The 133,390-nt window shown below is 40.0% G+C and overlaps 1 protein-coding gene and 1 long non-coding RNA gene across 3 annotated transcripts; one reads left to right on the top strand and one right to left on the bottom strand.

The window, feature by feature from the left end:
- The first annotated feature begins 11,800 nt into the window (after positions 1-11,800).
- Positions 11,801-83,346, top strand: ANO6 (anoctamin 6). 2 transcript variants are annotated; one of them, XM_063396592.1, is made up of 20 exons: positions 11,801-11,977; positions 38,015-38,091; positions 47,488-47,616; positions 55,474-55,539; positions 57,171-57,449; positions 57,809-57,922; positions 59,789-59,904; positions 60,309-60,443; positions 61,722-61,827; positions 63,030-63,090; positions 66,374-66,519; positions 67,970-68,047; positions 69,499-69,724; positions 70,606-70,775; positions 71,308-71,405; positions 72,023-72,153; positions 73,291-73,496; positions 77,508-77,707; positions 78,154-78,259; positions 79,190-83,346. In XM_063396592.1, the coding sequence occupies exons 1-20, from the start codon at positions 11,890-11,892 to the stop codon at positions 79,394-79,396; spliced, it is 2,739 nt and encodes a 912-aa protein (XP_063252662.1). In that variant the 5' UTR covers positions 11,801-11,889; the 3' UTR covers positions 79,397-83,346. The 2 variants fall into 2 exon arrangements, with proteins under 2 accessions (XP_063252662.1, XP_063252663.1); XM_063396593.1 differs by lacking the exon at positions 11,801-11,977 and having other exon boundaries at positions 38,015-38,114.
- LOC134550184 (uncharacterized) lies at positions 82,985-91,529 on the bottom strand. Its single transcript, XR_010080267.1, has 4 exons — positions 90,731-91,529; positions 90,376-90,455; positions 84,440-84,573; positions 82,985-83,796 (listed from the first exon to the last, which is right to left on the bottom strand). It is a non-coding gene; the product is annotated as an uncharacterized LOC134550184 (long non-coding RNA).
- Between the last annotated feature and the right edge of the window lie 41,861 nt (positions 91,530-133,390).

The following is a 133,390-nucleotide window of genomic DNA, read 5'->3' as shown; positions in this document are numbered from 1 at the left end:
TTTTATTTTTAGCTAGCTAAGGCTCCATTCCTGAGAATGGAATACATAGGTATTATGTAAACCTTTTTGTCCACATAATAATTATGTGTAATTACATCATTGTTGCTGCTGTTATTGTTATTTCTCCATAAGACTGGTGGGGAAAAAGGATCATGATGGTGTTTTATGGAGTGTAAACTAAAGTACACTGTGTAAACCCACTAAGAAAGTGCAGAGAGCCAACATTTGGCATTTCCTAAAGTTTCCTCAATTAAAATCAAAGTATTTCATGTTGTTTAATTATTATTAATGTCATTTTAGGAAGAGTGACAAATAGAGTAGTTTGACATGCCACAATCCTATGGCCAAGCCAAGTTGCTTCTGCTTAAATATTTGCAGCAGAAAATAATGGATTATTGAAAACAATTTTAACAGAATTAACATAACTAGTTTAGCCATATCCAGTTAAGTGAGGGAGTTTAGGAGAAACTGATGCTAGCAGTTTAGGCATGAATAATTTAGAAGGAAAGCAATCTCCTAGAAAAAAGTAAATAAAGGTTAGTGAGCCAGGCCTAATATTAGACTATACTTACATAGTTCATGTAGAAGGCAATTGGAGTGTATGGCCAACAACAACAGAAAACATTTCGGTGAACACAGCCTTTCTGGGGGTCTTGAGGTGTAGTGAAGGCTCCAATTCCCATTGCCCCCTGCCCATAAAGAGATGCAATCTGTGCTGCAGTATTTACTGTATCTGCTTAGAAACTGATCATAACTGATGGAATACAAAAACCTGGTGGTGAAATTGCAAATAAATAGGTATTGAAGGTGCAGGTACATGTTTCTGAAAGTGATCTTTCAAGTTAATTTAAGCAGAGTTGATTTTCTTCTCACCTGTTAGCAGTTAAAGGCTGTAACTCTATCCAAGGCTCTGCAGGGCACCCACAGAATTGATCAATGCAGAGGTGAACTCTTCACTTGAGCTGTGGTTACTGAAAACCATCAGCTGCTTTCAGGGGAATCAAAGTTGCTGATGGCAATACAAACACTATAAAAGCATCCTGGGTGTTCTGAGGGGATATCAACTCATCATTGAACAGTAGCTCCCACAAATGTATTTCTGTGAGTTAATGTAATTAAATGGGCTGGCCAGGTTAGCCAGTGTGCCAAAAACAGCCTGAATTTACTGAACTCGCTCATTTTAAATTAATTTTGAAAGGGCTACAGCAATCATATAATTTAGTTTCTGCATAGTTCAGTATCATGTGGAAAATAATATGCAGGGCCATTTCAGTTTTCAAGGGCATGTTGGCTGAGTGAGAGAGCAACTAATCAGGAATGCTACTATTTTATGTAGTTCCTGGACTGGCTGGTTGGCAATTAGTTAGCTCATCTTCAGCAAAAAAAGATCAGAGCTGTTCATACCTTTCTGTGCATTGGCAGTAATCTGTCACGTCCCCATATTGAAATATCAGATATAACAGAAAATGTTCTTATGGTATTTGACTTTGGATTCTCCTAATTTCCTGTTTGTCTAAATGTTTTCCTTCAGAATGGAAGGTTAAAAAAATAAGAATCAAGAAACAGGAGCTGTAGTGACTTGGTGTCTCAGAAACAAGTTTGAGAATGGTCTCATCTGTAAATCGGAAGGAAAATATCTTGCTTTGAAACTTTAATTTTGTCTTGGTTTGGAAAGACAGATATCTGTCAGGGGAAAACTGGAGTTTCCCTTGGAATGGAGAATGTAAAAACCCCTCCCTCCAGATTATCACAATTTTGCAATTAGGAGCTTTCAGACAAAAAATATGGGAATAGGAGTAACAGTTCTTTACTAGAAATATTTTTAAAAATGCAAATGCAGTAATACAAAAAAAAGCAAGCAAGCAAACAAACAAAAGTCCCAGAAAACCCTGACGGAGTCAGGAATACGACCTGACACCTGGTTGGCCAGGGTGCTGGAAGCAGTCCAAATAAGTCCTCCTGGAGTGACAGATGTGGTTCTGTTGGAGTAGAGATGATCCTCAAGTGGCAGTGAGATGAGCCCAGTCTTCCTCTGAGAATCCCGTGGAAAAGTGGATGCTTGGTGTTCCTACAGCTCAGTTTCTATCTTGGTAGGAATGGCTGGCTTCCCCCACTCTGGGTGGAGCATCTCACAATGGGATGGTGTAATGTGTCATGTCACTGGTGAGCCTTAATGGCCCATTAACAGAAAATATCCCCCGGAGGGTGGACAGTTGATGAAAGAGATAAGAAACACTGCCCCACCTGGTTTTAACAGCTGGCCTATTATCAAGGCATCAGTCCCTCTCCGCCCTGGAGTTACAAGAGATAAAGGAAAAAAAAAAACCATCTCCCCAACTGGTTTCAATAGATGAAATAGAATACACTTTTTTTTTTTGGTTACATAACCCAAGACAAATTTCCAACAACAACAAGCAGAGTTGCTGTTCACAAAGCAATCACCATGGCTTCAAAGTGCCAAAGATCTGGAAAACTGTTGCAAAATGTTAAATAGATTTTCTGGTACTTTGCAGAATCACAGTATGGATTTGCTCACTTCATGATAACCATCATTCTGGATCCTGTGGTTAGGTGCATTGTTTCCCTAAGGAACTTGAAGAGTATAGCATCTTTAAGAAGGAAACTAACTTTTAGATGGAAGGGGAACAGTGACAACCTTTGCCTGGAAAAGTTTAAGCCACAGATGAGTATTAAAATTTGCTGTGTTTTCTCTGACCTGAGTACAATGCCTGATGTGAAGATGCTTCAGCTGCAACCTATGGTGGTCAAAACAGAGAGAAGCCTTAACACAGCAACCTGAGCAACATTTCTGCTTTTCCTTAGAGGAAGTCAACAAGTTCCTCCTCTATATTTTTAGCCTTTGATCCTAAAGTGCTTGAATCCAACTAGCATGAGTGTTGAGAAAAATTCTCATGCTATTTCTTGTACTTTTTTCCACAACCAGCCGTGGGCCCTTTCTGAGTATGGGGTAGTGGCACAGTCACACCTTTAGATTGACCAGCTAGTTTTCACCTCAACCATCAGGCAAGTGCTTTTAAAGACTTTTTTTTCTTGTTCACGTAATTTTATATGCCTGCATTTGGGGGAGAACAGGGGTTCTGTTTTATTCCTGTTTATCTCACTCTTTAGTTTCTCTGGGTAATAAGTCAGAGGCAAGATGTTTGTAAGATGTCATTTCATATATCAGTTGTGAAGACATTCATATAAAGCCACATTTTGCACTTGTTTATCCACTGCAATTCTGGTGGTTTCACTGGGGATTTGATGGAGGAAATAAGATCGGGATGCAGCTCTTTGAATCCAATCCTATCAAATATATTCTGGCAAAAAACGCTTGTGGGCTTCCTCCTCTCAATACTCCATGCAATGGAAGGAAACATACGCTCCTCCAAGTGACCATGGAAACTGGTGCCTTGGTTTCCAAGGTGATTCTCTGGCAAGTGGCCGAAAGAGGAAGCATTAACAAAACAGGATCCTGGGCAGCAGAAAGCATCCACATTCCTGGCGATGCAGCAGCTTGCACTGAGGAGGACAAAGCCACAGAGACAAACAGAAAACTCCTGATTTTAAAACCACTCTAGGTGTCAAACACCTGGCAGAGAATGGGTAACTTGGTCTGTGCTCCCAGCTTCCTCGCACATCTGTTTCGTTTTCTGCTTCTAGCAGGTGAATGAGATCAGTCTTACCCAACTAACATCTTAGGGCTCATGTAATCTCACTTTCAATAGAAAACAAGAGAAGCAAAATAACACAAGGAGAGAAAAAAGAAGCTGCTTAAAACTGACTCATACCTTGAGGTAAGGAAATCCTCACACTCTATGTATATCTATGTCTATATTTATGTATCTATATGTATGTGTGCGTGTGTATATATATATAGATACATATTTAATGCTTCATAGTAAATAAGAGTGGTTTTCTTTCTTGCCATTTTCAAGACATGGAAGACACGTGAAGAAAGATCCATTTCTCTTTCAAGTGCAATAAAGATACTTTGCAGAGCATATGGGTAATCCTCCTGGAGCTCCAAACCAGCATACAGCAAAACCTCTCCTTCACATTCTTCAGGGGGACCAAAACTCTCCTTATTTGACTGTCAGTGTAATTCTTTCTTGGGGCAAATTTGAAATACAGTGATGTGCAACATACCATGACACAGTGGAGGAGGAGCAAGGAGTGGTGACAAGATCATTTCGTTTTGCAGCAGAGGGGAAGATGAGTTGATACAGGAGATACATGTGCTCCTCCAACTCCTGTGCAAGCATTAAAGCCTGCCACAGAATGTTCTCACATCATCAGTTGTGGAGTCTACTGATTTATACCACTTACATGACCGCAAGCCAGTACAGACATAACATTTAGCAGCGGAACAACCTAGAAAAAGCAATGTTACTGAAGATTAGATAAAAATTAAGACCATCCCTAGCAGAAGAGCAACCCATCCTGACAGAAGTCTGATTGGGAAATAAAAGAAAGCCATTTAAGTGTTAAGTGTGCAATTATACTCATGCTTTTCATAAGTAAAGCCTTATGAAGTTTGATTGTCAGGTTTTCATTAATGCCAGAAGGTCCTGTTCTATCCCTGCAGGATACAGTTATTGACAAGTTATTTTAAGAATGTTTCATGGCCACAGGATAGGACCAAATTATCTTTAAAAGTGCTGGGAAGTATTTTGACATTAGGTCACTTACCTAAATGTGGGATTTATTTCAGAATTCCTCTTTCTTCCTCTCTCTTCAACTTTTAATGGAAAATCTGTGCTTGTAAATGGGGGAGATGTACAACAGCAGTCACTGAAAGCACTTTGCTTACCACAAATCCAGAGCTTTGCTGAAAGCACACAGAAAAAGCACTTGCTTATCCCACTGGAATTGCAGTTAAAATGAACATTGGCTGAAGTGTTGGATGCATCAGCCACCACAGTCAGGGGAGATGATGACAGTGAGGGCAGAGGATGTAACCTGCATGAGTAACTGCCAAGACAACCCCTTCTGACCTTATCATTGATAAACTCCCATATGCATGTTTTTCACCAGATAAATCAAGTTTTTCCTGAAAAAATATCTATTCCACTGATAATGGAACAGTATTTTTGCTGCACACATTGCTAAGTGGGTTCTACAGAGTGGAGCTTTCTCAGTTACTCAGGGAAGATTGTCTGTGTAAGCCAACATGGAAACAGAAAGGTAAATAAAGTATTTGATCAAAAATAAAATATCATGGCTTCTATGAGCACATTTCTGGAAACATTCTCTTTTTTTTAATGTGTGTTTTTGTGGCAGCTGCAGAAAAAACTGTGGCATTACCACAATATTATGGTCACTTTTCAACTTTTCCAGTTAGTTTTATCTCCTTATGTTCCAGAATTCACAAACAATTTTATCTTCCCAGCACATACATCTCTTATTTGAAATTAGAAATACTGTTAAAGACTTCATTGAAATATATATTTTTTGTAGTCTGAACACTCAGCTATGGTTGTGTCATTTCCATGCTAGCTTACATAAGACAGTTTTTCCCAAGTAACTGAGAAAGTGACACTGTTAAAAACACTGAGCAACAAGTGTGACAAAGTATTTATCCTTTACTTTCCCAACCAGAGCGTAACAGCGCTTGGACACGGTAATGATGCACAGCATTATTCAAATTAGTTTAACCATTTCAGTGGGGTTCAGGTCAGTACTAAATGCAGCTCTTTGCATCTTTTCAGAGCACTAAGACAAAACCTCTTGTCTGCCCTGTTGGCCATAACTTCCCCAGCAGTGAAGTGTGATGCCCAGATGCCACAGCTAGCTCAGGGCAGCTCAGGGTATCCCCAGCAACACGCAGAGGTCCGAGCCCTGGCTCTGAAAGACCTGGCCATGTTAGTCATGTAGCTCACCTGGACCAACCAACACAGGTGGGTGGCTTTGCCTTCCCCACGACCTGCCTATGGCAATGCTGCAGTGTGTGTGCACTTCCAGAGTAAGGCAGGACGACTGAGAATATATTCTCTCTTGAAGAATGAGTAAAAAGTGCTACAGTCATTTCCTGTGACTTAGAGATATCCAGACAAACTTGGGACTATTGGTGCTTTTGCAAGTAGAATTAAAATATCTAGAAAAAAACTAGAACAGCACACTGCCAGTAAAATGATTGAATGTTATTGTTCATAATTCACCTTTTGAAATAACCTTATCATCTCCCTGAAGTTTAAATATTCTGAACTATCTGAGTTCAGATATTTGTGTTAGAAAAATAACAGTACTTGAACTCTGAGTCTATTATTCTAAGATACACGTTGACCATGTAGATATCTTTCCTAAGAATTAAAAGCTTGGTATTAAACAGGTTAGAAATGTCAGACTAGAAGTTTACCAGATGATTATTACATCTACTTCCCATACTAAGGACAGATAGCAAAAGAAGGCAAAAGGAACTCATAGGTAGAAGTCAGCAGAAGACTTGGCAGCCCTTATGAGACTTCTGCATCAAGTAATTACACACACCACTGGTCTGAGATCCATTATTTATATCCTCTTTTATACATTGTAGCTCACATTTCCCTGGTAATTGTTATTACCAATTCACCTCAATAGAGGGCAAAAGAGACTGAAGTTGTCATCTCAGACTAGAAGCTGCATACAAGAGTGAGAATTAAGAAATCTATGAGGATTACATGCAACCAGAAATATAACCAAGGTAAAAGAAAAATACTAGACTTGTACAGAATTTAAGTAATTTAATTTCCCTTAAAGCTTCACTGCTCTCCCTATCTGTGAATCAGACTGAAATAAACACAAGAACTTGATGAAACAAAATTATCTCAAAACTCTTCAGTTATTTTTCTCTAGGTTTGGACAGATTGCAAGCACTAACTTAACAATACCAGGAAAAATATATGGTGTGGTCACCTGGAAGAAGTTTCTTCTACATTTCTTTTACTGACTTTTAATGCAGCAATTTTGTGAATAATTTGGTGCACTTAAGGGAATTTCTTGTGGAATGACCATTTTATTAAATATATGTAATATTTATATATGTATTGTTTATTATTTCTTTAGTTAGTTTTTATCTCCTCTCTGATTTTTGTTTTTCCATTGTAGCAGGGGCTTTGCATTTCAAATTATCCCTTTTCTGTTACTGAGTTTCAAAGTTTCTGTAATGGTGTAAAAGTCATCTGCTTTCAGACACAATATCCCAGCAGTTATTAAAAAGTCTAATGTTTTATGAAATGTGAAAGAATAGACTTTGTTTGGTCCCTGGGATAATTATTTCTTTCATTCCAACTGAGAATGCAGAATAGAAAGACAGCTGTGTTCTCTGCTCTGCAATGAATCCCAAAGTGACGAACCACTCCAACTCCTGTATCCTTAAAGAAATCCTCACACAGTGATACTTGTTTCCTGCTGTTTTTCCAAAATTTCATGTGCACTGATATAATTTGCCAATAGTGATCTTAATATCTTTCAATAATTGATAGCTTTCCCACAAAACTCCCTCCAAGGATTTTCTTTGGAGCATGTTTGACCTACCAGTCCTCCAAACCTTCCGACTGTTTGCTTTCTACATTCTCATGGACTTTATTGTGCTATGGAATAGCCATAGGAATAGCCATAGGCCATAGGAATTTTGTCACCCAGCAGTGTGCTGATATCAAGAAAAACACTCATATTCAAAATTATCTTGAAAAATGAGAAAGAACTGATCAAATGAGGAAATATTATAAAAACAAGGGTAAAAATGTCCACTTAGGAACAGAAAATCAGCTACAGAAATACAAAATGGGAAACTGCTTGACAAAGAGCTCAGCTGCAGAAATTAATCTAAGACTTATGAGTTGACGACTGTGGAAAGACAAAAATAAAAATTGTTGCTGTGGACATGTAAGAAGGAAAATCACATCCAGAATGGTACAGCAATAGTATTCACTGTGGGTGAGTTCTTACTTGGAATACAGTATTTATTGTTGAGCATGGTAGATTAAAATAAAGGGTTAGGCAACGAAAGGAAGTGTACAAAGGTATTGACTTGTGGTAGAAATATTAAGAGGGCAGAAATGAAGGATGAGTGTATATAACTGCATAAGCACGATAACAATGGACTATATTCAATTAATAAATGGACCATATTCATATAAAAGGAAGCGCATAGTCCCCAACAGAACGATCTAGGACTATTTCCTGCATTTACCATTCCAGTCAAACCAGACCACAGATTGCCAGCCAGCAGAGGACTTTAACAAAAGAAGAAGGCAGTATCACATCACATCACATACTCCATTTCTTTTATTTCTAGCCCATCTATAACACAGACTGTGGCCTTAAGGAACTCAGACCAGACTTGCCTAAAATTTATGGAAGTGGAAATTAGCAGGAGTCCAATGCAAAAGAATCACATCATAGTGATTTTTGGTTCTTGTGTACAAAATATCTGTCCAAAAATTAGTTTGTCACTGCTGAAGAGACATGATGAGGATGTGGTATCTAGCATCCCTTCACAGAATCGCAGAATTGCAGAATCACAGAATGGCTGAGGTTGGAAGGGACCTCTGAGGTCATCTTGTCCATGCCCCTTGCTAAAGCAAGACCACCTGTACTGTGTCCAGGTGACTTTTGAGTATCTCCAAGGATGGAGCTCATAGCCCCTTAGTCCTCTGTGTTGTACACCAGTGACCCTGCCCAGACCACCTGAACACTTACTTGTTGGTTCTTGTAATTGTGTGGTTGTGAGAGTGTAAGGAAATGCAATCATTGAGAAAAGGACTGTGAGTGGGTAAAGCCAATACTTAAGAGATTTTGTAAAATGATATCACCTTCTCCTACTATAGATTCTCACACTGCATTTTTTACACTAATTTGTAACAGAGAAAAGCACAGACAGTGATATGTGCTGGAAGGATGCAAGACCTGGATTTGTGTGATCTGGATGAGAAAAGCTTCAGAGGCATTAAGGTAATAGTTTTCCACAGGTAATATGTCATTATCAAGAGAACAACAACCAGCTGTTCTCACAGATGCTGGGAGAAGGATGAGAAGAAAACTTCAAATGCTGCAAATTTTTTTTGGCTGTGTATCAACAGGAGTGAAACTGGGGGCTTCATGGACTCCCCACCAGAGAATGAGAAGCACGTGATGAACAGTATTTGTCACCAATGTCTGGAAATGTTCAAACCTGCCTTACTGCTGGGGGCTGGAGCAGACCAGTGACTGACAGCAAGCTTCTGATGCTCAGTGCCAGGTTCTTTGTCAAAGGCCCTGTGACTCAGAGCTCCTGGTGCCGGCCCAGATCCACGCCAGTTAAAGACTCGGTGCCTGGGCCAGAATTTTGTTACTACTGGGCTAAACAATCTCTTTTACTCTCTTCCTGACCTATATTGTTTCAGTTGCTATGAAACCCTTACCCATGGAAGCAATTTTTGCACTGGCTCCAAGGACTGTCTCTGTTTCTCACTACCAGGAATGTTAAAACAGTTTTATTTCTTCAATAAAATTGAATACAGTCATGCTTGAGCTGGGGTGGGGATTAGTTAGCCTAACTTCTTCTTTACAGATGACTTTTGAAAAACTTGGCTAGAGTTAAGCCAACTGCAATAATTTGAGTGGATTTTTTGCTATTATCCATCTGACAAAGAGATGGCAGCAGGGTGGTGCTGTTGCATTTTTGTCTTCATTTACTTTTTTTTTTTTTTTTTTTAATCTCTTTTTCAGAAGTAACAAAACTGAGCTTCTGAAGCTTTGATGTTTTACCAAAACTACACATAGAAATACTTGCATCTGGTACAAAGTCACAAAACAAATAGCTATGTATTTTCCAACATACATGCATTTCATGTGAATTTTACACACAATATTCCCCTTGGTTTTTAAGGTATCTGGAAATCTCAGCACTGTAAACAATGAAATTGAACATTCAAGTATTGAAGTCTGAATGAAGCCTACAAAATCTTCATGTTCTGTAAATGGTGGGAGAAATCTTTAAGCTGGGAGCAGGAGGTAGATCCTTTACCTGTATTTTCAGTAGAGTCAAGTTAAAGAAACCCCATATTTTGTTAACCCCTGGTTTTGAAGTGCTCTTTTTATTTAACTTTGCTATTATTGGATTATATTTTCATTCATTAAATGTGAAAATGGGAAGTATGTAACCAAGGTAACAATGATGTCCCTGGAGAACATCAGAGTGCACAAATCTCATGTCACCATCCTAAACCAAGCTGTACCTTGTCTGTAAAAATCCCTGCCCTCTTCCCATCATTTATGAAACAAGATCTCACCAGACAGGATCACATTTTGGGGAGAACCTGCAGGAAAAGGGAGAAGCTGAATATTACACAATACAGATATGTAAAGATGCAGCTGTGTGCCAGGCACATCAAAACCATGACGTGTCTGCAAATGAGTCATCTTGGAGTGAGCACTCCTGGCTAGGAGTGATGTAACTTACTCTCTCCCCATAGCCTCACAGAGTGTGAAACCTGACAAGCAGTCCCAGCAGTGAGTAAGACATGTTCTTAGATGGTCAGAGGCAGATTGGATGTGTCACAGGGAAGCACAGCAGGTTTCCAACTTAGGGCACAAAGGAACAAATCTTGCATCATTATGCATCATTACCCCCTATTGGCTATCCTACCATCATATTGCCTTTCTTCTCTGTTCTGTGAGTCTTTCCTAATCTGAGTGAGAAAAATGCAGTGTCAGATGGTGCAGATAACAACCCCACCAGTGAGGCATTATCAGCAGGGCAGGAGCAGTAGCTTCTGTTCTGATGGTTTCACTCACGCCTTTGCAGACCACTTCTGTCTTTAAGCAGCCTACGAGAGAAGATCTTTGCCAAACAGAGCCTATTCAAAACTTTGCAATTAAATTTCTGAACTTATTTTTTTGCTGAAAGTACTTGCACTTAGACTTGCTGTAATACCAGGCCCTGCTGTGGCTCTAACGCGCAGCTGACTGACAACAGATAACCATATCAACAAATGACAAGCTTATCTGACAAATGGCTTTTCATCCAGTTTCTTGTTTGAACACTTTAAACACCCTGGGTCCTGTGAGTCATTTCAGTATCAACAATACATGGAGAGTAAAACCAGATTGTTCCTAGGGTTTTTACTGCTTTCTGCAGGAAGAAAACCTCAAATGGTATCTTGTCCTTCTTATCTTCTCCTTTTCCCCAAATATTGCTCCTCCATTTCTTCAATCCATTTTTACAGTCTTATTTCCATTCCTTCCCACAATACCACCTCAGTCCAATTCCTGTCTGGGCACTCCTCCAGATGCAGTTTTAGGAATCCTTTACTTGTCCCTGGAACCAACACAAGTGAGTAGATGAGTATACTGCTGAGCACTTAAATCCCTTTTTATAAGTACTTCTGCCCCCTCAGCATTCCTGCATAGTCACAATTCTGTATTCTCTATGTTGCAAAATTCTCCTAGGTTGTGTCTGGAGGCGACGATGGAGATGAGGACAACCTCTTCCCTGTGAAATAGTCCACAACGAGTTGAATACATTGCTAGAGCTCTGGAGATGGGCTTTTTATTCAGTCCTTGAGATTCGCCCTTCAGTTTCCATTACCTTTTCCAAACAACTCTACCTTTACTTGTTGCTTTGGAGCTTTTTGCATACCTAGGCTTCACATCTTCAGCAGTGTTTAGCAGCTGCGAGTCCTTCAATGCCTGGGTGCATATTCGGACTCATTTCTGGAAGCCGCGGGGTTTTAAGGGCCTGGCGCTGCTGCCGGGCGCGGTGCAGCGGCTGGGGCGGGCTCGGGCAGGGCTGGCCCCTCCTGCCGGGAAGGTGCGGGTGGCCGCCCCCGCCGCCGCTCCGCCCCGGGCTGGCGGGCTCGGGCGGGCTCGGGCGGGCTCGCTCCCCGGCGGCGGGGCAGCGGAGCGGGGCGCCGCAACTTCGGCACCATGAGTGTGGAGAACCAGGACGTGCTGCTGGATCTGGAGGGGGAGGAGGAGGAGGAGGAAGATGATGATAATGATGATGGGGAGATCGGTGAGTAGGAGGCTGGCGCGGGGAGGGGAAGGGTTCCCCCCGGAGAGCGGGCTCAGCCCCGGGCGGCTGCGGCTCGGCGGGGGCTGCAGTCCCTGGAGGGGCCGTGCCGCGGGCGGGAGCGCACCTGGGCTGTGGGCGAAGGGCTGACAGCGAGCCCAGCCCGCACTGCCGCTCACCTCCTTCTGCTGAAACTACCGCGGGTTGTCCGCGGAAAAGGCGGGATGTCTTTGTCCTGCTGTGTGCCAGGTGTGGTTGCCGTACGGAGCGCCGTGGCGATGGTCCTGCTTCCATAGCGTGGGCAAGGCTCAGGGGGCGAGAAGCACGGAAAACTTTGCCCGTTCCTTTCCCTCCGACGGGAGGGAAACGCGTGAGAGGGGCAGAAGCAGCACTTTGCAGTGAGCGCGGTGCCGGAGACCTTTGGTGTGGCAGTGATCTCCCAGCACAGGCACAGCCCGTGCCCCGGTGCCTCGGTCCTTAGGAAATACAAACCATGCCACTGCCTCCGCACGCCCCGGCGCTCGCAGCATCCCTTCTCTCCCCGCGCTGCCTGCTTGGAGTGCCTGAGCTTGACACCGAGCCACAGAAAAGGGTAACTACAGAACGGCTTGGGATGGCACCTTGAAGATCATCCAGTTCCAGCACACCTGCCATGGGTGGGGACAACTTCCAGCAGACCAGGCTGCTCACAGCTCCATCCTAGCTGGCCTTAAACACGATCAGGGATGAGGCAGCCACAGCTTCTTTGGGCAGCCTCTTCCAGTGCCTCACCATCCACACAGTAAAGAATTTTTGCCTAGTATCTAATCTAAACCTACTCTCCTTCAGTGACAACACTCCCTCCCCCCAGAACAAACAAACCAACAGAACAAAGTAAAATGTTAGGGGAAAATTGGCAAAGCAAAGAAAGATAGTGATTTTGCTGGGGGGGGTGGGGGGAAGGCACATTGTGTCTGCTGGAAAAGCGAGAAAAATGGACAGCGAGTTTTAAATTCAAAGTGTATGTTAGTCTTGTTCCGATGCCAGTAGCCCAGGACAATGACATTGTATTTACTGTGGGAATGAATTCTATTAAAGTATTTCCAGAAAACAGCCCAAAAGGGGTTGTTTCTCAGCTGGTTCAGACTGAAGGGGCCTGTTCATTTCACTGAAAAGACACAGATTTACTTCAGTTCAGAAGCTGTTTTTCAGCTGCAGGAGCCAAGATATTATAGAGCCTTTTATTCCTAGTTAACTTGTTAAAATCAATCTAACAAATAAGGAATGCAGGCAAAAGTCAGACAAGTAAGTAGAATCTGGATCTATATATATAAATTTTAGCAAATAAAAAGGGTTTCGGCTCATTATTGTTCAAAAGGTTGTGAATGTTTTCACTGAAAAGCATGTATTTTTGATGATTTTTTAAATATTTAGTGTGAATTTCTGCAGAATTTCTGAGTTTCCTCTGTAAAAAATTTTAGTGACATTAACTCTCTCTCATACTCTCATTGCCTCCAAATGCTAATCTTTAATAATGGTAAATACAGCCTGCCACATTTATTCAGTTCGCTCACTCCAAAAGTGTATAAAGTTTGAGGCTCACCCAACATCTGTGGAAGTCAGGAATTCTTTCCTCCAACATTATTCGCCTTTCTTTCAGATGGGAGTATCCCTTGACTTACAGTAATAGTCCAAAGACAAAATCAATTTTCCATATGAAGTGAGGCAAAGGTATTGTTTGACTCCACTCCCTGAATTTACAGGGTGGATCAGCACTGCAGTGTGTTAATCAACAGCTGTCTTTTCCATTCTTCACCCCAGAGAACAACTGAATTTTTTCCTACTCATAACTCTTTATCCAACTTGGGGATAGTTCAGCTCTCAGAGCCAGCAAATCATGAGCTTCATATACTGTATGCAACAGTTTGGAACAATTCATGCTATGTGGCAAAATTGCCTAAAAATTGTGCAGTGATGATTTCATGAGTTGTTATGCGAAGCCTGTTACACAGCACCTGGCTTTGTCACATTTGCTACTTTGCTTTGCAAAATGCATGTGTAACTGTCTTGAGGTTTTTGTATTAGGTATAATTACAGGAGAACTATTTTATAAGTCTGACAAACATGTAAAACATGTAAATCGTTCATTTATCTCCAGTTTTACTGTACCACTTGCGTCTGCGTCTTTCCCAAAGACACCATCCCTGATTCAGGAAGTTAGCAGGATTTCTGAACCCTCTTCAGTTCTATTCAAGACTAATCCAAAGTCTTTATAGCTCATCAGAAAAGCATCATTATGGAATATCAAAGTTTGTCGTCATGGCGCATAAAGGAGCGATCTGTCTCATTTTGGCATACAGGTGGTTTTGGTTATCCCTGCTGATGACTAGCAAACCACTCATGTCAGAAGCAGCATTAGGCAGGTGTCCAGAGAAAGAGCTCTACTCAAGTCCCAGTCCACAGGGAGGTACCAGAGCTGCTCTGCCTGTTGCACAGGGCTTTGAAACTAATTGTTTGGGTCAGAGATGTGCTTAGGGAAATCTTGTCCTAAGGTTAGATGTTATGGCAAGTTGGAACTTTTCTTTCCAATGCTTAAACAAGATGGGCAACTTTTTCATTTGGACTCAGGTTGTTTTCAAGAGTATTGTTATATTAGTAGCATCATTTCTTTTCCCATAAATCATAAATTTATTCTTTCCCTGGTGCAAACCTCACACCATATCTAAATTGATTTGCTTGTGTTTGAGGATTTACAGAATATTTGAGTATATTTTCCAGAAAAATTACCTTATGCAGACAATATCCAAAGGCATCCATCCTGACTATCCATCCAACAAGAAAGACTTTTGTCTTCATAGGGATATGTTAGCAACTTGCTTACTCTTTGTGGTCTTGGTTTTACTCAAATATCCTAGCTGCTCCTTGAGCCTTGAGTCTACATCTTGTTATCTTTTGGCACTGCTGCAGTAATGACCAGGCCATGCTTCATAGATGACCAAGAAAAGGGTGTTCATAGGTCAGCCTTTTTCTTCCACACAACGTGCTGATGAGGATTCAGGGAGAATTCCCGCTCTTCTTTCTAAAAAGGCTTTCATGTTCGGGACACATTTTTTGCAACTACAATAAAAAAATGTACAAAAGTACTGATTTATTCAAGGAACATTAATTGTGGAGTCACGGCCTAAGACAACCAGTTTTGTTCAGCCAGCTGTACAAATGGAAGCCTGCCCTGAGGGGTGATGTTGTAATTCAAATAGTGTAGAGTAGGCATGGCTATTCTTCACCTCCTTACTTTTGCTCACTGTTGTGTTCTTTGCTTGTTTCTTATGTCATATACTGCATTTAGTCGTGGTCCCTGCCCAGAGCTTTTATTTTTTTCCTTTTCAGTGGCTTCAGTAACTTGATGTTTCTTGTATGACCCTACAAATATTATTGATATCATATACTGTACTCCAATATGAACATATACCATACCAACAGTGTCCTCCAAATTATTCCAGTTTGTCTTCATGATGCTGTGAAATGGGCCATTCTCTACAGAAGCCTTCTAAAGGCAATGGAAAGTCTGAACATTTATATTCTTTTTTTTTTTTTTTTTTTTTTTTTTTTTTTTTTTTTTTTTTTTTTTTTTGAGAAGTATAGCTTTGTCCTGCAATTTATTGAGTATAATCCCAACCTTTGGAAAATTTCAAAGGGGCCAGATCTAATAATTTTTAACACACAAGACTTTATAAGCAGATTCTTTTTAAAAAGTAGTTCTGTTTCTGAAAGGACATTTTCTTCCTTTTCAGTCTACCTACAGTAGTGAGTAAAGCTGCCCCAGTGATGTCTTTTCACACCTGGTTTTCTTCTCTTTTAGTTCTCATACTTGCCATCAACCTAAAAATGATTGGGGCACATTGCAGTTCTCCATTCTCCTGAAGATGGCAATAAGCCGTCTGATGAGCTGAGAATCAAGAATTTCTGCTCCCTGCATTCTGTTTGTGACTGTTCTCATGCATGTACATCTCATGCATGTACATTCCTGCAGAAACAAGCAGGAATGTAGACACATGGTCTCATTTATTGTGAGTTACTACTGGGGGAGCGAGAGACCCTTCCTGGTGAGCTGGGGCTTGCACAGGTCCAGGATACACTGGCCTGTTACACTGGTCACCATCTACACTACTTTTCATGCCTTCTTCTCAGTTCTCTTGTATCTGTTACACTGATGGTTTACCTACATTTTTTTGTCTCTTCATACATCAGTATTTTTATCTCCTGAATTTCTGACACTTCACTTTCACAGAATCCAGGCCACAGACGAGTATACGATCCAAGACACACAGTGACATCAACCTTGTCACCAGCTGTGCTTCCATTTGAAAGTATACTGCTGGTACCAGTCACTGTTTATGCTGATTTAATGATTTTTCTGCAGAATTCCTAAAAACCAAATGGTGAGAATATAAATATTTAATTGCAATATAATTACCAGTTTGCAGCTATTTATAATTCATAATTTCTGGAGGAGATCAGAGAATCAGGCAGGAATTTAGGAAACTTATACAACCTTCATACATATACCCAATTTTAATCTATTTAAAAAAGGTCTTTTACCATACCTGAATTCAGTTGCCCATAAAAAACTTCCTGTACTTTGAAAGTGTTCTTTCTTCCTGTATTTTGAATTTAGCTGTACAGAAAATATGAGTGCATTTTACAGGTAAGTCTACAAACTGTAGGAGGACTTATCTGCCTCTGTATTAGCTTGTGCAAATTGCACAACTTTAATAGTAATAGTTTTATTTCTCTTCCTGGTTATTAAGTAATAAATTTTATGGTGGGTGTTTATCACAAGTCATTCCCTGAAATTTTTCCTCTATTTATGCAAGCCACAAGTTACTTTAGGAGGAAAAATGCTCTACACTTTTATGCTCAACAGTTTAAGATTTTAAAAAGTTACTTTTCAAGCATTACCATTTGTAAAAAGAAAACTCATTAAATTGAATATGTAGGAAAAAGCAAGAGTATTGTCACGTGCTACAGAACTCCAGGGGTTCTATAATGTTACGGTTACTAAAAGTAATACAATCAAAAGCTCACAAAAAACTGTGCTAATATCAGTTGATTTGAGCTTTATGCAGTATCTGAAAATGCAGATAGAGAACTTGAATTTGAAGAGACCAGAGACATGGAAGGGCAAATGTACACATGCCGTAACAGATGTTGTGTTTCCACACAAAAGGACCTTTCAAGAGTAATTAGAGAAGAGTAATTAGTAATTAGTAATTACTAATAAGATCTGTTACTGTATGTCTGGGAAATTTTCAAAATTATAGAATGGGTAAGATTGGAAAGGACCATGGTGGGCCATTGATCCAACCTCCCTGCTCAAGCAGGGTCATCCTAGAACACATTGCACAGGATTATACCAGACAGTTCTTGAATATCTCCAGCTAGGGAGACTCCACCACCTCTCTGAACAATCTATTCCAGGCATGGTGACTTGCATAGTAAAGAAGTTCTTCTTCGTGCTCAAGTGGAACTTCCTGTGCATTGGTTTCTGCCCATGGCCTCTTGTCCTATTGCTTTGAAACCACCAAGCACAGCCTGGCTCCATCCTCTTGACACCTTCCCTTCAGACACTGATAGACATTGGTGAGGTCACCCCTCAGTCATCTCTTCTCAAGGCTGAACAGGCACAGCTCCCTCAGCCTTTCCCCATAAGACAGATGCTCCATTGCCCTGATCAGCTTTGTCACCCTCTGGGGGACCCACTCCAGGAGCTCCACGTCTCTCTTGCACTGAGGAGCCCAGAACTGCACACAGCACTCCAGATGAGCCTCCCCAGGGCTGAGTGGAGGGGCAGGATCCCCTCCCTTGCCCTGCTGGCAGTGCTCTTCCTAATGCAGCCCAGGATTCCATTGGCCTTCCTGGCCACAGGGACACTGCTGGCTCATGGACAGCTTGTTGTCCACCAGGATCTCCAGATCCTTCTCCACAGAGTTGCTTCCCAGCAGGCGAGCCCCAAGGCTGTCCTGATGCAGAGGGTTATTTTTCCCCAGGTGCAGGATCCTGCATTTGCCTTTGCTGAACTTCAGACAGTTCCTCTCTGCCCATCTCTCCAACCTGGTGAGGTCCTTCTGCAGGGCTGCACAGACCTTGAGGGTGTCAGCCACTCCTCTCAGCTTTCTTACCACATTAAGTTGTTATCATTTATGTCATTCAATAAAGTTATCATTAAATCACCTCATCCTACTATTTCCTCATACCTGCCAGTTCCTTGGAAATGGTGGGTGGCATGCTGTGCACTTAAGGTCTAGTTTGCCACTAGACATGTGGCAAACACCAAGGGGAATCTGATATTAAAATGGATGTTTTCTGCTGTGATTAAAAAAAAAGAACCAAACACAGTGGTACTTTTGTTTTGCATGGCATAAATTAAATAGTCTTGTATCCCCTAAAAAAGTCAAATAAAGTAGCATTAGCCTAAGTTTGGGATTAACTGGTGTAGCCAGGAAAAGGGGTTACTGATTGCTGTGCTTTTTATGCAATGCACAAATAATAACACGAAACATTGTATGCTTGAACTGAGAAAACCTTTAGAAAAGGTGCTTCAGGCCTTAAGCATATGGAACTGCTGCAGTTGCATGTTTACCAAGATAATTTATTTAACAGAGTGTGAATGTGAAGGAGGACAGCTCTGAAGTAGGTGCCATAGGTTTGCTTGGTTGCTCTTCTTATATTGAGCAAAAAAAAAGGTGAGGGGAGAAATTATCCAAGTGGTAAGCTCTGTATCCTGATGAATAGAAAAAAAACCAGATTTATTTTTTAGTGGACTGTCACTAGTGCTACTGTACATGCCTTTGGCATGGTTCTATCTAACAGTCTGAAATATTGGTGTACAAAATATGTATTATTAAATGGATATTTGATATATATATTTAATATGAAATATAAAAAATATTCACGAGGGCATGGGCCTAGCATCACTTGAAATTTTTAGGTTTTTTTGATTCAAACTCAGGCTTAGTGTGAGTGTAGGCAGAGCAGTCTCACCTCTGCACAGAGTGTGTTCATCTGCTGCATTGGCTGTGAGGAGAGACCTCTCGGACATTGCTACCCTCTGGTGTTCTGCTTCCACTCTGATGGATCTGCAAGCTGAAATGCGAACTGGAGGCTGTAATGTCACAAACGGGAAGCAGCACAAACTGGTTTGGCTACTAAAAGAAGTATTCGCACCCACAACCAGCCCACAGCAGCAGCCTAAGTCTCCTTGGCATTCTGGCCTTATCTTTCATTGCAGAGTCTCAGTGTCATGGTGGTAGGAAGGCAAAGCTGCAGAAAAAGACACTGTGCACTTTATCTTCTTATTGCTGCTGTCTGTGGTAAGTGAAAACTGGCAGTCATGTGCATTGTCACCAAACAATAGATTGTGTTTGGTAGCCAGTCTAAGAATGCAAGTGTCTGAGCATAGATCTTTTGTCTTTTCCACCCCTCACAATTTACTCAGGCATCCCACATCTCTTTGAAGGCTTTGTGACAGAAGAAGTATCTTGATTGTATCCCAAGGGAATATACAGACATCTGAAATATATTTTTGTTTAATTCAGTGGAGTTACTCTCTTCTTACCAACTCCATTCTCAAGTATTTGATAAGAGCAGTAGACATATAGGCATGGTTCCCTGCATGGACTTGAGAAGTGAGCTCCTGAAGCATCCTTAATGAATGCCAGATTCAAATTGGAAAATTAATAAAATATATTAAACTGCAAACTAAACTTTAAGAAGTGTAGTTACAAGTCTACTGGACCATAAACATTCTTATAATTGTTTCTGTGGTTCATGGTACAAACAGCAGCTTAAGTGTAAAGGCCCTTCAATTTAGTTTTTACATTAAATAGTTTCCAACTAAACCACTATTCATCAACATTATTTAGACACAACTGAAAATTAAAGTTTTGTAAGAACTGCTACCAACAGAAGATTTTGCTTTGCTTGTACTGTTTCCCTTCCTTTTGTTTTTTTTGTAGATGGATTTCATCTGGCCCCATTAATCTGGTTAGTCAGGTTCTCCAGCATTTTTTAGATATGATTTGTCATGGGACATTAAATATTTGCATAGGGGACTGCTTACATTACAGTCATCAGAATGAGCTGTGCAGCAGTGTTCTGCTGTAGGGAATACCTACTACTTCTTTTGTGTTTGGTGCTGTTTGAGACCAGCTGGTGCATCAGGATAAAGGCCTGGACAACCTGAGTGCCCATGGTGTGTGTCTGTCCTGCAGGCTTCCAGCATGGGCACAGATAGATTACAGAATCACAGAATGGTTTGGGCTGGAAGAACCTTTAAAGCTCATTGAGTCCAACCCCACCGTCATGAGCCCCATCTTCAACTAGATCAAGTTGCTCAGGACCCCATCCAGTTTGGCCTTTAATGTTCCCACCTCTCTGGGCAACCTGTTCCAGTGTGTCACCAACCTCAGTGTTAAAAACTTCTTCCTTATAAGTACACTTGATTCTACCCCCTTCTGGCCTAAAACCATCACCCCTTTTCCTGTCTCTAAAGGCCCTACTAAAAAACCTGTCCCCATCTTTCTTAGAGGCCCCCAGTTAGTCCTAAAATTGCATAATAATGTTTCCCCTTAAAGCTGAAAGACTGAAAGCTCTTAGCTCTTTTTCCGTGGCTGCAGCCTGTGACCTGTCCCTCAACCATTACTGTTTTGGGAAATTACAGTCAGATAAGAAATATGCACTGTCTAGGAAGAGTGGGAGCAAGAAGTGCTTGTGTTGAGATACCTGCACCTCCTTTGTGGTTGTGGTACTAACGGACTTGTGTCAGGAGAAGGGGATGAGATTAGTGACTTTTCAGTGGGCGAATTATTGTGGATTCTTGCCTTCCTTTGTGGGAAGATAGTAACTAAAAATGTCATCTGGGTTGCAGATCAGGTTGGAAAATATGAGAAGTGATTATAAAATACTGGTGCTGTAGCAACCCTGCTAAAGATGCTGGCAACTGATATTAGGAATCCCAGGGTGTGCTAACACAGGGGAGGAGTTAAGAGCCGTGACCAAAGAGCCTGTGGAGAAGCTGTGGTCTGTTACTGTCATTCAAGAAAGCCTGAGATAAGCAGCAGGCTTCAGCTTAGATCAGTGGAGAGACTCATGTAGCACAAACCAGGGTCTTCACTGAAGGTTCTCATAAAATGAGAAGTGTTGAAGTAATGAAAAGAGTAAAGAAACGGAAGTGAAGGCAAGACATGTCGAGTTCTGGGTACAGACTAAGAGAGAAAGTAATTAAAAGTGAAAGAGGAAGAACTCTTGACAGTACTCACAAGGGGAGGGCTGGATGGTGCAGCTATTAAGAAGCAATTGTTTACTTTGAGGTGCTGAGGCACTGGAACAAGTTCCCCTGAGGAGCTGTGAATGCCACATGCCTGGGAGTGTACAAGGCCAGGCTGGATGGAACTTTGAGCAACCTGTCTAGTGGAATGTGTCCCTGCCCATGACAGGGGTTTGGGATCTTCGAGGTTCTTTCCAACCCAAGCCATTCTGTGATTCCATGATTCTTTAATTCACCTATTTATCTGGTCAGGCACTTATTAAGCAGTGGCATAAAGATTCTTCCAGTTGAGTTCATCAGGAAAACAAATTACAGAAGGGACTAAGATAATATGAGTGCAGTGAATTGAAATAATTCATCTGTGGCATTTTCATGCATAATTTTAATATATAGTAAAAATTGCAATGTGTTCATTGGTAATTTATCCAGCAGGAAAAGAAAAACTGCTATCTTTATACTATTAGATATTTGCAAAAAAAATTTCCACTGCTGTAGGTTTGGCACTGCAGTTAGAGATAATAAGGCTAAGAAGATAATCCAGAGGGCTCTAGCAGTGCCAAAGAGTTTTATTACTTGGTGTGCAACATTAGTAAGATTATTGGTGTTCTTTTTCTGTGTGTTTTTTTCTGTAAGTAGTCTAATGGAGTTTTTATAGGCATTAATGAACAAGGATGAGGTCAAGCAAGGCACACTTTACCCTTGTGAGAAGTCCCTTTGACTAGAGTGGGAATAGCATCATTTTTATAAACAATGTTGAAAAAGAAGAATTAGTCCCCAGTGGAAGGAATATCTCTATTAAATCTTTCATCATCTCCATATATGCTGATTTATTCTAGGAAAAATAATTACATTCATTTAATTATTCTGCTGTCTATAAAATACAAGAAGGAATTTTGCACTAAAGCACAATTTAATCTATAAACTTATGCCAGTGCCTAAGACCCAACCCAGAAATAGCTCCTACAATATTTGGTAAGATTTAAACATGTAATAATTTTTTTTTAAAAATATGACCTGAAGAATAGAAGAGTCAATGCTGGACTATATTTTTTACTTGTTCCTTGTTGATAACCAAGTGAGGGGAGAGAAATCTTCAAGGGCAGTATAGTCCAGCCAAGTAGAGCACCAGATGTTTTTGTAAGTTTATTGGAGTTTGCAAGAAAAGCAAAGTTCATTTACCACAGAATCACAGAATAAGCTGACTTGGGAGGGGTCCACAAAGATTATTGAGTCCAGCTCTTAGCCCTGCACAGGATAGCCCCAAGAATCACACCATGTGCCTCAGAGACTTGTTGAAATGCACTTTGCCAGCCTTGGTGCTCTGACCACTTCCCTGGGGAGCCTCTTCCAGTGCCCAACCACCCTCTGGGTGAAGAACTTTTTTCTACTATCCAACCTAAACATCCCCTTGGCACAACTTCAGGCATTCTCTTGTGTCCTGACAGTGGTCAGCACAGTAAAATCTAAAAAGTCCTTTAATTGCTAAAACTACAAAGTATTTCCTGATTAGGAAACAAAAGTACAGTTTGTCTCTAAACTCTGGGTCCAACATCAAGAATGCTTGCAGGCAGAGTCTTTGCACCTACACACAAGTTAAAAAGTGCCTCTAGGTTTTGACTTTAAACTTAGTATTTTTACTGGTTTTTGAGTAATTAAAAGTATCTTTTTGGGACCCTCCTGTAAACACACTGTCTAACATCTGAGTGTGGGAAATACTTTAAAGCAAACATGCTGAGAATCTCATTACAGAAATTCAAATATATCTCCTTTGAGACATGTAAATTTAATAGCAATGGGTATAATTTTATAAATATATCTCCAGATTTCTAATTAGATAGCTCATTGATCCATAGGCATTGAAGGCTGACCAAACAGCCATCTGCAATTACAATTGGGTTAATCATGTCAGCTCCCAACAAAAAGGCTCCATAGCTGCTGCCTGGAGATTTGGCATTGGTGAGGAACACCAAGGGATCAGCTTGGCTGCTAAAAAATCTGTGTTTGGAGCTTGGGCCAACTGCTGTGCCTGGGCTGCCCTCCTGTAAAACACACGGAAGGCAGGGTATGCTAGTTCCTTCTGTAAAGGGGTAGTGATTTTGACAGTATGGTTGAGGTTGATCTTGGCAAATTTGTCTCATGACAAAAGCAGAAGTAGCTTGTCTTTTTTATATTTCCTGTTTCAGAATAGCTGTTTTGTTTTAGTTGATCTGCAATTAAAAAAAAACCAAACAAAAATAAATTGCATTATTTTAAACAATGAAGAGAACACCTTCTGATTCAAGAAGGTTCCGATTCAGCAGTGGAGGAGTTATAAAAGCAGCTTGTCAGACTTTAGACCAGAGGCCTGACTGCAGTCCTGTCCAAAGTGTTCTGTCACAGTCCTACAGCAGGTCAGCCTTCAGAGTATTTGCAGGTTTATCAGGCCAGGTTCTGGTCATGCATGAGACCTAGGCAGGGGAGGGAGAGTTCACACAAAAATTATAAACAGCTGGTGCTGCTTCTTGGTTTCATCCTTTCTACTTCTTTGAATGTCAGCAATACTGTGTTTTAACAGAGCTGATTTAGATCAGATCTCATTAACTCCTCTGAAATTACTCAGGGAAAGAAAACTTAAACCAAATGATATTTTATGGAGTTTGGGCTCAAGTTTGGACTCAATCTTCTGATAGCTGTTACACTGCCACCATTTCATGTGCTTGTCTCAGGCTGTGGTAGGAATACTGATTTTTACAGGATTGCCTGCAGCCTGCTCCTGTAGTTCTCACACAACAGCGTAAACTTCTGAGGTATCAGGCTGCTGCTCCTTTCTATGTTCCAGTCCATGTAGGGATGGATAACAAGCCAAACATGAGAACACAAACATGAGAATGATTCTTTTGAGATAACTGGATCCAGCAGCATCCATGAAGTTATTTAAGAGTGTAAATGTTGCAATCTTAGCCCCCAAAGCCTGGGAGTAGCTGCTCAGTAGGTGTTTTTCAGTATGGGGGTTTTCTTTTCAGTTGTTTATTTTCCAAAGTTGTTCATGATGACAGCATAAATAATAATACACCATTTATCAGTTGTGTTTTGGTGTATCCTTGCTTTATTTTAATTTGTTTCCTCAGAATGGAGGAGAGTTTAATTAAATGCATTGGGGATAGATGTTCATCCTGTGCTCTAAGATCAAATGTGTCCATCAGAAGAGTTTCTGCACTCTCACTGTGTGTGGTTCACCAAACAAACCCATTAACCATTTGTCTCATCAGAATGTCCCTTAGGAACACCTTGCATGCAAAAATAAACATTAGCAAAAACCTGTTTGCTTTCATGATGAATACTTCAGTTATTTTCCATATCCATCACTATTTTCTTTGCTGTTTTCTTGTGTCACCTTTAGGGCCAGTCTTTCTCTTGGCCTTCAGAAAGCCAAGTTTGAGTCCATATGAACAGATCTGGCTTCTGCAGAAAGGAAATGTCACTCACAAGTGGCATAGGACACTCTTCAAGTCCAAACTGCACAGCTGAAGTGCCAATCTGGAGCAAGCAGGGATAGAGGAGTCATTCCATGATTTCATATTTCTGTATTTCTCCAGTTTACAGATACTAAACTAAATGAAAACCTGGAGGTAAAATCCTCTGGTTTGTGTTCAGGGATCTGTTTGTGTGGATGACCTTGCCAGTACCTTCTAGTCTTACAGTCTAGAAGCTGGATTCACACATTTCAAAAGGTCATTTTTCTTACCTTTGACACAAAAAATGGAATCTGCAGTAAAGCCATTCTGCTCTCCTCTTCAAAAACAGAACAAATCTCATTGTACTGATATCGAGGGATGATGACAAACCTCCTAACAGCCCATCACACTTGCGTTTTCCCTACCGTTATAAAGAGATGCGTAAGTATTCTTATCTCAGCTTAAATGAAAAACAGCTCTCTAGAGGCTGCTGGTTGGGTTTTGGTTTTATTTCAGTGGAAAAATGATTTTTTGCATTTTCTCACTTCCACGGTTTTGAAGAAATGGATTAGAAACTCAGTGGAAATGACTTTGTGAAGAGGGCTATCACTTGCTCTCTCAGCACTGGTTGTACTCTCATGGAGATCTATAATGTTGTACAAAATGAGCAATCCCTGTGGTTGTTCAAGTGTTACTGCCATCTGGTATGCTCATAACATCGTAAAACTGTTTAGCAGGATTCCTTACAGATACCAAAGTAAAATGTCTTTCCATGCTTTCCAAAACAAAGCTTGCATTTCCTCTTCTCTGGGTGTTTTTTAAGATTTCATGGAATTACACTGTGGTGTAGGTGAGATAGGAGAAAAACAAGGGTTTGGCTTTTTCCTCCTTATTGTTCTTGCTGCTTGGTTTTGTTATAGCTGAACAACTTCTAAGATTCAATGCTAGTCATTTTTCACCAGGATCATTAGAGTGTAGTCCTGAGTTCTGTTAGCTCCCTCCTGAGATACAATGTCAAAATACACTTTTTTTATTCTCTGTGCCAAGCAAAAGGAGACTTGTACCTTTAAATTCACAAGTATTCTTTGCAGATAAATTCTTAGAGAGAATTTACTCAGTCTGGGATGGCTAATCTCTGAAGGGGCAGCAATTGCTAGAGAACTCTAGAAATGGCACTTTATGCCAGACTATCATGTGCTTACTCTGCTGGGTCTAAAGTTGTCTTCCTATTCCTACTCTGAAAGACTTGTTCACAGTGGTGGTGGGTGACCATACTGAAATCTGGAGTATGACTACCCAGGGAATAATCCTTCTATATATGTTGTTTATAAGCACAGATCTTAAGCTAGATACCAAATCATTTATTAACATTGTTGCATGTCAAACTATCAAAAAGCTCTCGCTGTCCCATGGTCAGTACTGTTCATACATTTTCTCAGGTATCTTTGGCATCTGCCTCAGAGCTTATAGTATTATATAATATATCAGAGAATATTTCTAATGTGCCACCTTGTGCATAGGTGATTAAAAACTTGCTGCTCCTCACTCATCCAAGAGCCAAGACATATAAGAAGAAGTTGCAGGCTCAGAAGCATTGAAGATTATCTAAAAAAATGTACTACTTCTGTCTGATCATATATGGTGGGAGCGTCCCTGCCTCTGTGCCCTGATACTCCACTTTGACACACTGGTTGGTGGTTTTGACCCAAAGCACATTGGTTTCTCCTGGGGCCTGGAGTGGGCCACTGACCTTGTGTAAAAGCAGTGCACAGCCTTAGTGTTCACTCGCTGGTGGAAAGGCACAGTAAGAACCTCACAGAAAGCAAGATGTAGGCCAAGACTCCACTATAACGTAAAGCTGTGGACTGGGAGCAGGCATTCTGCCCAAGGACAAAGGCCAGGAACTGGTGCTAAGCCCTGCAGCTGAAGGATCGCAAGGCAGTTGTGTGTTTCACCTGGAGGACAAGTCACCAGTTGGGCTTACAAACCAGATGACAGACCAGCCATCCCAGCAAGAGGCTGATTGCAGCCAAAGGCATGGCTTGATGGTGGCATTACCTTGGAAAGCTAATTGTCAACCCTGCCTAAGCTCAAGGCTTGGTCTGCTGAATGTGCAGTGGTTGATCTGTCCACTCAGTCACCTAAACCTCTTAATCAGTGGCTGAAATTACCAGGACCTTCAGCATGTCATTCTCTCTCCAGAGGGATCTACTTCATTTTTTTACATCCTTGTCTTGTTAGAGGACTGTAATGGCTGTTGGGATCTTACATCCTTCTACTTCCATGTTCTCAAAGTCCAGGGAAAAATTTTTGTGTTCTCTCTGGAGCTTGCTTTTGTTGCCTTCATGTTTCCCAAATGTATTTGTGTATAAATTTGTTGAGTTTGTGTTTTCATACACATTTCTTTTTAACTTTAGTTGAAGAGAGGACTTTTCAATGCCGGGCAGAGGGAGCGTATTCTTATTTTCCATCGGCCTGCCCACACTACTCTTACTAGAAAGCTGTGTGCACACATGCATCCTTCTTGTTAATTCCTCTTTTCCCAGAAAGAAATTTAGAAACCTCTGTGTTTTCAAAGCCACATCTGTGTGGCAGGAAGCTGTCAGACCTTACCTTGGTTGTGTTTTTTTCCATCATGGTACTGAATTTACACTAATTACATTATTCTGAACTGACTTCTAAAACTTAATAAATTTGATCCATAAGAAAAAGTGTCTAGATTTACTATGATTACATTTCTTGCAGTACATTTTGAGATTAGTCTGCAGCAGCACAGAGTGCTGCTACATATGGACCACTCATCAAATTGCCTGATTAGGTGAAATTCTAGACTTGCAGCAAAGTTTCCTCATGCCAATTGCAGTAATAATTGTTACATCATCTCTGCTCAAGGGAATCACTCAAATGCTTCAGATGTAATTTCATTTCTAAACTGACTGTATAATTAAATAATACAGTATAGCCAGCAGTAATCTATCTCCATATTTAAATGCAAATGTTACCAGTTACCAGCAGGAGCCATAGCATCCCTAATTGGTTGCAGCTAATAATACATTATGACTAAAAAAATGTTGACATTAAGGCTATGAAGTCAAGTGCTTAGAAGTTAGACAGTGTCAGCATTAGTATTGCCCAGGCAATTTCCATTTCCCTGCCATTTGTTGAAATGCAAGTTACAGTGTTTATGTACACAATCATTGTTCTTTTTTCCCTCTTAAGTCCACTGCCTCATTCAGTAAACTGGTAGTAATTGCAGATTTCTTTTTATCTTCCTCATAAACAGCATGGCTCTAGGTCTTGTTTAGCTCAAATTATTCAAGCACTGCACTGGACATTTTCATTCCTTTTGTCCTCTGTGTTTCTGTGGTGCTTTTACCACATCTGAACACTATATCCAACAGGGATGTCAGTGTCAGGCTGCCTAACTCCTGTTTTTAGGGAGACATGGAGTTTTAGGAACCCAGGCCCATTTCTTAGGAATGCAGGCTGCTGAAGTGATTACTAAGATTTGGGGAAGGTAAAACACTTCTGAATGGGTTGAGCAAACACAAGATGCTGAACAAGGAGATCCAGATTGCACTGACAGGAATCCAGAGTGATTGCAATGGCAGGAATGCATCTTCTGCAGGGCCACAATAATTCATTTTCAACCACTTTTTTTACAGTCAGATCTTAATCCCGTTCTGGGTTTATAGTTGATAAACTCTCTGTTTCTCCTACAAAGTTGTCTAAAAAAAGCTTACCAATGACAAAAGCCTTGCAACATATTTTTCACAAACAGGATCATTTTCCAATTTTGTCTTTACAAATATCATACCCTACTTTGTTATAGAATCATCATGGAACAGTTTGGGTTGGAAGGAACCTTAAAGGTCATCCTGTTCCAGCTCTTCTGCCATGGGCAGGGATATCTTCTGCTGCACCAGGTCTCTCAGAGCTTCATCCAACTTGGTCTCCCAACCAGGGATGTGATATCCACAACTTCTATGGGGAACCTGTTCTAGTGCCTCACCACCTTCACAGTAGAGGATTTTTTCTAGTATGTGATCTAAACATACTCTCTTTCACCTTCACAGTAGAGGATTTTTTCTAGTATGTGATCTAAACATACTCTCTTTCAATTTGAAGCCATTCCCCTTGTCTTGTCACTATATGCTCTTGCAAAGGTCTCTCTTAGTGACACATGCCCAGCTGTGCTGTAGAAGTGCTGAGTTCCCTGGCAGTGTCACCCTGGGTAGTTAGCTTGAAAACTGTGCCAGGAAAAGCCAAACCTTGTTTGAGCAGCTGGCTCAGTGCTACCTGTATTAGATCCTGAAGCTGGGACACGGGCCACTTCTCTGAGGCTGTATGCAAATTCTTTGACAAATGGATAATCTTTCTTGCTTTCAATCTTCCCACAGCCCTGTATACTATCTGCCTTTTGCAAAAACAAGTTAAAGTTCTAGACAGACAAGATTTACTTAGCCAAACCTGGAGTCATTGTCATTGCAGCCCCATCCTGCATTCAAAAGAAGGTAGGGTCTTGAAGAAAAAAGAATAACAGTTTGGGGGTTATACTGAAAAATTATTTCCTTTCCCTTAAAATCTGCCAGAATCTCATGTGCTAGATCAAGTGGTATTACTGTGTGCCTTTTACCTTTTTTGTAGTCGCAAAAAATTCTGAAAACTTAAAAACCAGGATCCAGTCCTTTCCTTTATGTCTTTAAAATGAGGATGTGCAATGACAAGCTGTCTTGACCCAGAACTATTTCAGTATTCATGAATTTGAGTTCGAAGTCTTATTGTGGCTTACTTGCCACATCTTTCTATAAATTTCTTTTTTAGAAGAACCCTGAAAGACAGTTTCTACCATTAGAGCCATATTAACCAAAGAGGAATGATTGTAGTTACTGGTTCAGTTTATGGGTTGTAATATGTAGTAACCTGAATTTTTATTTTAAAGGCTTTCTGAAGGAAATAAGTTTTTCTTGTTGATTGGTAAAGCAACTAAGATAGTAAACCCCTCGTATTCTACTGCATAATTACACATCTGAGGGCACCACAGGCTCTATACCCAGTCTGGACCCTGGCAACCCCCAAGGAAATTCCCACAGTGCTTGACAGCAAGGCAGGAAATTCCTGTTAGCCAGAAGTTGCAAAGTCGTGATTTCAGTTTACACTTCTGGAACTGAATGTTTTGGTTACTCCCAATACTGTGTTAGGAACCTACATCCTTTCTTTATTTCCACAGACACACATTAATTTCAGCAGGTATATACCTCAGTGCACACTTTCTTTGATTTTCAATTTGTTGTTGAACAATTTCTTTCTAATCTACTAGATAATTCCTATTTACTCTGAACTTGTATATAGATACATCTTGTTGGTAGGTAGAATTAATATACCACAGAGAAAAACATGTTTATTAGTGGGTTTAAACATGCTGTATACTTTTTAAAAACTGCATTTATGAAATATTTTGCATTTAAAATATTTCATTAAACAAGGGAAACATTAACTATAGTAATGAAATTGATGTGTTGATTAATGAAAATAATTTATTCATTCTGGTCACTAAGGGCCATATGCTATGGTTGATATAATTTGGCATAAAACCCCTCAATCTGCTTGGACATTTCTGAATACATCAGCAAGAATTTATCTTAACTTAATATGCCTACTGTGTTCTGCAAATCTGTCCTAATGCCCTTTGGGTTCTTAAAACTAGTCTATCTCATCCTTTGCAACCTGTATTTATTTAGTTCTTCTTGATACCCTTTTCAGACTAAAAGAGGTTATTCCAAGTAAACAAATTTTTCTCTCAGAACTTTCTAACAAAGCTAAAAGGCAAAGTTGTCTGTAACCTGGTGCTGGATTCGTGACCCAGCTGATCTCTTATGTCCTATGTTCTGAATGTGACCTAGGTCATTTTTTTCTCAACTCTAGAAACTAAGAACTTGCATTTTTGACAGCAGGAATTACAATGTTTTCATTATTGTTAAAAATAAAAAAAATAAAATACATATGCATGCATGTATGCCTCAGTTTGTAGGAGTGTGACAGAATCAATCATGAAACAGGCTCATTTGGCAGTCAACACTGCAGTAGTTTTCTACCTGATTCCTTATATAATTAAACCAAAGCAGCCCTTAATTGAAAAATTTAAGAAGGCTTGTTTGTTGCATAATTTTAATGTATTTAACTTACTCACTAGGTTATAAAAAGACATATGTGGAGAAGAGAAAATGAGTCAAGCCCTTATTCCAACCTGAGATTAATGCCTTAAAGTATATCAGTCTGAAGCTTACTGACTTAATCACTTTATTCCATTACTTTATACTTTGACAAAGCAAGCCATGTGTTTACCATGCATACAATCAGTTTACAACTTAAAATCATACCAAATATTGTTTAAAATTATAGCAGGTAGACATGTTAATACATTCTAAACCAAAGATTATTTATCTTAAATTGCTTATTGACAGATGAGAGCCAAAACAGTTCTTTCTGACATTTATTTCAGCTGAACAAACGTGGGTAAACTGTTTAGCTTGAGAAAAAGCATTTGACATATTGTTATTAGCAACTGAATTTCTGCAGTGATTTACAGTCAGCTGGAGTCAGACATGGATACTGGATGAAGCCAGGCTGGTTCTGGCGTGCACTGCAGCAGTGAGAAACAGGAGCCAACATTGGCTTTTCAGTAGATTGCTCTGAAATCACAGAATTGTAACTAAAACATCATTAGCCCCGTGTTTTGTTTTTGAAACTGAGGTTGGGGCTAGTCCAGGTCTCACTGAAATGTTTCAGGATTTTTGCCACAGGTTTTGGGCAATTGGCTCTCTTTGAGTTCTGAACACATAAGAACTGTTTTACAATTACCAAGCCCCTTAAACATTCCAATTCAGTGTCTCTTAAATATTTGGGCACTGCTATCAGCAGAATCATTTCCACAAAGTCAAATTTCTTGTTTTTATGACTGCCTGCTCTTTACTTTATTATTTTTGGTGAACTACCTTGACTCAGATTAGCAGTTCTCTCTGTTATATACCCAACTGAATGTTTTCCTTTTTAGGGTTCACCATGAAAAAGCATTTATTTTTTAAAGTCATTCCACATGTTCCCATCCTTTGTTTGCACAGCAAAAGATAACTTAATAGAAAGAATAGTCTTTAAAACAAGAAAGAATCATCTTCCAAGACAGCTATTTCACTTCCTTTGTGCTCCACCAGCATCTATAGCTTCATTATTAGGTTTCCTTGGGCTTTGGAAATGAAAATCAATGTTTTCCTTATTATGTGGCATAGATTAGGTTTTTGGGTTGATGATACCTGCAGATCTGCACTATGTGACTGCACAAAGTATGTAATTTATTAACAGCTGGAAAGCCATTTTGGCATTACTACATTTTAACATTACTAATTGTCACCATGTTTCTCATGTGCTGTAAGACTGCAGGTGACCCTAAGAAGAGAACAAGACTTTCACATGAAAAGCAGCTGTGTAAATCTCTTATTAACTGTAAATGATAAGTTATAAAACATAGTTTGATATAAAAATAATTCAATTTCTCATCAAATGCATAATTTTTCTGAAAATTAAGAATATGGGGTTTAGTAGCCTGATTTTCAACTTGTTGTTGAATAATTTCTTTCTAAGAAATCAAGTCATTCTTCAATGGGGTCTACAAGTATGAAATAAAACTAATTTAAACACATTCTTCAATGAGGTCTACAGGTATGAAATAAAACTAATTTCAACACATTCTAATCACAGAACTTTGCTGAGTAAATGCTACTAAATGGAAGCCAACAGTATTTGGTGGAATGAGGTGAAACCATTGATAATTTTATAATGTCTGCTCTCATCTATGCATGGAGAAAATACCATAGCCCAGAGAACCACTAGTCATGAAAAATCAGCATCTGGACAAAGACCAGTTTTTGGATCTTCTTGTTTATCCCAGCAGATGGGAACAATCTGGCTCCATCCAGTTCTTTGAGCTTCACTGTGGGAAACGTGATTCGATCTTTTAAATTGATTTTCATTAGAACACATAGGCTTTATTAATTTTTTTCCTTTCTAATGTGATGATAGTGCTGTCAAATGTATCAGGAAATGTGTCAGTTCAGATAAAAGTTGCATGTAAATATTTCCTGATATTTTCCAGTCAGTGACGTATTTTGGTACTTTACTAATTTTCTTTGCAATTTATTTGAGGCCTAAACAGCCTGAGCATGTCTAATGGTGTCCATAATGCTCACACATTTCTATGTGCAGTGAATGTTGTTGCCTCAGGCATGGCTATGTGAGGACAGGCCTGTGAGGAAGCTTGGATGGGGGTTTGAAATACCATCTACCCAGTGTTCAGTGCCTGCTGCCCATTCCTCTCCTCTTGCCACCTGCTGCACTGTGCAGCCAGGTACTGCAGAGCAGCTGCTGTGCCCCAGCACTGCGGTCTGGCTCTGCAGCCTCTCATCTTCTGTAACCATCCTGCAGACTTCCCTCTTTGGGGAGCAGGAAATCCACGCTGCAGGCAAGTCCCGCTGAGGGACGGAGCAGATGTTCTCGAGCACACCGGTTTTGTACTTAGGAGAGCACAGTGTTCTACTCACTCATTTTTCTCATTGTAAGAAGAGGGTTTGAGCCTTAGATTGTTTAAAAATTCTGTGAGAGACAGTCAGCACTCTCACAAAACTCTGAGGTAAGTGAGATGTGATGTGATCTCCACAGCAAAGCAGCAAAACCTGGAGATTCCAGATGTCACTTCCTGGCTTTGCATTCTTGGTTGCTCATGAGGTACCATGTTCAGTGACAGGGCTGAGATCTTGTCCTTACAATGTCTCATAGGCTTGTTAAATACCCAGTACTATGAGTTTAGTGTTCTAAAATCTTCTTGACTTCTCAGAGTAATTTGGTGCCTATTAATTTACAAGCTAAAAGAGTACTGTGGCTCTTTTTCACTTCTGACAATTTTCATTTGAGAGGAAATCAATGATAGCAAGTAGAATTTCTTTGTCACTACAAGATTGGCATCTTCAGGTGTCATGTTTGACAATGTCCTTGTTACAAAGCCAAGCCCATTGGTCTTTTCAAACATCAGCTTATCCAACTTTTTTGTAGTTTTCTTGTGATTAATGTTTTTTCAGACAGCATCTTTTTTCAGTTCTTGGATATGGCTTTTTTTCCATTCTCAGTCCTCTTTAATTTACAGATTCAAAAAAACCTGTTTCATCCCTACTGTATGTGCTTTGGACAGCTTCCATTATTCCACTATTCAGACCCCAAGGAAAGGTTTAATTCTTTATATTTAATCCTTCTTTGTATTTCTTACAAAGGAAGAGCAGTTTCCATGTCTATCAGTAGGCCATAGCCTCCCACCTATAGCAATAGGTAGAGATTGCTAGTAGTAATGTTCATTAAAGTCTTTAAATTTGAATTATGCAATGAGAAATCACTGGACTTAAAAAACCATCCACTGTCAATATCAATTAACTTATGAAAAGACCAGACATTTTGTCTTGGCTATCAAGGAATTTTTGGGGGTCTTTATTCAATCCAGTCAGAAATTCTGTCTCACCTTTGAGAAAGCAAAGCTGTAGAGAAAACTCATTAAAAATGTAACTGGTAGAATAAACAGCAGGATTCATCTCCCATGGCCAGGCCGAAAGGATGGGATATACATAGGTTATGAAGAGGTAGTGTGAGATCAACATGGGCTTCTTAGTATTTCTGCACAGGCTTATTTGAGGGAAGGTGTGAGGTGCTGACAGCTCAGTTCAGTGTCCTGCATTGCAGAACAATCTCCAGGCCCCTGGAAATACCACTGCTACATTGGCAGCTCAAATACCACCAAGATGTTCTTGTAAAGTAGCTTGCACATTTTCAGTACTTAAAATTTTGCAACAGCATCTTTTGAGAGGACTAGATCAAAGACCAACTGGTATCATTGAACAGACACTCAGAACTATGAGTACAACAAAAAGAAATTAGGTCAAGTGTTCTGACAAAAGCATATGTTGCCTGGATTGCTTGAAGACAGAATTTGATGTATCTGTCAATTAAAATCAGAGCATGCTGTCACAAAGCCAGTGGATTTCTTTGTTCCCTTGCACCTCCTTTGCTTTACTTGGCTGGGTGATAGAACACAAATATCTAGCCTTGATGTACTGTGACTCAAATATTAACAGGAGCAGTAACATTTCTGAAGAAGATAGGAGTAAGCAGAACTATTATTTTAATATAAAACCTCAGCACAGGGGCCTTTAGATATAACTATGAGAACACTGTCACCAGACTCAGACTCAGAGGAACTGGGTGTGGAGATGGGCCTCAAAAGCTCTGCCAGGCCAACCTCGTAAAGCTGATGCTACATTCAACATGGCCTAAATTGTTCCAGGATATTTAATTCATCTGTACTAAATAATCTCTGATGTTAAAGACCTCACATGACCTCATCTGCCTTCCCAGGCACTCTCTTCTACTGTTGTTACTGTTAGGAGGTTTTTCTTAGTGTCTAGCACCAAACTTTTGTGCTGCAATTTTTTTTTCCTCCATACTTAAAACTGACTTTACCATAATGCTGGAGGGGAGGTAGGAGAAATAAATTAAGTGATTTGGGGGGTATAAAAAGTACTTTGTGTGGGTGCAGCTTTTTCTGGCAAAGCTGTTTTTGCAGTACTGTTTTTGTATTTCTGAGAGACTAGAACGGTCTCTTCCAGATAAAAGCTGCACAAATTGTCACAGCTGCCCTTGCAAACCACTGTCAGAACAAATCTTCTCTAAGTACCCATTCAGGTAGTGTCAAGGCTTTGTAATTTAGGATTCACATGAACATTCATCTGTAATTAACTTGAGATAAGTTCTTGGCTATTGTCTCATGAGAGGTGAGAGTGGCAGGTTCCTTTTACATAAGTTCCATAGGGACAATAACCCAGAACTCTCTTGAGCATTATTTCAAGTACAAATGTGTTAAGATGTTAAATATAGACATGATTATAAAGTTTCCATGACATTCACCATATCAGGAGGAAGGTATTCTGGACAGAGACCCTGATGCAGAAGCAAATTGTAGTCATGTACAAATTTCATGAGAATATTTCTGACCAGCCCCAGATCCATCAGGATTTGGGAGAACTGGAGTTCTTCTTCCTGTGAATGCCACGTTTCCACCTTCAGCTCTGTCTGAAGGGTTTTCTGGACAGGACTGATGATGGGGGTGTGGTTACTTAGCAAAAGGCCACGTTAACTCCCGATTCTGCAGTTCGGTGGCCGAGAGTCTTCATGTCTGTGTCCACACCTGCATGTTTTATATAATGGCACACAGAGTTTCAGAGCAACTGTTTGTATTTCAAAGTAAGATGCTGATATTTCTACTTCCCTCTGTCCATTACATGCCAGTAAAAACATTCCTTCTTCTGTGGGTTTTTAGAAATACTTTGTATCTGGATATCTTTGTGTCTACACAGAGAATAATGAAGGAAATGCTGGGAGATGTCCACTACATTGACATTAAGAATATATATTTCCCCTTCTCACCCTAGTCTAAGCTGAATCCATTAAACCATAATGATGCACATGTTCAGCAAATTTTCAGTAGCTGCTGAGAGGTGCTTGTGTTTTCTGAGTCCTCATGTTACTGTCTCACCCTGTGATGTTTGAATGCTGCACTAGTACACATTTTCCATCTCTTTCTTTTTAAATTCTGCGAAATGTTTCTGAAGATCATAATGTTGTTGAGAGCTCACAGATCTTGGTTATTCAGCTGGGCAGACCTTTGGGTTATGGCTCTAACATTGCAGAAAAGATTCATGGACTTGTTTTTGTCTTCTCCCTGGAGCATTTACTATCACCAGAGCAGAGATCTGGAGACTGACAATACCATCTGGAACTAACTCCCTACCAAACTCTAGGAAAGAGTATTTAAACAAGAATTTTCTGTGTGGAGGCCATGAGAGAGTTCTGTTGATTTGTAATCTTGTGCTCTTTTTCTAAGTGTTTTGACATATCTTTAGCTGGTATAAATGAGCATCATCAGTGAAAAATAAAAGCTTCTTAAAATGTCTTGAAAATTTGGCCATTTAGCAATGAAGGTTTTAAGCCAAAAAAACCCCAAAGCTAAACTAAACCAAAAAATAACCAGGTATATCAGTTGTGTTCTTCCTGGCTTTGTATCTAATAGGTGTTGAGCTATTCTAAAAGTACTACAGGTTAATTATTTTAGAGTTTGGAGATCTTCCTTTAGTATTACAGTATTTTTTGGTAGGTTGAGGCTGTCCTTTACAGACAACACTGATATTTAAGTAGCTGTGTTGCTGTGTTATCCATAACCCTACCTCAGTGCAGGACAGACTTGACTAAAATACGTCTCAGCTTTAAGGATCTAAAAATAACAGATGGGATCCATCTGCCTGCCATGCATAGGAAGGAAGCAGCCTGCTTTCTTCAGCTACTTGATGTTATCTTCAGCCTCAGGATGTTATCTGACTTCTCCTAAAGACACAAAAATAGTTGTGAAGAAACAAAACCTTGCAAATACCTTGCAGCAACTGTAGAGCTTCTGTAACTCATTTCCAGTAGCTAAATTAGGATGAATTTGTGTGTTATCCTGTGCTTGATTTGGTAGCTATATTCCCAGTGTGCTTGATAATGGCTTCATGCAGTAGCATATTTGACAAAGACATTTTTAGCTTATGTTGTATTTTCAGAAAACAAAATCTGTTTCAAGGTTGTTCATTTTTAACAGGTGTTGATGAAACAGGTGAGGAGCAGCTGAGGCATCAGTGCACACTGAAATTGTAGGTGTGTTTTTAGGTAATGTGTTATTGAGTGAATGTTACAGTATCACAGTCTCTATAACACCCGTTCCAAGCCTGGTGAAGAATCCTTTGCTGCTGTTATTTGTTCTTGCCTGGCTAGTACAGCCAGCATGAGCTAGGGTTGTTTGCACAGCTGGAGTCAGTTCTGGTACCCTTATTTGTTGAAAAATAAACTTCTGCTACAAACTCCATAGAGTTTCTGAAACACTGAATAACTAGTAAAATACTTGTGAAGGGGTGCTCTTTGCATCACTGTAGGGATGCATCACTGTCAAAATGTTCTCCTAGCCACATTACCTTGCCATCCTGGTGTTTCACTCTATTGCCACCTGATTATAACTGAAGTGTGACACACAATTGTTCCATCTCTGAAACATTAAATAAGTGCAATGAACTGGCTTCTCCACAAAGCATTAGTAAGAAAAAAATTAAAAACTATAAACCCATAAAAAACCCATATCACAAAAAATGCTAAAATATTTCATTTTTCTATGTTTAATTTTAGTCTTGGAACTGAACCAGGTGATTATTCCCACTTACGGAACTGTGCCAGACCAGCAAAACCTTCACACTCCTGAATGGGTGGGTACCTGTTTACTTTAACTGTGAGTACTGAAAAATTTTCTTTTGTAGATATACAACAGTCCAGTAGCTGTTACGGAAGACTAGCACTCCTTTGCATTTGCATCACATACTGTTCATCTTGTGATTAAATCTGAGTTGCTGTTATCCCCATTTCCCTAAAGGTAGCTGAAGTAATTGACTCAGAGCTGTAAGTACAGGTTGTCACAGGCACTGGACTCAATGCTAAGTGACCAATGTAAACTCACTATAAATTGATATATACACATACACCTCCTCTCTCAATGTAATTTTGTTCACAAATGTATAGGACTTCTGTGTGTGTATACACGAATAAATAATTCTGAACACACCCTATATATAAACACACATACCAAAGAAAGCTCCAAGAAAGTTTGGAGACACCAAGAAATTCCTTACTCCAGAGACTGAACTGACAAGAAAGAGAAAGACCTAGAGGTGCCCATTCCCCTTGTCCAAAGTTCTAAGTTCCCAGCTCACCTAAGATTTTCTTGAGCTAACAGGCTGCTAGCTCTAGCTCAAGAACTCCTGCCTGAGATGTCATAGGAAACCAATATCCAAAGGAACTGGAAATGTGTTTCCTTCTGGGAGGTGGACACCCTGGCCTCCCCTGACCCCTTGTTTTGCAACAAGGTGTTCAGTTAAAGCGGTCTAAACATTTTTGAAGCATGAGGTGCAACCAAGATCTTCCATTTCCCAATTGAGTGCCTAGACTTGGATGTTATAAAAATCCTTCCTAGAGTCTCCTTGTGGTTCATTGATTTTTTTACGTATTTTTGTGAAGTGAAACAGAAAGAAAACAGCTGAAATGTCATATGCCTTGTGCTTAGAACAGTCTCCTCTGAACATTCTTGGTAGAATTTATTTTTATCTCTACTGAAAATTGATGGCCAAAATCAATTTTAATTTTTGGTTACTCATGTTAACCAGCATTTGTAGTTTTTTCTCTCCATTTTAGCAGCATGTCTGCACTGGTCCTTCTGTGTCAAGTCCTCCTTGTTGATCACTAGATCGTTTCAGTGGGTTGGAGGAGACAGAAAGATAAAATTGAGATCTGCTGAACCTCTGCTAAATGAATTAGGGCTAATTGTAGCTAGAAACAGAAACTGAAGAGGAAGCCTAACCGGAGATGTTGAATAGAAGGGAAGCACTGTGCCTTTGTCTAAACTTAGATCATGTGTTGCAGCCAGAAGTATTCTGGAAATTTGATTTGATTTTGCAAGTTCTTCTGAGGAGCCAAAACTAAGCAAATTATTGGCTAATAGAAACAGTCCCATTCTTCTTATGGTGCTTTCTCTAATTACAGGATCATATGCGAAGTTTGTCACAAGATCTCTGCCTCATTTGGCACGTGAATAGGACAATTATCTCCAAAAAGCCAAACCTCTGTGAGGATATTGTTTGTGGTACTTCAGAAAGCTTTAAATGTGGCAGGATATTGCAGTGAAGGAATCTTACCACTAGAAAAAACGAGTTTGGTCCTAGATAATTGGACAACCCCTGCTATAGGATTTCTGTGCAAGGCTTTAAGTTGCAGCCAGCTTTTCTTTTTCCTGAATTCCAAAGGAGAACATCCATGGCCCTGTTTGCATTTGCAAGAGAGTGACACTTGGACCTGGCATTGAGAGTGTTGCTCTTTGAAGAGAGAGAATTGCTGAGCTCTCTGGAAAGATGTCATTGTCTTGCTGTAAAAAGCTGTCACTCCAAATTTAGGAGACAGTGAAGATGTTTTGGCATAGATGTTTAGATGCCTTATGTGATGATATATATATATAAATAAATATAAATAAAGGACATATATAAATATATATATAAATAAATGACATATATAAATGAGAGTTATAGCATTACTTTCTGTCCTGGGGGAGCTTTAGTAATTAAATTTCACAACATTTGCAGAACTGTGAGATTCCATAAGGAGAATACCAAAGGCACAGTCAGAAGGAAATCCCATTTTTAAGCATTTGAGCTATTTAGGTAAGGTGTAACAAGAAAACAAACCAACAACCCACAAACAAACAAACAAAACCCCCAGACCTTAAATAAAGAAGACTATGAGGAGTATTCCATAACTAGTACAAGGAGCATAGAAATATGGCATGTGATGCTACAATTTAATCATGTATCATAAACAACATGTACAAGGAAGAACAAAATTGCACAGACAGCATTAATTCAAGCCTTTTCCAGCTCATGTTTCATTTTGCAGCTTATCTGCTTTGTAGGTAGATAATTTGAACTGGCCTGTAACAATAAGATCTTTTTGAGAGTGAATATCTGCAGAGAGAAGGTTAGTTTCTTCAAACTTTCTATTACTGCTGCCCCTTATACAATTTCTTCTGAAAGAAGGCTTCTGGGAAGTTCAAAAGAGTGAATTTCTCAGCTCTTGCATCCCAGGAAAGATGGGAGTTGCTGAAAAGCAGGTTTTCAGTGAGCACTTTCTTCATTTTCTTTAAAAGTAAGGCCATTCAGTCTCTCTCTAATCAGGAGTGACTGGAATTCCTCCTGCAGCCAGCAGCGACCTGACGCTCAGACAGGAAGTCAAGTGGGTGTCTGGTCCAAACTTAGCTCAGGGGACAAGGCATCCCAATGCCTGGCCAGTTACCAGCTGCTTTCTGCTGACAGAAATGCATGACTGTAGTGACACCCCATATTTTTTCTACTTGTCTTTAGTCTCAGTTTATTTCAGTTTGCTACATAGCTGAAATACCTTTACCTTTATTTTTAAATGAAAAAAAAACCTTCTTCTGATAATGTGCTTGGTAATATTCACATTATTGCTAAAAAGATAATTAAACCAGTCCTCTGTTGTTATTAAAAAATATGAATAATACAGGAAATTGTTAAAGGCACAACAGTTTTATTTGTCTCTCTCTGCAGACAGACCAACATGATTGTGCAACATGCAAATAAACTTACACTTCCACTACTATCTTATATATTATATATATTAATACAATCCAGAAATAAATGCTTGTGTTGGTCTTAATGTCAGAAAGTTGTCTCTGTTGGTTGCTCAGAACCTAAAGCAATAAAAAGTCTTTTTATATGACTGTGATAGTTAGAAGAACTTTGTATTTCTGTAACATTTTCTTTAGAGGATCTCAAAGTCCTTTTTGAAGAATTATGTTTCCTGATACCCTGATAATATAATTTGTTTTCTTTTTATTTACTTGTTTAAAAGTTTCTTGAGGCAGGCAGAGAGAAATAACTGTGCTCCTAATTAGGCAGTCTGAAATTTTCCCCTTCATAAAACCCACAGCTGAAGTGGAACCTGCAGATCCCCCATGCCTGTCTCTGTGCCCCAGTGGGAGGATTTTTTGCAGGTGCCTATCAGCAGAGGCAATGTTACACAGGCTCTGCTCTGCTCTCTTCTTTCCCTGTACTGATTTATTCACTGGCATGCTGCAGGAAGCTATTTTGACGCATATCTGAAAATTATGTGAGGCTGTAGACAAGTAGTTTTTCCCTTCAGTAATGATTACATTTGTCACTATTGGCAGTCACATTGAAGGTTCTTGCAGGCAAAATAAAGCACTTCTTTCATCTTTCCAGTTAGATAAATCATTCCTGCAGAATCTCTTGTTATTTAAAAAATCCAGCTTACAATACTGTGCTTGGTCAGAGCACAGTAAACAATAAATAGCTGCAATTCCTGTGCACATATTTTTCTTCTTGCTTGTCTCAGTGCTGCCCTTCCCAGTGTTATCCCCACTGAACACTTAACTATATCATGCCTTGAGAAGCCTGGAGAAGTGAGGCAAGTTTCTTGGTAATGGAACCATTTTTCCTCCCTGGAGCACGGCTGGTGCTGAAGGGAGCTTTCCGCCTGCTCGTTCCCCTTTAATCTGCTGCAGGCATCACACGTAGCCATGGCTACAGCAGCAGCTCTGGGGAGTGAGACACTGCAGCTCCCCTGACACACCTGTGAGACTGGATAGACGTGAGGAGGGCACACAGAATCTCCCTCCTGACAAACTCAAGGGGCTGAGGGGACCTTCCATGCTGTGGACATTTGAAGGTGAAACAGTTCCCTCAGCCTTGTGTGCTGAGGCAAGCTCACCTTCCTGTCTCGCTTGCCCCTTTTCCAAGTGCTGCTGTGTCCCAGGGTCTGGGAGAGCCGGTGCTGTTGGCTGGTGGTGGCTTGTGCTGGATTACCAGAGGGCTGCAAGCTCCTTGTTCCTCTGCCGAGGTGGCCACAGGGGGACACAGCCAGGGGTAGGAAGGTAAAGTGTGCTAGGGAAGGGGGTGCATGGCAGAGGACTGCTTGTGACCAGCACCTCCAGTGTGACTGCATCAGTGCAGCACTCCCCAGCTCCATGTCTTAGTTTGAAAGACAGGTGTCTGCTAAGGAGGAGCAGAACCCCCCTTGGGATGGAGAGTTCAAATCCCCTTCCTCCAAATCATTATAATTTAGGAAATTAAAGGGGCTTTCAGGCAGAGGTATGGAGGTAAGAATAACACTTCTTTACTGGTGTGTCTAACAAGGCAAATAAACAATAACAACTACAGCATTAATAAGAACCAGAACCAAGAACCTTGAGGGGCTTTGGTTTCACAAAGCCCGGGGCAGTCTGATCTCTTGGGACTCTGAGAGCACCAGGCTGGAGCGGTGGAAAATCCCGGGCTGGTGGGTGAGGTGTCAGAAACTCTGTCGGTGGTGGCTGGAGCAGCAGGGGTGTCCCGGCAGGGCAGGGCAGGGCAGTGCAGGGCCACAGAGTAGCAGAAAGCCTCAAAGGAGCGCCGAAGGAACACCTGTGGCGGGACAGAGCCAGCCCAGCAGGGCTGGAGGAGGCGAGCTCAGGGTTCTGGGGCACAGGAGCAGATGGTGGTTGATTTTCCAAGATTGGACAGGGGGGTAACAGCAAACTCCCACAGCAAGTGGCAGCCTGGCCATTCTCTCTCTGATGTCCAGAGCAAGAGAGCGAAGCTGCCTCCAACCCTGTCTTTTACTACTCCCAAAACTCTCGTTATCTTCCTTCTCTGAGAGAAAATCCCAGAGACCCAAAATCAATAGGTGTAGCCCGGTGCTGCCATCTCCTTTGGCCACTTCTTTGTTTTAGTCAAGTACTCAGTCCTTAGTCTGCTAGCAACTTATGGGAAAAAATTCTGTAAGTGAGAAACAAATCTAACCCCCGACACTCTGGCAGGATTCCACAGCCTGTGTGTGCATGTGCTGGTGGCGAGGCCCGAGCCGCGGCTCTGTGCAAAGGGCATTTGGTGCTGAGGAGGTGGTGCCTGCATTACACACCTCGCTGGCCTTTGTGCTGCCACAGGCTCCTCCAGTCTCGTTCCCTGGAGAGAAGAGCCTCTGGTGCTCCCCTGATCTGACCTGTTCCAAGCTGGAACACAGAGGTGCACCCACATGGCCATGCTGCCTCCAGGCTAGCCCATAAAAGTATGTGTAACTTCAGTGTTAGGAAAATCTTTATTCATGGCCAAGTCCTTCTCTCCTTCAGATTCCTTACAGCAACTGATAGTTCCCTGGTAGGCAAGCAGCTGGTTGTACAGCACTTGGACAGTCACTAAAGGCTGCAGATCATGTGCTAAGTAGAAATAATATTTCACAGCTATATATATATATATATTTTTGGTGGTGTTAATCAATATTAACCTGCTTGGCATTACAGTATTAATAAAACATTAGAGTTCACTACTGATTGCCTCCATCAGTACTTAAAAACATGTTTATGCCAAGGCTTAAATAGTTAAATAGTGCAGTAAATAGTCCTGTGTTCATTTCTTCCAAAACAAAGAGGTATCAATGGACCTGTTCAATTTGGGGCTATAATTTGCTACTAATACTTAAAAAAAAAAACTAAAAAAACTATGTATAGAAATTTCAGCCCCATTAATTTGTCTATGCATGCAAGCTTGTGTGTACTGGTATGATAGTAACATTTGGAAAACTGTCAAATAACACTACATATTAAAAAAAAAAACCCAAAACAAATATTGTCTCACAGGAAATGCTAACTTCAAAGTACACCACATCTTTTTGCTTTCCAATCTGTTTTTCCCTGGGTATATATGTTAAATAATAAATGATTTTTCATTACCAGCTATCCAGTAGGAGTTACAAAATGCACCACACATGTAAGTTAATGTGGATGTTGGAAATTTGGCTATTACCTTCTCTTTTACATTTTACTTCTTAATTTTAATTGAGCAATATTTCATTTATTTAATATGAGCTACATAACAATCTATTTATGTGGGTCTTAATCTTGATCTCTTAAGTATTCTGGCTTAATGAGTCAATTCTTTATTATTTTATTGATACATAAAGTGTCTGTGGAAAGGTCAGCTGAACAATGCCCTTGTTATTAAAAGCAAAGGAGATTACATATAAGAAGTTAGCTAACTTCTGTAACTTACTTCGTACTTATGCTAACTTCTAAGTTAGCATAAGTATGAACTTCTGTGTATCTGGATTCATGCATTCCAATATTTATTAATCTTTCAGCTATATTCAGTTTAGATGTGCATAGTGTGTGAAAGAGAGAGATAAAGATAATAGCAGTTAATAAAGATAATAACAGTTATGCACACATGTGAATGACAATTTATATAAGTAAATTTATCAGTCAGAATGCTGGCTAACAGGCAGATTTTATGTTATAAATAGGTATTTTATAACCATTGTATATATAGCTTTTAATATAATAAATAATTATTGTTAATCCAGTTATCACTGCTTTTTTAAGCCTAAAAAAGTCTACATTTGAAGGAAAATTATTCACTGAAATTATGCAAACTCAAATTATGATCAAATCTTCTTCTATCAAAATTTGATTTATGTTTGTCCTTTTCCATGTCTTTCCTCTCTACCCTGAGGACAGGTCATACCAGAAACAGTGCTAAAAGTGAAAAAAAAAAGTTAAAGCTATTACTACTTTTATGCTATCAAGTGCTTGACTTTCACAACTGAACTGTGTGTCTTTAAACAGAGGTTATTATAATGTTTCTAAGGTTCCAAACAGGAGAAAGGCCATTAAAAGACCTTGTGCTTTATGTGGTGGCAGCCCTTCCCCCTGCTGTTCGCCACCACAGGATCTGGGCTCTGTGTTTCCAGCACTGCAACACGGAGCCATCCTAGCCCTGGTGTGACAGTGCCTGCTGAGGTCCCAGGCTGGGCTCTGTGCCTGCTGCTCAGGAACCTCCCAGGCTGTCTCCCAACAGGGGCTGCTGGTGGTGCTTTCCTCCCAAGAGGGAATCTTGTCAACACTAAATCATCATGGCTATGTTTTAAATGAGATGGGAAATGACAGCAGTGAGGCTGTGTTTTACACCTGTGACTAGTCCTCAGCAGGAGGAAGGCTTGTCACGGCCAGTTCTGATTTCTTGATAGGACTGTGCCAACTTCATCTCTCAAGATTTTAGAAATTCACACCTGTGACTTGCTTTGGCTGATAGAGATAATCCGTGTTACTGTGGTCTGGTGATGTCATCTGGAAATTGAATGCCTTTTTCTTTCTAAAACTTTATTCACAGCGTGCAATTGTATGTTGATTTGGTGACTGCCTAGGTAGGCTCTAAATCCTATCCCAGGCTGTGAAAGTAGCATGCAGAATGTGTGTATACTGGCCATATGTGTGTGTGTGTGAGCAGCTGCTTGCTGTCATGTTTGTCACAAATCCCGTCACACAGGTGGCATTCAAAGAAAACCGTTCTATTCAAGAGTCTGCTCAGACTTTTGAGGCAACTAAGTCAACAGGACCTCTTTGCAGCAGATCCTAGCCTTTGCACATGCAACACAAAAAAATTGTGAGTTTAAACTCCCCTGAGCTTATTTAAAATATGGAAATTTTGTCATAATTACAGGGAGACACATCTTGCTCACCTGTTTTGGTTCAGCCAATAAACAGTTACAAAATAATCTACAGGGAGAGGTTTTGGGAAAAAAAAAAAAAACCCATGAGAAAATTTGTTTTGGAAAAACTGACACGTAGTTCCTAAAACACTGTGTGCTCCCTGGAACTGGAGTGCTCCTGACTGAAGACTGACAATCTTCTCGGTTCTTCACAGTTTAACAACCATTTCAGGCTGCACTTTTGGGGTTTCTGACACCATAACCACAACTCCATGGCCTTTGGACCAGACATCCTAGAGCTCCAAAACCTGACCTGGCATATATCATGAAGTTTGGTCTGAACTTACAGGGAAATTCCAGGGATGAGACATCTGGGGATCATTGCCATACCCACAGCAAATGCAAGAGATTATCCTATGTCATTCTGCCCAACCCGATCCTTGCTTGGCCTGCCCTCCTTGCCCAGCCAGCTGGAGGCCAAGGCTCCTCTGCAGCTCTGTGTGGGAGCCTTGCCAGCCTTGGAGGTGCTCCTGTCTCATGCCATGCTGAGTCCCACTTCTGGCTTTTGGTGTCTTTCAGCTTCAGTGCCACTGCCTCCATTAAGTGCATGGATGGATTTGGCCAAGTACCTGAGAAGCTGGTGCCCATTACATAGCATGATTTGGATAACATGACAGCTGTATATTACCTGAAAGGAGGGGTTGGCAATGTGTGATATTGCCCTCAGAGTACTCCAAGAAACTACAAAATCATTATTCAAGCCTTCAGGTTTCCCTGTCACCAATGTGTCCGTATCGTTTCACGCATGAAATAACACATTAAGATGTTATTAGTGGATATGACAATCTATCCTGCTTTCCTCCAGGGACTAGATAATGGCTTATGGATATATTAAAACTTTTGATTTTGGCATCTGTTATAACATGATGGATGTGTGGCACACAGCAATGTGGTTTTTCTTGCTGAGTTGTTGCAGATAAAATGAGAAATAAATCCACATAATATGTGTCTATTTGGAGATCTCTGACCATGTTCTTTGTTCTCTTGGCAGTGGTGAGTTTAAGTATAAGAATGCATGAAAGCACAGCTCCTTTTTTTGTTGTTGTTTTTTTAAGGTAATTGCAGAGATGCTTAAAATTCTTCAGGTAAGTGAACAGATGGGAATGCATTAATTCTGAGACTCCCATCAGGCAACAACAGTCTCGTAGACAAGCTGTCTAATGATATGTCCACAATGGTATACGTATTACTAGACAGATGCGTTATTTGGTATTGGTACTACATCCCAGTGCTTCTCTCATTATGAAAAGCTAATGTACCATTTTTAAAGAAGAAAGTTAGGTCAAAATTTTGTTGATTTGATATCATGCAGAGACCTGACAAATTCCTCTGGATATTTTTTTTTCTTCATTCTACTCTGTGCAACTTTGTCAATTTGGGCTTCCTGTTACACAAGGCTGATATATTTTGAATTTCTATATTCACTGAAATACTGTGTAAATGGAAGCAAGTAAGGAACTAGTGAGTAAAGATCATATTAACCTGTGCCACCTGCCTTTCAGGTGGATTTTGATGATAAGACTGACTCCTTGTTCTTCAAAGACGGGCAGCGAAGAATTGACTTTGTTTTGGCGTATGAAGATGAAAGTAAAAAAATTACTCATAAGAGGAGTTACCATAAAAAGCAAAAGGTAAGTTATTTTTCATATATTGGGTGTTAGAGCTGTGGGCAGAAAGGACAGTGCCCCCACCCAGAACAGCGATTGCTTTCCCTTATCCTCAGAGTACTCTTGGGAGTGGGAGACTGAAGCCCATCAAACTGAGCAGGGACAGGCTCGAGCCACTAGACTGCTGTGCAGGTGGGCAGAGCACTGCACATCGGGTCTGTCAGGGTGTGCTTGGTGACCTCAGAGCATCCTCCTGGGAGGGCACCCTTCAGAAGATGTGAGCAGGAAAATGCCAGTGTCAGGTTAGACACCGAGATCCTCACACTGCGATAATTTTCTGTACCTACAGGGATTCAATTAGGCCCCTAATGGACTTTAGTAATAAAATCAGAGTATTCAAAGGAACCCACAGGAGGCAGCTGACCAGTTGCTCCAGATCACAGTTATGAACACAGCTGCTGACATTCTGCTGACTTCTGATAATGTAGCTAAGTTGTTTAAGGGAAATAATTGTACCTCTGCCACCAGAAATTCTCCCTGTAGAGCTCTTTCCCTTGGCACTTCAGCAGTTTCACCCTTGCTAGAGACCTTGCAAAGTTTCTGACTCAAGCCAGTGACTTCTTGATGCTCCTTAGCATCCACAGCTCCATAGCTCCTTAACAATGAAACACAACAATAGATTAACTATTACTCTTTAATCATTTCATCAGCTCCGTCAGAGAACAACATTCATTATGGCATGCAGGGTCACAGAAATGAGCTCAGCCATGTCACTGAACTCTCTGAGATACAAGCATCTATGAGATTGTTCCCTTGGCATCTGCACTCCCCCACCCACCTACGTCCTCCTCTGATTTAGTAATAATTCATGTTCCAGCAGCAGCCTCTAGTAGAGACAGGCAGAGACAAAGATATCACTGAAAGCAGCTCATACACAAATAATAATTTGCAGTTAGGAAATAGAAGAGTAGGAGTAAAAAAGCCTGTAGCTAAGTTGATTGATACTCATTACACAGTGTTGTTGTTGGCATTAACAGGACAGCCATAAGGAATGTCGTTAGAAGGGTTTGAGGGAGTCCTGCCGTGGGTGGATGTTGTATTACACATGATCACAGGATCAGCAATATAAATTAATTGAAAGAGGTAATTAGACAAAAGAGCTGCCCCTTTGGAAAGAATTGTTTTTATCAATTAGCATTTTACATTTATGTTTGTAATACTTGGCCATTGCCCAAATATATTAAAAATATAACGAGCATCTTTTCTAAGTAGTGATGGAAATTAAATAGGAGCAGTGGAGCAGTATTTTCAATGCAGCATTAATGTTAAGACGTTAGCCAGAATGAAACCATTAATAATTAAATGAGGAGATTGTGGGTTGGTGCTTGCATAAGAACTTCACTTTCAAAGGTCTCGGTTCCCCAAAGATCTGCAGCCACATTGACTCTGTGGTGTGCTGAGGAAGAGGAAGCAATCTACCTACACCAACAAATGCAAGGACAAGACCATATTAGAGAAATGACCAGGCAAAGGGAAGACTGAGCAGCATGGAACAGTTCTGTGGAAGAGGCCCAGGTGGTTTTCTTGGAGAGCAAGCTGAGCAAGAGCCAGCTCTGCAGCCTGACAAAGTGGCCAACAAAGCCTGTATGGACAGAAGTACAGCCAGGAGAGTGACACACGAGGTTAGGGTGACTGGGATGTGTCAGAAGGAAGGCAAAACCAGTTTTTCCATGGATAGGTAGAAGCTGAAGCAACAGAGGAACTGTACACATATACCTTATATCTGAGATTGAAATTAAGATGACATTTATGGTTCAACCTTACATCCTTACAATTCCAGGAAGGAAATGGACATATTGGCTTACAACAATTCCCAAAATGGTGTGGGGTTGGTGCTGCCCAGGGTACACTCACCCTTCATCAATGTTGGCATAAAACCTACTTGATTGCTTGCCTTTATTGACACTGTTGTATATTTGGTTGTAATTTTTTTCTGAGGCAAATGGCTTCTACCACTGTGATGAAATGCAACACAAATAAGGAAATTGACATTTATAATCAGTTTTAAATACTGTATACAACACAGTATTCTGTATACAGGATAGTAAATACTATATTCATCAATGATGAACTGAAAATACCAAATTTTATAAGTCGTATCTTGTGTAATTCAGGGTGCTTTAACCCTTAATAGGGTCCTTCCCCATGCTACTCTTTCTTTGACTACCCTGACAGTTTTATAGAGCTATTATCCAAAGCTTTATTGTGCACAGAATTTGGAAACTCCAGCTTACTGAAAAATAGGAGATTCAGTGAAGTCTGTTCTCATAGGGTGACATTCTCATATCACTGGAGTCAGGAGCAAGTTTTCCACTGGTTGTGTGCAATGTTACAGGTCTGAAATCTAGAGATTTGTCATTGGGAACAATTCTGTCTGACACACACAGCACCCCCCACTCAATTGCATGATGTGGAAGTCACTTCAGAATTCAAATTGTTAGGGGACATCTGTAGATTTCTGAAGTAAAATGTTTTGTGTGCTGCAGTGGCTGAGTTTTTTTATGATACTGAATGTGGAGGGTCCCCAAATTCTTACTGAATTTGGACAGAAGGATTTGAAAATCAGGTCACAGCCACCCACATGTCCTTCTGCAGCAAGAGAGAACTCAGATCCTGGGATTATCATTGTATTGGATTTGAATGGCTTTTTGTTCATTTTCCAAAGAATTGGATGTATATAACTGAATGGTCCAGCATTAGTTTATAATAATAAGCAATATTCTTGGGAAAATATCTCAGAGGACAGCAGGAAATAAAACATGGGTGTGATTTGATAGAACAAATAAAATACAGGATTCTGAAGCTCTTGGAGATCCACAGGGCTTCTCTTATTTTTATCTGTTTCTGAAATCTGTATTAGGGGAGGCAAAGTCAAACTAATGAAATGACAACCTCAGGGAAGTTTCTAACATAATTTATAGATCCAAAAGCCAGTAGGTAAGTTTCAAATATGCAACTCAGTTCAAACTCAAAACTTTATAAAGTTGGTATACAACTAATTTTGCAAGCACTAGCAAAAATGAGACTGCCAGGAGAAGATTCCAGAAACTGTATCCTGCAAGCAATTGAAATTCTTGCTCAAAGCACGTCTTTTAAAACTACAATTTATGTACCCTATTTGTCAGGACAGCTTACCATCAAATATCACCAGTCTCTTCAGGAATGTTCCTAAATACCAGTTTCATCTGTTGGGGTCCTCAAGGAGCCCACTGTTGAAAGTCAAAGGATCAGGGCCAGAAAGGCAAATTCAAAAAAAAAAATCAATGCAGAATGTCATTTTATGCCATTTTAGCCCATACCCCCAAAAGAAATAAACAGAAAGACTGTCAGTAATTTAAGTTGGAATGTGGACAAAAGCTTCATTTCCAGCTGTGAAGGAATCTGTGCATCTCAGAAATAAACGGATTTTGGTTTTTTTCAAGTTGAATGAAACTATCACTCATGGAGAACATTACACATCTTGTTGGGGTTTTTTAAGTACATTGTTACTGAGAACTTCAGCAGAGCAGGAGAATTCTGTTTTCATAAGCAAACAATGAATAATTCCTGCCTCTATACTTGTCAAGTTCAGATAACCAGCAACAATGAAACCACAAAAGGAAAAGCACCTGACCAAAAATAAGCTTGGTAACTTTTCAAACATGAATTATATTCATCCCACAGCTTAGTGTGTGTCATACCTGCAGTGAGAGAACAGCTCTTGGGTTTACAGGTAAAAGGGTACCTCGGTGCCTTTTTATGCAGTGATTTGAGGCAGTAGAGAATGACAGGCTCTGCATGCCTGTGGTGTGCTCAGCCAACCTACCAAGGAAGTCTGATAACAAGTATGAAGGGATTTTCAGCACTGGGAGGAGGGCAGCCACACCTGCCTTCATCTCAGCTGGATGGTTCATTTTTGAAGCAGAAACTCACTGAAATAAAATCTCTGTTCCAGAGGCAACCACAAACCCAAATTTTACTACTTTGGAAGGAAGGATGACAGTAGAATGTGAAGACAGATAGAAGGAGGAGTTACTCTGCAGTTACTACATACATTTGTAGAGCAGAAATGAGTCTTTCTAAACAGGGTGACTAGAAGCTGTTGCTGAGGACAAGGCTAGACTGCAGGATTACCAGTTCTGTGTGGTCACGGGTCAGGTTTCAGAAAACTATGAAGCTGGCTTAAAATCAAAGGGTATATCTGAAAATATGTATTTGGAGTTCTTTGGGGTTGCATTTTTGGAGGCTTGTTCTCTATAGCATGTTCTGCTTCATATTTTTATGATTGTCTTCAAACATAAGGGAAAGAAGCTTACAGAGCAGAGCTTCTCAATGAATTAATTTTCTGATGCTGACAGCTGGGACTTGGAGGATAGCTTCCAAATACCATCAAAGAAACTGTGAGGCAGCTAATATTGTACAATGATCCTCTTCACTCCCTTCAGCTGATTTCCATAGGGGAGGATTTTGGCCACATGCTCCTTCTCTTATTGACTGTGATTTATCTGTTGCCTGTCAGGTACAGCAGAGGAGGCTGTTCAAGCTCTCTTTTTTTATTAGGGTTTTTCCCCTGAACTCACATGGATATTTTGTTAGGGAACTTTTCTCTTTGCACAAAAGAAACTTAGCAAAGATATGAGTTGGCATTCTTCTGTCACTGTAATCAAAGCAAGTCTTCCCTACCACTTACAATACACAGGGGGAAAAGTGCTACTGGTCTGCTACCAATTTCCAGACCCACAATCTTGTTAATCTCCTCAACTTGGCAAGACAGTCACCAGAAATTGAAAGCACCATGGTGAAAAAGCAGCTCTCAAAAGCTGATCCTTCCACATGCCTGTAATACTTGGCATTTACTTATATTCTGCTTTCATTTTCTTAAGACTGTGTATGATTATGCATCCTGTGGTGTCTTAGTCTATTGAGTACCCATTCAATCATCAAAACTTATGTCAGATTTAGATCAGCAGCATTGCCATGATTACTTTATTATTGCAACTTAGCCTTACAGGTAGCTGAGCAAAATGCCAGATACTAAAATAAACTTTGGGTGATCTCTACCTTCCAGCCTAATAAACTATTATATCTATATACTGTATTCCCCAGTCAATGCAAAATCACTATAGACTCCTCTGGGTAAAAGTCTAGCTCCTCCATAGATCATTATATGCATAATTCAATCATTTATATAAAATAGCAAAGCCCCTAATTAGCAAAGCCTCCCAGAGGCTTTGTTTCTCACTACTTGAATTCATGCATTATTAGAAATCTTAATATTGTCAACATTCCTCTAAGATTTTGAGGGCAAAATTAATTTTTGGAACTTTTTACCATAATAAATTATTAAAGGAATCTGATTAAAATATTTTTTAAAATAGTATTAGACTTCTACAAATGAGAATTGCTCTGCATCTATTTTTATGCAATTTAGAAAGAAAATGAAACAGGTATTTAAGCCCCTGCCTGTTTTATTTACTGGAACAAAGCAGAACTTGGGTTGAAATATTTTCATGATTGAGTAGTACTCACTTTAGAAACACCCACCTGAATAGGGCAGAAGCAAAGAGGCCAGATGAGTGGCAGAAGAGTTAATACTAGAGTGACAAACTCCTGTGTGTTGTGTACTACACATATTAATGAACTGGTAAGAGAGTTGAGTTTTGATAAAACAAAAATTGCAGAGGAAATCATTATATAGTTTGCTTAGAAGCCAAGGTGGCTGAAAGCCCTTAGCTTTAAAGGAGACTGGAGAAAACTATTATCTATTAAATATTCAAAATGCAAAAAAATATATTACTGCAAGGAAAACACTCATTCACATTTGTGATTTTAAGTTAGAGCTGTCAGTACAACAAAGATAATTAGATGTACACATCATAAATGTCTGTATTACACACGTGTATGTATATACAAGGAAAAAATATAAACAGCATTATACTGTCACCAATAGCCAAGTGAATTAGTGAGACCTGGAGAGATCCCTTCATGGAGAGTGCTATCCAAGTCTGGGTTTGTGGGTTTATCCTGAGAAAAGCAAGGAATAAGGAAAAAGGGGATAAGTATTGACGAGAGAAAAAACCCAGATTGAAATATTTGGCTTTTCTTGTGCCTAGCTCAAGTAGAAGGTGACATTCACTGGAATAAAAAGGCAAAAAACCCAAAACAGATAAGAAAAATACTTGTTCACAAAATATTAAATTAGTCCAATGAGATCATTGCCACATGCAGCTGCTGAAGCTGAGAACTAACAAAGTATAAATGGGATAGGCTGTACATATTGTTATTCAGTTCTATAATAATGAATTTCAAGACTTGCTAGAGTTTTGGAAAAATAGCATTTTCTTGTTTGGGGACTCACAACCATCTTAAAATATTCAAGAGCTAGATAAAACTTTTGTGGGTATACAACTGATCCATTCCTGTGGAACTTCTGAAGATTTTTACCCTTTTGCTGAAGCATCTTTTTGCCCCTAGAGTGGGTGAGTCTAGCCCTGAGAACCACTTTCTACATACCTGTCAAGGTTCCTAAGACTTTATCTAGAGGGTCATTCATTGCCTCTGGTCCTTCATGGTAGCCACAGGTCTGGATCCTGTGCACAGATCTTAAGAATTGCTATGGAGAGCCACGTGACAAAAACACTGGGTCCTCCTTCTTTAAGTTCCTCTAGAGGGAGATACCAGATCCTTAAAGCACATATTAATCAACAAAGAAATTGGCCAGTGGCATGAAAGGAATCTGGGAGTAAGAAAGCAGTATCCCCAAACCACTGCAAGAACCTTGCTGCAGCCCAGCCTAAGCTGGTACAGGAATGGGGCTCTCAGTCCCCAGTGCATTAAAGACATCTTCTCCCACCAAACTGCTCACTCAAGAGCCCCAGCCCCAGCTGCCTGCAGGTGCCCCCATTGCTCATGCTGATATTTTGACATGCTGTCTGTAGCTCAGTGAGAGCTGGCTACCTTTGACTCACATAAACAAATAAATTGTTGAGGAACTACCCAGATGGTGCAGATAGCTTTTAAATTTGATTGCTTCACATGAAGTTTCAAAATTTCTTATGAATCCTTTATGGAGTTATATGTTTTGTATTTGAGGGGAAAGGGGATGTTTCTGTGTTTCTTGGGAGGAGGTCATCTGTATGGAGAAGCAGATTCAAGACTGGAAAGACATTTCAGGTTTTTGTAACTAACTATCTGCCCAGTGCTGATAACTGTGAAATGAAACTAAAATTATCCACAAATTTGATCTTTACTGAGGAAAACTTGTTGTGTCCCTCTGGGGACATTAAATGCTACTGGAATAGCACCACTGACTCTACAAGTGCTACAGTTCTCAACTTCTTCCTCTGGGGATGTAATCCATGGACTAAAATAGATTGGAATACTACAGTTTGAACTGCCGTGTGAACTCATATGATTACAGTGAAAGAAGCATAAACTTACAGGTTTCTGGAAGGAAAGTGGGCTGGAAAGCATTTGAGATGAAGACTTTCAAAAGGAAGATTGATGTAGTTCACTTAGTGACTAAAGGTGAAAGAGATCACAATTTCAGGAGTAGACTTCCAAATTTTCAAAATCTGAGTCACACTTACACCTCTGTAATATCCCAGAAACTGAGAGGATAAGTTCTTCACAATTGCATTTGAGGGCAATATTGCATATCAGACAAAAAACTCAGGATCTGGATTAATTACTAGGTAGGACTGTACATATCACCACAGTAGCTATCAAGTGGGCTATAGAGATAACATAATGATAGGTTTGAGAGGCAATTCCATTTTTCTATGCATACATATTTGTGAAATCTGGAACAGATGTTTTACAGTGTTCAATATCTTTTAACAGAGGAAGAGACAAGTATATGAATCAAACCTGATAAACAATGGCTTGCATCTAGAAGCAACGAGGTCGGTGAGTGCTATTCTCTGTGTGGATGGCTGTTCTGAGAGCAGAGCTGCCCCTGTGGGATTAAGGAAACTGGATATATGAATTCATTGTAAGATTTCTCCCCTCAAGAAAAAAAAGGCCCACCTTTCTTATGTTAGCAGTGTCTCTGTGATCTGATGCAAAATCTTTTTAAACATTATGTCTGCTCCTTCCTCTGCAAAATAAAAGATGGGAAGCTGGAAGATTACATCATGAAGCTGGGAGATTGCATAGGTCATGTTGGCTCAGAGCTTGGAAGATACAAATTACTGTCTGTACCCTGCAGAGAGGTACTTCCCTTACTCTGGCTGTGCAGAACAGCTGGGAAGCCAGTGTGTGTCGGGGGCAGAGTGTCCCTGCCAGAAGAGCAGTGCAGGGCTCCTGCACATGACCCTGCTTCTGGCAAGGCCTGGCGCTGTGCAGGTGTTCTACCGCGCTTTGTGTATTTTGGGCTGCGATGTCGCCTGCAGGCAGCTCAAGAGCACCGTGGTAATGCACACCAGCTGCCAGAGCTGCTGTCTCTGGCAGGGAGAGTTAGAGCCCCTCCAAATCCCTTCTCTTTCTTCCTGCCCTGCAGGGCTGCAGTGCTCCATCTGTGTCTCCCTCTCCAGGACAATCACTTCCAGTCATAATTTGTTGTTGTCTGGTAGTCTATCGTGAGCTCCAGAAATGGTTGATTTGCCCCTTCCTCCCAAATTAGCATCACAAATCTATGGCAAATCAAACTATTGCTTTGTCTGCAGTGAGGGCTCCTGCTGCATGTCCAAGAATACAGTCTGGTTCTTCACATTCATAAGAAAGTAATTGCTTGCTGTCTGGAAGGCTGTTGCAGACCTGGTGCTATACTTACATACTGCACTCTTCAATAGTTCTGCTGTGATTATGACTGAAAAATATTTGTAACTGGACATTTCCCCAGGCTGGATCAGATATCTGACCAGTGTTCCTGAGCCAATGAGCTACATAAGGAAAATTCATGTGGCTGACACTCACTAATGCAGGGCAGCAGTAAGTCTACAGATGTGTAGACAGGAGGCAGGAGTGGCTGTCAGGGTTCCCAATGCATAATGCTGCTGGTCTGGGCATTCCACTGGGAGCAGATGTTCCCCATGCTGTTTTTTCCAGCAGTTTCATCTAATTTCCCTTTCCCTCTCCCTGTTTTCTCTAGAAAGCTTGGAATTCCTCCTGCCCAGGAGCACCCATGTGTGCCTGGCCTGCTCCCATCACCCTGGGGTTATAACTGAGCTGCTGGGGAGTCACTGGCAGCTCCAAAGCTATGCCTGCCCTGCCAAACTACAGTAAAAATAGTCCTAATGACCCCATATGGGGAAAGTGTTACACTTAAACTGCTTCGTAAAATACTTTGCAGAGATGTGAACATTCAGCATTAAGGGAACATTTAACTGTCTTTAATATACCTTTACATGCCTTCATCTGTCTGAGTGTTTCCTCATGTCAGTGCTTTACAGAAGCCAATGATATATTTCTTGGGATGGACAATGAATACAACTTTTGAGTAGGTTATCTATGAGCTGTAAAGAGAACAAAAATTCTAAAATTGCTAAAATGTGAAGGTCTTTGCTTACTTACTTATTTTCAGTATCCCTTCATCTCAGGTTTTGGATGAGAAGCTTATTTTTGTGAAAGTGCATGCCCCTTGGGAAGTGCTGTGCACGTATGCTGAGGTTATGCACATCAAATTGCCTCTGCAACACAATGACCTGAAAACCCGAGACTCGGCTTTCAACTGGTTCAGTAGACTCTTCAGGGTGGACGAAAATATCATCAAACCTGAGCAAGAGTTTTTCACTGCCCCTTTTCAAAAGGAACATTTGTCCAACTTCTATATTCAAGACAAAGACACATTTTTCAATCCTGCAACTAGAAGCCGAATTGTAAGTCCATAGAGTATTTCTAGCATTTACTCTTAAAAATAAACTATTCCTTTTATCAAATCAGAGTAATTACCTTCACTAAAACATCCTAAAAAATAAAAAATTGTTTGGGATGCAAGGGTTCTGTGTAACTTATGAAATAGCCTGGGCAATCCAGAAAGAAAACTTTACTTAAATTTGCCCTTTTTCTCTTCCACCTGAATTTAAAGGAGGGGTTTGAAAGATTTGTATACCCTGTGCAATTAATTTTGTCTACACTGCTTACTCTTTTCTAATTTGATTGTATGCTGAGACAGGTATAGCTGTATATGATTTCTTTCAGGTTGCAAGGACACAAAAATATTTTTTCTAAATTTCAGGTTCATTTTATCCTGTCCCGTGTGGAATATGCAACAAAAAATAATGTGAAAAAGTTTGGCATTAACAAATTACTGGACACTGGAATCTACAAAGCAGCATTTCCCCTTCATGATGTAAGTCCAGTGCTTGTAACTAAAATACAGTTTGATATAGAAGTGTGAACTATACCTAGAGGTCTGAACTACATCCAGATATATATATCCTTTAGATATATAAAAGCATACAAGATATTCATTGCCTTATTCCTGGACTGGTATTGTACACACACAGAAGATTAAGATGTGGTTTTGCTAAAGAGATTTTCTTCCAAAGCACTGTTGGTTAAAAATGTATTTCTATAAATGAAAAACAATATATTTCACTTAAGAGTTCTTAAACTTGTATTCTCTAGGAGTTGTATTTCACTGAAGTACCTAGACTGAGAGATAGTTCCCATGACACACTGCATTATCAGTCCTAAATCAATGTTTTGTTAATATGCAATTTTCCAATATTAAAATTCCTATCAGCATTGTTGATAGAGATGTAGACTACAAATCTCATTTCAGGATGTGTGAAAGTCTTGCACAGTTAGAACTAGTCCCTTGGTTCCCAAACATTGCAGCATACAGGCATGAGACTCAGGTTTCTACAGGAGGACTCTGCCCAGCCAGTCCAATGCCTCACAGGAGTTGTCAGAATCTTGCAGAGAAAAGCTTAACTGGTTTCAATTTCACCTGGCAATAATAACAAATCCAGCTTTTGCAGCTACACTTCTGAAGTTTTTTTTAATTATGTCATTTGAATAAGAAAGTTATACCAAAATTGTTTTGTATACTAAGGCTAGCAATGGCACCAAAAAAAATCAAGGAGAAAAAAATCAGATTTCAGAATACTTGACAAAGGAAAAACTCCCTGTGAGGCTGTGAATGCAAAGTGAGCAAAGACTGAGGGCTGATTTTTTGTGTTCTATCTATTGCACAACCACAACATCTGGACTTGTCCCCCTCAGAGCCACCATTCTGTGTCCAAGGTGTGTTCTGTCAAGGAGACACTGAGAATATGGGAGGTCAGGAATGATAACTGCTTCAGCTCCATGGACTTGGCTTAAAATATTTAGGAGGCCTCCAAGGTTTTCAAAGAAATTTTTAAGGCAGAATCAAGACAAACCATATTTCTTGCAAGTAATCAAAGCTTTACAGAATAGAATTAATATAATTTGTGACTAGCCATTTTTAAGATTTCCTTTTAAAAATTTAAAACCTGCCTCACAGGCTATTTCTATCATGGCATGGAGAATTTGGACTCAGTATGACTAGTAATTAATGACTATCTTTTTATACAGTTGAAATTATACATCACAGCTATGCTGAAAATGAAAAGTAGTAGATATATTTCTACAAACATCACTCATTTTGTTGCACCACAGATACAGAATGGAAAAATGTCTCAAATAAAACAGGCTTTATTGAAATAGCTTTTTTAATAGCCTGCTAAGAAATACAAAGATTATCTCCACATGAACTCTCTTTTAAATTTAAAACAGAGGCTAGAGCCCCTGGATTTTGCCCTCAGTCTTTCCAGCCTTTATTCTAATACAGTATTATTTTGAAGCAAAGCATGTGTAGCATGTTAAAGCTACTTAAAATCCATTTTAATTCAGTCCCGTTCTCTAATTAGAATGGATCCTTTTTTATTTTCTATTCCTAAGTGCCAAGACGCTGACATGTGCTTAGATTAAGTTCACGATGAGTCCCTGTTATTTTCAGCTCACATATGTACAGCACTTGCTTTAGCATTCAATGCCTTTCTGACAATCTTCTACCCTGGATCCTGGTGTGCTCTCAGAGCTGCAGCTCCTTTTCCTGGCTTGCAGTAAGCTGTCTAAAAGGCCACTCCAGACCCTAGCTCCATGGTGTAGAGATGGTCTGTAGAGACAAGAGATGAGCTGCACTGGTTGGATTTTAGTGCTGTCTTCTCATGCTTGTTCTGTTCTGCAGTCAAGTTTTAGGCACCCTTCAACTGATCCCAACTGCCCAAGTGAACGCTATCTCCTCTACAGAGAATGGGCTCATCCTAAGAACATTTTCAAACTGCAGCCCCTGGATTTCATCAGGTTGGTGTAACTGGCACTGCACTAATGCAGGGAGAATGAGATATCTGCATAATAGGTCTGGTTCTGGGGAAGTCGAAGAGACACAGTTCTGAGGGCAGATACATATACCCAGGTCAGCTCATGCACAGGAGCATAATTTGAGACTGGTTTCATGATGAGCTGATTTATCAAAAGGCAACCACTTAAAATTTTTCTTTGCAAGTCATGATCTTTTCTCTTTTTCCTTTTCCCCCATTCTATCCTTTTACAAAAGCATGCAACACTACTGCAATCCCAAAGTTGAAACTAGAGGACTATTACAATATGGGTTGACATAAAATGTGTGAAATGAAGAGCCATTTGAAACAGAAATGTAGATTTACTTGCTTCAGGGGAAAAAAAAAAATCACCTTTCTCCTCCACAGGAAATACTATGGAGAGAAAATTGGCATCTACTTTGCTTGGCTGGGCTTTTACACAAATATGCTGACTGTGGCTGCAGTTGTAGGAGTTGGCTGTTTTCTGTATGGATGCCTGACAAAGGACAACTGCACATGGAGGTACCTGATCAGGCCTGGTTTAGTATCACGTGCAATTTTGATCAGTCCTGTACACAGAGGGACAGTGCAGGGTTTGCAAGAAGCTGCTAAATGAAGAAGGCAAAATTAAAGGGACTGAGAACAACTGCCATGGTGGATTTGAAAGCAAAGGCATATAAGATTCAATAAATAATGAATATCCATGGACCATTACAGTGATAGACATCAGGGAGTTTGCTATTTCATAATTTTATTTATATTTTGCATGAGGTTCACCATACTTAGTGTAGAAACAGAAAGAAAAGAGTGGCAATATGAAGGCAACACAAATTGCCATAAGACATAATTTTCACTGTGGTAATCCTTAAACTAGATACCCAAAGACACTAAAAAATTCTTTTCTCTAATTTGGGAAAATGTAGGAAGAGCAACAGCACAGGGGCCTTCAGCTGCTTAGGATACCTTGGAAGGCAAGGCACATCCATGGCTCAGATTCTCTCCTCAGAACACAACAAAATTCAATCATGGCCAAATGACCCAGGGAAAAAAAAGTGATGGCATTGTGTCAAAGGACCTACAGTGTACTCCTTCCTGGAAGGGTGTTCATAATCCATGCTGAAGGGCTCCACAGCTCCACTCCTGTGCCCAATTTGTACCCATTTAGCTTTTTGCCAGTATTAAAATTTAGTTAAAGAGCTCAGCTCCCTCCCTGGTGTTTAGCCCCCCTGATGTATACATAGAAAGTAATGACGTTACCTTTCAGCCTCCACCATGCTGGGTTAGTGTGTGTGAGGTGGCAGCTCCTTTGCCATCTCTTAGGAGACAGATCTGTGAATCACTGTGGCAGCTGCCCTCTGCACAATTTTTAGTCTAATCCTGTTTAGAAGACCACAGGGATTAGGTAGCCCTTCAGGCTCTGCAGCTATTCCTTGTTCTGCTAGGCAGCGCTGCTCTTCCTTCTCCCTTTGGACTTGCTATGATAGCAGGTGTGAGAATGCAACTGTGGGTTTCCTGCTGAAGACTAGGAGATCTTTTAAGAGCTGTTTTATTTTTAGTGTGGGCAATTTTGAGAATTACCACCACATACAAGGGATGGAAATTATTTTCCTTATGTGTCACCAATTTTTGAGATGAGGACTATGACTGGAAGTGGGGATTTGTTGCCGGGGTGAGGGTGGAATCCTTGAGTGCAGATCACTGGTAAATTATTCCTTAATTCCCTGAGATTATTGCACTGTCTTCATGAAAAAGGACTAAAGAATTTAGTGTTCGTGAGTGACTGATCAGTTTTGTTTTTAGCCAAGAAGTATGTGACCCCAGCATAGGAGGTAATATCATAATGTGCCCTCAGTGTGATAAAGTATGTACCTACTGGAACCTCACCATCACTTGTGAATCATCCAAGGTAAATACATTTACAGCTTGTAGACACATTTTTGAACTTTAGTTGCACTTTCTTTAGTACTACATTTGAAACAGTGTTGGTCCTCCATTAATGTCCTGAAAAATTGTCAAAATGTGCAAATAGTTGTTCCTTCTCATACAGTGACTTCAAAAAGTAAAAACAACATTTATTACTCCAATTTGATATAAGATGATTTTTTTTATTTCACATAGGTGCTGATATTTGATACGAGAATAAAATGTTATTTTAATTGAAAATTGGTTTCATTTGGGGATGCTTCTTTTTGAGGGAAGGGAAGATTCAGTTAAAGCCTTGATTCAGTAGCTCTGAATCAATTTTTTTAAGGAAACATTTAAAGCTTGTTTTGACATTTCTAATTTCTGCCTCCTCCCTGCATGAAGTTATCTGGATCTATGCCTTGAATTTGATCCGCGTTGCCAAGGAGAAGATGGGTACAAGGAGAGGCTGATGTTGGCTATGACAGAAGCTGTGACACAGCCATGTCCTGTTGTCTGCTCTTTATTCCTGTCAAAAAGAACCTCACTTTCTTTCCCCATTACCTTGTCTCACTAAGCTAATGTGAGCCTTTCATCATTCCTCTCCATAGATTCAGTCCCAAAACTGTGATTTTTCAGCTATTCATCAAAAATATTTTGCCCAACCTTAATGTGTTGCATCAGCACACTTATATAGTAAAAAGAAATAAGAATGCAGGGGAAAGGCCATGATGGGAAAAAAAGCGAGATAGTGACCACAGAGCTATTTCATCAGAGTGTGGTTTTACTAACTAATTTACTTGTTATCCTGCTTATGAGAACCAGATGTGTCCATGGCCTTAGTGGCTGTACTGAAGATCCATAAGTCTATACTGAGTTCCCAGACCAAGAGCACTGTTTTTCCTCTTAGTATGCAACAGATGGAAGCAAGTTTGATAGCACACCATTTCACTGTCCCCCATAATGCATATATGGCTTTTATTTTTCATTCTGAACTTTGCATTTAATTTCCTTGATTTACTGGAGAGTGGTGTGTACAGACAGAAATTGAGGAAACATTATCCACAAGGGTTGTTTATGACACTACATAAAAACTGAAAATCAACATTTTCAGTAAGCAGCTTCTGGGTTCTGTTCTGGGTTGGTGTAGAAGAAAAAAATGGTCAGTTATATTTTAAGACTTTTTTTTCTTGTCCACTTTTCCAGAAACTCTGTATCTTTGATAGCTTTGGAACACTGGTGTTTGCAGTATTTATGGGAATATGGGGTAAGTCGATTTCAACAACTGTGGTTTGTTATCTAATTTTGGCCAAGCCTCCCGCATCAGCCAAGAAAACATGGATAAATTTGCACTGACTTCATTCGCTAGCACTTGGGGATTCACTGGAAAGTAGTTCCATAGAAAACAAGCACATTCACAGAAACTCATCATAAGCAAACAAAAAATTGTAGTCTTAAAAATGAGTCTTCAGTATCTGTTCTGTTTTGATGACTTGAAGAGGAGTCTGAGGGAGGTGGTTAAGGCTGCCACATGTTCATCCAGCAGGAGCCAGCCACATGCTTAAGTATATCTGCCAGAGGAGATGGGGTTTTCCTGAAGACTTATGGAGATGCTTGTGCTATTAACAGCTATGTAACTGCACAATGCAATTGAAAAATAGTAATTTGTTATATTTCCCAGGACTTTTTTCCTTCTCTCTTTACTTAAGAAGCTGATTGTAAAAAGTGTAGTAGGTTACAAGCACTAGATTTACCTTCTAGCAGAGGAAATGTATATGAAACCAGGATGTTTCCCGTGGTGAAAACATTTGGTGCTATATTCAAGGGATTAGGCAGGTTTATTTTCATAGAAACATTTTATTCATATTAGCAGCTTTGTTAACTGGCTTGTATTGCAGTGTTTTATCCAGTAATTACAGAAGTTCCATGTTAGGTCTGTATACGGGGTGCTATAGAGAAAGTGCATCATGTAATCTTTTGAATTCATATATAGCTAACAACAATGCAAAATATGCTTTCTTTGTAAAACACATTGGATTTTTATTTCCCTATGATGACCTAAAGTGCTTCAAAATAACTCTTGCTTTAAAGAAATGTAAGGTGAAATGTATAATTTCAGAAAAATGTTTTCTTCCAAAACATATGCTAAGTCAAAATACCAGCAGAGAATTCACTAGCTTAAAAATTATTAGAAGTGTGATACTAATGTAACCTTCTCCTATCATGTCAAGAGTTAATTTACTGTCAATTTGGTCTTAAATTAAAATTGTGCTTCCTGTTTTGAAGACTGGTTCCAGGAGCAATAATTACAAAGTTAAGCTTCGTGCTTATAGAGATGGCTGCAGGGTCTACTAGTATTTTTATTGTAAGTCCACTATATAAAGAGGTGAATTATGTTACAGAAATTCAACCAAAATTATACCCATGGTCCTGGTATAATTCGAGCTGTAATTTTCATCTTGCTCTATTACTTTTTTAGACCTCCTTGTCCAAAACAATTAATATTAGAGTCTTAGATATATTATTCCATCATTATCATCATTACACTTCTAATAAGTGTGTATTTTCTTGTGTGTATTCCCTTAAAAAATCTTAAAGCACTATAAAACCCCAGGGAATTTGGTGTCAGGAGTTAGCCTTTTTTATACAATCATGTTTTGCCAATTCTCCCTTTGATGATAAGACTAGGTTGGCAAAGGTAGTGAACAAGAGACAGCTTCCACTTCACTTGCTGCCATGCCTGGATCCCCTCCCTGAGCCAGATGAGTTAAACCAGGAAGTGTTCTCCAGTGGAGGCACTTCTTCTCAGACCTTGGTGACACAACTTCAGAGGCAGAATACCTGGGCCAGTCTTAAAGGTAGTGTTGGGAGACACACGAAAGAGGACAGTATTCATTATGATGTGAAATGACTGCTTTGATCTCCTGATTCTGAAATGTAATTTGTTTCCACTGTGGAAACAATCTCACTTCAGAATAAAAGGGAAATGGCAAATCCAGCAGAAGCTCCTGTCCTGCTCTGAAAGACACAGCTTGGCTAGCAGGGGGCTGGGAGAGCTATCTCTGTGTTATGTGCCCTTCTGCCACAGTTAGCACTTAAGGCTATCACCACAGAAGGAGTCTCTGCACTTCTGAAGGGCTGAAGGACTCTCAGCAGCAGCTGGATTTGCAGCTGGAACAAATCAGTATAGCCTGTAGATTCCTGTGATTTGGGCTGAGCAGCAATTAGAGGTTTATGGAAGACTAATGCCCCTGCTCTTCAGGAGAAAGCAGGTAAGACCCTCTAGTCCACTGCTTGCAATGTCCTTGCTGCTTCTGAGCATGAAGGAGAGGAGAAGTCCTTTTGAAAGAGGCCCCAGAATAATCAGAGGAGCAGGGTTTTCTAGAGTTTGCCTGTTTGCAGATGCCACTCTCACAGCCCAGCCCATGGAGTTTCCTGGGTTTTAAACATTTCACTTTGGGATTTTTCAACCACACCTGATTTTAGACATAACCTTTAATGTTTGGACTTGTAACTGCATGCCACTGAGGTTTTGTCATTCAGAATGAGGGGCCAAACTAGTAAAATAAAACCCCAGTTTTAGGGCTAATTACTCCCAGACAATGAGAGTGCAGTGGTTGGATACTATTCCCCCCGGAACCAGTGCTGCAGAACCACACCACTCATTTAATCTGAGCCTGCACCCTCTTTGAGAATGAAGCATCCAGGTGTGCCAGGGAGCATGGTACTGACACCCAGCATCCTGAGCTCCTCCAGCCCTCCCATCTGGGTTTGTCATTGCCTCTGCTGCCAGATCTGCCTGCATAGTGTCTTGGGACAAGGTAATGGGTTTGGCTGGGTTCATGTTTAACCATTACCGCTTAGGCATCTGTGCACCTGATCCCTCAGCACTTCCAGCTGCAGGAGCACAGCCCAGGGAAACAGCTGGCCCAGCCCAGGGGGTTTCTAAGCTCCATGCCACACAAAAGAGCTGCAGGTTTGTGCTAGCAGAGGAGGAGAGACAGCTGTATTTAAGCAGTTTTACCTGAACAAACGTTTTTGTAGCCTGAAATTTGATAACTTATCTACACAAAAATTGCAGCTTGAATGAGCATGAGCTCTTCCCTGTGACAATTTTTAGCATGCTGAGTTTAATTTTTCTAAAAGTCCTGCACTTTCTAGCATTTTGTCTTCACCTATCCAAACAACTTAGTTTCTTCAGAATCCCATGTTAAACTTTTTCAAAGCAGCCTGTAATATGAAATCCAAAGAGCTCATATTTTGGCCTTAGGCAGAAAGAAAATACATAGATAAAGTATATACATTCTTTAGCATGTGGTTACACCACCATTTACCTCAGGTTTCTCATATTAAAGTACATATGCATCCAAAAACATAATTGCATAAAGGAGTAGATCCAGTTGTTTTCACCATTGCATTAGGCAATAAAGGTTTTATTCCATGTCTGTGAAAAGCTGTATGGAATACTGAGCCACGAGTTATAGCCCAGAGGGGTCAAGCAGTATCCAGTACTCACATGGTATTGCTCATTTTGTCTGTCATTTGGATAGTTACTTTTTTTTTGGAGTTTTGGAAGCGGCGGCAGGCTGAGCTGGAGTATGAATGGGACACGGTTGAGTTCTTGGAGCAAGAAGAGCAAGTTCGCCCAGAGTACGAGGCTCGCTGCACTCACGTGGTGATGAATGAGATCACACAGGTAAGGAATATTTTGATAACTGGTGATGGTTACTGCTATAGACATACTGTGAGCAGACACTACGAAAATGGTGAATTGGGACTGGAGCTTTAGGAATCAGCAGTACCTCAAATTGATAAGCTGGCCTGAAAACAGTGACTTGATAAAGTACAGATGCAGGGAGAGGGAATTGATATCTAACTGAAAGCACTTTAAAGTAGTTGCCTGTTTGAGGACCTTGCACTGCTGAGGTTCTTCTGTCTTAAACAGAGGTAGACATCATCCCCAGCTTAGAAGACAAAGTCTACTTTATTAAATTCCCCAAGAAATTATTAAATGTTGCTGCCAGAGGCCAAGATCACAGACCATTTGCTATCTTTGCCTAGGAATGCATCAGGAAAAAAAGGTGAATAGAGGGAAATGTTGCATTATTATATATGATGCCAAGAATAGTGTTTTTAACTGAAGATATTTCTGTTTGAAACACGTATAAATTGCTATTGTTGCTAAGTGCATATGGATGAAATTATGATTAATAACAACAAACTTGCAGAGACAAGGATAAACCTCATTTCAATGACAGAGGATTCATATTTATGAGGATCTTAGTTTAGATTTCTATTTATTATATATTTGAGAAGCTTTAGCTTTGCTGGCTTACTCAAGTTCAGTTTCACTTTTTATTATTCTCTGTCAATAAATTACTCTTTCTTTTATCTAATCATTTGCACTGCTTTCACATTGCATCCACGTTATACTAATGTTTATTAGAGGCCTCTTGAAAAGTTTCAAAATTAACTGCCATAATTGAAACTATCCTATATAGATCTTCTTTTTATATCTTGTACTATCAAAAAACTCATCCTGTTTAAAAGCTTATAAGCCTATGCCACCTTGAGTATATAAAGTCACAGCTAGAAAGTTCCTTTCAGACTGTTCAAAGAGTGAAGAATATGCTAAAATTTTTTATTTTGATCCTCGGAGATTGTTTAAAGACTCGGTGAATTTTCACAGTACCACACTGAGGTAGTCATTTTCCTTGAGGAAGCCATCCCATTTTTTGTATGGAATACATTGAGAAATACAGAGATAAAGGACAAAAATTTTAGTGCCTGCTAAATTTAGCCATTGAAGTTTGAAAGATAATGACCTTGGATGCCACGATCAGCCAAGAAGGATGAGTCCATTCAAAAGGACTATGCACCCTGTCAGGCTGAAGTCAATAAGAGCTGAGGACCCTCTACCTCTATGGAAGTCATTTTTATCTTAGAAGGGGCAGCAAAAAAAGACACTGTAATCAGGCCAGGCAAGACTTCTGAAATCAGGAATAAATGTTGAGTTTCCAGGAAACAAAACAAGGTACTTTTTTTCTTTTTTTTCTGCCCTCAGTATAATAAAGAGTTTAATTTGAGCACACACAAAAAAATGAAAGATTGTGTGCATCCTTGATCTGTTTCTTAACCTTTTACAGCAAGAAGAACATGTGCCATACACTGCATGTGGGAAGTGCGTACGGATGACTTTCTGTACAAGTGCCATCTTCTTCTGGGTAAAGTTCTCTTATTCTTTCCCTTCATAAATTCACTTTTCTAGTAAGGGTCTAAAAATGATCCTCCAGAAGGGAACAAAAAATGAGGATGGAACAGGTCCAGTTGGATTTCCATCTCATGCATTGATCAAGCCTATAGGGTAGGGACCCACATGGAGAAGGGAGCTGTAGTCACCCAATACTCATTAGCATACAGTATCAAAATATCCTGCAGCTGTAGCTTATGAGTTATGCTTGTGAAGGTGGTCCATTGGTTTTTCCCTGATTATTTTAAGACAAATGTCTTTGCTTTTAGTGAGGCAGTAAGGGGAAGACTTTGGTTTATAAGCTCTACTCCCTGCTAGTTTGTCTGATCTGTTCCAGCTGTGTTCTTCCATATTGTGTCTCACAGTCCATGACCTCTTTCAGGTTTTGTGTTTCACTTAACAGAGCAAAGCTGGATGCTCTTTAATCATCCAGAGCTGCTACTTTAATTAAAACTAAACCTTGGAAGCAGTCCAGTCAACCATGACACAATATATAACACGAGCAGGCCCAGAGAGATTGCCTTGAAAAGCTCTGTGTTTTAGCATGCTGCAAGTCCTCCTCACCTGTAGCACAAATAGCAGCTGGAAAAAACCTCATTCTGGGTGATAGGATACAGATAGGAGATGGAATAGTGTCTGGAAGCCCAGGAGAGCCTCAGCACTGACACATTTGAAACAGAAAGGAAAGAATACTGATTTGCCGTTGGATTAAAATAGGCCAGACTTCCTGTTGGAGGGAAGAGATTTGTTCTGGGTTCGTCCTTTGTGTTACTCACAGTTGCTGTGTGCACGGTGAGGGAAGGTAGTTCATGGCAGTTTGCTGAGATAGTGAAGAAAAGATACACAGCCTGTGAACCTTAAACTGAGTCATAGCTAGAGAACTAGCAAGAAATAAAGGCAGGAAGAGAAGCAGAAGAGGAGATGGCAAGCAAGATGGGGTAGCTGGATCATTGCAACTCCTGCAGACTACATGACTTGGCTTAAAATGGGTCTGTAATATCTATAATGTCTAATAGTCTATCGTGGAAGAAAAGGTGCAGCCCCCTCCATAATCAATGTAGATTCGTTAGTACATTTGCCATCCTGCCAATAGTCCAGTATGAAGAGTTTCTTCCATTACACGCCTCGAGGTGCAAGATTTGATGACAGTTCTCATTACATTGGCTTACATCAGTACAAACCTTGTTATTAGTCATAAAACAGACCATCTCTTTTCTTTCCTGCAGATTTACTATGCTACATGAAAAAAGGGTTCTTTTATGCATTCTCTATTTATTGCTTTGTATCTTATTTGATCATCCTCTTGCAATGGAATGACAGGCACAAAATTGCTTTTCTTTTGCCTATCATGAAAAGTGTTTTGAACTCACTTTTTCCTAAGGCCAGTGGTTGAACATGAACTTCCTTCTTGCATTCCCTTGGCAGATCCTTTTGATTATTGCCTCAGTTGTTGGAATCATTGTCTACAGGCTCTCAGTTTTCCTGGTGTTCTCTGCAAAGTTGTCACAGCACATCAGTGGAACGGAGGCGATCCGCAAGTACCTGACTCCACAGACGGCCACGTCAGTGACCGCTTCGCTCATCAGCTTCGTTGTCATTATGATTCTCAACATCCTCTATGAAAAAGTGGCAATCCTGATCACTGACTTCGGTATGCTGCTGCTCTAGCTCGGGTGGAAACGTGGGGTAAAATAGCTAGAAAAATTAGCGTTCATATCTATAGTAGGTATTATAATAAATGAACGCCTGTGCCACATCTTTCAGATTTTCCCACAAAATCACGAAATACCACCTAGAACTTTTCCAATATAGATTTTCTCAATATCAGAGAAATATTATATTCAGCTTTTTGCCTGAAAAGTCCTTACATAGGCAGCATGAAAGATCAATTGTTTTACAGTTTTGTGCTTGTGAAACATACAAAGCAAAGAAAATTACTACAATAACCAAGCTTTATCAAAACAGATCGGTAAGGCATAATGTATTCAATTATATTAGCTGTTGTTTATGGGGAAAATAGCTATTTTCTATATAAATAAGTGAAATAAGGTCACCATTCCAAAGCTACACAGTGCTCTGATGTTGTAAACAGATAAACACTCACAAATAATATTATTATCTATATCCAGGTCATCAACATTAAAGTAGCTATGTTACTTAAGATGCATGAAGTGGTGTGGTGCTTTCATTTAATACTGTTTCATCTGTTCAAAGTGTTACATTTGCATCTTTCCTGAGTCTGCTGGATTTGGGTGCTTTTTCTTTCCCTGAGTTATTAGAATTTTTGCTTCTTCTCTTTCTTTATTGTCAGAGAACAGGTTATTTTCTTTTTACAACCGATACAGTTTTAGAATTATATAATGGTTACAGTATACATAGGGGATTACGTACAATCTAAATGATAATGCTCTCAGCCATATAAAGAAATATGAGGCATACAGATATTTTGCAGCTGAGGCTCTAGAACAGCTTGTAGGTTACTTGTAGTTTGGGTTGGGTTTCTTAAATTTATTTACTTTTCTTTCATTGCAGAACTTCCAAGGACACAGACTGATTATGAAAACAGTTTGACCACAAAGATGTTCTTGTTCCAGTTTGTCAACTACTATTCTTCATGCTTCTACATAGCTTTCTTTAAGGGTAAATTTGTAGGCCACCCTGGCAGTCCAGTTTATTGGCTAGGAAAGTATCGCAATGAAGAGGTAAGAATGTAGAATGTACAATTAGTCCGGGTATTGTGCTGCAGTTAGGAGGGTATAAAGTTAAAACACAGTTGTACATATTTAACATTAGGGTTTAGAAAGTGACTGCCTCCCGAGCTAACTGCCTCCTCACTAACCCCTAGCATAAAAGAATATGGCACAAGACCTATTGGGCTTAGAAATGTATTACATATACCCAGAAAAGTGTATTTTACCATGACTGGGCACACAGAAAAGGGAATATCAGTAGAAGAATCCTTATTTTGCTGGGTAATCCTCACCTGGTGATAGCACAGAACTGCGTGACTTCATCTGGTATTTCACTCTTTCACTGGTATTCTGTCAACCTACCATATGTGGCCTGGAATTGGCTTTTGCATACCTTACTGGAAAGGTTTGCCTAGACAGTCTTCTTTGATTGCTTTCACTAATGTTATTTTATTAAACCAGGAATGCATAATTTTAACTACTTCATTCATGCCTGAAAAGTTACCCAACTTCAAAAAATTTTCCTGTTTCTCCCAACCTTCAGTGTGATCCAGGTGGCTGTCTCCTCGAGCTCACAACCCAGCTTGCCATCATAGTAGGAGGGAAAGCTATCTGGAACAACATTCAAGAAGTTCTTGTTCCGTAAGTTCAAACTATTAAGTAATCTGCTCTTTCATATTTGAAAAGTACTGTTTTACTTGATGCCTTTGGGCACTTGGTCACTGAGTTTGGTTAAGTGCATATTGTATTCTGAAAGAATAAGACTTGTCCTCAGAGTCTTTTTTTGGTCTGGTAGTCTGGACTTCTGTCTCTGTTGTTTTAACTCATTTTAATTCTGATCAGAAATTCTTCCTTTCTCCACAAGTCAAACTCGATGTGTTTCAGGTTGAATATTCAAAACTGAGATAGTACAAGCTATGAGATTATTAAACGGAAGACTTGCTTAATATTGATTGGAATGATTTGTTGTTATATACTGGGCTTTTAAAAGTCATGTATAAGTTACTACTTTAACTCATTTCATAAATAAAAATCACTATGATTCAGGCATCTCCTTTACACTTTTATTTATGGTTTGTAAAAACCCACTTTTAGGATAAGGCAACAAGAGGAAGGAAGTAAGTTTTGAATAATTCAGAAATAAATAAATCCATTGTTCAAACCAGTAACAGCAGAAATGCCAATTTTTTTTCTCATTTACTGAACTTATTAGATTCTTTTACCTAAAAGATAGTTTTCTTTTTCTCCCTGTCTGATAGTTTGGTCAAGAATCTAATTGGAAGATACTCTTCAGCTGCTAAATCAGAAAAAGTTGTTGCACGTTGGGAACATGACTACCACCTCCAACCCATTGGAAAACTTGGACTATTTTATGAGTATCTTGAAATGGGTAAGGAACAGTTTAGTCTGATTCACTACTGCTGCTGGATACAGACATGTTCTAAATAAAACTTCATACAAGCAATGCTTAATATGGTGGACAGAGGAGACATTAATGTTTTCTAAGACAAGTTTTGATTGAGCCATTACAGATGGTTTTACAAGCTTATATTGAGCAGCTAAACCTTAATCCATGTTATAAGTAGGAAACAGCATGTGATTGTACATGGAGGAGGACTGCTGCTTCCTTGCCTAATCCTGTGAGAAATGCATTCAGAAGGCAGACCCCTGTCATGTTCTGGTGTTGCATAGCAGAGCCCTGTGTCTGACTGCTCTGCTGAAGGTCTGCAGTCACCAGGACACCAGCAGTACCAGTTGCTGGTAACTTGGGAGCTGGCAGGCCATGGCTGGTTTGTTGCCACCATCCATTCTGTGACAACACTGCCAGTGTATTTAAGGCAGTACCCAGACACAAATAAGATGATTGCTGATTTGGACCTTCCAATTCAGTACAGAGTCAGACAGTCATGAGTGTTACCATGAGGATTTTCTAGTTTCTGAGCATTCATATTAAAGTAGAAGTTCTCACCTTCTCACACTCTTTCATGTAAACAGGAGATCGTGTTTTATAAATATTACCATTGTTTTCACATTCTTCTCCAAGGAGAGGAGAGGTTGTGTGACAGTCCTTTCGACCAATGTGGTTGAGAGGTGGGGATTCCACTCTCCAATCCATGGTCACCTTTCAAATAGTATTTAAGAGCATGTAATAAACAAAGGTCAGACTGGCTCTGCCCTGCCTTTCTCTCATAACTCTCAAGTCTCTGCGTGGTCATTTCGAGCATGGCAAACAGCAACACATGAGCTTTCCAGGTCTTCATGATAAAGATGTCAGAAAGAAATGGGTATTTGAATACCCAGAATAGTTCCTCATGCTGCATTGTGATTTGTAATATTTTCCTGTCCCCTTCACCTAGCACCTAGTGTTGTGCCACTATTTTCTCATCCAGAAGATTCACTAGGAACCCAGCTACTCTTTCTTGTTTCTCCCATCTGAATTTGGAGTACATAAACTGTACATGCCTACACTTGCTTATCTCCAGTAAATGAAAGCCTCATCAGTGCGTGCCACCTCTCCCTTTCACAGTTATACAGTTTGGCTTTGTGACCCTGTTTGTGGCATCGTTCCCCCTGGCTCCTCTTCTGGCTCTGATGAACAACATGCTGGAAATCCGGCTGGATGCGTGGAAGCTGACGACCCAATTCAGGCGCATGGTTCCGCAGAAGGCTCAGGACATCGGCGCCTGGCAGCCCATCCTGCAGGGCATAGCCCTTCTGGCCGTGGTCACCAATGTGAGTACAGTGCAAAGCATGAAATGCCTCACTGCAGGTGCTGCATCCGAATGTGGGAATGCTGTGTGTGTGAAATGCAACTGAAATGATCCTTAAGGCACGTCTTCTTCAACCAAAAATTCAGCTTCTTTCTTCTGTGCTTAAAAATACCATGTCTGCTCAAAATTGTAGATCAGAGTGAATTTTCTGAGAATTTGGGCACTAACCTGTTCTTCAGATGTACTTAAATTTTTCTAAGTACACAGCAAAGAAACTGAATTTTAAGAGAGTTTCTTGTAAATATTTAAGGAAAAAAATCTGATTAATATACTTCTAACAATGAAATTCAGACCTTTCACATTTTTTGTATCAACTCACCAATATTTTATTTGTAGGCTGCATTGTGTTATTTATCACTGTGGATTATTTGATTGTTTATTGTTAAACAGTAACTAGTATGTATTTACCTACAGAAAATTCTCACTATTGGCCTTTTTTAAAGGAGCAATGACCACTGGTTTCTTCTGCAGGGACGATGACACCACACACTATCAATGGGGAATAGCCTTTCTCAATAGGGTCACTGTTTTCTTCTGTAATCAGAGAGATCCAAATAGGTTATGCCATTGAATAAGATAGCTGTATTTCCTGGTCAATCCAGCTGGATCTTGTAATATGAAACTAGAAGCTGAACATGTATCTTAAGATCACTTTAAAATATTGTACCTTATCACAGTTCTCATGGTATCCAGGGCAGAGGCAGAGTGGCTTTGGTGACCCCACGTTGACTTGGCCATGTGTAGGCTTCTGTTAGGAGCATGTTCCTGCCCTGCTTTCTGCAGCTGGTGTCAGTGTGCACGCAGGGCAGGCTCACCTCCATGGAGCTGCTGGCATGCAAGGGCTCAGCTCCAGAGAGTGTCACGTTCAAACAGCCCTGCTGCACGTGTTGTGAGGACTTCAAAGAGACTGGTATTTATTGCTAATGAAGTGTGGGCCATAAAGCCACGTGCTTTAGCAAATGCTAGGAGCTGATTTCCTCCTTTAAGTGTGTTTCTTTTCTTGTTTGACATCCAGGAACTGATCCAAAGTCATCAGTCTTTCCTTTACCAACCCTGCCTTGATTTTACCTTAGTACACAGAAAGTGTTTCTTCTCTTCTACATGATTTGTTACAGCTGATTCTACTGGGGTAGTGTATCTTATTCTCCTTCATGCATCTTCTCCTTCATGCATGTTACCTTTGTAGCAGCTGCTAGCCCTTGCACGCAACTTTTGCACAAAGCTACCAGTTTTGAGAGTTGCCGTGAGGCACTGGACTTGCTGTTGCATCTGTTGTTGATTTGAACACTGATTTTAATTAGTTATGGTATAAATGGAAAACTGCGTGCAGTAAAGCTTGGGAAGAAAAGAATGTGCTGTTTGTTTGTAGTTCTCCAGTGCAATACTCTGAAATGCAGCCCATAATTCAAGAGGAAAAAAAGCTTTTCCTTTGAGAGGATGCCGTAGGATTAGCTCTCGTATTTCTGTCCTTGAAGCTCTCCGGAGCACATCTGGAGATCATTCTGAGAGAGGGAGGAGAGTGCGATAGGGTTCAGATTTAGGATGATGGGAGACCTGGGGCCTTGCAAAAAAGATTCAGTAAGATCAAGTATTAAGTTCTGTAAATACCATATTCCAGCATCTTTCTGATACAAAGAAGCAGCTTCAGACTCATTGGGTCCAAAGGGAGAAGGAATTTTTTGCCTTACTGACCAGATGAGCTCAAGAACAGAAAGGAAATTTATTTAACAAAAATTTTCTATGCTTGTAATTCAGACTACAAATACTCGTACTCTACTTTTAACTCTACTTCAGAGTTAAAAACAGAGTAATTTAGCTGTGAGGTCGTCTCCCTGCAACTGCAAGACACAGTAATATATACTTCTTGTCACTCAAAAACACCTACTCAGCATGTAAATATAAACAACACATAATTTTCACTTCATTTCACACTGGCATGTAATGCTTAAAAACAGTGTTTAAAAGTGAATGCCAACTACATTTGATTTAAGCCAAAGTGCAGTACAGGAAAAACACCTTATCCTTGAAAACTTTCAATGAGTTTTAGACCTAGGATGCCTCCCTTTTATTTCTCATCAGCCAAACTTTTTCTCAACTCAGCTCACTTGTAACAGTATTCTGGAGAATTCAATACAGATCTTGGAGCACAGTCTCAAAAGGATTGTTTCTGCAACTTTTATCTTAACTACAGTTTAGCTTCTCAGGTTCTTCAAAGTAAGCCAACTCAAAAGGTAAGACACTAGGTCATCATTTGTCATTTGGCAGTGGTGTTACTTGAGGTAGGCTGGGTTTAGTCCCCGTTTCAACTGCCTGCTCTTTCCCTTCACTGTCTTTCCCCCTCAGCCCTGTCTCTTGCATTGTGCTGGCACCAGCACTGTATAAACACAGGCTGAATCAGACCAGGGAAAGGATCCAGTGGTGATTCCCAGTTAGATCAGCATTGTCATCTGATCTGCTGCATGGGGCCAGGAATGTCCAAGGCAGAGCAGAGCACTGCTAGTCAAGAGTCAACTGCTAGTCAGGAGATTGTTTTAGCTAGCACTGCCACCAAAGCATTGTTCAAGGAACTGTAGGAGAGGTATCCAGGGGTTTTTTTTTTCACCCTTTCTCCTCTCTCCCCTTACCTTTCTTCTACAACTATTACAAATTTCTCCTCAGGCTGGGACTATCTGGCTGGGAATGCTGCACAAAAATGGAATTTTTTTGTCCCATATCATCAAAATAAGGAAGTACAGACCTCATGAATTGCAGACTGGCATGATGGGGAATAAAATACATAGATTAACCAGTTTTTATGCTTCTCTGTTACCCATTACTGCTTGACTTTGCTCCTAACTCTGTCCTACGATTTTCCTGTAGTTTTTTCTGCCTCTTTTATACATCTCTGCCTAAACCTCCTTTTCCCTGATCTCATCAGATCCCTCCTTCACACCTTTCTCCTTCATGTCTCTGCCCAGTTCTTTCCATCCACATTGTCAAGTGGGTATTTTTATCCTGTTACAGGACAAAACACTTCTCTTTCAGTCCTGGAGTGCAGCTGGTCATCTCCTTCCCAGAGATGCCTGTTATGATGATCTGGCTGGGCAGCCTCTTGCTAAATACTCAACTGCAGAGCTTGCCAGTGGAAAGTCTTCCTCACAGGGAAACCTTTTGAACTTGCAGTAGCAGGGGAGGAAATTGGATTAAACATAGTTAACCTGTCCTCCAGAATAGGATGTTTTGGGAAGCTCATGAGTTTAGAAAATACTTCCCACAACAAACCCACAGATCATATTTCCTACCCAGTTTGTGACTAGCAGACTGAGTAGGACAGGGACTCTCTTGGGAGCAAGATAAAAACAAATGGTCACGTCATGTAAAACAGCACTGAGCAGCTGCTACTAAAAAAAATTATCTTGGCATCAAGAGCAGTTTCCACATGCTGTAGTAGTAGGCAACAAGTGCCAAGATGAATTTGGGCTGGCTACCATGTCAGAAAAGGTGGGATGTTTCTAGGATCAGAGATGGATCAGTTATATATCTAATTTATTTAATTCCTTTACTCAGACATAAGAGAAGCAGGTGGCATTTAATTTTCTATTACTGAGGGACTCTTCTGTTTTTTCCATTAATTTCACCAGGCAGAATTTCTTTAATTGTCTCATAAGTACTCGTAAGAAGCACATTTGCTGATCTCCTCTGCATGTACATGAAAAAAGTGTTTTATAGTATAAGCGTTTTAAGGCATTCAGCAGAGGTAGCATAATTTAGAAACTGTACACAGTGCACATGCCAGAAGGGGATTGTTTTGTGCCCATGAGAGACTACAGGCTCATTTACAAAATGAGCAACCACTGACAGCAAAAGAACATATTTTCTATTTTTAGCTTATATGCTAACTTTTGAGATTATAAGTATATGGCAAAGGAATGCATATTAAAGCTTGTTTCTCTAATGCTGCTCTGCTTTTTTGTCTCCTCTTTCTGAAACGCAGGCTATGATCATTGCTTTTACATCTGACATGATTCCTCGGCTGGTTTATTACTGGTCCTTTTCAGTCCCTCCGTACGGGAGTCACAGCAGTCACACTATGAAGGGGTATATAAACAGCACACTTTCTGTCTTCAATATATCAGACTTCAAGAATGCAAGCAAGCCTCTCTCCCCTTGGCTCGGAAACCAAATGACATGCAGGTAAGTGTCAAATAAGCATTTGTCATTTTCCAACTACAAAAATAATGGGCTTTAAGTCTAAGTCGTCTACTTCAGTTAACAATATCCCATAAGAAACATTATAACACAGGAAAAGCCAGATTATTTTGAACGGCAGAATGCAGTGGAAGTATTCACCCATAAGTTTGTGCTACTCAGGAAATTCTTATTTTAATTTGGTTTTCTCCTCGCTGATAGTTTTCAAAGAAAGCACACTAAAATTTTTATCAGTAATTCGTAATACAATGGCAAAAATACGGCATTTCAGCCGAATATGGCTCATGCTGCAGATGTGATTTTGGCCATGGCAGTGGCTCCCGGGCTGGCTGTTCCTGGAGCACTGAGCGGGGCCATGCCGTGCTCCATCCTCTGGCCGCAGTGCCGAACTGCAGAGATGCCAGCTCCTGACTTCCCCGCATTGCTTTCAGGTACCGGGACCTGCGCTACCCTCCTGGTCACCAGCACCAGTATGAGCACAACATTTACTACTGGCACGTCACTGCGGCCAAGCTGGCTTTCATCATCGTCATGGAGGTCAGTGTAGGGGGGCTGAGCAGTGCTCATTTCGTCTCTTCCCTCCCTGCAGAAAATCCTTCAGAGGCAGTCGGTCCAGGCACAGCTATCAGAGCTGGTGATGTGTGCCAGCATGAGCAAGAACTTGGGAGATGTCAATTAAGAGTAGCAACATTAGAAAAGGAATTCCCTGAAATCATGACATCAGCTGAGGCTTGCCCCACATATCTGCAGCTTCTTTTCTCAAGATCTGTAGAATGATTTTTAATAGCAGAAATAGAATACGTGTACTTAGAGGAAGTTTGCAGCATCCTGAATGCATGTACGTGATACCTGTACATAATACATGTACATAATACAGGTGCAATACATGGCAGAGTGAAGTCTATAAAGACAGTCACTATAAGAAGTGAGTCTCTAGATGATCATCAAAAAGGAATTACTCCTTCCTCTGCAGCTACAACCTGGGCTTACAAAAGATGGGAATCAGTCCAAGATTAAGAGAGGGAAATATTCAGTTATTGGGAATATTAAATTAATTTTAAAAAGTATTTAGGGCCTGATCTAGGGACTACTGGAGTCATCAGAAACTGGTTAGAGCAGATTTCCTATATCAGAGAAAAGTAATTGCCCCAGAGTCATTTGAACAAACCTAAAAAACCTTATAGGGAAATGTAACCAGTGTTTCCATGCACGAGGGAAGCAGTGTGTACCAGGGTTTCCCCAAAGCAGGCAGAGAAGTCCTTGCTCAGATCAGGATTGGAAAATCAGAAATTTTTATTTACCAGATAATTATTCTATCTTATTAGTCATGTGTTTTTAAAATCTCTTTCTACAGCATTAAATACTGGTATTGAGTCAGCGCCGAGTCTTAAGACAAAAAGTGATATTTCATTTACAATAATGTCCTGTTCAGCCTGACTGACATTTTTTCATTTTCACCTTTCCTAGCATGTCATATACTTTGTGAAGTTTGTTATTTCATATGTAATTCCGGATGTATCACAAAAGACCAAGAGCAAGGTCAAACGAGAGAAGTACCTCACACAGAAACTATTACACGAGAATGATCTCAAAGGTGTGAAACAAAACATGGGCAAAATACCCGACAGAATCGTCAAAGGAGCAGACAGCACTTTCCGACCTAAAGAGGAATAACTACTTTTTCATATGGAATAACAGTACTTGGACAACTAATACCTGTCTAGATATTACCAATAGCTATCAAACTTTTTGGATTTACTAAACATTGTTTAATACAACCACTTCATTGCAGAGAAGAGTTATCATTTTTTAAACTGCTTTTTAAGACATATTAAAAAAAAAAAAAGATGGTGAAAATTATTATCTTCTTAAGAAGATGCAGATTAATTCCCAAACACCTAGGCTGCTTTCTACTTTTTTAGGCATCAGCTGTTAGATTACTAGTCTGACTTGAACAAAAGCTTAAGAACAAGAATGATTTTTTGTAAGAATATCATCACATCTAATGAAGGAGCTTTGATTGCTTGCTAATGCAAACTTTAGCTATAAAATGAAGAGGAAAAGCCAAAACATGAAGAAAAAAGAAAGAAAATCCAACTCCAAATCCCATTGTTAAGCCATTGGAACTACTGAGCGTGGTTGTTCGCTACTCTGAATTAGCTATGCATACTGAGACTTAAATGGATAACAAGATCTTTCAATTAATCATGGACTTGGATCACAAGAAGCAACAGCACTGTGAGCCCATCCTGTTCATCAATCTCTGTGTAAACAGGAGAATTGCCTTTGAAATCAATGCATACAAACTGACCTTACAGCACTCCAAGTGAGTAGAAAACTCAGGCATTTTATCTTTCCTCTGTCAATGTACTTTCATTAGTTCACTCGCCCATTCTGAGCTAAATGCTCATAGCCTTGAAGGTCTCCTACCTGTAAAAGCAATAAGTGTTAAAAGTCTTTTCACATACTAAATCAATATTTGTGGAGGGCTGTCTTTTGCATTTCTCTCACACCAGAATGTGCTCTTCCCTGAGGTTTTGACACAGGACAAACGTGCAGCTGAACATTTTGATACAACATTGGGTGATAAAGTGAATCCTGAAAAGACTATTAATCTATTGACACCGGAAATTGGAATAAACCCTTTAATAGGCCTTAACCATGCTGTGAAGCTTTAAATACTGCAGAAGGATGTCTGAGGTGTGGAGGCATGTGTTACAACCATCCTCAAATCAGGCTGCCGATCTGCTTGCTTATTTTGACTCCAGCTGCAAACTCGGAATCAGGGAATCACAGATTAGACATGTATGTGGAGGGTTATTTTGTGCCTGAAGCAGTGATATGGCAGATTATTAACTTGCTTTCTCTTTTAACAGTTTTAACGGACCAATTTATATAAATCATGAAAACCAAAACCTTTTTACAAAAGCAAAATGTGCCTGTACTCTGTAAACCAGGTGATTACTTTATGTTTGTAATTTTGTGCTCCTCTTAAATGCAGTACATTTGCAAAATTTTTGGTAGATTATTCATATAGCTTTTTATGTATGAAGTACATTTACAGAAACTAAATGGCACTTAGAAGATGTCTTTTATCCAGTCAATGATCAGAAGGAATTAAACCTATTAATTTTGCCTCAAAGTCTCCAAATACTGAGTGCCATGTAACTCAAGCCAGTCTTTTGAAACAAAAACTACAGAATCACAAGATCATCCAGACTGGAAAAGGCCTTTAAGATCATCAGGTCCAACCATTAACCTGACACTGCCAAGTCCACGACTAAACCATGTCCCTGAGTGCCACATCTACATGTCTTTTAAACACCACTCTCTGAGCCCGGCCATCCAGCCAGGCTGGGCGAGCAGTAGGTGTGCTCAGGCTGTGATCAGATCAGCACCCGTTTGGCCCCAGAGACTTGTGTCTGTCTAAGTGATGTAGCAGGTCACTATTTCCCCTTGGATTATGAGGGCTTCATTCTGCTCCCTTCCCCTGTATCCCAGCTCAGGGGGCTGGGTATCCAGAGATCAACTGGTCTTTCTACTAAAGACTGATGGGAAAAAAGGCATTGAGTACCTCAGCCTTTTCCTCATCCTTTATCTGTATGTTTTCCACCACATCCAATAAAGAACTGAGAACCTCCTTAGCCCTCCTTTTGTCACTAATATGTTTATAGAAACATTATTATTGTCTTTTGCAGCAGTATTCAGATTAAGTTCTAGTTGGGCTTTGGCCCTTCTGATTTTCTCCCTGCATAACCTCACAGCATTAATCTTTCTGAGTTATCTGCCCCTTCTTCTAAAGGTTATCAACTCTCCTTTTTCACCTGAGTTCCAGCCAAAGCTCTCTGTCAAGCTAGGCTGGTCTTCTCTTCTTTTGAATATTTCCAGGGATGGAGACTCCACAACCTCTCTGGGCCACTTGTGCCACTGCTCAGTCACCCTCACAGTGAAAAAGTGGTTCAGTTTGTGCCCACTGCCTCTGCTCCTGTCACTGCATAATGTACCAAACTTTTAGTTTAAACAAAGTTTTGTCCCAAAAACTGTTTCAAGGAATAATTTTAGTGAAGTACTCAGGATTTCCCTGCACAAAATGAGTTGGGTTAGAAAGGACAGTCAGCCCCTTTCATACTTGGAGGTTTTGATTTTCGAGTGGACTTTCAACTGGACCTTTCTCATTTGCATTTATGATGAGAGATACCGTTTTTATTCCCTCATCAGTGATCACAGCACCAGTGTGCCTTAAATACCTTTCCAGGAGTAGTGTTAGAAGGCTGGGGCAGGTAAGGAGGCATCCTGTGATAAAGGTGGGGGAAATGCAGCCTAAAATGGACCCTTTCATTTCAATTATTTGGTCTTAAGGAAGCTCTTTGACTGAGCTCTTTAAAGAGACTAGGAAACAAATGAATTGTCATGCTGTAAGCAGTGGCAGAGCTTAAGGCTGATTTTCAGGAGTGCCTAGACTTTTGCTCCGTGTTTGATACCTGGGGACTCTCCAAGTTGTTTCTTCCTACATCAGCTGGTGTCATTTCCTAAAGGGGGACTTAGCCCTCAGTGTCATAAAGAGTTTATATTCCTGCCTTTAAAGAACAATTAAAAAACCTGCTACATCAGCAAAGCCTATGTGCCTATGGCTTGGGCTCCTCCCATAATAAAATCCTAATCAGCCCTGAGTGTGTTTCTGTGTAACCTTTTTTGTTCAGATGACAAATGTGCTTTTGAAACCAGTCTTCCACTTGTCTCCATTTTCTGGGAGACCTCACAGACGAGTCTGGGCACACAGGGACTGAGTTCCTTCTGGTTCAAACTGACCCAGAAGGCAGCTTTAGATATGCACTTAGTGGTCCCTGGCAGGCACTTAGTCTGCAGAGCTGAAACCAAAGCGGGGCTGAAGAGGGTGGTGAGCTCTGCATGGGCACCACCTAGCCAACATTAACATTTTGCTCTGGTAGTTTGCTTCTGAAAGGCCATGCTCCCTGCTAGTGTAGCTGTAATGTTTCATTTCAGAAGACATTGCATCAGGAATTCAGTTCCGTTTGCCATGTGCTCAGTGTTATTCACTGAGAGTAGAGTTCTGAATCAGAGAAACAAGAGGGAAACCAACACAGTGCCTAATAATTGCATTTTAATTGTTTGATTTAAGCTGTGCAGTTTCTGAAGCCTCTACCTCCAGCTGCTGAAATGTGCTCTGCTTGCACACAGGAAGCTCTGCAGAGGCATTAGAATAAAATGCTGGGGGCCAGTTGCCAACATGAGTATTTGTAATTTTTTTTTTAGGCTTGGTCACTTTAATTAAATGTCTGCTTGAAGGGAAAATCGGCATTTGTTTTAAACTCTGAATCAGTTTTACCTTTTTTTCTACACTTGATATGTAGGCCAGACTCCTATTTTGCACAGATCTGTTGAAGTTAGGGTGAATTTGGACCAGTGACCATTTCATTGCCTTAACCATAAAGCACCATAAATTACAGACTGTCACCACTGTTTTAGACTCTGTATGTCAATAAAATTCAGAATGTAAGAGTGTATTTTTTGTATTTTTTTCTAAGAATGTTTGCAATTAGTTTCTTATTATAAAAATTCTTTATATTTATTGTCATTAAATAAAGTATATTTTAAAATATCAATACATCTGATGTTGATTAGTGTTGTCTGTTTTTCCTTAAATGATACTGCTGCTGCCAAATGCTACGCTTAAATTATTACAGTGTCATCCCTGTCTTATTTCCATATTCATCCTCTTTTCCAATCTTATTCCATTAAACTGTTACTAGTGCTAAAATGCATGTCCTGTGTTTTTCTGCCTCCCCTAGATGGAAGTCATTCCTTTCAACACCATGTCGATGACAAGGACCATTATGGTCTCATACAAGTAAACAGTTTAGATCTTTATAACCCATCACTCCTGTCATGATAAACGCTGTGTTGTGTTTCAGTCATCATTTATTTCTTCATCTGAATCGAGTCTGGGATGCTCCCACCTCCAGGCAGTCCACTTTGTCTCTCCCTGCCATCAGTTCTCTTCTGCTTCTGCTCTGGGTCTTGCTCTCGGCTTCAGGGAAATCCTTTCCTAAGACCTAGAGAACAGAAAGGTTAGAGGGTAATTTTAAATGGAGACCTTCTTTGCACTGCGGTGTGTTGGTTTCATTTCACGTAGACATTCTCAAGATCTGCTTTCAGCAGCTTTATGGCAGTTGTAGAAGCAGAAGTACTACCACTTCTGACTTGTTTCTGCAGGCTAAGGGCTATGTGTCTCACAGATGCCCATTTTGCCCTGCCACTCTTGCTTCAATTTGTCATTTTCAGAGCAAGAACAGAAGAAACTTTACAATAAAGCATAAAAAGAATTACTTTCCTACAAGCAGAAAGATATAGTATCATCATAACCCAAATCCATACAAGGATTGTGCAGTTCTAAATTGACTTGTACATTTAAGACTGTTCAAACAACAGGCTTTAGTTATTTTTCTACTTAATATACAAATAGATAAAGCATAGCATTTTATTTCTGGTGATGCTAGAATGTAATTCTTTCTTGTCACAGAGCAGATAAAGTCCCTTATTTTTGACAGTCAGCACATACCAGATGAAAGCACACGGTGTTCTGTCCCACCCGGGACACCCAACCCTGTTAGTGTGCTCTGCCTGCACATCACCAGAGATGTCAGCAAAGGTATGAGCAATTCACACCAAGTGGAGATTTTTCTCTGGTATGCTTACCTGTCATTTCCAGTCTGTTACATAAGCCTGCTTTTCCAATACAGGGGAGTAAGTGATGGTGGCTGCAAGTTTGGGGTTTTTTATTTGTGTTTTTGTGGACCTCAAGCATGGATCAGTAGCAGGTATGCAAAACACTGAAAAGATATGGATGTAGTTAGTCATCAGTAACCTCAACACAGCTTGGAGAAATATTTTCCTAGTAAGAAAATGTGTTTTAGAAGCCTGATAATAGTAAAAAATTATTTTTAGGGAAGTTGATGAAAGTGGGTTTTATTTACAAGCTGGAAGTTCCTCAAAACAAGAGTCTCTTAAAATTGCTTTCTACAATTTCTGCTGCGTTCTCTGATACATCCTGTAAAAACAATGCTAGTTGCTGAGATTGAAGTTGCAGTTAATCAGTCAGGAATTATATCAATTGTTTCAAGATATACTATTTTCTAAAAATATGTAGGCTATGCTAATATCCTAAATGCTGAAGAAAGAAAAAAAAAAAGGTATATAACAGAGACCAAGGAGAAAATCCCACTGCATTCCACAGTGCAGCGTGCACGGGCCAGGACATCAAAAAGCCACCTCTAGCATGTGAAGAGAGAGCTGGGGGGAGGACAAGGTGGGAGGAGAAACTCATATCTTAAATTGTGCAACACGAGAAATTACAGTCAACTGATAGCATTAATGTAACGTCAGGGTGGGGATGTTAGGTATTTCTATAGTATCCATGTCAGTCTCTCATATACTCAGCTTTCTGAGAAATTGTGATGCCCACAAGGGCCTAAATAAGCTGTGCTGGGAGCCCCAGCCACCTGCAGCTATCGCCGTACTCCCGTTCTCTGGCATCCCGCGTGGTCTCGTGTTACAGCCATGCCGTGCTCATTCATGCAGCCATGCTCCAAACCGGTCTGGCTGCCCAGGGTGAGCAGTAACTCGTGAGCCTCTCCACATGGGCACGGCAGGACCTTCACTTGCTGGAGCCAGGCAAGCCCATGGAAATTGTGACAACACCCCCAGCCTGGCATTCAGCCCTGAACATCCATCCCCTCCACTGGGGACTGGGGGTGCTTGGGGTTTGTTGTGTTCTTGGGTTTTACAGAGTTCAGAGTACCCAGGCTGCCAGGGGTTAAGATGACTTGTCCCATGCAAATATTTTGGCAGCCATGCCAGCATAAGGAGGCAGGGGCTCTGTCTTCTCCCTGCCACCCTGGGGCTGCCTCCTGCCACCGGTGTTCATGCAGCTGCCCACTGGGCAGGGGAGTGTGGCTGCAGGGATGGATGTGCTGGCACGGGTGGCCCTGCTGGCACGGGTGGCCCTGCTGGCATGCATGGCTGTGGCCACACAGGCAGCCTGACAGAGGGGAGTAGAGATGTGATGGTGGGAGAGGTAGCCCAGGTTCGGGGAAGCCTCTGGCCCAAAAAATCTGCCAAAACACAGCCAAATGGGCTCCTCATCCCATAGTTACTTTAATGAGTTTTAAAAAGAGGGACTTGCCTGCCTGCCTAAGCTGGTTACACAGATGAATGGGCAGGGTTGTGCCTTTAAGAATCCCCTGCACAACTAGAAACAAGCAAGTCTGGTCTTGGCACCTGCTCTGTGTCCTCTGAATATCCCTATTCAGGTGTAACTATTGTGTTTTGAGCTCAGGCTTCACCTGCAGCCAAGTGAATTTTCCAAGTTCAGACATGCCGTCTGTGCGCTCATATCTTTAACTATATAGAAGATCATATAGATGGCTAAAAACTCACAGGATCCAGCCCTTTGTCGTTGTTCTAAATGGGGTTTTGCAAAAAATATGGCATTGTTCAATCAGAAATTGCCAAAATGTCACCTGGACTCTGAAAGCCCCAGGACAATGAGGGAGCTTTGTGACAGCAACCTGCAGGAGCCAGCCGTGCAGCCTGGGACAGACATGACACCCAGCAGGGGTATTTGCAGGAGGTCTTGGCCAGAGGCAGAGGTCACAGGGTGAGGGCAGCAGCAGCCCCATGCCCAGCCATGCAGCCCCCGGGTTACAGCTGACAGCTGTGCCAAAGCAAGGACTGAAAAGTTCTTGCCATATCTGCTGTTCATTACTAACTACTTACTTAGACCCGGGAAAGGCAAAAACTGATCTGCCTCTCCTGGAGTACTGTACCTCCAGATTAATGATAGGTTATAGACCTGTTACTGCTCACAGCAGCTTTCTTTTTAAAAGATGCTAAAGAATTTCTTTTTATCTCTTAAAAAGGTGCACATGAACATTATATCACTGGTTTTGCACATGACTACAAATAAAAGAAAAAGGCTGAATTTGTGCTTTTCATAACTTAAAGCTTTTACTGAGAAGTATAAAATTTTAAAGTTTTTAGATTTTTTTTTTAAAGTACCAAACTGATTTTCTTTCCTTGGCAGCCTGCTCCTGTATTTTTTCCCCTGTGATCTACAAGGGAGAAAAAATGTCACCATCCCCCAAGAGGAGCCATTAACAAATCCTTTCTTATCTTGCAGTTACAGTAATGACAACTTATTGACAGTGCAGCAGGACAAACAATGTCTTATTGAAAGTTCCAGGACTGGAGGATTTGGCCTGTCTTCAGTACTTGAGACCTAGTAATGAAAAGAGGTTTTACTGCTGAATCAGAGACAAGGTCTGCTCTAGCTCTCCAATGGCCTTCAGCAGTCCCAGGCACACAGAAGATGTGCATAGTTCACCGAGGTATCACCTGCACCACAAACTCAGTCAAGTACAGAGACCTTAGTACAAGAAGTATGCCCAAAGCAGCAAGCAGTTAAAGTATGATCTATGGAACATATGGGAACAGTGCTGGAACTTTTCCACAACACTGTACTTGACACATGGATCAGCCTGGAAATACAGGTCCATCCATTTCTTACAATCTGATTTAGTCTTGTCAGAGTCTATGACAAATTATTAGCTGATTTCTGTACCTCATCAAATTCTTTAGACCAGCTGCAGATATTTCTGATGAGCAAACATGAGTTGGTGATTTGGATTTCGGTTGTCAAGTCAGTGTATGATCTTATTAAAATTATTAATGTTCCTTTGTTCTTTAGACAGATTCACCTTCTTGTAGCCTGCTCTCAGTATCTTGTGGGTAGAAAGAGAGTTTTGCAACCCAGATATCAGAGCTAGGTCCATTGTATACATATGGCTTTGTACAAACAGAAAATCAGTCAATAACAGAAAATGTAACTGTGCCTCTCAAATTCATCCAAGCAAAGGGGAAACAAAAATGCAGAAAATCAGTTGTAGCACTGAAGCCTACAGTGTCAAGTAATCTAAACCACCCCTGTCAGAGCTCAATCACATCCTGTGTCCCTGAGCTTTTGTGCACAGTTTTCAACTATCACTTGTTTTTACTTGACATCCTGAAGGATCAGCTCAGGATGCAAAAATGGGAGAGACCTAACTAAAATCACACAAATACTGAGTATTATTCTAGCAGCTCATCACAGGGCCAGTGGACACAACGGCTGGTGCACAGAAAGAGTAGGGCACTGTGTCAGGGCACAGCAGGGACAACAGCAAGACCCACTTGGAGTACTTTGAAGTCTTGCAGACCCATGCCCTGGTGTCCTGGCTGGGGAGGTGGAAGAGGCAACTAGGAGCCTAACAGATCTCTACTACCTAAGAGTCATCATTCTCCCTCTCCATCGGCCTTCACTATGCACAGAATTTCTCAGGCCCTTTGTGAAGATGATTCAACTCATTAACCCAAGACAAAATTCCCCCATTTTTATCTATTCAATTTTATTCTGGATAAGTGAGTCAACCTGGCTCATTACAGATCCAAACACCACGAGAAGCAGAGTGAGAACTGGAGAAATGCACAGTCAAAAGCTGGGGGATCAAACCTGCCCTGTCAGGGCTTATGATGTGTTAGATGAACTGAGCCCGTGGAATGAACTGCAGCTCTCAAAGTTGCATTACCTCACAGAGTAGTTACGTGGTCTGCAAAAGCTTTTCTTATTTTTGTCTTTATTTCTGTGTTTATAAAGCCCATGCATCACATCTATGCAGCACATATATAATAGACTAAGACAGAATGTGAACATACATTCAGAAAGTGCTTGATTTATCAGTATTAAATTTAACAGATATTAGATGAAATACAACTTACACTGTTGAGTAAACAAAGGTTAATATTAAATCCTGTTTGTGTTAGAGCAGGAGTAAGTGATATGTGATGTCTTAACTTGTGAATATGCATCTTCAAAATGCATCAGCAAGACCAGAAGGAAAGTAGAACGGGACCAAATTCAAGCCCCCTGAGGAAGCCGAACATCTACCAAGGCTTGGCCAGGAGAGTGCCTGTGACAAAGGAAGGATTGCTCTCATGACTGTCTTCTCAAAAAGCCACTAAAAATGCTGGCAAACATCTGGCTCAGGAATACCACTTCCACTTTTCAGATATCCCTCTTCAATTAAAACTGAATTCTCAGGAAAATAAAAACTTACAAAATATTTAAATAGATATTTTTATAGAGAAAGAAATTAGAATAATGAGTCAGGACATTCCCTGTGGTTCTTCTCTCATATTTGTTACTGTAGGTCCTACATGGGTGCTAGCAGCTTTGTGCAAAATCTTCCTAGATTATTCCTGATTAAATATACAAGAGATGATCTGTAGGTTCAGTCAAGCCCAAAGAGACTATATTCAGCATGGTGGCCAAGAGAGTCTCCAAATTCCCTCTTCTTAACCCAGGAATAAGAATAAGCGTGCCCAAACCTCAGTTCTTGACAGGAAAGGTTTTCCTTCCCTCCAGCTTCAGAAGTGCCTGATTTGTACATATGCTCTGATAAATATTCTCTTACTTACTGGCTTTTGCAAAAATTAGAAACACCCAATTTGCCCACTTAGATATCCCATAATGAGTCACATTTGTGCAAAAAATTCCCAAACCTTTTCTTTCTCTTGTTGCTTTTGGTTTTCACTTGGTCTTCAAAAGAAAGGGCTGACTATACTTGTACTTTGTAGCTTATGGTCACAACGGTGTCAGGGCAGTTCTTCTCTGCCTCACTCTGGTGCAGTGTCAGCAGCAGAAAGCTCACAAGAACCCAGCAACCACCACATCTAAATCCAACATCTGGCTCCAGCCAGCCTCAGACATAAGCCTGAACACCACTCTACCTTATCATCCTTTTTTTGCTTTATCTTTCCAGTGTGACTGGAGTTTCATCTCTTTAAATAAACACATTCCCTGTCTTTAAATGCCAACAGTCTCATCTGGCCTACTTATAATTAAACCATTATTAGAGTAACTTAATTTCATTTCACAAATAGCTTATAGACTACAAAAAAATCCCACAAATTAATGTGTGGCTCTTTGCATTGATTTCATTTATTCCTGTTGTCTGGCCTTAAATAGGACTGTGACTTGAAAAGTCAGAGTATATTGTAGATAAAATTTTTGATTGCCCAACACTGGAAGGGTCAGAAAATTGTAAACACATAGGCTGAAAAAGATATTTACTACTTTACTTCAAGAACCTCCATTATTCAGTTCATAGGCCCCTTAAGTTCATGTTATCTAATGGATTATCCTCAATCATACTGGCAATACATAAATGGAAATGTTACATTTAGTCAGAATTTGTAAAATTCTTACAGATAAGTCTAACTGATCTTTTTAACAATTTTCATTGCAGGAACATGAGGTGCAACGCAGCCATTCTTGATGCAGAAAGTTTTCCAAATAAGACATTCCATGCTTGGTATAGCCAAATATGATTAATCCCTCCTGTTCCTTTTTCTCCAAGAAAACCACTGGAGGAGTGGTTTGCACTCTATATTTTCAAAGTATCTTCTCAGTCAAGTGCATTTCAGTGAAGGATGGGTTTCTCCCAAAGCCTCTGGAAATGTACTTTGCAGAAAGATCAGAAGAGCCACCTTTTTCCTCTTTTAATTAGACTGACACAAAAGAACCTGGGCTACGGTACCTTAATGGTCAAGAAGGTGCGTCCCCATTCAGTCACGGTGAAAAAGGACATTGGTGAGGATTTTTATTCTCAAATATAAACTGCAGAGAAGATAATCCAAATTATTAACTGGCTTCAGACATACTAAAGAAACAAATGAAATATCACATACATTAATTTCTACATGATCATAAGTAAAGAAATACCAGAAAGGACACCAGTAATCTGGTGAACAGTCCCACATCTTGCCCTTCTTTAGAAAATCCCACCTCTAAAACAACACACAAATGCATAGTCCAAGATTTTTTTTTTCTTTTTATTGTAAAACTTATATAACCAAGTGCCTTAAAGTAATGGCTAGGAAGACAAACTTTACTTGTAGGTTGATACTGATCTCCCGAAGAAGCAAGGGGCAGGGCTGGGGTCAGAGCATTCCTCCAGCTTGGCTGATGGCACTACCGCTTAAAAGCACAGTAAGGAAAATGCGCTGGGAGGGCAGAGGGAGAGGCGAGCCAGAGGGCCAAGTTTCACCTAAATCAGCATGATAATCACATTTCTTTACAGAACATTGTCCTTAAGAAAGGTTGTTCTGAGCCTGCTCCTTAATAAAGGGGATAATAGCTCATGAGAACAACAATCACAGGAGTGATTTTTCTAGTCAGCTTTTGTTCTTGTACTTGGCCAGTTTATGTGCAGCCTAAGGGTATAAATAGAGCGACTATAGAGGGGATTAACAGGCTTTCTTTCTAGCAGGGCTCATGTGCCAAAGCGATGACTCTATTAGCATTGTTTCCCCTCAAAGGTTTGCTTCACTCAGAAACCAGCACAAAGGCACCAAACTTCTTCTGAGGCCCCATTTTTTCCCCTGAAGAGGAGGGAGGCCTCACTTGTGGATCTAAATACTTTTGTGTATTTCCTCCTGTCTGGGGTAACCCAACCAGATTTTCCACCTCCCCTTCACAGGCCAAAGTCAGAGACAAGGTTTCTGTGGGCATTTTACACCCCACACGTGACAGCTCCACGTCAGCAGTCACTTCTCCACTACAGCATTTTAACACATTTATTTGATGAACCGGTTGTTAGTGGTGCTGTGGCCTTTCACTCTTATGTGTACTGGCAGCCCAACAGAATGCTACAGAGCACGGGGATAAAGGGATTTAAAAGGTAAGCCTCACCTCCCAAGTTCTAGGGCTCTGGACAGTAGTCACCTATAGCTGAGCAAGCCACCTCAGGATCCCTTTGTAATTAACAGAGAAAAGCTGGCACTTTTCAAGTGTCATCTTTCTGATCCATTTTGATTAACGCTGGGATGTGGTAAATTATCTGGAAGTAAACAAGAGCTGGCTGAGTCGTGTGCAGCTGACTAGACAGGGTTGTATTTCTGCTCCTGTGCTCTATCTCCCATTGACAACTTTTACTCTGCTCCCAGCTACTCAGTTAACACCCATCTTCTCAGTTTGGGAGGTTTTTCATTGTTTGTTTTAAATACAATCTCATTTTTGCAAGGCTTTTTAAAAATTAATATTCCCTTTTTAGGGATAGATCTCACACAAACATAATCATCGTGGAGAACTCGGAGAGACACAGCAGAGAGTGTAATCACTTCCCAAGGAGTGAACAGCACTCCATAGGATTCACTAGAATATCTGCACATGTGATTAAATTAAATATGATCACAAGTTTAGACACTTCTTTGGACCAGCTCTAGGTTCCAGCGTGTCAAAGGATGAAGCCTCACAAGTCTGTGGCTGACACCATTCCTACAGAGGCATCTTTGAGCAATTTTAAAAGCTAATCAGTCTGATTATGACCATCCATGTGGTGGGCCATGATCAGCTGCATGAGCCTGTCAATTTAAGCAACCAGAAACAACAGTCTGCATGACAGGATAATCATTCATCCTGGGTGCCTCATGCACCGCCAGGATGAAGGCTGAGAGCCATCTAAACAGCTAAGCGTGAATTGCTACACCGTAATCCAAAGTCAGTGCTATCTTTTATTAATCATTTATAGAGCTGTGTATTATTAATATATGCAGAAGCAGCTGTCTCTCTCTCTCTCTGGTGGAATTTGCTTTTGTGAGTGATTTGGGGGAGACCAAGGAGATGAAGAACCAGAAGCCCAGCAGAGCTTTCCCAAAAGAGCAGGAGAGCTGCAGAAGTAGGTCACAAAACCTCTCAGTAGGTAGACCGGTCCTTCCCTTATTAGGCTATTTTTAAGCACACAGGACCAGCTCCTTAGCTAGTATAAAGGAGTTTGGTACCACTGATTCCACGTCAGCCAGGCATATTGACACCCTCTGAAAATTAGGCCCATGATTATTTAAATAGAAAGAAATACCATGCAACATACCACAATTACAAGCCCAAAAGATAGACTGAGTGTGCAGCAACACTGAGCAGGATAAGCAATGCACTGCAGTAAGAGTAACACTTTAATGTTCCTCAAGGCACGGGGCCCAAGTGCTTTTAATGCTTCATGATGAATACGTTATAGAGGCGAAGCTGTCTCTATGTATTTATGAAGCAGATATTGCCTTCCTATTCACTGGTCCATGTTTTTTCTTATCAACACATTAGAGCTGCCCTCTAGGACTTCTTCGCTCGAGGACTGAACCGTTATGAAAGATTAAAAAGCACTCTTGGTTTTACAGAAATCCTCTTGCTTTTACAGAAATCAGCTCCTCCTGTTTAAATATCTAATTAATTTCATAGCAAGCATTTCCCAGCATTTTTTCTTTTCAGTCTATTTATTGGCCTGCTCTCTTCAGCACCTTACAATACAGCAAGACCAGCTTGCTTTGTCTACTAACATTTGTACGGTTCCATGAAAAAGCAATTTCAAGGAATGAAGTATCTATCTCTTAGTAACCTTTATAATTAAGTAAAAAAGAATTTTTGTTTTGTTTTGTTACAGGAGCTGAATAGGAAATATTTTCCCTCCCCAGATAGTTTCTATGAGTCCAAACATATATTTTGCAACCAAAGGAAAATGCAAGACTTTGGGAAGGTTTCCACAAACATATTTAAAATTCTGGAAAAGGCTAGAGTAAATCTTTTCCACCAGAGGTTTGGGGAAAGCAGACTGAGGTTCTATGCCAATGTCTAATTACCTAAAATGACAGTACAAAATTATTTCATTAGAAGTAACTCAGTGAGTCCTTCCCAGTTCATTCTTATCCCAGCTACCATCCAGCATCTGGGCACACTCCTGCCAAGTTTGAAAGCAGGGAAGCTTGACTTCAGTCAAAGATTCCAGAATCCCAGGAAGGGACCTGGGACACTCTCCCATGGTGAAAGGAAGAAGAGAAATGTTCCCCCTGCTCTCTTCTTTCCCCTTCTCTTCCTCCTAGCTTGGACCAGAAACACCTCACTTGAGCCAGGAGCCTTTCTGTAAGGATTTGTGTGTGTTCATAAGAAAAAGAATATTTTTTCTTAACAGCTTCAATTTAGAATAATTGGTTTAAGAGACAAAAACAAACAAACAAACAAACAAAACACCCTCCTGAGAAAGTGTGTCAATGAGAAGAAAAACCCCATATTAATCTATAGATTAACCTATAGATCTCACAGTGTGAAAATTAACATAATTCTATAAAGCCCTAAGACTGAAATATTGCTAAGACACATCTAGTCCACAACATACAGCAGTTAACAGCTGAGAACTAACTTTTCCTAGTTTTGTCATGCAATTTGATGGAAATTAAAAAAACCTCGTTTTTATGTCCTGTCCACTTAGTGCCACTGATATGTGTTTTGAGACCATTTGCAATCCAAGAGCTGCCCCTGGCTAGGACGAAAATTTTAGTTGATAAGAGGTCAATTTTATGATTGTTTCCATTTCACTTTTAGGCTGGTCTGTATCTGTCAAGGAGTGTGTTTTATTCTTGCTGGGAGGTTTGATGAAAACCTGAGCAGTGCCTTGTATGTGTAGTATAACTTGTAGAAGGGTGGTAAAGTTCCATCACTTTTCAATTGGTTGGTAAAAAAAGCTACATAGATGCTAGCTGGATTTTAAGATTCACAATTGTCAACTTAAGTGTTAGAGGAATTTTCAGTTAAGACATCTGAGTGTTTTTGGATCTGGATCTTAGGAATGTAACAAATTATCTGAACAAATTTTCAGGATTTTAAACTAGGAAAAAGCACAATTCACAAAGAATCTTGCCATTTGAAAAAAAAACAAAAAACAAACTACTTGGTTATTTACACCATTTACAAATGTATGCAACATTTTCTGACCTATAACTTACACTGGTGAATAATAATTTAGCTTACAAATAAAATGAGGTGTACAGATACTGCATTAAATTAAGTACTGGTTTGCATTGCTTTGTAAAGGTTGGATTTATATTAAAATCCATTTTCTTCATTGTAAAACCAGTCCCCAAACCAGAATCCAAATTAAGTTTTGGGATATCTTTTCCCACAGATAAAAAATAAGGCACTGTCCTTCGGTCTGACCCTGCCTATCAGGAAGTGTTTTGGGGGTCCGATTGTGGAAGAATCCTCTGCAGCATGTGATTTACAACTGGCACGTAACACAGAACAGGTGTAACACACGTGTCTCTCTCTAATGGATAAGAAGATTTTAAAAGTCCTCGCTCTAAGCTGCATGACTCACCCAGAGACAGGCCTCACTGCTTTCTGTTTTCCAAACCCAAAAAACTAGGAGCTGAGAAGAAACTTGGTTGCTCTTTCACACCTTAGTGATCTGTTTCTTCAGGAATATCTCTCTAGGACTAGGTAATGGTAATTTAATGGGCTATTTCCTCCAATATCCACCTTTTACTGGCTAAATGCAATGCAGTTCACCTGTCTGATGAATTAGAAGAGCAATCCCTCCTCGTGTAAAGTAAAGCTCATAAGTCACAGACCGCTCTGCTCTTCACCTGAAAGTGCAGTGTGGAGTTTCACTACAATTTCAAAAGACAGGGTGAACAAGAGCAAGACAGCAACTGAATTTTTTTTTCTGTACTCATTTATCGATTGCACTTCTGATTTTAGGTGTTTCCTTTTTAGTGAATTTGGTTGCTCCTTAGCTAAAGCAAAAGGCAGCTTTAGCAAGGTTCAGAAATGTCTCTACATCAGAGGAAAACGTGCTGTCATCCATCAGTGTGCTCCCAAGGGATGCAGAGGGAAGGACAGTGGGGCAGCAGCTGCAGCAGTGGCTGTGGGGCTGTGTGAGAAAACCCTCCCCACCACACCATCCACACCCATCAGCTGACCAGGCTCAGAGTGGCCTGCACAAGTATTCACAGAGGCAAAAAGTAAGTTATTTAAGCATCTTATTTTTGTCCTCTGGAATAGACACCAATATGATGTGATCTAATAAAAAGTCCATTTCTAAAATGCACCCTAGTTTGAAAATGGGCTGCAAAATAATTATGTTAGTGAAGGTTTTAAAGATAAACAGGCACTAACAACGGTCTTTCAGCTGAGTACTAAACTATATGGAATGGAATAAAGATCAGGGCACTTCTCAACTGAGGCAGCACAAGTTACAATAAAAATTTCAATATGCTGTCATGCTACATGAGTTTTATTAAATTATTTTTCCTATATTTGAACTTAACAGCTGTTCCCTCTTTCTTTAAACAGGACATTCTACATGCAAAATCATTAAAAGCCTATTAACATGAAAACCCAACCAACTTTGAATGTTAGTAAAATACAGATTGTTACACTTGTCTTCCTTCTACTATCAGAAGAAGGAAGACGAAATGACCAGACTCATTTCTAGAGTTTGGCTGGTATTGCAGGAATGGTTAATAACTATCCCTCCTCACTTGCAGCAATGCAGGGCAGTTTTCTAAATCCATTATAAAAATAATTTGCCAGATACCTTTATAACTTTACCTTTGTATCTGTAATCTGAGGAGTGGCTTAGGAACCTCTCAAATTGGGAAAATCTCACAAGAAACAAAGATGGTTATGCCATATTTCCTATCATTTTCCTACTTAAGGTCCTTGAGAAAATCTTGCTCAGCCTAAAAGCAAGTGACTTTTATTCTAGAAAAGAACAAATATACAAGACATCAGCTCAACAGATGTGAGATAGAGGCTGGGATGGAATAACTTGCATGTTCTTAACTACATACACGAACACTAAATTTCAAAGCTCACCTGAAAAAATATTGCATTTGTTGCATAACACTATTATTTTTAGAGTTCACTTCGCAAATGATTTTCACATGCATTAAAAAAAAAAAAAGGCAAAACAAAAGGCAATGTGATATTTGAGGCAGAATTAAGCATTCATTCCTACACCTAGTCATCAGAAAGCTCATCCTATGTGCTTTAGGATACACAAACCTGTTTTTCTGCTTGGGTGTTAGAAAGTCTATTACTTTACATGTCCTTTTACTCTACTATTTTTTACCCACATATATATACTCAATTTCACATAAGCATCCTAAATCCACTCAACTGCCCCCATAAACTCAGATCTGTATGACAACCTAAATTCCTTAGATAAACTCCCCTAAGTAAGGTTACCATGTACAAAGGCCTCTGAGAGCATGAAGAGGGGCACTCACAGAGGGCTATGGGATAAAGCCTCCCAGCTTTTATGGCATTACAGCAGCTATCTCTCCTCAAATCCTAATGACTGTACAAACTATTACAAGTGAAAAGATGTTAACTGGGTTGGGAAAAATGAGAAATAAAAGAGAAATATAATAATATAATATAGCAAAGGGAATTTAAAAAATGAAAGAAAGGAGAAGTGTCTGGGGAATGCATCCCATCCAGATCTGGCTGCTTCACTTTGAACTTGGGGCTGCCCCAGTTTTTGAGGGGAGCTCACCTGCAGCCTCAGCCATCTCTGGAGTCAAGCTGAAGCAGCTGGGGGACTCGTTGCAGCCAGGCTTTTTGATATCAAAAGTAAAGACTCTCTGCAGGAGGAAAAGAGGGAGTCCCTTACACACCTACAATCTGTTCCTTTTGGAAGGAGGTTGTTGATAGTGTATTTGAAGTGATAAGCACCATCAAGCTTTGTGTCTAGGGCTCTATGCTGCATATTTAAGCTAGAAATAGTTTTTAAAAGCTAATCAGAGAAGGCTGTATAACATCAGCTAGGAAGAGCAGAGGGTGGCCTGATAACTTTTTCTTCCCATGAACACTGACAAATTTAAATTTGCTCTGAAAACAAAATGATCCTCCCAAACACAGGAGATTCAAGAATAAAATTCTCATTAACACAAGCATGATCAATGTAAATCTCTTCCTATTAAGTGAAGAATAAATTGGAATGCAAAGACTCTCTAAGGAAAGAAGAGAAGTTAGCAAGAAAAGCCCCAGAGACTCAGATCTCTCACCAGGCTTGGGAGTAGCGATCCATTGTTATCTCTGGGGCTTGGTCCCTGCCATGTCCCAGGAACTGCCTTCATCCTTCCCATTTCCCAAATGACAGCCAAGTCTGTAAGTGTTTGCTGGGCAGTAAGGAACCCACCAGAGTACCCAGCCAAGGCACAAAAGATGCATTTATACCATTTCTGGGGCTTGCTGGGTTACAAACCCAGGTGTGCTGTGAGTGAAACACATGGTAAAAAGCAAGGGCATGACAGTCTCCATCCACACTGCTGCTGAAGCCCTGCAGCAAAAAAAGAAATACTCATCAAATAAAGTACACCAACATGAAATTGAATTTACTGAGGAAGTATAGCACTATCAGCAGCTGCTTAGGGAACTTGTTTGGTGAGTTGTCAGACACTGTGATGATGGTTGTTGCCTGTGAAATACAGAGGCACGAGCTGGCACGTTTTTAGGACTTGGGCTTGTGGTATTTCGTTATCACCCATGAGTTACTAAACACCAACTGAACCATGGTAACTGATTGCTTGTTTCTGCTGCCCATCTACTGCAAATGCATGAGAAACTGTGTTTGCTCTGACTCAGTTTCATCCCTCTGCGAATACTGCTGTCCACACTGACCACAGGCTGTGTTCACAAGCTGGGCTGGCTCTCTGGGCTCAGATGATGCAGGATAATGTCTGGACTCAGGCAGCTAACTCCCCAGTGTGGCTAAAGCCTTAGCCACCTCAGCCTTGCCTTTTCCTGGGAAGCATGCTCACTGCCAGACTTTGTGTATCCCCTTTCCCACCCATGGAGCATTCCCTAGGCTGCGCAGCTGCACCCAGCTTTACCAGCACCTCTTATAGCCCAGAAAAGTCTTGTTACAAATCATAATATCTTCAAATACTATTTATTGCCTAGTTCCATGGGTGTTTGTGCATTATGTGGAAAGGTATCTCCCTTTCCTTTGACTTGGAATATTCTCAGATTTTCTGTGACTCCCCCTATTTTCTCTTGGGTGGGAAACAGGGACAACAGCTGCTCCTCCCTATATGAATGATTTTTAGCCTTAATACCCCAAAAGGCACAGGGCAGGGAGCCCAACTGCACATCCAGCTGGCAGGGAGCAGCAGGTAGCAACAGATGAGTTCAATTCCATGGCTGTGGACCTCTAAAGGCCTTTTAGTGGGTCACAAGGGTATATGGATGAGTCCTTTCAGATTTCTTTTTATTTTGCCTCCTTTTTATTTGTCTCATTTCTAAGAGAAACAACTCCAGCCTTATTAATCTCAGTTCATAGGAGAGTTTTCCTGTGCTCCAATTATGTTTGTCACCGTTCCCTGAACCCCTTTCACTTCTTTTGTTATTACCTTGAACAAAGATGGATAGAACAGCAGAAGTAGAAGCAGTTCTCCAGACACACAACTTGCGAACTACAGAAAAACAGGTCAAGGCTGAACTGAACTTTGGATCAGCTCTAGCAAGGTCAGTGGAGTTCCCTTAGGAATGAGTGTACTCCAGTTGTTTCTTGTCAGATTCACATTCCTTAGTACTGCTTAGGCTGTGAAAAGTGACTGTGGCTGACACCAACCTGTCCATGGCACATGCATTTGCAGTCACGTTCAAGGTATTTTAGCTGGAAATGTGGATACTCAAAAGCCTTTCTGAGCATTTTAGCAAAACCACACTTAAGCTTGTCTGTACAGCATTGCAACACATGGCCAGAGAAATGATCTGGCCATCTGAAACTCCTGTTCAGATTACTGTCAAAATGAAGGGATAAGAAATCTACTGCCAATTAAGGCCCTCTCTTTTGTTCCCTTGGCTTGTGTCATCCAGTGCTAACAGGTTTTAGATCTTCTCATTATCCATAGACAGACTTTTCCTTGCCTTTTTTTTTTTTACTAAATCCTTCATTTTGATGCACCAATCAATACCATAAATTAATAATATACCACTCAGGATATGCTGCTTTTCACTTCCATTTCAAATTACCTTGTTTTGGTGTTATGCTCAAGAATAAATAGGAGACCTTGATTTTCTATAACATTTATTATTTTTGCATCTTCCTCTCAATATTGACTCTATTCATACATTTACTTTTTTAATTCGCCTTCTGAATCAAGCAGCTGTGGTCCTTCCATCTCTCTATACAGAAATATTTCCCGGCTTTTAGACTACGCTTGTTGGTATGGCAAGACTCTGTTTTGTCCAATTACTCTGTAACATAAAGGAAACTTGATGCAATACAGCTAACTGCCCATTAAGTGTTATAATGAGTTATCTCTGTGTACATTCTTAGGCTTTAGTGACTTTCAATCAGGCAAAAAATTTAGACCAGTATCTTGATTGGTGCCATTTTTCCTATCACCCTATAGCCCTTGCAGCACTTCATCTAATCTGTGGCAGCAGACAGTATTCTTCCAGACCTTCTCAGCTCCTAAGGCCTTGTTCATCCAACAGTTTATGGGAATGCAGAAAAAATAAGATAGAAGCACAATCAGAAGAAGAGAACTGAGCCACATAGCAGAACAGTGATGGAATAACCATCAATGCTCAACCTCACAGCAACAGCTTCATGGCCCAGACCAGCAGGATCTTCCCTCAGGCAGATGTTTTTGAGTTGGCAGTGACTATAATTGCTTTCTGTTTTAAGGATGCACAGTGCAATATGGTAATTTCTATTCTGTAGAGTCAGTGTTCAAAGAGAAGAAACCAGCAAATGCCAAAAGAGATTTCTAGTGATGTGTATGTTAGTACTGAGCTCAGGAAGGTTTCCCCAATCCACAGTCTCTTCATCAAGAACCAAATAAAAGGCTGACAGTAGCCTAGTTTTATGCAAGTGATTCAGGTTTCATGACCTCCTGCAGAGAGCCTACTCTCTGGCTGTGACCACAGCCCCTCCCCAAACTGCACCAAGCCCCCATGTCCTCCCTCTCCACCGGGCTGGAGCCTGCCCTCCTTCTCTACAGATGCAGAGAGCAAAGGGCTACACAGACACAACATGCCAGTTCCCAGCTGGACTCTGCTGAATAAGAGTGTCACAGATCTCTGTAAGATTTGCAGTCATAGCCAGCCAAAGGCATATTCATGAATTCTCACTTTGAATCCCCTTCCATTTAAAAAATGCTGTCCCCTTGAGGTTTTTTTTTTCAGTACTTGCAAACCTGCCAGCTTTTTTAACATATAAATAGGAACATTTAGTAAGAAAACAGGGACATGATTCTAACTCTATCAAAATACATCTGATAGAAAGAGCTTTCAGGAGAGAAAGAATTGAAACGATTCACTGCTTTTAAAGAATGGTTAAAACCCCATCTTTCATTACAGCAAGACCTAGGAAGAATGGCTTTGATCCCTCAATATTATCGGACCAAAGGCAGTTAATACCTACATCTAGAGTAGAAGCATTAGCTATTTTACAGAATTCTTTAAATTACTTCCAGGGCTATTAAAGTCAATCGTAAAATACTGCTGCATTTACCTAACCAAAATTTCACCACCAGATCAGTCCACAAAAGCCTTTAGAAGCTGCAATATCAAGTGCCGCAATTCTGAACTTTGACACTTTTAGCCTGCTTCATCCAGCTCACTTTGGGAACCTTAGCTAGAAACAAAGACCTTGCAGAGCTCCTCTGAAGTTAATGGAGCATTCCCAGCAATAATTCAGGCTGAGTGTTACATGGGATGAATCCAAGATCTTGTCCCACAGGGAAATATCCAACCCTATATCCAGGATTATATACCTAGGCTTCTTGTTTTATATGTGGGGACATCCACATGTCTCTGAACAGGATCTAGGAAAGCCACCATAAGGAATAGAGATCTCGCTCATCTACCTGGCACTGAGCTGTGGGGAAAACTTTTTCTGCCTCAGCCCCAGGAAGCTGCTGATGCAACCCTCTTGGTTTCCTTGCTTTCTAGGAACACTGAGGACAGCCATCCAGGTCTGTGGGAGCCTTGCCCATTCACCTCTGCCAAGGCAGTTTTAACCTAAATATTGTTCTGGTCAGCAACATGTATCTGTACATAATTCTCCAGTTTCTTCAGGTTAATTTTTCCAGTTTTAATTAAATGATTGCAAGTCTGTTGAGCTAACAAGTGAGAAAATGACTCTCTAATCTAGTCACTTGGAGTAGGCATGGAAGACTATGTTATTACAGTTTCTGCCCTCAAGATTATTCTGTTATTTGATATGAAACATCGACTGGAGAAGAAATCAAAACATTGATCTGACAGAAGAAATTACCATGTTTAGTGGATATATGAGAACACCTAGCTACTCTCAGCAACAAGATGGTGTTGGTTGTGTTCCCAAATATCATTTAAAAAATTAAGGACTTTTCTGGCAGAAATGTAGATGCCTAGACATTTATGATTCTGCCAGGGTCAGCTAGCAACAGAAACAAGATTTTAAGTATTTAATTACGGTTTGACATCCCTGTAAGTATGTAGGATGCGCTAGGAAATCCCACTGCTTCCAATTTGGCTAAAACATGAATCTTAAGGGGAAGTCCAGTGACTGCAAAGAAAGAGAACATGCTGGACTCAGTCTCATTCCCTCTCACATATAGATGGAGGCATATGTGTAGCACACTGCCATTCATAATTCAAAAGTATATAAATAAGTAGGTAATTTTTGAATGACATAAGGAATGAATTGCCCTGCCATTCACATACGAGTCCTCATGGCATATTGGCATAGCATGTTTGCCAAATAAGATAAATAAATAGGACTTTACCTATTAGTCTGAGAAATAAAGCTCAGAATGTTCAGATCTATTTCAAAAATGTGAACATACTACTTGGAGACAACATTGTGCTACCTATAAGGTTACTAGAACTATGTGCAAGACTTGGAAAAGGTTAGACAAAGTAATATGGGGATCACCACTGAAGGGAATGGAAAGTATTTAAGCAAGTAAGCAGCCCAACGAAAATGAAACATCAACACAAAACAATGAAAAAAGTATTGGCAGAATGAAAAAAAAGACAAAATAGAAACACAGAAACAGGAAAAGAAAGGAAAGAAGAAGAGCTATCAAGGTCATTTTTATTCTCTTGTACACTGGAAAAGAACAGTTGTCCATTTATATGTATTATGGGTTTTTTCTGATTGAATAGCACTACAAAATGCTTTTGCACAATATATTCTATAAACTCTCATATAAACGGCACACATGCTTAATATACAGATAAATTTTATAATATAATAACTCATTGTTTAACCTTATAGTAAAAATTTAAATTATCTGTCTTTCAATAATAAAGAAAATAATCAGATTCGGGTTAATGAGAAGATTTGTCTGATTAACCTTTTCCACAGTCAATGACTTGTAATGGTCCATAAGTCATCTGTGCCTAAGTAGGGTTTCCAAAAGAATTAAAGCCATGGCCAAACATATATTTATCAAAACAATCACGAGCCACTAAATAAAACCTGGAGACCTGTGTTAATCAATGAACTTCAGGAAAACATATTTAGAGCAATCAAACATCTAAAGATGCACTCTGCATGATCAAATTACTAGAGCTTACAGCCTTTCTGGAATTATGTACCCAGGTGAGAATTGGATCATATGAAGAAAAAGGGGAAAAATACACAGAGATTTCCACTTGTTAATAAAAACAAATCTGCTGAAAGATAATAGTGCTTAGCAATTGGAAAATTACATTGCTGTATGTAAAATTAGTTGTTAGTCTTAATCCAGTTAGCAGCAGTGGGAAGCTAGCTGCACCTTGTGCTCTGATGGAAAAAAAGCCTGGAGTTTGAAAAACAAAAATGAGGAGGTAAGACAGATTCCACTCACTCTGTTAATGCTGTGGTTATTTTGCCTCCATAAAACCATGTGGGGAAAATCCTGCCTCTCCAGGATCTGTCAAAGAGATAAATACAGATGTACTTTTTCTGAAGATGCCAAGTAAATATATGAAATGCCATTAACTCTTCTTTACAAACTAAAAACAGAACCAAACCCACATTGTGTACGTGGAACAAGGTCTTGGCATTTCAGGTATTCACAGGAGTCATTTTAAGACAAGACAAGTTAAAACACTTGGGACTTTCATTGCCATGTTTGAGGCTCTAAATCAGGCAGTAGTTTCCAGAGATTAAAAATTGTTCTTTTGTGTGGGTTACTACATAATATGCCTTTGAAACATAAGGAATTGATAACTGTGCAAGAAATGGCAACAGATTCATCACACAAAATGTCTGCTAAAATATAGCTATTCTTCAGATTCCATGACTATCAACAGAGCAAGAACAATAACTCATTGTCAGTAATTTACTGGATAATTCTTGATTTTTCTCATTGTGAACAGTCACAAACAAAAGTTCAAACTTTCAAATATGGTTATTATTTAAAATTAGTTTTTATTTCTAGCAAATGTCCCAGAGATTAAAGTATTTATTAAGATAAAGTAATTGAGAGTATAGACTGCATTAGTAGGCTATACTAATGCCCTTTCTTCAGGCTTCAGTCAGGCTCGTATCTGCAAATATGTGTGAAAGGGCAAACTGAAAGCCCTGAATATTACAAATTAATACATTATGTAAAAATAACTTTTGAAATGAAGAACATAAATGATGCCTTTTTTTGCTTGTTTATGATGCAAAGTCACAAAAAATTGAATGCTTAGAAAACCAAATCATAGTATGTTCTGACTTTCAAGTGCCAGCTATTCAGACCCTTTTTTTTTGCTGAATTCTCTTTTTCACGAGCCTAGCCAAAGGACAGAACCAACCTAACAGCTGTACTAAGGGAAGCATCTGGCCAGTGACTTGGTTCTTGTTCTTCAGCACCACCGTCTTAATTATATTTTGCTAATTATGTTATTTGCCTTCCTCTGAGGAATCTCCTCTCTTGTGAAAACAGTATTAACTCAATTGATTTAAAAATGGAAGGTGTTTCTTCTTTTTTAATGAAGCAGAGAGTACTCTGAAAATGCCATGAAAAGAAAGGGTACCAGAGCACTAATACCTCTGCTGCCTACTTTTGGCCATCTCAGACTAATGGAAATTACTCTTTCTTGTGACCAAAACTACCCACTGTGAGCAGAAATAAGCAAACTACACCTTCAGCGTAATAATCAGATGTGTGCCTGATGTAGGTCATGGCTTCACTTAATCTAATCCATTGTGATCAGAATACTGGGATTTTTTACAAAACAAAACAAAAATTTATCCATATGAACATCAAAGACAAATCTCCAGGAAGTAGGTATAGGCTGTGTTCTGGTAAGCAAAAGGTTAGATCATAAGGAGTCAGGTCTGAAAAACATTTTGAAGACAATTTGCTAAAAGAACCAAAAGAGGTAGCAAAGTCTCTCTCAAACTTGCTGTGGGCTATCAGAGAATCAATAGGGCCAATGGGGTTTCCATAAAGAGGAAAGCTAGGAGGGCTTGGCAAGTACAAAAAAGAACTCAGGGACATTCCCACTGCATGGGCTTTCCTGATGACAACAAATAGGAGCAGCTCAAATGTAGTAGGGGAATATTTAGGACAGAACAATAAAAGAGGTAATAATGAATTAGCAGAACCCTAAGGTATTTCTCCAGAGTTGTAAAAATGCTGCTAAAACTGCTCAAGCCTCCCCTTAAAAGGTAGATGTGAACTCAGTTTTGGAAAAGAAAATTAGAAAAGGTCCGAACACCTATAGATGTGTAATTCTGATGTAGGAACACTGACACAGGAAACTTGTAATAAAGCCTAGAACTTCTGTAGGGAGAAAATCTTACATCATAAATCCACTGAGCTCCTTGGAAATAGTCAGTGAGAGCACGGATTGTGGTGGTGCTGTTAATGAAGCATGCTTGTGTCTCCAAAGAGGTTTTGAGAATGTCCTTCCCAAAAGGTTGTTAAATAAATAAAGCTCTTACAGTAAAAAAGAAAGGGTAGAAGCAAAAAGTCATGGGAGTTCTCTTGGGTTTTTTTTAAGGGAGATTTCCAGGGAAGTCCCACTAGCTTCTGTGGATTTGTATGCCTGCCCCATTCACGCAAAAATCATCTGAGAAAAGCAAATAGCAGCATGGCAGAGTCTGTAGATGATACAAAATAGTTTAGGGCAATATAAACAAAGGCTGTCTGCAATGTGGAAGAGACAGCGCACAACAGGTGGGATTTATTTTACCTAACCACAGCATAGCTGTTAGAGAAACACAAAACCACCTGAGGTTCATTTTGTACTCAGTGGAGAGAAACAGCCTGGATTCACCTGGTCTGTTTGGGATATATACATTAGACTTTGTCGTGGTTGCAAGGGAGGTGAATTTTTTTTCCAGGGGGATGTGGGCAGTCCAATCAGTAATCAGCTTTTCTGCTGGCACCTAGATTGGTCACTCGGAGGTTTGGACATGCCTCTGAGGACACAAAGAGTTAAAAGCAGGAGTCTGGGGGGTTCGGCCTCTTTTCAGATCCCGGTTTCAGCAGAGGGACGTGTCAGGCCTCTTTCCCCTGCCCAGCCAGGAGGCTGGGTGGGGGAGGGGAAACACGTGGTCAGCTCAGGTAAGCCGGAGCCCCGGAGCGGGGGAGAAGAGAAGGGACAGGACTGGAACTGAGCTGCCCCGTCCAGGATGGAGGGGTGGAAAACTGTGGAAGTGCCTTCTGTGTGTGCTCACCCCCCCCTTCCCCCCCCAAACTCCGGGAGAAGGTGCCGAGCCACGTGGGGGTTGAGGAGCCTGGGAGTGCCTGAGCCTGCACCCTGCTGGGAGATAGAAACTCTTAACCCTTGCTTGGCAGAAAGAAACTTTTCTTAGACATTGATTCTCATGACTGGTGATTTTGGAAATAAGGAGAAGGAAGCGGCCTGGGACCGAGATGATAAAGCATGATTGGAAGGAACCCGATGGAAGAATGAGAGGAGTAGCCTTTGGAGCTGGACTTCTCTTGCATAATGTCAGCCATGGACTGAACTTAAGTCTCTTTTGAACATAAACTGCATTTTTGGGTGGATGCAGCTGCCCTTGCTTTTGCTACAGTGACTGGCACTTGAAGAGTGGAGCGAGCAGAGAAAAGAGGGGGAGGGTGAGGTGGTGCCCTCTGCCCTCAGGGCAGACCTGCTCCTGGAACCCCGGCCCCTGGGTAAAAAGGGGAGAGCTCGGCATGCAGCATCCTTAAAAAGCCCTGTATGTAGTTTTGGCCTATGGACAGCGGTGAGAGCGCTGGACATAGGAAAAAGAGAGAGTCACCCTGGCAGACCTCTCCGGGCGGTGCCATGAGTGACATGGGAACACATAAGGGGTGGACCCGTGTTTTTCTGAGGAACAGTCTGTGGTGCGAGAGAGACTCCTCTCTCCCTTGCTGAATTGAAGATTAGTTTGTTTTTGAGTGGTGATTGTTTGATCTAAAACCCAAAGGTTGGTCTGTGAAAAGTGATGGGTGGGGAGGTAGAAACTGGGAGAAGAAATGTTCTAAGAAGTTTTTATTTCTGTCTCTGTGTGTGTTTAAGAGTATTTCTGTCCCTGTTCTTATGTAATTAATAAAGTTTTGGTGGGTTTTTTTTTGTTTTCAAGATTTAAGCCTGCTCTGCTCTGTTCCTGATCACATCCCACAGGAGTTGTTAGAGAAAAAACATATATTCATGGGTGCACTAACATCTGGCCAGTGCTAACCCATGACAGACTTGGAGGAAGCATGGCCCTGGAGATGCTTCTTTCTCTCTGCTGCCTATAATGGGATCAGATGGTGCCTGGCTCAGATGATGTTTTTCTACATTTAGTCTGATGAACAGGCTCTGGGTATGGAGGCTATAAAATAACAGACAAAAATTCAATGTCAATAAATGTAAAATAATTAATATGGAGGCAAACAATTTTAACTAGGCATATATAAATTAATGTAATTTAAATTGGCTATTACCATACATAAATGGGAACTAGGAGTCACTGCTGGTAGGTTTGTGGCACTCAGTTCACTGTTGACAGTGGTCAGAAAAACACATAGTTTTGTCAAGTGCTTCATAATGTAATTACAATGTAGGACAGGTCAGAAAGGAGCTTTATTGACCATGACCACAGGTAACAAACATTTGGACAGCATTGGTCTCTCTGGTCCCCTGTGCTCTGCCAAGTGATTGCAGAGACCCAGCCTATAGACTGTGTCAGTATGTAAGAAAGGGATAAAAGTCAAAACAGAAATTATGGTGTTGTGTAGACGGTGTGAAATTACCCTTACTGGTGACAGTTCAGGTCCAGCTATTTAAAACATCATTGTAGAAATGGCACAGCTGTAGAAGAAACACAGTGGGGATGGTCCAAAAGTGAGAACATCTTCCAAACAGGGAAATATTGAATCAGCAGAACTCATCATGTGTAAAAAGATATTTAACGGGAATTAGATGAGGAACGGTGTGGAGAAGTTGCTGCTTATTCACTTTTGCAATTCTATCAGTGCCAGAACTGGCTTGTCGTCACAGGCACGTGGACAATATCATGTGGTACCTAGAGTAGTAAAAGCCATGAAACAGTAATGCACTGCAGCCAGCTCCCAGAAGGGAGGTGTGGGTGGGAACATCATAAGGAAAGTGTTCCACACAACCTTTAGGGGAAACTAGAGATTGGAAGAACAAACAGTAAGCTAAAAGGAGCTAAAACCATACAACATGTGACTGGAGAGGCAGGGGACTGCTGGAAAGGCTGTGCACAGCGAAGGATTCAGAGAGGTGAGATGCGTAGATCTTGGAGGATCCCTGTGGGTAATGGAAGATAAGTCAAATAAACATAGTTTCTTAACCCTCTAACAGCTTGGTGTTAAAAGCAGAAAGAAAGCATACTTGCTGAACTGTTGAATGTGAATCCCAGGGAAGCATGCTCCCTTGCTGAGGGTGAGCACCCAGCGTTAGTTTTAGCACAAGGACAGGGAGCCTGGGGCATTGTTTAAGGGGCAAAGCTTAAGGGGGTCCTAATAATTCCCTGTGAAACAGAAAACTGTGACAAAGGGTAGAAAACACTGAAAGACTTGTAGATCTAACAGATTGATCAGAACTGTGATCTTTCCACAGCAAATGACCTCAGAAAAACCCTGCAAAACCGAATTATGTTTGATCTATAGCATATGTGATAAAAATACATATTTATATATAAATATAGAATATTTTAACAGTCTGAATATAGGCATTTGGGAAAATGTCTAAGCTGTTGATTGAAGATTGATTCTTCAGAACTGCCAAAACCTAAAAATCTAACAACACGTAACAAAAATTTGTGAATTAGCAGTTTCCATGTTGGAGACTTTCCAAACACAGTAAGACTATGAAAAATATCAGAACAAGAAGTAAAAAGAAGCAAAAATCTTCTTCCATGTACTTCAGAATGGGTATACAGCAGCTCCATGCAGGAAAGAAAGATGTACTTCCAGATACTACAATCACTTAGAAGTGCATCAGATTATATTCTGTCCTGGTTGAAAGAAAATAATAGAGCCAACTAAATATTCAACAGTCCTGTACTCTGGTGGGCTTCAGCACGATGTTTCAACTACAACCTCTGCAGAGACTGGAGAAATGCAGAGGTAATCCTTGCTGGAAAGAGGCACAAACTCAGTTTTCTTTATGGACCCCTCTAGTACTTGCTTCCAGAGCAGGAGAGAGCAGAAGCTGGGCAGGGGCAGGAGGACAGGGGCACAGGGATGACAGCAATGTCAGTGGCACTGGCTGTGGAGGCTCTGCACCCTCCAGTTCCCACCATGCCACAGTGGAAAAGTTCAGCATGGAGGCAGGAACTTGCCCAGGCTCTCCATGGGGACATAGAGCACAGAGTCTGCTTTTTTTTTTTTTTTTACCTTTCTCTTGCTCAGAAACTCATACTGGATGATGTAAACCTTTGTGGTTAACAGCTTATTTAATAAAATATTGATTTCTTTTTTTTCCTCATACTTTAGGAAATAGGATCTTCAAGCGCTTTGATTAAGTACAGTAGTTTCCTCAAACTCTTTTCAAGGTCTAACAAAGTCTAAATCATAAACTGACTGTTTCCTGTTAAATTATATCCACAGTTTCTACAAGTCCTTTAAAAAGTCTGCCCACCAAGAGTGTTGATGAAGAACACCTCAACTTCCCTGATTTATCCAGCAGTACAGGTCCATCTACAGCTACACATGAAAAATTGTGTAAGTGTAGTTTTGAGAGGAAAATACCCTCACTGAAAATCAGGTGTGAATAAATAAAATCTGTCATAGTTACTTCCTAAATAAAACTAAACAAAGTGTAAAATAAATGGTATGTATATCTCAGAGGAAAAGATTAGTATGTGCAATTTTGATAGTATAAACTAATTGCAATTAGAGAGTACACAAAAGAAATGTGCACATTATTTCTATGTAATGAATTATAACCCTAGTTTTAGAGATTAAGATGTATCTTAACTAAGGTTTATAAATTTATCTATTTAAAAATTTTGAAAACAGAAACCATGAATAATTTTTAATCATAAATGAAAATAAGATTATGTGTAGACTTCCGAGATAGAATTTAACTGAATTCAACCTGATGTAACAACATATATATGGAATACAGACATCTATAGAGAACATTTTTCAAAATACCCATGGTATTCTTATTAGTGTTCATAATGTAGTTAAATAGAATTACTTTGAAGAGCAACAGTACACAGGAGTTGTAACTCCAAACTGATAAATTTTGAAACATAATATCCTAATCTGAAACACTGCCTACAGAAAGCACATTTTAAAATGTCATTTTCTTTCACTGTTAAGTTTGCAATTTTATGGATCACATGAAAATTTATTTTAAATCAAATTCTACTCTTTTTTTCTCCATATAAGTTCCCTGGAATTAATATGGATTTTTTTTTTCCTAAAACTTGTGGAACTTTTCTGTACTGTATTAATTCTTTCTACAGAGTATCAAAGAGACTGAATATATACTGGAAGAATTTCTGGAAAGTTTGTCCAGTGAAAAGAATTTGGCTGCATAGCAGTTTTAATCAGCTTTAAAATTTCTATCACTCAGGAATAATTGGTTTCTTTGTTAATAGAGCCTGTGATGTTTGGCCATCTTTAAATTTCAGATAAAAATGTTCACTGCACACAACGTAAATAATTTTAAAGTGTGGTCTACACATGCATGCCAGCTTAAATTAGCTGAGGTTCTAGTCAGAAATATTGTCCAGAGAACTCACAGAAATCCTATGCTGATTGCCAGTCTGCATATTTTCAGTACAGTCTGTATGAGATTGTGCTGGAGTAAGCCATAGGTAAATGCTCTTATCTCCTGTATGTTATCTGCACTGGCAAAACAAATGTGTTATGGCCCTTTCTTTTTAACTTTACACAATTAGGCCTGCAACCATGGATAAGACAAGAAGAAAACCTCTAGCACATAAGGGTATTAAAGAAACTAATACAGTGTACTAAATGGCTGAATCAAAGGAAAGTGAAAGATCTTCAAACTATTGATACTACTGCTGAAGAAAATGCACATCAACTTCATTAAGTACCTTCAGCTTGCTCCTTTTACTGTGATGGGAAAATAGAAAAGTATCCGTTTTCTAGATCCAGACACTATCTGTCTGTGTGGCTTGTCACAGCAACGGAGCTGCTAGACAACAAAAGTTTTTATTTGTGGAAGAGAAAACATAAGTGTTTGAGTCTTGATATAGAATCATAGAATCTTAGAATGGTTTGAATTAGAAGGGATCTCAACGATTATCTCGTTCCAACTCCACCGCCATGGGCACAGGCACTTCCTACCAGACAGATTGCTCAAAGCCTCATCCAACATGTCCTTGAACAGTTCCAGGGATGGGGCATCCACAGCTTCTCTGGGCAATCTGTTCCAGTGTCTCAGCACCTTCACAGTAACAAATTTCTTCCTAACATCTAATCTCAACCTACTCTCTTTCAATTTGTATCCATTACTCCTTGTCCTATCACTACAGTTCCTGATAAAGTGTTCCTCTCCAACTTCCCTGCAAGCCCCCTTCAGATAATGGGAGGTTGCTATGAGGTCTTCACACAACCTTCTCTCCTCCAGGCTGAATAGCCCCAACTTTACTTCACTAAACTATTTAATAAGAAAAGTTAAGAGTGTATGACTCCTGAAAAGGAAAAATTCAGAGGCTTTATCTGAGGAAGTACCCCATTGGTTCTGTCCATCCACAAACTACAAACATGTCTTGAAGGCCCACACTTCTGCTCAAACTCAAACCTGAGAAATAAGTTAGATACACATAAAATATGATAAACTTGAGGAAAATGCTCTAGGTTTTCCAAAGCCCAGACTAAAACCAAGTATCACCCAGGACAGAATCAGTAGTTTTGCCTTATAATTCTTTCCCTTTTCATACTTGATCACCATTATTGGTCACTGTAAGGAAAAAACAATACATTGTCCTTTCCCAGCTCTATTATTTTAATGTCTCTAGTTGGTGGGTTTTGTGTTTACCAGGTACAGGATGAAAGACAGGGAGAGGAGTTTGCTTTGTAGGGCAACACATGCAGCTCTGAACTGAATGACCAGAAAAGTTACTCCCAAAGTCCTCCCCGTAGAATTAAAATCATTGGTGGACCTGGCTTGCTAATAAACAGATAAAATGCAGCTTTGCAGTTTTGTGTGATAAACGCAATGGAAAGGAGGTTCTCTGCCACATGATGGGCACTAAAGCCTCATAGAGCAGTGCATGGGGTTGTGGGTACAGTCGGTCCAGGACATGCTGCTTCATCACCTCAGTGTGCTGAAACTCTCCCTCCACAGCAAGAAATAATTTTCTGGCACTGATTTATATCACTGTTGATTCTAAGGTCACTAAACCCAAAATACTGACTGCACCAAGGTTAATATTTTACGACCCTCTTGTGCTCTGCAGGAGCACTGTTACAGAGGAAGAGTTGGCACCTGGTGCTGGCACGGCAAGGTGCCACACCTAGCCCCAAGCAGAGGCAAAGGTGGTGCTGTGAAAAGCATGATCCCAGCTCCTCAGGGAATGAGGCAGCCAGAACTGTGAGCAGGCGCTGCCCTGGCAGGATGCCCACAGCCCAAAGGGCAGATTCCAGCAGGCGCTGTGTGCAGGCACTCACACCCCAACATCCTTGTCCTGCCTCTCCTGCCCAGTCTCCAATCCTCCTCCAAAGCTTCCCACCTAAATTCCTGAGTGGCAGCGATGGCCTCCACCGGGCAGTCACCTTGACATGGGATGTGGGGAGCCCTCTGAATACAAAAAACTCGAAAGACCTTGGTGAAGGCCATTCCTGACCTGTTTCACTCCCATTTCCAAATACAGCACAAGAGTCTTTCTCCCTTTCCAGGTGATGAAATAAAGCTGTTGTAAAATGCTAGCTAACCACATTTAGCAAATGGAGATAATCAAATAAAAATGAAACTATACTTACTAAAGAAAAACCGTTTCCAAAACACAGACTTTGGATAGAGGATGTGTTTTGCTTAAGAGTCTGCCAGGAGATCTGTGGACTGTTTTGTAAACAGTTCTCAAACTTGTGTTTGTGGGAGACACACATGGGGAGGGGATGAGAGACAGATGGACATATGAAATGTATCCCAAAGGAAGTTCATCAGGAAAGAAATGCTCAAGAGCAGCTTTGATGGGATCTAAGAGAAGTGTATGCAATGGAAAGAAGGTGAACCGGGAATTGTTCATTTCCCATTGTTTCCTGTTACACAAGAACTAGGGGACAGCCTCAACTGTATGTTCAAGTCAAACAAAAGGAAGCATTTTTCCAACATAACAGAGAATTTAATTACGTAATTTATTGCTACCAAAGTTTTAATGAGCTATAAAGGAATTTGATGAGTTTGTAAACAAAGGGATTACTAGGACTGTTTAGCAGAGTGGTTTAGGTATTATTAAGAGCCCCACCAGTCCAAACTCAATGACTGCTGAAGATGAGATGCTGTCCTGGGGTACCAGATGGTGTTCCACACAAGAGAACCCTTCATTTGTATTCCTTCTAATACCCAAACCCAAGGCATCCTACACTGATCACTATTAGATTTAGTATTATGTAGCAGAGTCATAATCTGACCTAATTTGTTGTTCTCACAATCCAGAAGACAATTCATGGAATTTCCAGGGTTCTTTCTGATTCTTTCTGACTTAGCTGAAAAGCTGTAAGCTGAAAAGCTGTAAGCCAGAGCTTAAAATGGTCCATTCTTCTATTTTATTCCCTCTACTCTCTTCCTTTGACATAAAATGTTTCATTCATCTTCAAAAGGGCACAAAAATCAACCCCAGAACTGCAGACTGCTCAGCCTACTGTTGTCTCCTCAGGAAATCATTCAGTGAGTCCTCTTGGAATGCACTTCTGGCACATGAAGGAGAAGGTGACTGTGAACTCTCGTGGGCTGCATTAGTCAGTAGATTGAGGGAAGGGACTATCTAGATACTGAACAAGGGACAACATGGGCAAACTGGATTGAGCTCAGCAGAGGCCCCTAGGCTGGGTGGTGGCTGGAGCATTCTCCCTTTGAGGGCAGAGTGAAGGAACCAGCTCAGTCACCCTGGAAGAGACAAAGCTATGGCAGGACCCAGGGCCAGCCCCCAGCACCTATGGGGGGGGTTCTTAGCAAGAAGAGAGATCTGGGTTCTTCACAGTGGTACATGGTAGGAGACCAAGAGACAAGAGGCATAATTTGAAATAAGAGACATTCAGGTTAGTTGAAAGGGAGCACATTCTCCCCACCACTCTGTGGAAGAGGCTGCCTTGAGAGGCTGTACAGTCTCCATTTCTGGAGGTTTCCAGGACCCATAGGGGTATATCTCTGAGCAACCTGGTCTGGGCTCAGAGGTGATCCTGCTTTGAGCAGGGGGCTGGCCTAATGACCTGAGATCCTTTTCATCCTGAATTATGCTATAAGCCTATGATACTATGATAGAAGTGACAATACTGCCTTTCACTCAGTTCTATAGATTTAAATATTTTTCTATCCTGGTGGTTTCAGATTAATTGCTTTAGTCTTTCAAAGAAATGCATTTGATGTGTGCTTTCTTGTGAGTAATGGTTACAGTCCTAACTTTTGAGCTATTAAACTTGAAGTCCTGCCATGTAGCACTGCCAGTATTGAGTTTAATTGCTACTTCCAGTTACAGCAGTGTTTCTTGCTACTGGAGTCTCCTGCTAAGGCAGGAGATGCTGCCCTCTGCTTTTGTGAGACAAAGCAGAGATCCAGCAATTTAGGTTGATGGACCAGCACCGAGGGAAGCTGTGGCACCATGAAGCTTTGGCTTCTCAGTCACCCCAAACACCCCTGCTGGGGGGAGAAAGTACAACACATACTCTGGCACAAACACCCTCTCCAGGATGATCTTGGGGAGGGCAGTAGTTCTTCCTAGTATAAAAAGAGGGTGCTGACTTTTAAGCTGTGGTGGGGGATCTGTGTAGGGGAATGACCTGGCCCTGCTCAGGCTTGAGAGCTGTGCAGCACCTTTGAATGCCAAACCTCACCCTGGAAAGAAATGCATACATGAGGTTCCTGTTTCAACTTTTCTACACAAAGTTTTCTAGAATAGGGAAACAAGTAAGCCTTCAGTTATTCACAGGCTAGGAATAAATCCCTTCTGTCATTTTGCTCAGGCAATTTTGTATTTTTGAATGATATGGAAATAAGAGCAATTAGCTTTTAGTCTATTGTTCCTTTCATATATTTTAGCCACCCATTTCCCATTCTTCTCTACAGGGCAGCTAATAGTAGATGTTTTGCTCAGATGGCTTTTAAGAACTGGAATGCACAGAATATAAAATTGTAAATTTTTTTTGTATTTTCCCACTCCTTAGAAGACTGCCCAGCACATATTTTATACCATAACTGTTTTGCTTCTTTCCTTTCATACTCTTAGAATTATATGCATTGGATTAGCTTCTACAACATATTATTATTTAGCAAACAGATAGTGGAGTGTTGCATCACAGATACAGATTGTTGGCATTGTCTTTTGCATTCCTGAGATTTTTGACTAAAGCCACTTTCAAAGTTTTGCTGTTGCACCAAACAATCTGTTAAAAGCTGACATCAGTTACATGTTAGTTTCTATCTTCTTGCATACAAAATGAGTTGAAAAAATCCACAGATTTTCTGGTAATTCAGTTTACTGAAACCTAATGTTTAATATATCAAATATATTAAATTTTAATTGTGTTTTTAGATTTTTTTTAATGTTATGGGTTTGGACCTTGTAGCAAAAAAAAGAGAAAACCCCTAAAGCACAAAAAGCAGAGGTGTTTTCTCCCTGTGAACACCCTGAGCTGGGACTGCAGGGTGGTGCCAGGCAGTCCCCAGTGGACTAGCAGTGTGCTGGCCCTGGGCTCAGTGCTAGCAGGAAAGGCAGTCTAAGCTTCCAGATCCTGGGGAGTAACTCTGCTCAGCTACCTTTTGCATTAACCTCTTGTCAGAAATCTTAAGAAAAAAATATCTTCAAAGTGAAGGGTTGTGGAAAAATCATTAATAAATATCACGTCAAAAAAAATACATTTAACCACAAACTTTGGTTGCATGGGTTTTCTTCTTTGGGCCCCTCGTCCAGGAGGATAATAGGAAAGAAAAATGATTGTAACATGTTCTAATAAATTAATGTGTTGAAATTAAAAGAATGGAATTTGGAGCCAATTTATTCAGACTAGCATGTAAAGACTATTTTAACTCTCTTCAGTTAGAAATGCCTATAATTTTAGAGGAGAGGAACTGAGAAAAATTATTAGTATTTATATTTTAAAGTATTTCCTTCACAGTGAACACATTTCTGCACAGAGCCTGCACAAAGCTTGTGATGCAGTTGTGGACATCCTGAACTGCTTTATGACATAAGATCTTGGCTTGGAAGAGGATTGTTTTGCAAATAGGAATGTACCTGTTGTGCTTCTTTCATTTTTTCCCTACCTGTCCCCCGAGGACTTGTGTTACAGCCAAGTGGTGTTTTCCAGTATATTTGCCTGTTGGCATTCCTTGTCAGATGATTAAGCACAACTTACTGTACTATGCCTACTGCACCTTGTGGGATCCCCAGGTTGTCACTCCTGCTAGGACAAGGAATATCCATCCATGCTGCTCACCTCTTATGGAGAAGCCTACAAAATATATCATCATTTGTGCTAGAAAACACAAAGTAATTTTAATGTAGTGCTTTGGTTTAGACTTTGCAATAACAGCAGGAGAAAGTAACTTTCTTACAGAAAAAATTCTTGTTCCACTGAAGCCATTAAGCATTATTAGTAGCAGAAAGTTTTTGGGAAATCTTGTGGAACCGGGTAGATCTTATGTGTACTACAAAGTCAAGACCAGAGTTATTTTTTGGGCTCTATGAGATTTCTGAATGCATAAAGCTAATTATTTTCATATTTTCTCCTTTATTTTTAATGCAACAGAATGGGGCTATGGCATTTGGTAGCAGTAAAACTATATTTAGTATTTAATAAGTCTCATCATCACTTAGTTTTTTTAAATGATAGAGATATTTATTGATAGCTCATTTTGTGGTCTTGGTATTAAAGCATCTGTAGCCTCTCATTTCAAACAATTTTTTATAGTAAAATGACAACAGTTCTAGATGTGGTTTAGATATCAGCCAAGATGTACCCAGGGGGTGCAATTATCACTTATGATATTAAAGCAAAAAAGAGAAGGTACTGAGATAAACAAGTATTCTAGAAAAAGCATTGTCTTAAGTTTACTCTTATTTTTCCAGAAACACTCAGTAAACAATGAGGTGTGCAGAAAAAAAGTGAGGTATTTTTTGGCACAGGTTTTATTCTTTAACTTTCGAAGTCACAACTAGTGGATGCAAGATACCTCAGACAAAGAGGGATTTAAAATGACTGATGATTCGAGATATCTATCTGTAACAAATAATTTCCAATAAAACCAGATTGCACAGAGCTGAATGGCAGTTATTACCATGAGCCTCTGCAGCCCTCGGTGAGCTCCAGCTGCAGGAGGCATTCAGCCCAAGTGGAACTGATTAAGCCATCAGGGTCAAAAATAAGTGGCAGACAAGAAGCTAAAAAGTGAAAATTGGTTATTCAATCGGCCTGTGTATACTGCAGACCACCCAGGCCATTCCCCATCACTTACAACAAGATGAGGAAAACCTGCTGAGGCATTAGTGCTTGCAGACAGTATCTTTGTACATCAGAGACCATTGCACATTTTCTGATCACTGTACTTCCATAGCTTCTTCAATTAACTCATTCTGTAAGTTATTACACATTCCCTTGCTGAGAAGGATCCAGGACATGAAGGAGCCTCACAGCTTCTGGTTGTTATCTTCTCCACTGTATCCTTACTGTCACGAATCAAAGACTCTTCATCAACTTTACACTTGTAAGAAAAGATTCAGGAAAACAAAGACTCCAAACCACTCAATGCAAGCCACAAATAACTTCATTAGAACCAATGTGTTAGACAAGGCACAGCCAAAATGTCTCTAAAGAGTAATTGTCTCAGTACTGCCTTGCATGGTGAATCACAGACTTACAGATTTTAGACTGGGCACAGATTTGAAATCGAAAAATTGTTGCTAGGTTAATGCATATCTTTTTTCCTTGGTATCTGCCTTCACATGAAGAGTTGCAGTAAAAGTTCAGAAAAAATGAGTGGTTGTGCACTGTTATTTTGTAAAAATAATACAGGATATGGCATGCTTTATGTAGGTAAGGGCACTGGGACCTTATTCTGGGTCTACTGTGCTCCCCATAGCTCAGAAGTGCCATGAAAGTACAGAAGACACATACAGAGAGAACATCATTAAAAGGTATCCAGTGGCTTAGGTTAGATAGACAAAACTCAGTTTCTACAGTGTGCCAAAGAGAAGGCTCAGGGGAGACAAGATCACAGAATACAAATACCTTCAAATGAAGAGGATTATTTGCATTACCAGAATATGACAAAACAAAGAGCAGGGGCTTCAAACTAGAGAACACAAAGAGCAGTGCAGTAATTAAGCACTGAATGAAGCATGGTGCCAGTGAAGAAGGGGCCAAGAGGGATGAACAAGGTCAGAAGAAAAGACTTAAACTGACAGAGGAGGAGAGGATTACAGGCATAATTAATTAATTCAGTGTTCGGGAATCTGAGGGATTAGGAGTAGGCAAAATCTTTCCTCCCTTCACAGAAGAGCTCTACTGCCTGCTGCACATTGGCCACCAAGGCAAGACATCCTTGTCTTCAGTGATCTTGTCTGTGCAGGTACCACTTGTCCAGGAAGAGCCCACCTACCAAAGCAGGGCTGGGGCAAGCCCAGACAACTTTCACCAAGTCTGTACCTCACCTACCCAACTGGCCCAAGGGTGGAGAAAGTTCCTGGCCTGATCTGACCATCCCAGAGCTCAGGTTTTGTTATACACTTCTGTCACTTTCAACATATTTTCCAGGGAAGTGCAGTCAAGCTTCTTCCTTTAACTTTCCAATCCTTTATGAGAGCTAAACAATTTTTATTAAAATATGCTACATTAGTAGTATATTCTTAGCTAACAATTTAATGTCTTACAACATTTTAAGATTCATGTGATTGCTTTCTACTTTATGGAGAACTCCAAATATGCAAAAATTAATCTGCATTTTAAGGGAAGAAGGAAGCAGGTCTTGAAACTAATAAAGACAGAAAACTCATTGCTGTTGAAAGACAAAGAAGGTCTAAATAATTGACAATATGGGGTCAGAAACAGTTATATGTCTGCAATGGCCACATATCCTCTTCCTGACTGAAGCAATGTCAAAGGAAAATAATCTCCACAATAAAAAAAATGATTATGCTTATTGGAAAAGCACTGTGATCAAACAGCAAAACATCTTCAGAATATCAGAACATGGGTTCACACAAGAGAATATACCTTCAGATACAAATTAAAATGGCTTTTTTGTTTAGGCTTTTTTAGTTAAGTAATTGGTTCCAAAGCAGATATAAGTTTAAAATATTGCCATGAAGTAAAATATGCACTTGTGTTTTGGCTAAATAAAGAAAATTTCAGAAGATGGCAAATTATCACAGTCAAGAACTATTTTTGGAAAATAAGTGTCTGATTAGTCCATATTTTAATCAAGTAAACAGAGGACAACCAATTCTATAAATAATATTGGGGTTTATGTGAGTAAAAATTAGCAGGATGCCATCTTTACAGACTCAGTTGTTTTCAGATTAATTGGAATACATAATGAAAGTAATTACACTCTGATATTTTGGTGCATGTCTAAGTGTATATTGGAAGGAGTCCAGTAAGTTGTCTGTCTATATCTGACTTATAGAATAATGATTTATCATTTTAAATTGCTCCTTACGAGCAATAAGCATGGAGTACTTGTATAAATAGTAAATGTTTCTTGATTTTTACCTTTCTGTGTCCCCAAAAAGATGTCATTAAGAATAAAAAATTAAAAATAACCCTGAGTGATTTACTAAAAAGAAAGTCCTTTTTGAAGCTAAAAAGTGAAAATAGACTTGTTATTCAACGTATATTGAATAACTGTGTATACTGCAGACCCCCCAGGCCATGTCACAACCATGACAGGCTGTGCTCCCTGCACCCAGAGGGATGCAACTGGCAGTGTCCTGGCTCGCTGGCTGCTCCAGCCCTGCTTGGACTGCATTCTACAGCAGCTCTAACCATGGGCACCAACAGAGCAGACCACAAAATCTGATTTTCCTTGGTTGTCATGATAATTTTCTTTTTTTTTATATAGTTATGTTGAACTTGGTATTTTTAACCTGTTCACATTTTTTTGGTCTGTCCCATGTACATTTATTTAGATGATTAGTTGTACAGATTATATATAGAGATATATGGATATAGATATAGAGATATAGAGATATAGAGATATAGAGATATAGAGATATAGAGATATAGAGATATAGAGATATAGAGATAGTGAGATATAGAGATATAGAGATATAGAGATATTGAGATATTGAGATATAGAGATATAGAGATATAGAGATATAAAGATATACTTATGTCAGGTAATAATGATGGACACACTTTCTAATGATTATTTTGGTTAAGATTTTTATAAGCAGTATTGAGATAAAAGATGGAACTAAAATTTTAAGAATACACAAAGAGAGTCTGTTAAAATTGCTTCTACAGGTAAAATAAATGACCTCTTATTACTGTTTCATAAAAAACGAAGCTTTTAGACTATTTAAAACTTTTCCATTTAAAACTACATTATTATGCAAAAGAAATAGTAACTGCAGTTAGTGAAATAACATATTGCTTTGGTCATCATGCGCCTCACTTCTAAAGGTATTTGCTGCCTAATAAAGCAGTTCATAACCTTGTGGAATTTCAGAATTACTGCAGTAAACCAGCTGCTTTTTCCCCATCGAAATCAGTGCCATTAAGATGCTGAGGCACTTCTGAAAAGCAGCCATACATGCAAGAATATTGTCACAAATATGTTTATATATTCTTTAATTTTCAGATTAATCTGATGTTTTTCTCATCCGTTTGGGAGTCTGTAAACTATAAGACAGAAATTCCTTTTTCTGCTTTTTTAACTCGGTCTATCAGCTTTAGATGAAATAACACAAATGAAGAAAATATTGTGTTTGCAACTGACAACTAAAAATTCTACTGGAAGTAATTCAGGAAAGCTTCAGCCAATACAGCAGAAAGTGAAAAAGCTCCAAAGTTTAAAAAGCCAAAAAACCAGAAACACAACAAACAAACCCTCTTTTCTGAAAGACATATACAATGTGAAGATTTATTAGGCAAAATGCTCTTTTGAACTCATTAACATCTGAGAATAGTAAGAGCAAAATTAGGCCTTAGAACAGACTGTCATTGCCATGAATATAAATAGCATTTTTTAAGAAAAGTGTATGTACTTTAAACTGAGACCTTTTAATTTAAAGAAAAAAAGGGGGGTTTTTTATGTTCATAAGCATGAACATAAACTCTTCAGTTTATGGGTTGTACCTCGAAGCTACAAATATTTTAATCATAAGTGATAATATCTACAAATCTAAATTATACCCAATTCCAAACTGTCTGAGCAGATGATGTTGTGTGGTTATAGGTACATGTATAGTGACAACAGCACTAGTCCAGGAGCAGCAGCAATTATTATCTTAAGCAACACAGGACAGGACAACAGAAGCAGTAGGGTAGACTTAAGTACTCAGATGCACAAGCTACCCAGCATCATTTGTATAATGTGTTGGAGCTGAGTGTAAGTGATAATAAACTAATGTGGATTCATTATGATGACTCAGAGAAATAATATTACACTATAAATTCCAAGTAATATGTTTCTGTTCAGAGCAGATGTGGTCTTGCTAAGAAAAATAGTACCTTTGAAAGTTGTTCCTTTGGGCTAAAAAAGCTGCTTGAATTCTTGAAGATAAAGAGTACTGAAATGCCATGCAAAGACATCTAAAAGACTTAAAACTGAAGAAGGGGAAAACAGATTTTTCCTTTTTAATATACAAGCGGCTTTCTTGTTTTTCTATCATAAAAACCTTTTCACCATCAAAATCTGGGGCTACAGGTTGGAGTGGGAGATCTGAACAATCCAAGTGTGTAATACACACAAATACAATTTGGAACAGGTCAGACTGGAGCTTTATTAACTGTGATCACAGTGAGATAACGTGCACAGTATCGCCCTCACTGCTCCCCTATGCTCTGCCAAGTGATTGCAGCCTCTAATCATTGTAATATAGGCTGTGTCAGGGAATAAAAAAAAATAAATAAAAGAGGTGAGAAAAAAGGGTCTTTGTGATGTTAACAAATGCAGGTATCCATCTCCAACAGAGATAGATTTCTTCAGTAGTTTGCTAGCTGCCATAGCTCCAAGAAGGACTCGCACAGTAAATAAGGTAAGGACGTGGATCCTTTATTATCAGGTATACCCTGTGTCATCTTCAATTAGCAGTGAGGAGGGGAAACAAACAGACTGAAAGCTCCTAGCTGAAAGGACTGTTCTTTAACTTAGGATTAACGTCTTAGCCAGAACTCTCAAATATCAATTCTCTGAAATATCAATAATTTTACCACCATACTGGTAAAACATGACTCAGGATGTTGACTCTTTCAGTATGTCCAATCAATTCTGCATTATCAATCACAAAAATCTGGCTTTTCTATTGTCCCCTGACCCCTGCAGTTGGGGGATGACTGTGCTCATAGTGAAAATCTGTTTTCTGCAATGTGTTGGCTTAAACTTCCCAGTCACAAGAAGCTCACTGGCCCATGTCTTGGAAGTGTAAGGAAAAACACTTCCTTGATGATGCTCTTCCTCACCCCCTCCCAAATACACACACCAAATATTCTAATGAAGACCTCAATACACAATAATTTTCCGTGCTGTATTTTCCAACTTTTGTGGACAGTTTGCAACTGGAATGCGACCATGAAATAAACAAAAGGCCCTTTGGCTTTCTTTTTAAACCCAGACTACCAGAGTGATAAACTTATTTAAAAAGTAATGCCATTGTAGCACTTGGTATTTCTATGAGCAAAGTAAAAAAAAAAAAAATTTTAAAAAAAATTTTTAAAAAAAATTGTATCACAATCATACATACTCCTTTGTATATGCTGTTTACAACTTATTTGCCCTGACAAGTACACACTGGGGTTTTTATTTGTGGCAGGACTCATGTTAACATAAGTCTGTGTCTTTCTCACATCAAATTCATATGACTAAAATCAAATCAAACCAAAACTGTAAACACACTGTTTCTACAGCTGGAAGTTATCAACTATGCAAGTAACAGATAATACTATTCCTGCTCATTCCAGAAATATTAATAAACTGAAAAATATCATTACAGACATTGTGTACCTTGTACATACAAATAATTTCTGCTTCTTAATTTGTCCTCAAATACTTCCATATGTGCTTTCAACAGTGGGGTCTTCATAAAAATATTATATATTAGAGCTACTCAACCTCTCTACCCTCATGATCCAGTAAAAAAATTTGAACTTCTGAGTTCCCTTTTTACCAGGGACAGTAACTCTGGTAAGAATCAGGGGTGGAGGTGATTTGCAACTCACAACTTAGGAGAAGCAATTGCAGACTGAACAGTGAAGGCTCTTTATAGTTAGTGCTGCCAAACTCTTCCCATTATAAACCCTTCATTTCAGTCGTTAAAAACTCTTCCAGAATTTAACTGTTGGAGCTGAAATGTTCTATGTCTGATTTCCAAAAGAGTGTTAGCATAAATTGTCCAGTTGTTTTCAATAATAAAATCAGCAGAAAATATATTATTTGCCAATCATGCTATTTACAATTGATTATTTCAACAGTTTTGTAAATAATTTCTGGCAGTATGATGTCTTGAGGCAAGGAAGTGAAATTTGAATGGTCTTTGTGTGATGGGTTCGTCTTTTGTTATGCATCTGTGTGTATGGATGGGTATAATGTGCAAATATAGCCAAGTTATAAATAATTGAGAAAATATCTGATTGCATATGCTTAGCAGCAGTTGATAAATAGCATGTCCAAGGATTCTGTCCATACTAAGCCTATTTTTTTTCTGACCCCAAGATAAAGGAGGCTAAGCTCAGACTGTCTCTACAATTGCCTTTCCCATCTGCCCTGTGCCAGAAGACAGACACCAAACTAGAGTGGAGGTTACACAGGGTGGTTGCATGAGTGGGATCATTCCCTGTGATTGCTAAGGGAAAGGCATGGGTCTCCTTTCTAGACCTTACAGCTAGCTAACCTCACAAAGCCATTCCCCATCCCTCCTCAGCCCCTCAGCTGTGCATCAGCTTGAGCAGGAAGACTGAGGTGGTCTTGCAGAAGTGTGGGGTTCTCATACCCACACCTGACACCGGGGAGGGTTGTGAACTCATAAATTAGTACTGTGAACTAATAAAATCTGAAGAATAGGTGTCTATGGTTTTAGGTGTCTTATTCAGTGTCCAAAATTTGTACTTAAAGTTCATATTTGTCATATTTGTCAATTCATATTTGTCTGCTTAAGCTTATTGTCTGAAAAATGGGACTAATAATACTCTTCATTGCAGCATACAAGTATGGCAAGATGTTCATTACTGCCTGCAAAACAGCTGAGTACACTAATGATGAACATGAAAGAAATGGTTGTAAGGAAACAAATAATTCTGCATTACGTCAGTCTTGCACAATATGAAATGAACCAGAACTGGATGCTCCTTGAAGACAAGGGTAAAATCAAATACTGAGTTCATTAATGAACTATCTACATGAAACATGCTTCCATGCCAGATGTCTAACTTTAAAGAGTTCCAGTAGAAGAGGTTCATTGACAAGAACAAAAAAAAAAGTGTTCTTTTAATTAAAGACTGATCACAGTGCATAAGTCCAAAGCAGGCATGTTAAAATTGCACAGATTACTGCCAGAAAGAAACAGAATTATGTTTTACAGTTTGATTTTCTAAACTTTGTGTCCTTTAAACATTTTTTTTTAAAATATAGAATGTTAATGCATGCAAATAGCAACAAAATGCAGAATGGCTACAGTGAAAATTATAATTTTATGGTTTGAAGTGCTGATATGTTTCCCTAGGAGCACCATTTAGACCAGGTGATTTTACAATACATAAACATACTACAGGCAAACCCAAGATCCGATTTAGTACCTAACAATATACTCCTGAAACCTAGCACAGACAAGAACAAGATCAACTTCAAAATTCTTGCAGAATCAGAGCTTTTATGTAAAGAACTGCAAACAAAAGTTGGGATGACAGCAGCAACACGTTTTCCACTTTTCCTGATATCTTTCTGGGGTTGATGTGATTTAGTGCTGAAATACAATCCAATGACAAAGAGTAAAAATCTGTCTTTGATGCAATTTCACAAAGCAGTCTCTTTAACAGCAGGTTTTCCATGAACACAAGGTGACAGCTGAAATAAAAAGTCAGGCTAAACCTAAGACTTTGGTTAAGAGTCTCTTACCTGGTAAATAAGAGGGCCAAGGTTCCAAGCTGGAGATCACCTACACTATTTAATGTTTCCAATATCCCCCGGCACTACCTCCACCAGACATGGCCTCCACTACTGTCCCAGCAGACTGCCACCCTTGGACAGCCTCCCTGTACCATGTACCTGTACCTCCCCATACCATGGCCCTGGGAACCCAAGGTGCAAGTTCAGCTTCACAGCAAGGCAACAGCATCACTTCAGACAGCAGCTGTGAGCTGGGGTCATGAGAATGCCACTGGGCAGCTGGAAGAGATGTAGAGCCAAGTGTGTAGGGTGTGTATGGGCAGCCTATGCCCAGTGGTCAGAAGGTGGAGCACCTTCTGTGGTCTCACTTCATTTAGCAGTGCAGGGGCTGTCCAAGGACCCTGTGCCATCTGAGGGACCAGACTGCTAACAGGGGCTAAGGGCTTCCTACTCCTTTCCTCCAGTTCATGCTCCCACTGGGGAAGCTAACACCCTTGGAGCTCCCCTTCCTCAGCTCAAACCATCAGTAGCTGATTACGGATACCAGCTCCAAAGGTTTTCATCCTTCTTACCTTTAACAAAATGGAGGTTTCTGGCAGCTTCCCCTTCGTCCTGTGTTCCTTGTAATCAAGAGATTTCCAGGCACTCATCACCCACGTCTGCCTACCCTTGAAGGGCCTGAACTTGGAACATGGATTTGGAGTCCATGCTTAATAAATTAATCCAGTGATTTACAATAAGAAGGTTTCAAACACTCCTGCTATACTTCTTGGAAAAATTTCCTTACCATATATTAGCATGAAATGACAAATACATTCTGTGAGATGCAAATGATATGTGCTGCGCTGTGCTCAGGACAGTGACTTCTGCACGTCACATGCCCTCCTGCCACATGCGTTGTAAGCTGCATGTGCAAGATAACCTGGCTATCTCAAAAGCTGTGATATAGCTGGACTTTCCACTGAAGTCAAGAGCCATTTATAATCATGACTAAAATTAAACTACCAAATATTTCTGCCTTCAGTACGGCAAATGAGTACTAATCATTGCACTACATTTTGTCATCACTTAGATTTTTTTTCCCAGAATATCTGGAGAACTTTTTGAATATTGCATTTTCTAGCATGACTGATTTTAATGCATCAATCATATCTTTTTCCTCTCCAAAATTACACTTGCTGAAGAAACAGAAATATGTTGAGCAAGGAAAAAAATCTATGTACTCAAAAAGAAAAACACTCTCAGCTTTGAAGGTGCAATGATCCCTGTTTTTAATTTACTAATAAAATAAAATATTTCTGATTATTCTCAGGTTAAACATATGCAATGATTTTCCTGTGGGACAGCTATATTTGTTTAAGTACAGCAGATCACTAAGTAGATGACACTGCTTCATTTCCTGAGATCTCAGGACTGTGCAATCACCCCTGATTAGTCTTAGCTCAGTCCTGTGAGGTACTAAACAACTTTGACTTTCATTTCAGTAGTAGCCAAAAGTGTTTTACCTTTCTTAGGAATAAGCACATGAAAAATCCTTCTCTAAATTAGCTGAAAAACAGTTTCATGCAAATTTTTACATTTGTTTTTAATGACAAAATTTAATTCCAACAGAATAGGACAACTATGCCAAGAGAATATTTGACTCACCAGTTTCAGAATTTCCTTCAGTTTCTGAGCAATCTCCCATACCAACACAGACTGACTTTTTGTATGTACGTACATTGTCCAATTTTATATCTGAAGTTTTTGTTCCAAGTGCTCACAAAGGCACTATAAAATGTTTTATTCCAGGTACACTATCCACAAAGAACAAGCTTAACTTTATTATATAAAAATTTGCTGGCATTCTCATCAGTGAAACAAAGAGAATTGCCATTCATAAGCTGCAAGTGAGCCACTAAATGAGATTTGTTAGTATGAAGTTCTCAGAACCTGAGTAACTCTATAAAGGAAAAATCCATTACACTACACTTTAATATTGCAAAGGCATTGCTGTTTTCTGCTTTTTCCCCCCAATTTTCACTTCTTTCCAGCTGAAAAATGCTTTTCTTTTAGGAGTTTGTTCACATTCTTGGCCAGCAGGAGTTACCTGAACTTCAGTCCCCGTGCGAGTGCCTCTGCTTTCCTGTCTGACACCAGACACATCTTCAACAGTGGACTTTGCTGAAATGGTGACAATCAATGCAGGCTGCCTCTCATCTTCTGGGCCTACACAGTGGCCAGTGCTGGACAGACTAATCTGACTGCACTTGTCAAAAGAGTTCTTGCTGTTGCTAAAACAGAAATTTTTGCATCAATGCAAGTAAGCCAAATACTTATGTTATTAAGTTCACCAGGTCCAGTGGAGGTGGACTTTATTAGAGCAAAAGATGACAAATGTCACAGCAGAGAGGAAAGACATTTCATTTAGCCCCTCCACAAATAAGACTTCTGACATTCTTTTAGCAGTTCAGCTGTTTGAAGTACATTTTTCATATGAAAACTGGGGTTTATGCTTTGTAGACATTTTTAAGACCTAAACCTCCATAAATTTTGGCATTTTGAGGAGTCAGCATGTTAGCAATCATGTTCTAAGCCACTAAAAGCAGCCTTTAGTATAGGTCTTACAGGTATAAGTACAACACCTTAGTTCATTTTGTGTTACAACTAAACTAATTTTCTAAGAAATACATTGACATTTCTACCTCAAAAATGTATTTAAAAAACCCAAAACCCAAAACAAAACCCAACCTAAACTTTTTAATTCCAATGTCCCAATGTATTCTTTAAAGCTTGTTTGATGCAAACATTCAGACTACATGTTTAGTTTCTTCTATTTCTTTCTTAATATTTGTCTTTAGATTCAGCGAATCAGGAGTATCTGTTCACCTAAGGAACAAAAGTTATGAGGTCGCTGATGCTCTTTTTGCTTGTCGTTGTGGTTGCTGTTATTTCAACTCAGGAGAGAGCTGTTGAACATGAGAGGATAAACGAAATGTCAAGTCTGACTTGCACAAATTAGACATGCTGTTTTACTGCCCTGCTAGTTCACACAAGGTGAAGAATATATGTGGCAGGGGGTGGGGGGGAGAGGATTAGTCCTGCAGCACCCATTCATACACTCAGCAAATCTACCATCTGCCATGAATAAAAGGTGAGATGAGCTGCAGCATTTCACAAGCACAGTAGGAAAAACTGCGTTGTAATCTGATCACTGTAATCACTGCAATTACCCAGCTCTGTAGCAGCAGCAGGGAAGTGGTCAATAAGTTCCTCTAGCTGTTGAAGAGCACAGTGTACTCACAAACAGGAGGGAAGGACAGAACAGGTTGTGCCTCGCCTCCTGCTTCAGGCTGTACCTGCCTGACACTGCTAGTAGGAACAGGTGGCTCAGAGACCAAATGTTTCCTATCACAAGGCCTGCAGCTCCCACGGACACAGGCTGCTCTGCCCCCGTAGCCACGACATGAATAACAATGAGTTTGTTATTCTCCCCTGAATTTTCTGCTATTCCCCTGAATATCATGTGCAATTTCCCTTTACAGTGACATCGAGGTTTAGATAATTTCAGAAGCATCTTGTTTGCTGGAGTATTTATGTGTAGTATCCATCTTTACTCAATCAGAAGACAGCTAATATCTCTGCTGTGCTAATTATGTCAGAGCAAAACACAACGTGTTTGCGCTAGTTTTTGTCAGCCAGTTTGAGAAGGTGATTTCCTTTGAGTGACTCTATCACCTAGTTTCTGATGTTTTGTTTGTGGATTACCTAATGATCTGTTCCTAAATTTCTCTGGAGCTGTGCATGTGGTGACATGCAGGCAGTGCAAGTATAGTCCACAGAGGGCTGGGTACTGTTCACAGAGCCTGTACATACCCAGTCTGCAGAGTAAGCTATAATAGTATCCCTGCCTGGTATCTATTCATGCTCCACATGCCTGTGGTTACATGTGTCGACTTGCAGCCTGAGTCACATAATGATGGCTTACATCTGACATACACTATCATATAAGCATGGAACAACAGGATTGGGAAGCATATCTAAATATATATATAGCAACACACCCAAATTGGTTTTATGGAAGCAATTATATGACATAGCTGCTCACCATAGGTGAGGAGTGGGCTTCTTGCCACAGAAAGTCCTCTGAGTTGTATAATATTAAAACTGAAAACAAAGTTATCTTTGGAACAAGGGAATTCCTTTTACAATTTGACTACTGAATTAAAAATTTGGGCCAGCAATCAGAATAGACATTTAAAAAAAACACAAATTATGGAAGTCCTGAGTAAATATAAGAATCTTTATTGGCATTAAGGCTGTCTGACCACATTTCTCCCACTTCTTACTTTTGGTCTTGCTTTGGCATCCTCTCACATTTTTATCACTTAACAGGCTAGAAATAACAGGGGACAAAGACAATCCCTTCGCTACCTGCAGGACTGAATATTCTGCCTCAGAAACCAAGTTTCCTGAGATAGCCAAGAAACTGATAGTGGGTTTGTCAACCCCACAAGCCATGGTGAACAGAGCCTCTCTGGCACGGTCCTGTGCTGCTCAGCAGAAGAGTTCTACTATGAAAACCACATCTGTGCATCAGAAGAGGGAACCTGGATGTGTCTGCAAGGGCAGCAACAACTTCAGAGAGCAAAGAGGAAGCAATGCAGCATTCTCTGCCATGCACACATCTGGTAGAGTTGGGAGGGGGGTTGGTTTTGTTTTTTATGAGAGAGGTGAAGGTAGGAAGATCAGATAGGAAGGAAAAACAGATAACTCAGAAATTTCAAGAGTTAAACTGTCCTTAAAACTAGTTCTCCCACTGAGATGAAAGGAGCAGCTTGCACGTGGCCTCGGCAGTGCAGCTGCACACTCAGGTTCCCCCTCCACCAGGGATTTTATCATCTGCAGCTTCTCAAGCTCGGTGCAGCTTTAAGTGAATGTAAGTAATATCTACATGATGTGTACAATTCTATTTCTCCCACAAGCTCTATCATACGTTCTGCTTCTACCCATAGTTTTTCTCAAACATTTTGTACGCAGGAACAAAAGAGTAATGTGGAGAGAAAGTGACAGAGGTATATGAGACTTAAAATACCCAAAGGCTTACTTAAATCAGTGTCCAAATCTGAGGGGATACAGCTGCTCTCCTGAAGATGCAAGGCTCTGTCCCTGTGTTCTGTAGGTTTTAAAACCAGGATCCTATGCCAGCAAACCAATCTGAGAAATTGGTAAATAGACTCTGTAACCAATAACTCTGTAACTCACAGAGCTATTTTGAGGGGGGGGGGAAACCCCCCAAAACCAAACAAAAACTCATAAACCAAAAACAAACAAACAAATCCCCAAAAAGGGGGAAAAAATACCAGTAAAAGCGATTAAAATGTGTATGTTTGCAAATAGGATTTAATTCTGCTTGTATTGTATTATCGACATGCAGGCACCTTTTGTGCTGTCTGCGGACAGCATTTGATGCTTTTTTCCTCCTGTGCTTATTTTTAGTTGCCATAGGAACTTTCTTATTTCCTGTCAGCTGATGTCCTTATTTAGTACTATTAATTGTATAAAAGGGTGTTGATTTTGGTACTCCAGATGCTGAAAAAAACCACTTTACAAAGACAGAACACAAATTTCAGTTTACTCAGACTTTTATTCACTTATTTCTATCAGTATTTAATTCAAAAAGCCGGGTACTGTAATAGCAGTTGTTATCACATCAGTGGAATCTGGAGTAGATCCTCTTCAGTCTTTTCTTTTTGTTTGATCTAAGTTTCCCTCCCACCACCATAAATATACTTACATGAAATAGGATCTTTTGTCTGTACAGCTTGTAGGTTCATTCTTTCTCACTTCCCACATATCTAATTATCTTTTTTCCTGATAAAAAAAATTCAAAACTACTGTTAAAATGCACAGGAGTGAAAATAAAGTTTTCCAACATATGAAGAAACTTAGTCTGGAAAGATACTGGGACTTCAGGGGGGGTTCTTTTTGGCAAATACCAATTCTTCTTCTTTCACATATAAAAAGTTACTTTGCAAAAGATTATTTTTCTATTATTGTGTGGCCAGAGACCAATAAAGAATGACTGGAATTGACTGAGGACTACAACAGCTTAAACTGGCACTTTCTTTATCCACATCAATTATGAAATTTCCACAGTTCTTCCCATGAACTGGTCACATATTTGGAGAAAAAACCTATTCAACATATATATTTGCATTTGAGTTAGTATTATATGAAATTAAAACACAAGCCTCTTCTAGTCCTTCTCTGGAAAAACTTAGGAAAATAGGAGAAATGTAAACAAAGTCTTTAAAAACATGTTCCTTTTCCCAGTTCACATCACTGCTCCTCGTAAGATGGAGAAAAACAAGTAGCTTGGAATAAAGAAACTTAGGAAAATAATTCCTGTGTTCTGTTTAAATTATGCAGACTCCATCTAAGGTTTTATTCAAGCATCCTAAAGACAACTTGAATCTCCTCACTGACTTCAGGAGCTGAATTGGTAACTGGGGTATTAGTAACCTTGCTGTGGTCCTAGGAGGATAATATTCTGCTTGGGAATGTTCCCAAAGCGTATGGTGTATGCTCTTGCTGAGACAAACTGTCAGGTGTTTTAGTTGCTATAACTCAATGGACATCTGAGGCAAAAGATTTCCAGCCTCATCCTGGAAGCCCCTGCATAAAGGGTCCCTTTTGCAGAAGTCCTTCCCAGTCTCCTCAGCCCAGCCCCACCACCAGCAAAACTGGCATCAATTGACCCTAGGAAAAGCTATCCTGCAAATGGTAATGCTCATTTTATTTAGGCCTTGCTAAACTAAGGAAAAATATTTCTTCAACTGCGAAAGCTTTTATTATTTAGCAAAAGAAGGATATATCAAGCAACTGTCTTTTCTTCTAAAAGAAGAACTGAAGGTTCTAGGAATTGGAAATTCATTCTTCTAACCATTTTTTTCTTTTTAAAACGGTTTTAAAAAGCACCTTCTTTTGTAAAAAAAAAGTGTACATGTAGATGGAAGTTGTCTTTATTTATTAGTGAGAATCAGAGAAAATAATTATTTTCATTACTTCACTATAGAACTGTTTGGGAGATTTGAAGACCTGGAATATTAATTTATATATCCAGATAATGAAATTTAAAACTGACCTTATAAAAAAAATTCTTAACTAGGATTTGCCCATAACGCCTTTTCCAAAAGCAAGTCTCCTAGTTGACTCTTCCAGGAGTCAAATAGTTACTATTACATAACAATGCTAAATTAAATAAATAATAAGGGTAAATAACTACATTAAAGTTACCATTATATAATAACGGTAAATTAAATAAATGGTAAATTGAACAAAATTATTTGTTGCCCCTAACAATTGGCATTTTTCTATTTATTTTCACAAATGAGCTACCAGCCTGATCTATTTTAAAATATGGGAGAGATGTGGACTAATCTGTAAGGGCAGCCATGTCAAGTTAAAAAGAAAATCCCAGTTTGTTGTTACTAATAGGCAGTGGCATTTATAACATTACATTAAATTTGAAGGAAATTGCAAAGGTATCCAGTTTACTTGGAAAAAACCATCTTGGCTCAAGATCTGGGAATAAGCAGCTTAGATGGGGAAAATCCACCTGCAACTGCAGTGGGTATTGAGTTTCAGTCTCCTTTGCACAGCACAATTGGCTCAGCCAGCACAGAGAGGAGTGCTGGGAGGCTGGGAAACACAGGGGCTGCTGGCCTGGGCAGTGCTCCGTGGGGAAGCCTGGGTGGTCCCTGGAGGGGATTCCAGGGTCACCTGAGAGAGGACTGTGACATTGAATCAGTTATGTTGGGGGTGCCCAGCCAAGCCACATCCCGCTGGGAAGGAAGGAAGGAAGGAAGGAAGGAAGGGAGAGAGGCAGGCAGGCAGGAAGGAAGGAAAGAAGGAAG

This window comes from Prinia subflava, chromosome 4 (genome assembly GCF_021018805.1).
Source record: "Prinia subflava isolate CZ2003 ecotype Zambia chromosome 4, Cam_Psub_1.2, whole genome shotgun sequence".
Taxonomy (NCBI): Eukaryota; Metazoa; Chordata; class Aves; order Passeriformes; family Cisticolidae; genus Prinia; species Prinia subflava.
This window is presented reverse-complemented; position numbering and strand designations above follow the sequence as displayed.

Bases quoted from the DNA above. Each gene is read 5' to 3' on its own strand.
- ANO6 (XM_063396592.1), top strand. From the start codon at position 11,890: ATGAGTGTGGAGAACCAGGACGTGCTGCTGGATCTGGAGGGGGAGGAG. The intron at 47,617-55,473 runs GTAAGTTATTTT...ATCTTTTAACAG, and splicing joins GTTACCATAAAAAGCAAAAG to AGGAAGAGACAAGTATATGA. The intron at 73,497-77,507 runs GTGAGTACAGTG...TCTGAAACGCAG, and splicing joins TTCTGGCCGTGGTCACCAAT to GCTATGATCATTGCTTTTAC.